The sequence below is a fragment of the Lissotriton vulgaris genome, chromosome 6 (assembly GCF_964263255.1).
Source record: "Lissotriton vulgaris chromosome 6, aLisVul1.2, whole genome shotgun sequence".
Taxonomy (NCBI): domain Eukaryota; kingdom Metazoa; phylum Chordata; class Amphibia; order Caudata; family Salamandridae; genus Lissotriton; species Lissotriton vulgaris.
In genome coordinates this window covers 1,871,785,698-1,871,929,876 of record NC_141694.1, presented here as the reverse complement: position 1 = coordinate 1,871,929,876, position 144,179 = coordinate 1,871,785,698, and the positions used below count along the sequence as shown (strand labels likewise).

Here is a 144,179-nt window from a genome sequence, read left to right as displayed (position 1 = left end):
CGAGCCATTCATATTCTGATTTGCCATCACTAGGCTGATGGGCCATCTCGGGCAGGATGGAAGGGAAGAGCGGGCACTTGCCCCTGAATTGGGATGTGCCTGTCCCCACACGAAGAGCTGCATGCCCCTTGTAGTGAGTCTGGAGCCAGGGCATAAAGGGCAGGGTGCTTGTGCCATTCAAAGGACTCTCTTTGAAGTCTTCCCCATTTCAAAGGCACAACTGGTTATAAGTGCTAGGCCCCAGATACCACCAACTCAGTACCCTACTGAACCAGAGGACACTCTGCCAAGAAGATGATATGCTGTGCTGCTGAGAGGACTGTTGCTCTGCTGAACTCTGCTGGACTCCTACTTTGCTATGCCTGCCCTTCTGCCTTCCTTGCCTGGTAGTGGAAGGACTTGACTTGTATCTCTACATCCCAGAAACAAGTGCCTCCAAGGGTTTGGAAGCTTGCCTCCTGTTATAAAGGCTCAGGGACATCAAAGACTTCATTCAATCCTGCTACAGCCTCTGGGCTCTGCCATCTGTAAATCCTGCCTAACCAAGTAGTGTCAATCAAGTCCCGGGCCCTGGGAAGTGGGTTTTCTTTGTGTCTTCCTGCAAAATTCACACATCACTGTTGTTGTGCCGTACAGGACCGACGCATCTCTCCTCAACACTAAAGTATTGTCGCTGAAGACAAGGACATTGCATCACCAGCCGTACAGCTCAGCGATGATGCATCACTTTCATCTCAAGGGGTTTGCCAATGACGCATCTCCCACTTTGAGAACTGACGCATCGCCTACAATCCTAATGATCAACGCCAACACATTGCCTCTGCCTGCTCATCGTATCTTGTTCTTGTCGTCGATACATCCTCTGAGAATGTTCTGTTTGCAGCGGGCCCTGGTTGTCTCCTGTATCTAACCTGTACTCCATTTCGGTTGGCCTGACTTTTTGGTTTTGACTCTGTCCAGCAGGAGCAGATAGCATCTGTTGGCACTCTAATTTTTTTAACACTACAAACAGTTTATTCTTTAAAAATTCACAACTCAATTCTATTTATTGGAATTTTGTTGTTTTGGTCTTTCTTTGTTCATGTAATTAAGCTCTATTTTTCTAACTTGGTGTGGATTACTTTTTTATGGTATTTTCACTGTTTTTCTGTTTTAAGTGTTGCAAAAATACCTTACACATTGCATCTAAAATTAAGCCTAACTGCTCTGGGACAAGCTACCTTAGGGTGAGCACGGGTTAATGTAGGGTTAAACTAGGGTGCGCAGAAGAAACTGTTATTTACTTCATATTCATAGATATCCTGACTGAAGTCATAAACACCCCTCCTGCCTGGTTGTCAATATTTTCACTTGCATTCTTGTACTAAATACAATAGATATTGCTATTCAAAAATAACTGAGCTATGAGGGAAACTTATAGTACAGTGAATGCCGAGAGATAGGACTTTCACTGAGAAACAGTTAGAGGTTACTTTTCATAGTGTAGCACATTTTTTCATCTAGTTGCTGCTATGTGGACTTTGTACAGTATAAGAGGAACAACTATTCACAAATGCAGTAAACTCTGACCTGTGTTGCTACTTATGGAGTTGTCACCAGATAGTGAAACACTGAGATTCCAACCTTAATCCGAACCAGCCCAAAAAGTCGATATCCTTGTCTGTATGTGACCTTTACTGGCAATGCACATTTGATTGGTCCCCCAGAAGAATTTAAATAAAGAATGGAAATGGCAGGAAATGAGGGGGCATATCATCAACAAATAGCCATATTTATCGCTATGTAGGCTTAGCGGCAATTTTTTTATCGCCGCGCATCACTGGAATTTATCACTGAGATAACGTGCTATTGGCAACGTTCTTCCCAAAAGTGATAAAATTCCAGGCTATAGCGGCAATATCCGTGAATATCACCGGGAATACAGCGATATTCACGCATTATCGCTAACAGGGTCTTAGCCATTATATCCAACTCCCATTGGATATAATGGCTAAGAACTGGTCTGAGCAGGCGTTAGTTTCTGGAGATATTTGCGCTTAGCGCAAATATTTCCAACGCTACGCCTGTGTTGGTAATAGGCGATAGCGAGGTTAGCGACTGCTTACAGATGCTAACAGGTTGGGAACGCCCACTTTGCATGTCATTAGCGATAAATATCGCTGACATGCAAAGCGGGTCCCAAACTGCTCGCTATCGCCTACCAGCAGTCGCTAACTGCTGTTAGCGACAGCTTGCTAATAGGGCGATAACCTGTTAAAAATGATCCGGCTCCTGCACACTGAAACTTGGGTAAGGGTGAGGTTAGGTGAGGGAGATACACTAACCAATACAATCCCTACATCGAGTGGTTTGAAACAAGGGTGCGTTCTGGCCCCCTTACTTATTAATTTATTTTTAGCTGACCTTTCTACTGACCTAAACTAAATCAACGCACATCCTCCAAGGTTAGCAAACAAACTGATATCTAACCTATTATACGCTGATAGGCTGCAGTTTTATAAAAACGCCGGTAATAAAGAGACACCCTTGGCTGTGAAGAGAAGCAGACGCCAGACGAGAACCCCCGCGCTCTATAAAAGCACATAACAGTAAAGACAATCCGTCCAGCAGATTATAGATAAAGATCACTTCATTATCAGACCCACAGCAGAAGAAGAAACAATTAGACGGATGTCTTTGACTCAGGAATTCGAAACAACAATGTTGCCATAAACGAGCGATTCCTCTGCAGATCAACTAAAGCATTATGAAAGGTTGACACACAGTACCTACATTAGAAAACACCCTAAATATCTCTTCTCGAAGGTAAAAATCCTGTCCAGTACGCAGATGTCTACTATCTACTGGTAAAAGATCCTTACAAGTAAAAATGAAACATTCTCATCAGGAACAATAACTATTGAAAAACACTAAAGTGAAGCATCAATAGATCCAATACCTCAATTTGATGGTAGAAGTCCTGATGAAGGCATAGTCTTTATGTCGAAACGCGTCGACAGGAAACCATCTACTCTTTTTAACTTTTTTTGTGAATACATATGTATTAATACAATGTTATTTTATCGATTCTGATCAATGTACTGATTTGTATCATTCCCCTTTTTTATCACATTAAATATGTATATTTTCTAAACTGAACTAGTTTGTTTGCTTAGTCTAGTGTGCCATTATCTTGTTTGTATGCCTGGGAGTGTTACCTCACATACATACCGAGGTACAAAAATATAATCAAGACGCACAAATATCTTGTGAGATGAAGAAAAAAAAGTAAAGCCAGGATCCCTCGGATTTGCCAAAGGCCACCCATCAATCAAACCATGTTGACGTAGTAGTTGCCGTAGTTCTTTAAATACTTTGGGCTTCCTACCTAAGTATCGACTAAACCTCCAGTCCCAAGTATTCAACTCCCCATGAATATTAAAATCACCAAGTAGAAATAATGGAGTACCCCATAGAGCCAACTCTACATTCAAAAATTCTATCACTGCAGTGTCATCGATATGAGATCCATATACTGTACATATAGTAGCAACAACATTCCCTATGACACATTCAGCAATTGCCCAACGTCCCAGACTATCCACTTTGATTTTCCCTGTTGCTACTATGGATTGTTGCCCCAATATAGACACTCCTCGATTCATAGTAGATTGTTGTGAGGCCGCCAGTACTATATAACCAAGATCGTTCAGAACTTTTCTATTTGACCATGGTATATGCGTCTCCTGGAGACATATTATATCCGGTTGAATCAGACGGATCTCACGCATCACACGTTTTCACTTGTGAATAATATTGAGGCCGCATACATTAAATGAGCACATGCGCAGATTACATCTAGCCATGGCTACTAAATAGTTTCCTTACACAATTGCACCCAAAAAGAAAAAACTGAATATTTAGACTAAACATTCTATGGCTTTGACTGAATTTTTCCCTTTTTTCTACCCAACACACCCCCTGTGTCTCCCTGAACCCACCACCTTCCCCAGCACACCCGCCACCCCACCCCCTGTGACCCTCCCCCAAAACTAAGGCAAAGGGGCCTATTGCCCCGTTGATGTGTGTGAGATCACCTCTCAAGTTTGGGCGTATCCGTTAACCTATAAGAAAAAAAGCATGAGGTGTAAACCATACAGACAAATATATATTCAAAGTTTATAACTTTTTCCTCATGCTAAAGAGTTCAAATATTCCTTCGCTGGAGCCTCAGTTGTAAAGAACCGATTCTGCCCTTTATATACAGTCTTTAATGTAAATGGTTGAAGGAGAAAAACTTGAGCGCCCTTCTTTTGAAATGGAGCAATCAGCTGGCGCAATCGCCAGCGATTTTCTACGGTGGCATGACAGTAATCAGGGAGTACAAAAAATTCGATACCCTTCCCAGAGCGCTTTTCATCCGGTCTTGCAAGATCATATACTTTTTGTCTTGCCAGAAAGTTATTTAGAGATATCAAAATTGCGCGGGGGTATTGATGACTTTGGTTACCCCGTATTGTTTGCTTGCGAAATGGAAAGCGATGTGCCCTTTGAATCTCATGAGACCACTGCCAATCTTTAACCTCCGGAAAAGCTTCTTCAAAAAGTTCGCCCACAAACTGTTGCATGTCCTGTTCCTCACGTCCTTCGGGTACACCCAAAACTCGCAAATTGTTACGGCATAACCGGTTCTCCAAATCAACCAATTTTATATTCACGTCATCTTTCTGAGCCTTTATGCCGTCGATGTCGGTTTTATTATGTGTTACATGATCTTCCAATGAAGAGATACGTCCTTCCGCTTCCACCATTCTATCCGTAAAATCATTACACGATTTCGCCAGCCGTCGCAGTGTTTTGAAGTTTTTTGCAAGCATTATGTGTTTTCAAATGTTCGGCTTTAGCCTCCAGGCATTGATCTGAGATGGCTTTCAAAATAATGTCTATTGGGGCTTGACTTGAAATCCCAGGGCTGAAGCTAATTTGTTCAGCAGAGCTTGCTTGACCTTCTTGGCGGCATTGGTCCAATATAGCCTCTTGATCTATTGTAGTCGTATCTCCATTGGATATTTCCTCACTCCAATTACTGTCCACTTGTAGATTAGCTGTAGCGATAAAAGAAGCTTCCTTGCTAATATTTTCCAAAGAGGAAGTTTCCACTTCATCCTCTAAGTCGCCCTCCAAATCAGAGCCCTCAGAGTGTTCTGAAAGTGAATAAAATTCGCTATCCTTGCTACTGATTGGATCACCTTCTGCCCCTTCAATCCTAGAGGGATCCATCTCAGCATCGGTGTCGGCATCAGCGGCAGCGTCAATAATAGGATCATGAGCCATAGTTATTTGTGATGTAGAAAAGCCAGGTGAGGCTGCTGGAGAAACTACTGGAGAGACTGCTAGCTGTTCAAGTGCTTCCACCAAGGTCTTATCTTGATCATTTTCAGCGTCTAAAACCTCCAGATCATCAATGATTTTATTTTTATTTTTATCACCCCCACCTCTGGCTGACAAGATCTTTACCACTGGGTTTTTTGTTTTAGTATTAAACATTTGCGGTATTTTCGGAGTACCTGTTTGACTAACATCAAGATCATCATTACTCCCATTTTGTTTGACTTTGCTGCAAGGGCAGCCCGTGTCCCAATCTGGCTCTCACCACTAGGTCTTGTTTTTCCACCGTGGGCTGTTTTAGGACCCATAATAGATTGAATACTAAACACTGAGCGGTGCTTGACAAAAGAGAGAGTTTCTGTCTTTCAATCTTTCAATCTCTCAATTTAAGGTTGGTAGCCAGAGTACAATGAGCAACGGTATAGCACTATTCCCAATTCCAAAAGTATCTTGCCCTTAAATAGTATCAGTAACGCCACTACCAATGTCAGTATTAGCACAGTATTAGCACAAGTTTGTTTCAGCTATTACACCAGCCCTTTTTCGTTTCAGCTCACCTTCAATTGCCGGATTTTAAACTCGCTGATGGCTGGTAGCAGATAAAGTCTCAGTATCCTCCGCTTTTTATGTGTATTTAGTTTGGTATTTGGCGTTTTCTCAATTTCGGATCTCTCTCCCTAGTTCTGGCGTTTCCAAACGCTGTTGTAGAAACCGCTCGTCTGCCCCACCTCGCTTCTCTCGGCTCACTCGTCTCGCCTCCGCCTCCTCCTCTCTGCGTCTCGACGTCTCAGCTGCGTCTCTTCCGTGGCACCTCCCAGGATCGGCAGCACTGGAGTACACTATTCACGGTCCGCGCGGCCGCGGCTTGCACGAACGCCGGCTCCTTCACAACGCCACAGCAGTCCTAAGCACAATCTCGAAGTGTCAACGGCAAAAAACCAGCAGCTGGGCTCCAATGTGGTATTTGTTCGGATCGCCCAAACACGGAGCACCTCACATGCACGCCTGTCATGTAGGCGCCGTCTTGCCTCACCCATCTGTCAAATTCCTTTGCGCGGTACAGAAAAAATTGGAGGCTTTTGTTTGACCAAACAAAAGACTATGTGAATATGGTTTTTAAAGGATACGGCTCTTGAAATAATCATTAAGGACTGGCTATTAGATAATCAAATATGTGTGATATATATTTAACTCCTTGAAAATTAATTGAAAATTCGATTGTTTTATTATATTAAACATTGACGAAGTTTTAGCTGCTTTTTTGTAAGATTTTAAGTAATCAAACAAATAAATTAAACTTGAACTTGAACTTGAATGGGCCAATAAGATTATCGCCGCTTAGCGGCGGAAAACGGCTGCTAAAGCAGCGATAATTCCCTATTGCCACCCTTAATAATATGCCCCGAGGTCACTTTCTATGCAGATGGGTGCTGGGAAATGAATTCTCTTGCCTCCTTCTTCTTTTAAATATGGTTTTGTTGGGTAACCAGTCCTATCACTTGAGGAGCGCTTTCTCTCCTTCTGTTGAGTACATTGGTATTAGTACTTCGAAGGATGCTGAGGGATGGTGGGTGATGGCTCTATTTCAACATACCCTCAAGCCTGGGCCCTCCTCCTAACCCAAACTGCAAGTCAGAAACTTGGAGATCAGTTCCTAATATAAACAGACCTTCATGTCACATAGCAGTCCTAAGATAACATTCAGACTGGCTCCCACTTTCCAGGTGCTCCACCTGATTGGGAATCTGGATTAATGCACTAACATCTAGACTGGTATCACCAGGACCCAGGTGGTCAAAATTGTTTACAGTTACAGCCTTGGGAATGTATCATGCCGGCTCTGAAAACTTTCAGTTGATTTTTTTAAGAGTTTAGGATTAAACGAAAAACATACTGCTTTATGCCCAAGGCCTACCTCCGAAATCTACCCACCCACAATACACAACATAGGAACTTACTAATGTCTCCTATCGTCCAACAATGCTTCTACACCAACGTTCTTACAAGAGACAAAGAACCTGAATTAGTGTTCTGTTGTAAAGGGGATCCTAGGATTTCTCACAAAACTCTATGAAGAGTAAAATTCACTGGCTGAATTTCTCCACAGTTCTACGGCTTCTGTAGCGTGAATGCATTTGTTGAATTCTACTTTCTATTTATTGTTTCAAACACATACTGCTGATGTTAAGTTACCACTTTGCTCTAAATAATGAACTAACACATGGAGGCGGATCCTTGGAGGTTAAGACTTTAGGTCAAGAAATGTCTGAAAACTGAGTTGTTCATGTCAATCTTTGACAAATTTCATCCAATGCTGCACCTATGTCACATATTTGTCTTCAGATAACTGTAACAGAGCTGCCAATAGCACCAACTGATCAGAATCAACACACACAGCAAACAGGAAACCTCTGTTCAAATACCTATCATGTCCTCAGAACAGCAGAGGTATCCCCTGGTTCCCAAACCACACATCTCACCCCTCTACACCACACAGAAAGCATTCAAGGGATCACTTTGCATACACAACACAACACAATATGTATATTACTACTACCTGTGCATAAAAGGACTTTTCACCATATACACCACATGCACACACCAAAGAGAACACTTTAGACAGAACTCTTAAGACACATCAATATAACTTGGATACATCACCGAGCAGGCTGACAGAGAGGTCAACAGCCATTCACACCAAGGAATGCTGAACACAAGACTTGGTGTGCTGGGAAGAAGGCCTTCTCATCTTTCTGAAGAATGTACACAAAGTTTATACATTTCACAAACCCCAAACCACAGCTCAAAGAATAAGACACACTCACCTTACTGAGAGACAAACCAGAACACAATACTCATAAGCAGCACATGGACACCTTAAAAGCAATGGGCCGTCGAATGTACTACACAGCTTTCCAATATTATAATGTGCTCTGAAATCAAATGTAGACAAAGAAATGCACAACATGAATATTTGTAACACATTTATGTACGTTTAGTGAAGATTGTAGCAGACATTTATGTTTTCAATTCTATTCAAAAGGAAACTTTACTGATGGTGATGAGCTTCTCTCAATGGCAAAAAGTGGTGAAGCTCCCTCAGCCAAATGTTACAGAGAGGAATTTGTTGAACCTTACCCAGAATGTATGGTTAGGAGACCCTGTCCATGTTATGGTAGGAGCAACATTTACCACGGAGACATAACCTATTATTGCCTTATAGCCTGCTGGCGAGGGCTATACAAGCTTTTGAAGGCCCTGAACCCGAGCTATTGACCGAAGCCACAGGTGAGGGCCTATAACGAGGGAGATGGCCTTTAGCAACAGCTATAGCCTGTGGCAGAAGGGCTAGAGGGCTATTAGAACATTTTACCCGGTAAGGTTAGAATATTTCAAATTGAAAGGTAAAAACATGAAGACAAACATTGGAATGTTGGAACCGAAGGCTTAAACCAGCCATTATAAGCCTGGAGCCAGTCCATTGTCTTCAATGAAGCTCTCAACATTGCAATATTCTAACACATAGTAAAGAGCAATGTGTGCCACAGCAGACCAATTGGATTGTTTGGTAAGAAGGGATGTTCACCATAGCCGCCCCAGCCAAATGTACAGTGTGGGGTAAAGAAGGTGAAGATGTGTCAGAGTTGGTCCAACCCACTACATGCCAAGGAGGCAAATGCAACCCAGCGCAGGGTGAGGAGGATGGTGTGTCAGAAGTGATGAAACCAAGTGCGCTGTGAGGAGGAAGATGTGTTGCTGCTTCCACAACCCTGATCACAGTAAGGAAGAAGTAGGCCACAGCTGCCAAAACTCACTGCATGGTGGGGAGAAAGATGTGTCACAGCTGCCACAACCCACTGCATGGTGAGGAAGATGTGCCATAGCTGCCAGAACTCCCTGCACAGTGGGGAAGAAGATGGGCCGCAGGAGCCACAACTCGCTGCATTGTGGGGAGAAAGATGTGTCACATCTACCACAACCCACTGCAAGAAGAAAGAAATGCCATAGCTGACACAACTCACTACAAAGTGGGGAGAAAGATGTGTCACACCTGCCACAATTTACTACAAAGTGGGGAGAAAGATGTGCCACAGCTGCCACAACTCACTACAAAGTTGGGAGAAAGATGTGTCACAGCTGCCCCAACCCACTGCATGGTGAGGAAGAAGATGTGACACAGCTGCCACAACCCACTGCAAGAAGAAAGAAACACCATAGCTGCCACAACTCACTACAAGGTGGGGAGAAAGATGTGTGACAGCTGCCACAACACACTACATGGTGAGGAAGATGTACCAAAGATGCCAGAACTCACTGCACAGTGGGGAAGAAGATGGGCCACAGCAGCCACAGCTCGCTGCATGGTGAGGAGAAAGATGTGTCACAGCTGCCGCAACCCACTGCAAGAAGAAAGAAATGCCATAGCTGCCACAACTCACTACAAAGTGGGAAGAAAGATGTGTCACAGCTGCCACAACTCACTCAAAAGTGGGGGGAAAGATGTGTCGCAGCTGCCACAACCCACTGCATTGTGAGGAAGAAGATGTGTCACAGCTGCCACAACCCACTGCAGGAAGAAAGAAATGCCATAGCTGCCACAACTCACTACAAAGTGGGGAGCAAGATGTGTCACAGCTGCCACAACCCACTGCATTGTGAGGAAGATATGCCACATCTGCCAGAACTCACTGCACAGTGGGGAAGAAGATGGGCCACAGGAGCCACAACTCGCTGCATTGTGGGGAGAACGATGTGTCACAGCTGCCACAACTCACTACAAAGTTGGGAGAAAAATGTGTCACAGCTGCCCCAACCCACTGCATGGTGAGGAAGAAGATGTGTCACAGCTGCCACAACCCACTGCAAGAGGAAAGAAACGCCATAGCTGCCACAACTCACTACAAGGTGGGGAGAAAGATGTGTCACAGCTGCCACAATGGTAGTGTATGCGGAGCCCCGCAGATACATCCCCTGGTGAGGCACACCAATATGGATCACAAAAAGTGGTTCGACTTTCGTTTTAAATCTTCGTTTATTTCATTTAGTGCATTTAAAGATGATTAAATCCGATATTCAGTAGCATATCAGAAGACAACGACTGTTGTAACACGTTAATATTTGAACATTAACCTCCAATGCATTTCGGGCTGACGTGCCCTTGGTCACGGAGAGCTGGGGAGGAAGCAGAAAGCGACAACAGTGAGGGAATGTGCAGCAATTGGACAGGTCGGGAAGTCTATCATGGTGCTATGGTGTGTGGGTTTATCAAAGCGAATTGCAAGTGCGCGAGTCTATGGTGAAGGGTGGGGCATGTGATAGGAATGTTACCGCCAGTGAAGGGATCGAATATCTAAGCCTGCTAACAGAAGTCTTACTTCAAAATTCCGCGTGGCGTCCTGAGACGTTGTCAGTTGGTCATCCGTTCGTTGTCTCAACCACGTGTGAGACAAACTGCTTAATATTTACATGGACAGTGATGACGGACTAGCGCCCGGGAAATACGGGGGCCATTTTGAAGTGGTGAAAAACTAATGGATAATGCATATAATGCAGGTGGGGGAATACATGGATAGGTAAATAAACAATGGTAAAAAGGAAACCAAAGTGAAATAGAACAAAAGAGGAAGGTGAGGCAGCTGAACAGTACTATATAAAGGGTGTTACAGGTAACAACTGAAATCTGTACGGTCATTGAGCCCGTGGGGCTTAAGGGTTTGAAGAAGGTAAATCCATTCAAGTTCTCTCTTAAGCAACAGTTTAGTATTGTCGATGCCTTCTTTCCTGGGTACAACCTCTAGGATTATAAATTTCAATTGGGCGATGGTATGGCGTGCTTCCACAAAATGTAAGGCAATGCTGGATTTTTCGGTTTTTAGTCTGATGTTAGACTTGTGTTCATTTAGACGAGTTTTGATCTTACGTTCAGTCTTTCCTACATATAGTTTGCCACATGGGCATTTGAGGGCATAAATCAAGTTGGTGGAATCGCAGGTGGCGTCAACATGAAGTTTAATTTTGTGTCCTTTCATAGGATGTTGAATTTCATTGCCCCGGATTATACTGTTGTAGTGGCCACAGTTCAAGCAGGGTTGAGTGCCACGGTGGCGTTTGGGTGACTCTGTGGGGTTGGCCAATATTTCTTTGATGTTTCGGCTCCTGGTATGAGCAAATATTGGTCGCTCATTGAAAATACCCTGAAAATCGGGTTCATTCTGCAATATTGGCCAATGCTTCCAAATGATCTTTTTATACGCTGCACTCGCAGTAGAGAATTTAGACACAAGGACCATCCGTTGCTCTGTGTTTTTGTGAGTCTTAACCAGGCAATCCTGTCTGGATATGTTGGCAACACGAGATTGTGCGTCTTGCAGAACAGTATCTGGGTACCCACGTGCCCGGAATCTATCTGACATTTCCATCATCCGTTTATGCACCATAGTCTCGTCAGATACGATGCGCTTGACGCGCAGCATTTGCGAGTACGGGAGATGTTTTTTCAGAGAGCCTTGGTGGAAACTGGCAAAGTGGAGAGCATTATTCCGGTCTGTACTCTTTCTGTGAAGATCCGTGACTATTCCATCGGCAGTGTTCTTGATGTGGACATCTAAAAAAGCGATGTCGGTTTCACTGATTTGCCATGTGAGTTTGATCCGAGGATCTTAGGTGTTAGTATCCGTCAATAGGTTGTGGAGAGATTCTTTGGTGTCTGCCCATAAGAAAAATAGGTCATCAATGTACCGTAGAAACAATTTGGTGTGTTGTAGAAAACTTGGGTTAGTGTATAGGTGTTTTGTTTCAAAATTCTCCATGTAGGTATTGGCGTAGGACGGGGCAGCGCAGTTTCCCATCGCCATTCCTGAGAGTTGCAAAAACCACTGATTATCAACTTTGAAGTAGCTGTGATATAGGGTAAATATCATTAATTCCATCAGGAACGTTTGCATGTTGGGATCAATATTGCTTTTGAGTAAAGTCTGTTCTATTGCTTCAATGCCCCCCGCATGGGGTATTGATGTATATAGCGAGCTCACATCAGCTGTGCAGAACACTAGAGGTTCGTGATTGGAAGTTTGAATACTGGATAACTTCGTGAGGAAGTCTGTGGTGTCTTTGATATGACTCAGTGATTGAGTGACTAAAGGTTGTAGGTATTTGTCCAAAAATTTACCAGTGGTTTCATGGATCGATCGTTTGGTGGACACTATCGGTCTGAATGGAGGGTCCATGAGGTTTTTATGAATTTTAGGACACATGTAGATCGTTGGACTTTTGGGATGTTCCACTAAAAGATACCTTTTTGTGCGTTCTTCTATGACTCCTGATTGGTATGCTTTGTTGACGATTTCCTTGAGTTGATTATGATACTCATTAGTGGGATTATAATCCAGTGCCATATAGGTGTGAGTGTCTTGGATATGTTCCTGAAGTTTGTTCGTGCACATTTCACTATCGAGTATAACAAGGGCCCCGCCTTTGTCAGCTTTAGTAAGTTTTATGCTCGGATTGTTGGCTAGGGACTTGAGTGTGTCCCGATCTTTGTTGGTTAAGTTGTGGGTCTTTCTAGGTGCCTTAAAGTTGATGCTTGCTGAATCTTTGCGGACCAGTGTTTCAAACAAATCGATACATTTGTGGCTGGTAGGTGCCTGATAGGTACTTGGGGGTCGTAAGCCTTTGAGTTCATCTGTTTTCCCAGTGGTTGATGGGGGTAGTACATTATCAAAAAAATGTCTTAGTCTCAGTTTGCGGGTGAATTTGAAGGTGCTAACCTCGAGCTCCAGGAGGTTTGTGGATGTCGTAGGAATAAATGACGTTCCTTTTTCTAGAAGGTTCATTTGATGATCAGAAATTTGGGTTTTGGAGATGTTGATTACGAGACTGCTTTCTTTGGTTTCAGATCTTTTTTGGCAACTGTGCTCCTCGTGGCTGGTGGACTTTTGTCTCTTTCTTTTGATCTTGCTCCGCCTGAGTCTTCTGGGGGATCTGGGCTGACCTCTAAAAAAGGAGAAGAGCTAGATGTGGTTTGTTCTTCACTAGTGCTGGCAGCACTCACGTTAGTGCTGGTACTAGCCTGTTGTCTATCTGGCAAATTTCTGGTGTTCAGGGGTCTTCTTGCTGGACGTGTGGTTGAGTCGGTGTCAGATGAGGAAGTGTCCGTTTGGGGGTTAAATGGTCGGTTTCGGCGTCTTTGGGCATAGACATCAGCCCACGAATAAACCTCATCAAGCTTGTAGTCAAGCGTATCGCGACGGAACTTCCTGACTTTGCGTTCATGTATTTCTTTCTGGTATTTGTCGAGTGTGATTTTCGTCTCATTTAGCATGGTTGTGAGTTCCTCCGGTGTTAGTAAATTCTTAATTTCATTATCGATTTCTTTCATTTCCGACTCCAGTTCCTTCAAGATGCCAGCTAGTTCTTCTACTATTAGAAGTATCAGGTCAAGGCTGATTCAAGGTTTATTCGTGGGCTGATGTCTATGCCCAAAGACGCCGAAACCGACCATTTAACCCCCAAACGGACACTTCCTCATCTGACACCGACTCAACCACACGTCCAGCAAGAAGACCCCTGAACACCAGAAATTTGCCAGATAGACAACAGGCTAGTACCAGCACTAACGTGAGTGCTGCCAGCACTAGTGAAGAACAAACCACATCTAGCTCTTCTCCTTTTTTAGAGGTCAGCCCAGATCCCCCAGAAGACTCAGGCGGAGCAAGATCAAAAGAAAGAGACAAAAGTCCACCAACCACGAGGAGCACAGTTGCCAAAAAAGATCTGAAACCAAAGAAAGCAGTCTCGTAATCAACATCTCCAAAACCCAAATTTCTGATCATCAAATGAACCTTCTAGAAAAAGGAACGTCATTTATTCCTACGACATCCACAAACCTCCTGGAGCTCGAGGTTAGCACCTTCAAATTCACCCGCAAACTGAGACTAAGACATTTTTTTGATAATGTACTACCCCCATCAACCACTGGGAAAACAGATGAACTCAAAGGCTTACGACCCCCAAGTACCTATCAGGCACCTACCAGCCACAAATGTATCGATTTGTTTGAAACACTGGTCCGCAAAGATTCAGCAAGCATCAACTTTAAGGCACCTAGAAAGACCCACAACTTAACCAACAAAGATCGGGACACACTCAAGTCCCTAGCCAACAATCCGAGCATAAAACTTACTAAAGCTGACAAAGGCGGGGCCCTTGTTATACTCAATAGTGAAATGTACACGAACAAACTTCAGGAACATATCCAAGACACTGACACCTATATGGCACTGGATTATAATCCCACTAATGAGTATCATAATCAACTCAAGGAAATCGTCAACAAAGCATACCAATCAGGAGTCATAGAAGAACGCACAAAAAGGTATCTTTTAGTGGAACATCCCAAAAGTCCAACGATCTACATGTGTCCTAAAATTCATAAAAACCTCATGGACCCTCCATTCAGACCGATAGTGTCCACCAAACGATCGATCCATGAAACCACTGGTAAATTTTTGGACAAATACCTACAACCTTTAGTCACTCAATCACTGAGTCATATCAAAGACACCACAGACTTCCTCACGAAGTTATCCAGTATTCAAACTTCCAATCACGAACCTCTAGTGTTCTGCACAGCTGATGTGAGCTCGCTATATACATCAATACCCCATGCGGGGGGCATTGAAGCAATAGAACAGACTTTACTCAAAAGCAATATTGATCCCAACATGCAAACGTTCCTGATGGAATTAATGATATTTACCCTATATCACAGCTACTTCAAAGTTGATAATCAGTGGTTTTTGCAACTCTCAGGAATGGCGATGGGAAACTGCGCTGCCCTGTCCTACGCCAATACCTACATGGAGAATTTTGAAACAAAACACCTATACACTAACCCAAGTTTTCTACAACACACCAAATTGTTTCTACGGTACATTGATGACCTATTTTTCTTATGGGCAGACACCAAAGAATCTCTCCACAACCTATTGACGGATACTAACACCAAAGATCCTCGGATCAAACTCACATGGCAAATCAGTGAAACCGACATCGCTTTTTTAGATGTCCACATCAAGAACACTGCCGATGGAATAGTCACGGATCTTCACAGAAAGAGTACAGACCGGAATAATGCTCTCCACTTTGCCAGTTTCCACCAAGGCTCTCTGAAAAAACATCTCCCGTACTCGCAAATGCTGCGCGTCAAGCGCATCGTATCTGACGAGACTATGGTGCATAAACGGATGATGGAAATGTCAGATAGATTCCGGGCACGTGGGTACCCAGATACTGTTCTGCAAGACGCACAATCTCGTGTTGCCAACATATCCAGACAGGATTGCCTGGTTAAGACTCACAAAAACACAGAGCAACGGATGGTCCTTGTGTCTAAATTCTCTACTGCGAGTGCAGCGTATAAAAAGATCATTTGGAAGCATTGGCCAATATTGCAGAATGAACCCGATTTTCAGGGTATTTTCAATGAGCGACCAATATTTGCTCATACCAGGAGCCGAAACATCAAAGAAATATTGGCCAACCCCACAGAGTCACCCAAACGCCACCGTGGCACTCAACCCTGCTTGAACTGTGGCCACTGCAACAGTATAATCAGGGGCAATGAAATTCAACATCCTATGAAAGGACACAAAATGAAACTTCATGTTGACGCCACCTGCGATTCCACCAACTTGATTTATGCCCTCAAATGCCCATGTGGCAAACTATATGTAGGAAAGACTGAACGTAAGATCAAAACTCGTCTAAATGAACACAAGTCTAACATCAGACTAAAAACCGAAAAATCCAGCATTGCCTTACATTTTGTGGAAGCACGCCATACCATCGCCCAATTGAAATTTATAATCCTAGAGGTTGTACCCAGGAAAGAAGGCATCGACAATACTAAACTGTTGCTTAAGAGAGAACTTGAATGGATTTACCTTCTTCAAACCCTTAAGCCCCACGGGCTCAATGACCGTACAGATTTCAGTTGTTACCTGTAACACCCTTTATATAGTACTGTTCAGCTGCCTCACCTTCCTCTTTTGTTCTATTTCACTTTGGTTTCCTTTTTACCATTGTTTATTTACCTATGCATGTATTCCCCCACCTGCATTATATGCATTATCCATTAGTTTTTCACCACTTCAAAATGGCCCCCGTATTTCCCGGGCGCTAGTCCGTCATCACTGTCCATGTAAATATTAAGCAGTTTGTCTCACACGTGGTTGAGACAACGAACGGATGACCGACTGACAACGTCTCAGGACGCCACGCGGAATTTTGAAGTAAGACTTCTGTTAGCAGGCTTAGATATTCGATCCCTTCACTGGCGGTAACATTCCTATCACATGCCCCACCCTTCACCATAGACTCGCGCACTTGCAATTCGCTTTAATAAACCCACACACCATAGCACCATGATAGACTTCCCGACCTGTCCAATTGCTGCACATTCCCTCACTGTTGTCCCTTTCTGCTTCCTCCCCAGCTCTCCGTGACCAAGGGCACGTCAGCCCGAAATGCATTGGAGGTTAATGTTCAAATATTAACGTGTTACAACAGTCGTTGTCTTCTGATATGCTACTGAATATCGGATTTAATCATCTTTAAATGCACTAAATGAAATAAACGAAGATTTAAAACGAAAGTCGAACCACTTTTTGTGATCCATATTGGTGTGCCTCACCAGGGGATGTATCTGCGGGGCTCCGCATACACTACCATAGTGAGATCCACAGGTGTTCAGACGGATAACACCACCCTATGAGTAGCACCCAGAACCGAGAAGCTTCTTGTTGAACCAACCCACCTCTTTGTTGTGCACCCCTCCATCTCCACTATTTGTCACAGCTGCCACAACCCACTGCATGGTGAGGAAGATGGGCCACAGCTGCCAGAACTAACTGCAGAGTGGGGAAGAAGATGGGCCACAGCTGCCACAACCCACTACACTGCGAACAGAAAGATGTGTCCCAGCTGCCAAGCCCAGTGCACGGTAAAGAGATAGGTCTAAACAGCTGTTCCAACGCAGTCTATGGTAACAGTCAGCCTAAAACCAGTCTATGGTGAGGAGGAAGATATGTGAATAGCAAACAGAATTCGGTACAACCCTGGCTCAATGAACTGAACATTGATTGGCTTTGAACCTCAACAATCTTAAAATGCCAAGTTCCTGGGATTACCTCTGGACAGCAAACTCAACCTCATGGAACACATTACCAAAAAAATAAAGATGGCCTGGCTACCAGCTCTGTCTTGTAAAGAAAGTCAAACCGTTTCTTTGAGAACGGGACTGTTCAAGTCCTCATCTTTTCACATCTGGCTGGTGGTGATGCCAATGTAAATGTAAATGTAAATGTATTGGCATTTATATAGCGCACTACTTACCCGTAGGGTCCCAAGGCGCTTCGACCGCTGCGAAACCCTTCCTGGCTTCCCTGAGAGATGGTCCCTTAATGGGTATCTCCAGGGTGAGACCAGGCATCCCCGGCGGTCTGGTGGGGCCGTTAGTGAAGATGAGGCAAGCTAATGCCCAGAGTTGCCGAGTGTGATCGCTGATCAGAGTGGGCACCGAGGCGAGAGAATTATCGAGTCCGCTGACCCTGGTCCAGAAACCTGCCGCGCCGGGAATCGAACCCTGGTCCCGGGCCGTCCTCTGCTCTCGGGTCTGCCGCCTCTAACCAGTGAGCCACACTACTTCAGACCTATAACTCCTAGATTCCGAATTAGCAGCGTTTGCAGGCAACCTATATGCCAAGCATGTTTTCTACAGGGACTGAAGTAATATGATCACATCACCCCCATCCTGAAGGAAATGTGTAAGTTTCTCTTACCGGCCCACACCAGCTTCAAAACCTGTTGCTGTATTTACGATGTCATTACCAACAGCACCCCACTTACCTTCCAGAGCAGCTCACCATCTCTGGGGTTTCTCAGCACACCCGCAGCCAGGAGTCCATCAGACTGCATACTAAGGGCCTTTTCCAGTTATGCACTGGGGGTCTGGAACCATGTATGGATAGCCCCAATGCTATTACAATTTGGGAATAATTTGAAGACTCCCCCTCATTGAAAAAACACTTTGTCACAATGCATTTACGATCCACAACCCAGCTTCCTCTCCTATTACTCATTGACGTTATGCCTGTGTTTGACCCTGTGCAGCTCTCTGCTGCCTTGTGGCTAGGCTTGAGCGATAGAACTATCACATACATCATTCAAACAGTTGCCCTAGCTGACCGTACGGAGAGAAGGATGGTGTGTCACAGCTGTCCCAAATCTATGTACGGTGAGAAAGGAGATGAATTTTAGCTGGCCCATCCCAGTGCACAGTGAGGTAGAAGATATGTCGCAGACATCTCAACCAGTTGTATGGTAAGGACGACAATGTTCCGCAGCTGCCGCAACTGAATGTGTGATAAGGAGACGTGCTATGGCCGACCAAACTACTGAATGGTGAGAAGGAAAATGAGGCACAACTGGCATAAAATATAGTGTGGTAAGGATTAAGTGCCAAAGATCACCCCTCCAAATGTACGACAGGAAGAGGTGCCTCAGTTGGTCCATCCTATTGCATGGTATGAAGTAGGATGATCTCAATATATTGGTATTGGAAAGATGTGCCTTGGCATACTGCACAGTGCTTTGGGATTGACACACTGATATTTCATCCACAGTATTATGATCCATGTCCTGTGGTACCACGATGTAGATTGTGAGTGTGGAACAGAGGAGTACAGCTGCACTTGTTTATAATCCAAACGTGTCTGAGCACAATTTGAACAGACTAAATTTAAATGGCAAAACCCAATTGTGCCAAAACTCAGCCTATTACTAATTAATACATTAAATTACAACACTAGCCCAATGCTTGCCTGTGGGATCAGTGGACTAAGGCAACAACTCTAATAATCTGGGTTTGACCTCATAACCATACGTTCGAATTCCTTTGAGTTCACTTAGCCTTTCATCCTTCTGCAGTCAGTGAAATGAATATCCTTGAGTTGGGCAATGCAAAACCTATACTATTTATATTAATGGGATTCAGCTTTATGGGATAAATATGAACTTTAGAACTATAGATGTTATGTTAAAGATCAATAGACCATATCACCAGCCAAGATTACTTTACATTTCTATCACTGTGCTGGATGCAGCATTTGAGGAAAGTGTCCCTCTCAGGCTGAATAGAAGTAGAGATTCAACACCTCCTTTGCCTCATAGGACAGTTAGTGACAGGTATGTATGCAGCTGTTTGGTCACTGGCGGATGAGGACTCCACTGTTGACTCCAACGACTCAGTAGATAGTGTATGCTTTTCTACTGTTTGGTGTACAGCTGTGCGCCTTGTATGAACGTATATTTGTATGTATGTGGCATTTTCCAAGAATGCAACAGAGCACTGAACAGGTTCAAAGGCAAGAAACCAGTCAGTGAGTGATGGGATCGCTAGTTTGGTTCAGCGAGCAAAAGTATACAGTTACTGCATTGTGATGTAGTGTTCTTGAAAGACAAAAATCTAATCTGTCCTAAATCGGAGCAGTACTTAGATGGTCCTTATCCGTCTGGGGAAGTTGCTCCAGATCTTGGATGCATATATGTCTGTTCCATTTCAAGGCTGATGGTGGTTTTGCTGTGGGTGTGTTGAGTGTAAGGTTGGTGTCCTAGGTGAATCCAAGTGACTTGCTGTTCGGTGGAAGTTGGGGTTCAAAGCAGATAAGGTTTGCATCTTTGCGCTAGATTTGTACTATTTTTAGCTTGTTAAAGTTCTGTTGCGTTTGTGTTGACCTTCAGGTGTTCTTTGCACAGGCGGGTATGCATGAGGTGCAGATAGCGTTTACGGTGTTGGATTTCTGATGCAGTAGTTATGTGTTGTCAACATATTAGTGAATCTTGGGGCTCTTGTCTATCACTGGAACTGAAAAGGAGCCTGTGTCTAGGCTACTTTGATATGTGTTTCTCTGCCCTCATGAATTCACACTGTTGCTGAACTTTCCAAGAAGACCCCCACATCATTCAGTTCCTGTGGACCAGGCGCTCCTGATGAGATGCTTCATGGTCTGATCTGAAAACTGGTCTCTTTCAACAGGTACAAGCATCACATAGATGCTGCTTTTTCCAGCTTACTTGACTGGCTCTCGCTGTTCTTCTGTATCATGAGTAGGGTAGGCAGACTGAGGTTTTGGTGCTGGTGAAACAGTGGCTTGTTCTGACTCAGTGGTTTCCCTAAAGAACAGATTCATCATCTACTGGTTCTTCACCGAATACCATCTTAGGTGAAATAACTCTAGGTAATTCAACTACTTACAGGTTGAGTAAGCTCCTGTACCCCTACAATGTGCCTCTATCTGCAGATTTATTTCCTTCATCACCACTTTAAATAATACAAATATTGTGACAATCTTTTTATGTCATGTGACACCACTGTCAGCATTTATTTTTCTCCCAAAAACCCATCTTTACATGTGAATTAAAACAGTGGTCTCAAAAGAGCCGTTTAGGAAGAAGATAGCAGTTGTGTGAGTGGGAATGTCTGCTGTGTGCTATCCATTGTCAGCAAGCCACACAAGCATGTCTGCTGGTGTTTATGGGGTGAACAAAGGGTTCCACACAGGGTCGGATTTAGGGTTCTGACCATGGGGGGCTGGCTGTGTTTATTATTATATTTTTTGTTTTATATCACGCGAACTTGACCCAAATCGGGTATCAGAGCGCTGTACATAGCACCAGTTATGTTACATGAGGACACATTTGTTTTTGTTAGGCACGGGGAGATTAAGTGATTTGCCCAGTGTCTCAGGATGTTTTTGGCATCATTACCGAGACTCGAACCCAGTTCCCCAGGTCCGAATTCAAGCGCCCTAGCCCTTAGGCCAACTAAAATAGCATATGGGTTAAAAGCATGTGCTGCAGAGATCTATTTGTCCAGAAGTTTTAAGGCAACTATAAAAATGTCAAGATAACCCCGATGGCTAATGTTCCTGCTGGGGTGAGATGGAGGTTTGTTTATTGGCAGTTTTGACTCATCATAAAGTAGCCCAGAGGGTTAACGCATCTGATGCAAAGAACATGTACCACGTCGATCACAATACTGAGGGGCTTATCTACAAGCCCATTGCACAGCTGGTATGTCACTTTTTACCTTATTAAAAGTGATGCACTGGTGGCACAAGGGGCTTGTAAATAAGGCCCTGAGTGTCAGTCAACTATGAGTAGCGCTTTAAAAAAACCAGAAATGCTGGTTAGAGAGGGGCAACCGAGAGATGAGGGGCCCTGTTGAAGGGTGGCAGTGATGGAATTCATGGAGAAGGAGGTAACGTTGGGCCAAATAAGACTTGCACCGGGCACCACCAGAGCTAAAGCTGGACTTGTTTTGCCATCTCGTGCATTGTGTTCGGGTGAGGGGACACTCACAGTGGCTGTGTCATACACAGAAGTTGAAATACTTTTGTTTATTAATGATTATAAAGACTGATGCTAAATCTACAACAATAATCAAATGCAGAGAATTACAATGGAACAACCTGACGGAACACAACCAAGAGGAACTGCCATTAGCAACACATGAAAACACATTGTAAACACATCCAGAACGCAGGTGCATCATACATGCTTATCAGTTGTAAAAATAAGTAAACTGCACTAATGTGATTTACCCTTCTTAAATGATCAATCACTATTCGAAGAGTATGAAGATTCAGTTTGTCCTTGAAGGCTCTAGAGAAACCACTTACCTGACACAGAGTCACCACCACTGGAGGTATCAGCTCTGAATCAGCCTCAGGTACCTCCACACCCTACCCTCTACTCCATCATCTCCACCTGAAGAGTGTGCTTCAATGCCTGTATTTATTAGAAGTGCTTGTGATGCTGCCATTAGCAAACCAGTCTGCTGCCTGCACCTCCACAAACCTATGAAAGCCTCAAGGGGATTATGGATGCACAGACACCCACACATCAGGGATTTGCCTGTCTCAAAGTAGATTTTGAACTGCAAACACCGAGCCTTGGGAACGCAGATAGATTGAGGCTCTCCAGGGACCCTTAGACAATGCTTACAATCCTAAATGATGCTTCTTGATGCAAAGGTAATTACATTTTTGTACCACTGCCCCTAGTTGATGCTGGACTGCCTACATTGGACACAAGTATTTATAAAGACAGTAGTTCTGGCACTGGCTGCCTGCTTTCTTGGAAATCTTGTTTTATTTTGCCATGCCGTGGTGTGTGCAAAACTTTATTGTTTGGGAATATGCCACCTGCCATCAATTTAAAATAATCATTTGCTACAGGTAAAACAGTTTTGGTCTAACAAACACTCACATTACCATAGGACTCCCTGGCACTGAAAAGTGCTACATAAAAAGTCAATCAGTCTGGTATTTGCTGCAAGCCTCTTGCCTTTGAAAAAGAAAGAATGAAAGAAAGAAACAAACAAACAAACAGAGAAGCAAAAACAGATAGTAAAAGACTGAAGGAAAAAACAAAGAAAGGAAGAAAGAAAGAAAGAACAAAAAGAGAGAAAGAGACAAGGAAAGAGAGAGTGAATGAATGAAAGAATGGGAAAGGAAATGACTGAAAAAGAGAAAGAAAGAAACAAACAAAAACATGAAAGAAAGAAAGAATTAAAGATGAACATTAAGAAGAGAAAATGGAAAGAATGAGAGAAGGAAAGAAAGAGGGAAGTAAAACAGGAAAAAAGAAAAGAAAGAAAAGAACAGAGAGGGGGAAAGAGAAAGAAAGATAGAGAAAAGGAACAAAGGAGTAAAAGAAGGCAAGAGAAAGAAAGAAAGAAGGAAGGAGAAAGAAACAAGGAAAGAGAAAGAAATAGAGAGAGGAGGAAAGACAGAAGAACACGAAAAAAAGAAAGAATGAAAGAACGAAGGAAGGACAGAAAAGATGGAAAGGACAAAAGCAGAATGAAATAGGGCAAATAAGAAAGAATATTAGAAAGGCAGAAACATAGAATGAATGAGAGAGAAAGAAGAAAAGAGAAGAAAGGCAAAAATGAAAGAAGTAAAGGGAAAGAAAGACAAATATGGAAAGAGAATGAAAGGAGGAAGGAAATAAAGAATTAAAGAAGGAAGGAACGAAAGGATGAAAGAAAGAAGGAATAAAAATATGTGTAGTTGTGCATTGAGTTTGTGCTTTTGTTTTGCTGTTCCGCGATGGGGTCACAAATCCAGAAAACATTTATGAGAAATATTGTTTTTTTTTAAATATACTTTTGAGTGTTGGGTTACAGGGTGGCTCTGAGAAGAGCCATTGTGTTCTTTATGAGTTTGTTGAAGCTACATGTAGATGCAGATTCACAGTGTCAGGTTGCTTAGAAATACACTGTTGCCTTCATCTGTTAAGTGAACGCCATAATTTCTATAGATCCCACACATGTCAAACACAGGTTATTATAGATAGAGGCCATGTTATGGTCTCTGAGGTAAGCAGAAGCAGTTTTATTAACATGTTTCATGAGGAAAAAAAGAATTATTATGAACAGCAAATAGAAAACTCTAGTCGACAACTGTTTGAGGTAGTCAAGACACTGGCAGGGAAATCGGCAGACATGAGTCCTCCCCAGTCACAGGAATTCTGTAATGAATTGGCTGGCTTTTTCTTCTGAAAAGTAAACGACATATATTCTGAGTTCTCAGTAACTAAAACTGATACAAACACAGAACCTAAACAACTAAGAAAAGCCCCCAATTGCTCATTTTCCAAATTCAGGGACGTATCGAAAGATGAGATAACAGACCTCATGAGACAGATAAAAACAGGCTCAGCCCCCCCCTGCCCTCCTAAAATTCTCACCCCAGTAATTGACTTGGTAAGCGAAGTTATCACCCAAATTTGCAATGCCATGTTCCATTCAGGGATCTTCCCTGACAAATTAAAAAACACATTACTGAAACCCCTCCTGAAAAAGATCGGTCTAGATAAAACCATTTTGAAAAATTATAGGCCAATTGCCAGCCTGCCTTTCCTGGCCAAAGTAGTGGAGAAAACGATGAATAAACAACTATCTGAATACATCGAACAAAACAGCCTTCTGGACGATTCTCAGTTTGGGTTCCGAAAACTGCATGGAACTGAGACTGCACTCATAAAGGCAGCCGATGATATTAGAACCATCAGGGACCAAGGAGGAACAGCGGTGTTGGTCTTGCTGGATCTTTCTGCGGCCTTCGACACGGTCAATCACTCCATCTTGGTTGACCGTGTCGAAGAAATGGGTATCCATTCAAGGGCCAAGGATCTACTGTCTTATTTTCTGTCTAACAGAACACAGGCAGTGACCTTGGGATCTTTTCAATCTGCTGATCTCGCCCTTCCATGTGGCGTTCCTCAAGGCTCATCCCTAAGTCCGACACTTTTTAACATCTATGTGTCGGACTTAGCCAGGGTTATTAAATACTACCGGATGAGCCTGACCTCATACGCCGATGACACCCAGTTGGTGATTGCCATTAAAAACGATGGCGATGAAGTATCCGCTCGGTTTCAGGAAGGCATGCTGGCAATCAAGGAATGGATGGCGGAGAACTGTCTACGACTTAACTCAGATAAAACTGAGGTAATGATCTTTGGAAAGTTATCTCCACAGTGGTCTACCACCTGGTGGCCGACTCCACTCGGAGCCCCTCCAGAACCTGTGCAGAAGGTTAGGAATCTAGGAATCATCTTTGATGATAAGCTCAATTTTTCCAGCCATGCCAATCAGGTAGCTTCATCAGCCTTTTATAAGCTCAGGCTCCTCAGAAAAATCCTACCTTATCTTCCAGAGAACGCAAGAAAAACAGTGGTGAGCTCCTTGGTACTTTCCTCTCTGGATTACTGCAATGGATTATTTGCAAATGCGCAGGTACGGGTGGTAGCCAAGCTGCAACTCATCCAAAATGCTGCAGCAAGGCTACTATCCGGCACTCCTAAATTTCACTCCATCAAACAGGTAATCAGGAACTACCACTGGCTAACTGTGAGAAATCGCATCAGATTTAAAACCTTGTGCCTCACCTTTAAAGCTCTTAATGGTCATGGCCCGGCGTTTCTCAAACAGAAACTTCGCTACTATTTACCTAACAGATCTTTAAGATCTGAACAGAGGCATCTACTGGCAGTGGCACGTACCAGGACGGTCACATTGGGCGATAGATGCTTCACTAACACCGCGGCCAGACTTTGGAATGCTCTTCCAAAGGAAATTTAAATCTTCACCCTCACTATTTCAGTTTAGGAAATTGCTGAAAACCTGGTTGTTTGACCAATAATAGTCCAGGGTATCACTTCCGAATGGATATAATGCTTAATCAGAGATCTTTAGCAGAGTCACAGTGCCAAGACACCCACGGGTATATGTTGCGCTTTATACATTTTTAAAATAAATAAACAAATAAATGTTTCCTGGCTTTGTCAGTTTGTGGACAGAATCAATTTGACCACTTCCATTTCTGTCTTTGGCATATATTAGAGTACACAAAGACAGTGTGAAAAAAAGTGACATCAGTTGTGCAAAGGTATCCTTCATTAGGATTTCCAGCCCTACCCTAGTCAGTGTGCCTAAGTCATTGCCACCACAGTGCATAATCATGAGGTCAGGGGGTTGGAGATTCAAAATGCCTTCATCCCAAGGCAGCAGTTGGTGGCACTTTAATCCTCTCTGCGCAAACCATTTAATATACACAATACGCAAACCCAAGTCTTTGTTATTACCTCTGTCTCTATCAAACATGTTGCCCCCAGAAATCATAGCTGTGACCCACAATCCATACTGTAAGCATTTTGAAAAAATCAGAGGAAGCTTGTAGCTGAATATGACAGTTAGTATAAAGAAAAGCTTCTAAAATGGAGGACAGAATGTGGTTTAGGAAAATATGTAATTGGTTGTTCATAAACAGAACGTATCTAAAGATCTGTGTGGTACAGCTGATGCCCCTAACTTAAAAACGATTTGGTCTATCTTACCCTTATTCTCAGAGCTAATTCATATTTCAGTCACAGAAGCACAGATCTCTTTGCTAGGCAGACCTCATGGTAGCACTTGAATGCACAGCTTTATACATGGCTGCCCTGTATAATAAGCAGAAAGTGATCCATGCAGTTTCTTCTTCAAACATTTACAGAGCATATGGTATGAAAAAAAGGTAGTCTAGTACCTATAGGATACTTTACATGTGTCATCTCTCCCCCAAATGTACTGACACACTCATTATTATTATTATTATTATTTCTTGATATGGTGCATGGCTACCCGTATGCATCCCAGCGCTCAGAGCCGCCACTACAAATGCTGAAAGAACCAAGTTTTCAGTTTGTTCCTTAATTCGAGGTGATTAGTCACTTCCCAAATTTTGGTGGGGAGCGAGTTCCATAGAGTAGATGCTTTGAACAGGCGGCCGCACATTCCTAATCTTGGGTACTTTAGCTTGGAGGTTTTTTGGAAGATCTCAATGTCAGTAGAACGATATCAGGTTTTGGGACCAGTGCCCCACAGAGATTTATGTGCTATACATAGCGATTTTAATTTTATTCATTCTGTAATGGGTAGCCAATGCAATTTCATCAGAGCTGGTTTGGCTGATACACTTCTAGGAGCATTGTGTAGGAGCCTTGCGGCACAGTTCTGAACCACCTTCAGCTTGCTGACAGTAGACTTGGGGGCCCCCGGATATAGGGAGTTACAGTAGTCTGCGTGCTGTGTCTGGGAGCAGGGGCAGTATTTTCCTAAGTTGTCTGAGAATGCTGTAGCATGAGGCAGCCACTTGTACAGACTGGTGTTCGAGATTTAGGGAAGAATCAAGGCAGATTCCCAAGCTTTTGATACTGTCTCTAGGTTTGGGAGGAGCCCCTAAGCGACTGGGCCATTGTATTTGAGGGGAGCTGTTGTATTTATCCCCTAGAATCATTAGCTCAGTTTTTTCTCCGTTCAGTTTTGAGAAGGAGCGATCCATTCAAGAAGCTACTGTATTCAGGCATGTTTCTAAATCGATTTCAGTCTTCCTAGGACGGATAAGGACAGCTCCAGCTGTGTGTCGTCAGTGTACGTCACAATCTGTACTCCATAGGGGAGGACAATGTCAGCCAAGGGTTTGAAAAAGACATTAAAAAGGTTCGGGCTTAGTGAGGAGCCCTGGGGAATCCCACAAGTAAGTGGTATTGAAGATTGAGAGCCATCAAAGACCTGGAAGGTTCTCTCCTCTAGAAAAGATCTGAACAAGGCCAGGACTTTCCCTACCACTCCTACCGCTTTCAGTCTATCCAATAACATGCTGTGATTTACAGTATCGAACGATGCACTTAGATAAAGGAGGAAAATTGCCAACGTCCCTCCCTGATCTAGCATAAGGCGTACTTCCTCCATAACCATGAACAGGGCCGTTTCCATCCCATGGTTGGGGCGAAAGCCTGTCTGGGTAAGGTGCAAGATCTTGTGGGTTTCCAGAATGTTTATCAGAATTTTATTGATGTCTTTTTCTAGAATCTTGCTATTCATGGGGACGGTAATTGCTCCAAACCTCTTGGTTAAGGTTGGGTCATTGAGCTCTCTAGAAAGATGCTGACACTGCTAAGAGTGACCTTTTATTTTGAGTTAGGTCGGGCACTGTGAGCTCAGTCTCTCTAATCAAATTGGTAGAGAAAAGTGAGGTTTAAAACATGTTACCAAGTGTATTAAACTCTATCCTAGTACATATAACTCTTGGCAAAGATACTCTGCAAGTAAGCCGTAGAAAGTGAAGTGTGTACTTGAAATTGAAAGCATATTCTGTCAAGTTTGAATGTCTGACTGCATCCATGTCTCAGGTATGTCTGTACTTCTAAGTGTAGTCTGACACATGTGGTGCAGCTTATGACCCTACGTCAGTGACAGTTACTGACAAAATCCAAAATCCAGGTAAATGTTTTGATACTGACACCCAGAAAAAAGTTCCTGCAGGGAAGTATCTTCAGCATCTTAGAATGTTAATATCAGGGCTAAAACCATCTTTCTATAGTTGGGGCCAAGCCGAATTTCTGCATGCACTGGTCTAGGAATGGCCAGGACACTGTCGAACGCCTTCTCAGCGTCTAGGGTATCATGACAGCTGCATTGCTGCTCTTGGTGGAGTGGTTTATTATGTGGCAGAGCAGCCTTGTGTTGTCGTGGGACATGCAGTTTTTAAGATAGCCTACTTGTGAGCAGTGTATGAGCTTAGGTTGGTGTACGTTGAGCCGGGCTGCTGGGACTTTGGCTATAGATTTTACAATCTACGTTTATAAGTGAGATTGGTCTGTAGTTTTTTGCCTGGTGTGGGTCCTTGCCCTCCTTTGGGATTACTATTATGTTGGCCTCCGCCATTGACGGTGTCATCCGTCCATTCTGGACGCAGTTCGTGAAGACTTCCGTCATTGTGGGCTTGAGTATGTGGAGGTACTGTTTGTAGAAGCCGGCCGTAAAACCTTATGGCCCTGGTGCCTTGTTATCTTTGAGACTAGCTGTGGCTCTCCCTATCTCGTCCTCTGTTATGTTTAGGTCAAGCATGTCCCGCTCTTTGTCTGTTAGTGTTGGTGTGGATATTCGTCCTAGGAGTTCCTTGCCTCCATCTTCTCGTAAGGATTCGTCCCTCGTATAGAGTTTTTTGTAGAAGTCTTTGAAGACCTCAAGTATCTCCTTGTTTGCAGTCTGGGATTTATTATTTCTGTCTTTGATGGCCACTATCGAGTGTTGTTTCTGTTTCCCCTTAAGGTAGGATGTCAGATTTTCCCTGCTTTGTTTGCGGTGCATAGGTTGATGGCTTTGTACTTGTTTATCCAAGTTCCCGCCCTTTCACTCAGGATTTTGTTCAGTTCATATTTCCGTTTAGTTAGGGTAGTGAGGGTGTTCCTATCTTCTAAGTTAGCTATGTGTCCTGTCTCTAGGTTTTTGATTTTCTTTTCTAGTAATGCAATCTTTTTGTTTCTTTCTTTATTCAGCCTTCCCTTGATGGCCAGTATTGTCCCTCTAATAGTGGCTTTTAAGGCGTTCCAGAGTGAGTTCCTGTCTGTCTCGGGGGTGTCATTAATTGCCAGGTAGTCTTTTATTGCTGTCTCAATCTCTGCCTTCGCTGACGTGTTGGTAAGCAGGTTATCGTCGAAGCGTCATCTACGTGTTGGCTTCTCATTGTGTTTCCCTGACAGGACTAGGCTTATGTGTGAGTGGTCTGAGATGCTCTGTGGGCCAATCTCCGTGTGGTCTATGAGGTGGGTGTGTGTGTCTGATATGAGGATGTGGTCTATTCTGCTGTAGGAGTTGTGTGGGTTTGAGTAAAAAGTGTATTCTCTGGCGTCCGGGTTTTGGAGTCGCCACGGATCTTTGAGATTAAGTTTGGAGCACAGGTTCTTCAGGATATTGCCCTTTTGTGATGTGTGGCTAGGTCTGTGCGGGTGTCTATCAATGGCTGGGTCCAGGACCTGGTTCATGTCTCCTGCAACCACTAGAAGCTCGCCTAGTGGTAGTGTGTGTAGTTGTGCTCCTACCTTGTCCCAGAAAGACCTGTCGTCAGTGTTAGGGCCGTAGATGTTGGCCACATGTATTGCTTCTTCGCCTCTCTTTAGGCTGGTCACTAGAATTCTACCCTCCGTGTCCGCCTGCATGTTCCCCAGTGTTAGCTTGGATTTCTTGCTAGTTAGTGTCACCACCCCATTCTTTTTGTTCTGTGCGGGTGATCCCTTTACCTCGCCTATCCAGCTAGCCTTGAGACGCCCTATGTCTTCAGCTTCTAGCCTGGTTTCGTGCAGTACATAAATGTCGCTTTTGAGCATCCTCAGGTATTCTAGGACTTTCCTTCTCTTCACCGGGCTATTGAGACCTTTAACGTTCAGGGATACTATCTTGATATCCGTTGCGAGGTTGGTTTGGTTGTTGTGTGTCATTTGCAGTGTAGTGCATCTGGCGATCTGTGTGGTCTCAATCGCTGTGTCTCAGTGTCCTGGCCTCCCCCATGCTCTTCGCTTACATGTGAGTGGCTGTACTTATTCCTGCGCTGACCGCTCCTAGGAAAAGGTGTGGAAGAGTGATAGATAGAGAGATAAAAGAAAAGAAATAGAGGTACCCCATGTATGTGCTCCCCTCCCCCACCTCCCTCCCCCGTGCCCCCCTCCTCTCCCGCCCCCCTCCCCCCTTACTTGCTGAGTGGGTGTGCGACGACAAAGTTTACAACGATCCCAAAGCACGAGTGGTAGTCAATGGGGGGACATCAGACCTACTCCACCTTGAGCGTGGGACCCAGCAAGGGTGTCAGCTCTCCCCAGCCCTGTTCCTTCTAGCGATAGAACCACTACTAAACATGATTAGAACCAATACAGACATAGCGGGGATACCGGTGGAGGGGGAAACCTTCAAACTAGCGGCCTATGCGGACGACGTCCTAATAATCACCAAAAACCCAGAAAAATCAATCAAGGCCCTAAAAGAAACGATAGAACAATACTCCCAGATCTCGGGATACAAATTAAACAGGGAAAAATCTGAGTGCAAACCCTTAAACGTCCACACCACTAAGACAGTACTAGGCTCATCTGGCCTGACATGGCAAAAGAAACCAATCAAATACCTGGGCCTCCTTTTTGAGAGGGACCTTAGATCCACACTAGAACAGAACAAACAAGCCATACTACGCAAAATAAAGGAAAGATTAGAGGGATGGTCTCCCAAATTCACCACGTGGTGGGGGAGAGTGGAGGCGATCAAAATGATGCTCACACCAATGGTGAACTACATGCTTAACATGCTGCCACTGATAAACACAGAAGACTTCCACAAGATATTGGATAAAATGCTTAACACCTTTCTGTGGAGAGAGAAGAAGCCTAGAATCAGCCTACAAAAACTTAGGCTGACAAAAGACCTAGGAGGCCTAAACATAACAAACTTCAAAACATTTCAAAAAGCATGCATAGCAAGACAGGGACTATATTGGCTCACACCTAAGCAAGACTATACCCCGGCCTGGCTCACACTAGAAAGAGGTCTACTGAAAGGGATGAACCCCATCACCCTGCTTACCGCCACCCGACACCCAGCAATCAAAAACAACCCCATCCTAAGAAACACCAAGACAGCACTCCTAAGTGTAGATAAGCTACTGCGGACTAGCATAAATAAAACACAGTTTGAGTCCATATGGCACAACCCCAGAATAAAATATAGGGACAAGACTTTGGACATGCACTCAGGGTACAAGCACGGCATTTCCACAGCAAGCAATCTACAAAAGCAAGGCGCAAACATAACCTTCGACACACTCAAAGAAGAACACAAACAAGCCAGCATAGAATTGTACAACTTCCTGAAGATTAAGGTAGCAATAAGGAAAGCTGACCTGAACGGATTAACACCATAAATCCTACAATACGCCACTAACCTTTACAAACTAGGGCACCAAGTAGCGCACCTCTACAAAGCCCTATGCCCCAAATCCACCAAACTCAACAACAAAGTCATGACCTTTTGGGGAACACTAGAGGGAAGGGTGCTAAGTGAGGAGGAGAAGGCTGAATTATGGAGATCCACATCAAGGAAAAAGGTTACGACAACTTTAAACCAGACCAAATTCTGGCTGATACATAAGGCATACTGGACCCCTGCCTGCCTAGCCTCCGTGGGAATCTGCGACAGTGATTCTTGCTGGAACTGCAACAAACAAAGGGGCGATCTCGCACACCTACTCATTCACTGCACGAAGGTTAGGAAATTCTGGAACATAATCGAGACACTGATAAACGACATCACAGAGGCCGCCATACAACTGGATTTTTACAGCCTAGTACTGGGGTTCACGTCTCCTTCAATCACAACCAAAGAAGACAGAGACCTCATTGACTTGCTGCTGACAGCAGCAGTCAAAACGGTTTTGAACAACTTGAAGGACACAGGGAAAGCCACGTCTAGAACATGGCTCAACTGGGTCACATTCCTGAGAGGGGCGGACACCATAACAGCGAAACACTCACCAAAGACACACAGGCAGTCAAACATGTGGGAGTCCCTAGATAACTACCTATCATCGCATAAACCCCCATAGGTAGCACAGCCAGTTACCCAAACCGACATGTGCCAACAGCATCCAGGCCACTTGATAGTGCAAACCCCAAAAGCCTGCGCCGCTCCTTCTCTCTCTCTCTTTTCTATTCACGGTCGGGGTGAGGGATCAAGAGTGACAATCGCTGCAAGACAAGGGGACAACTGGCAGTCAGACTAACGCCAATAAGACTTAAATGCTGAAACAGAAGCAGCTCCTCCCCCGCGCACCCTCCCCCCAGGCATTTCTTCTTCTCCTTCCTTCCCCCTCTTTTTTCACTTCTTCCTCCCATGTACATGTTATGCTCCATGTAAATATATCTTTTTTGCAATAAAAAATTACTGAAATAAAAAAAAAAGAATGTTAATATCAGTTGAACAAAGACAAACTAATGTGTACTGCAGGCCTGCTTTACTAACGCCAATAATTACTGCAAGGTTGATTTATTGACAACAAGATAAAAGACAGCTATAGAGAAGAATCTTCAGCATCTTTCAATGTTCTTTTATTAATTGAACAAGAACTACACAATGTGTATAGCAGACCTGGTTTACTGACACCAAATAACAGTAAAGGGAGCATGGGAATATAATTGCGCATATGACTGGTGCTCTTAAAAATCTCAAAGACAAAACTAAACATTTCAGAGAATACAGAGTAGAGGACAAATTCAGTACTTTCTTCCATGCTCCAGTCCAAATAGCTTTACAAAAGGGGGTGGTGATGAACAGAGTGTCTGAATTGAGCAGACCACTCTTACCCAGTCCAAAGATCAGGGCTTGATCCATCACCGTTATTTATCTCACTGCCCCATCCCAGCTCAGAACCTGGCTATATGCAAATCAGTCTGTCCCTGGCCCAGTGCATCATGGGAACAGGGCAGACTAAACTACCAAGCCAATTCTTTACCAGAAAGGAGACAAGCTACCGGGGACCGGTTTCTGGCATTTCAGCCTCTTCGGCCCGGCTTGCTTGAATCCTGATGGAGCAGTGAGAAAGGGACTCATGTCTGAGTATACCCTGCCACACCTATAGTGGCCAAAATCGATTTACAAAAGGGGGTGGTGATGAACAGAGTGTCTGAATTGAGCAGACCACTCTTACCCAGTCCAAAGATCAGGGCTTGATCCATCACCGTTATTTATCTCACTGCCCCATCCCAGCTCAGAACCTGGCTATATGCAAATCAGTCTGTCCCTGGCCCAGTGCATCATGGGAACAGGGCAGACTAAACTACCAAGCCAATTCTTTACCAGAAAGGAGACAAGCTACCGGGGACCGGTTTCTGGCATTTCAGCCTCTTCGGCCCGGCTTGCTTGAATCCTGATGGAGCAGTGAGAAAGGGACTCATGTCTGAGTATACCCTGCCACACCTATAGTGGCCAAAATCGATTTACAAAAGGGGGTGGTGATGAACAGAGTGTCTGAATTGAGCAGACCACTCTTACCCAGTCCAAAGATCAGGGCTTGATCCATCACCGTTATTTATCTCACGGTCCCCGGTAGCTTGTTTCCTTCCCAGTGTAAGAATTGGCTTTTGTAGTTTGGTTTGCCCTGTTCCCATCATGCACTGGGACAGGAACAGACTAATTTGCATACAGCCAGGTTCTGAAACTGGGATGGTGCAGTGAGCTAAAAAACGGTGTTGGATCTAGCCCTGATCTCTTGACTGGGTGAGAGTATTCTGTTTAATTCAGAGACTCTGTCCCTCACCACCCCTTGTTGTAAATATTTTTGTCCACCCTAAGCGTGGAAGGGTATACTCAGATGTGAGTCCCTTGCTCATTGCACCATCAGGATTCAAGCAAGCCGGGCCGAAGAGGCTGAAATGCCAGAAACCGGTCCCCGGTAGCTTGTTTCCTTCCCAGTGTAAGAATTGGCTTTTGTAGTTTGGTTTGCCCTGTTCCCATCATGCACTGGGACAGGAACAGACTAATTTGCATACAGCCAGGTTCTGAAACTGGGATGGTGCAGTGAGCTAAAAAACGGTGTTGGATCTAGCCCTGATCTCTTGACTGGGTGAGAGTATTCTGTTTAATTCAGAGACTCTGTCCCTCACCACCCCTTGTTGTAAATATTTTTGTCCACCCTAAGCGTGGAAGGGTATACTCAGATGTGAGTCCCTTGCTCATTGCACCATCAGGATTCAAGCAAGCCGGGCCGAAGAGGCTGAAATGCCAGAAACCGGTCCCCGGTAGCTTGTTTCCTTCCCAGTGTAAGAATTGGCTTTTGTAGTTTGGTTTGCCCTGTTCCCATCATGCACTGGGACAGGAACAGACTAATTTGCATACAGCCAGGTTCTGAAACTGGGATGGTGCAGTGAGCTAAAAAACGGTGTTGGATCTAGCCCTGATCTCTTGACTGGGTGAGAGTATTCTGTTTAATTCAGAGACTCTGTCCCTCACCACCCCTTGTTGTAAATATTTTTGTCCACCCTAAGCGTGGAAGGGTATACTCAGATGTGAGTCCCTTGCTCATTGCACCATCAGGATTCAAGCAAGCCGGGCCGAAGAGGCTGAAATGCCAGAAACCGGTCCCCGGTAGTTTGTTTCCTTCCCAGTGTAAGAATTGGCTTTTGTAGTTTGGTTTGCCCTGTTCCCATCATGCACTGGGACAGGAACAGACTAATTTGCATACAGCCAGGTTCTGAAACTGGGATGGTGCAGTGAGCTAAAAAACGGTGTTGGATCTAGCCCTGATCTCTTGACTGGGTGAGAGTATTCTGTTTAATTCAGAGACTCTGTCCCTCACCACCCCTTGTTGTAAATATTTTTGTCCACCCTAAGCGTGGAAGGGTATACTCAGATGTGAGTCCCTTGCTCATTGCACCATCAGGATTCAAGCAAGCCGGGCCGAAGAGGCTGAAATGCCAGAAACCGGTCCCCGGTAGCTTGTTTCCTTCCCAGTGTAAGAATTGGCTTTTGTAGTTTGGTTTGCCCTGTTCCCATCATGCACTGGGACAGGAACAGACTAATTTGCATACAGCCAGGTTCTGAAACTGGGATGGTGCAGTGAGCTAAAAAACGGTGTTGGATCTAGCCCTGATCTCTTGACTGGGTGAGAGTATTCTGTTTAATTCAGAGACTCTGTCCCTCACCACCCCTTGTTGTAAATATTTTTGTCCACCCTAAGCGTGGAAGGGTATACTCAGATGTGAGTCCCTTGCTCATTGCACCATCAGGATTCAAGCAAGCCGGGCCGAAGAGGCTGAAATGCCAGAAACCGGTCCCCGGTGGCTTGTTTCCTTCCCAGTGTAAGAATTGGCTTTTGTAGTTTGGTTTGCCCTGTTCCCATCATGCACTGGGACAGGAACAGACTAATTTGCATACAGCCAGGTTCTGAAACTGGGATGGTGCAGTGAGCTAAAAAACGGTGTTGGATCTAGCCCTGATCTCTTGACTGGGTGAGAGTATTCTGTTTAATTCAGAGACTCTGTCCCTCACCACCCCTTGTTGTAAATACTTTTGTCCACCCTAAGCGTGGAAGGGTATACTCAGATGTGAGTCCCTTGCTCATTGCACCATCAGGATTCAAGCAAGCCGGGCCGAAGAGGCTGAAATGCCAGAAACCGGTCCCCGGTAGCTTGTTTCCTTCCCAGTGTAAGAATTGGCTTTTGTAGTTTGGTTTGCCCTGTTCCCATCATGCACTGGGACAGGAACAGACTAATTTGCATACAGCCAGGTTCTGAAACTGGGATGGTGCAGTGAGCTAAAAAACGGTGTTGGATCTAGCCCTGATCTCTTGACTGGGTGAGAGTATTCTGTTTAATTCAGAGACTCTGTCCCTCACCACCCCTTGTTGTAAATATTTTTGTCCACCCTAAGCGTGGAAGGGTATACTCAGATGTGAGTCCCTTGCTCATTGCACCATCAGGATTCAAGCAAGCCGGGCCGAAGAGGCTGAAATGCCAGAAACCGGTCCCCGGTAGCTTGTTTCCTTCCCAGTGTAAGAATTGGCTTTTGTAGTTTGGTTTGCCCTGTTCCCATCATGCACTGGGACAGGAACAGACTAATTTGCATACAGCCAGGTTCTGAAACTGGGATGGTGCAGTGAGCTAAAAAACGGTGTTGGATCTAGCCCTGATCTCTTGACTGGGTGAGAGTATTCTGTTTAATTCAGAGACTCTGTCCCTCACCACCCCTTGTTGTAAATATTTTTGTCCACCCTAAGCGTGGAAGGGTATACTCAGATGTGAGTCCCTTGCTCATTGCACCATCAGGATTCAAGCAAGCCGGGCCGAAGAGGCTGAAATGCCAGAAACCGGTCCCCGGTAGCTTGTTTCCTTCCCAGTGTAAGAATTGGCTTTTGTAGTTTGGTTTGCCCTGTTCCCATCATGCACTGGGACAGGAACAGACTAATTTGCATACAGCCAGGTTCTGAAACTGGGATGGTGCAGTGAGCTAAAAAACGGTGTTGGATCTAGCCCTGATCTCTTGACTGGGTGAGAGTATTCTGTTTAATTCAGAGACTCTGTCCCTCACCACCCCTTGTTGTAAATATTTTTGTCCACCCTAAGCGTGGAAGGGTATACTCAGATGTGAGTCCCTTGCTCATTGCACCATCAGGATTCAAGCAAGCCGGGCCGAAGAGGCTGAAATGCCAGAAACCGGTCCCCGGTAGCTTGTTTCCTTGTTTCCTTCCCAGTGTAAGAATTGGCTTTTGTAGTTTGGTTTGCCCTGTTCCCATCATGCACTGGGACAGGAACAGACTAATTTGCATACAGCCAGGTTCTGAAACTGGGATGGTGCAGTGAGCTAAAAAACGGTGTTGGATCTAGCCCTGATCTCTTGACTGGGTGAGAGTATTCTGTTTAATTCAGAGACTCTGTCCCTCACCACCCCTTGTTGTAAATATTTTTGTCCACCCTAAGCGTGGAAGGGTATACTCAGATGTGAGTCCCTTGCTCATTGCACCATCAGGATTCAAGCAAGCCGGGCCGAAGAGGCTGAAATGCCAGTAACCGGTCCCCGGTAGCTTGTTTCCTTCCCAGTGTAAGAATTGGCTTTTGTAGTTTGGTTTGCCCTGTTCCCATCATGCACTGGGACAGGAACAGACTAATTTGCATACAGCCAGGTTCTGAAACTGGGATGGTGCAGTGAGCTAAAAAACGGTGTTGGATCTAGCCCTGATCTCTTGACTGGGTGAGAGTATTCTGTTTAATTCAGAGACTCTGTCCCTCACCACCCCTTGTTGTAAATATTTTTGTCCACCCTAAGCGTGGAAGGGTATACTCAGATGTGAGTCCCTTGCTCATTGCACCATCAGGATTCAAGCAAGCCGGGCCGAAGAGGCTGAAATGCCAGAAACCGGTCCCCGGTAGCTTGTTTCCTTCCCAGTGTAAGAATTGGCTTTTGTAGTTTGGTTTGCCCTGTTCCCATCATGCACTGGGACAGGAACAGACTAATTTGCATACAGCCAGGTTCTGAAACTGGGATGGTGCAGTGAGCTAAAAAACGGTGTTGGATCTAGCCCTGATCTCTTGACTGGGTGAGAGTATTCTGTTTAATTCAGAGACTCTGTCCCTCACCACCCCTTGTTGTAAATATTTTTGTCCACCCTAAGCGTGGAAGGGTATACTCAGATGTGAGTCCCTTGCTCATTGCACCATCAGGATTCAAGCAAGCCGGGCCGAAGAGGCTGAAATGCCAGAAACCGGTCCCCGGTAGCTTGTTTCCTTCCCAGTGTAAGAATTGGCTTTTGTAGTTTGGTTTGCCCTGTTCCCATCATGCACTGGGACAGGAACAGACTAATTTGCATACAGCCAGGTTCTGAAACTGGGATGGTGCAGTGAGCTAAAAAACGGTGTTGGATCTAGCCCTGATCTCTTGACTGGGTGAGAGTATTCTGTTTAATTCAGAGACTCTGTCCCTCACCACCCCTTGTTGTAAATATTTTTGTCCACCCTAAGCGGGGAAGGGTATACTCAGATGTGAGTCCCTTGCTCATTGCACCATCAGGATTCAAGCAAGCCGGGCCGAAGAGGCTGAAATGCCAGAAACCGGTCCCCGGTAGCTTGTTTCCTTCCCAGTGTAAGAATTGGCTTTTGTAGTTTGGTTTGCCCTGTTCCCATCATGCACTGGGACAGGAACAGACTAATTTGCATACAGCCAGGTTCTGAAACTGGGATGGTGCAGTGAGCTAAAAAACGGTGTTGGATCTAGCCCTGATCTCTTGACTGGGTGAGAGTATTCTGTTTAATTCAGAGACTCTGTCCCTCACCACCCCTTGTTGTAAATATTTTTGTCCACCCTAAGCGTGGAAGGGTATACTCAGATGTGAGTCCCTTGCTCATTGCACCATCAGGATTCAAGCAAGCCGGGCCGAAGAGGCTGAAATGCCAGAAACCGGTCCCCGGTAGCTTGTTTCCTTCCCAGTGTAAGAATTGGCTTTTGTAGTTTGGTTTGCCCTGTTCCCATCATGCACTGGGACAGGAACAGACTAATTTGCATACAGCCAGGTTCTGAAACTGGGATGGTGCAGTGAGCTAAAAAACGGTGTTGGATCTAGCCCTGATCTCTTGACTGGGTGAGAGTATTCTGTTTAATTCAGAGACTCTGTCCCTCACCACCCCTTGTTGTAAATATTTTTGTCCACCCTAAGCGTGGAAGGGTATACTCAGATGTGAGTCCCTTGCTCATTGCACCATCAGGATTCAAGCAAGCCGGGCCGAAGAGGCTGAAATGCCAGAAACCGGTCCCCGGTAGCTTGTTTCCTTCCCAGTGTAAGAATTGGCTTTTGTAGTTTGGTTTGCCCTGTTCCCATCATGCACTGGGACAGGAACAGACTAATTTGCATACAGCCAGGTTCTGAAACTGGGATGGTGCAGTGAGCTAAAAAACGGTGTTGGATCTAGCCCTGATCTCTTGACTGGGTGAGAGTATTCTGTTTAATTCAGAGACTCTGTCCCTCACCACCCCTTGTTGTAAATATTTTTGTCCACCCTAAGCGTGGAAGGGTATACTCAGATGTGAGTCCCTTGCTCATTGCACCATCAGGATTCAAGCAAGCCGGGCCGAAGAGGCTGAAATGCCAGAAACCGGTCCCCGGTAGCTTGTTTCCTTCCCAGTGTAAGAATTGGCTTTTGTAGTTTGGTTTGCCCTGTTCCCATCATGCACTGGGACAGGAACAGACTAATTTGCATACAGCCAGGTTCTGAAACTGGGATGGTGCAGTGAGCTAAAAAACGGTGTTGGATCTAGCCCTGATCTCTTGACTGGGTGAGAGTATTCTGTTTAATTCAGAGACTCTGTCCCTCACCACCCCTTGTTGTAAATATTCCAGTCCAAATAGCGGCATAAAACAAATCCGAAGTTCAGCTGATCTGGACATTGAAAGGCACAGCCATCTTTTCAAAGCTGCAATCGAAGAGTAATACTGCTGTGAATCCATCTGTACTTGAGATTCAGCAAATTTTTGCACCGGCGGACTTCCAAGCACAGTGAATACTTCACTACTATAACAACTTCTTCAGAATTACCCTCCCAGGCTTCCAGATTACACAGTATTAGAGGACATCACACAGTTCCACATTGAAGGTAAGATTGATTTTCATGTATGTTTGTTAACTGAACTGAATTAAAATAATTATTTCAGCGACAGCTATTAATTAAAAAGTTTTGAAACATGAGGACAATATAACTCCAAAGCCATTGCTATCAGTGTTTCAAGGGAACTTTAAGTATTATATTCAAATGATAGTATGGACTTAAAGTCAATAAAGCTGGGCATGGGGCGTCTCTCAGAAAAATGTATTTACATGATTTCTGGAGCACGACTGTTACTCTAAGAGGTGTCCTGTCTTTAATGCAGAAGAAGGGCTAACTGAGGGGGAATGAGGTTATGGACTTAGAATTTAGGAAAAGGCAGGTTTTGAGCTTCTTTCGAAATAATGGGATAGCGTCAATGTGTCTGAGATCCAGAGGAAGTTTATTCCACAGAGAGGGGCCCAGAAGAGAGAAAGATTTGCCCTTAGACTTTGACGTCTTCACCCATTGAACTTTGGCAAGACAGAGGTTGACAGAGTGCAGGTTTCGCCATCGAGTATGGAACTTAATTCTAGCTTGTAAGTGGCACAAGCCTGTCCAGTATAAGGCTTTCTGGGTGAAAAGCAAAATCTTAAAGCTGATCCTCTTCCTGATCAGGAGCCAATGAAGATCATGAAGAAGCCATGATTCTTGAGAATTACTGGGCAGACCAAAAATAGATCACACAACTGTATTATGGACCAGCTTCAGCCCATCAATCAGGTAGTCAGGTAGGCCTAAGTAGAGTCCATTCCCATAGCCAATCGGGCTGTGATTAGGTTCTGGGTCACATGATGTCTCACTATCAAAGACAGAAGAAAAAATGCAGGATTTGCAAAGCATTTAGTAGCTCACAACAATTTTCACAGATCAGAAGTAGCTCTCATTACAGAAAAGGTTGAAGAGCCTTGATCTAGGGAGGGGAGAGTTTTTCTGCCCAAGAAAAGGATTTTGTGTTTGCATTTGGAAATGCAAGATCTTCTCTTCAGGGATCATGCTCCTGCAAAGATTAACTTGGAAACTCTGGGGTACAGTTGCAGTACATACAGTTTAGCGGGCAAGGCTTCATCTACGACCGCTTCTGTGGCATTTGAACAGTCATTGGTCATCAATCATTCATTCTTTGGACAAGTTAATTCTTCTGCCACAAGGGGCAGGCTCAGTCTTCCTTGGGGGTTGGACACAAGGAATCTGTCCGAAGGGGGTACAGATGCACCTGGCCTTCCATTAGTACTCACAAAGACACCAGCAAACTAGGTTGGGGAGCTACTCTGTTTGACCTACACAGTGCAAATAGGGGTTCACAGCGACAGAGTCTCAACTTTGATGACTGTGTGACTTTAGGGTGACGGTCCCACTCACACACCAGTCTCAGAGGAATAATAGATGAAACTCAGAACTACTGCAGTGTTATTATAAAGGCAAAAGTACAGATTGGGTCAGAATTCTGTCTACCGAAAAATACAGGTAGGAGAATAGGGCCTTTGTGGGATGTGTAGTCTTGATGAAGGCTAAGTGACCCTTAGTGGCAACGGATAGCATCTGAAACATGTCGACAATTATGCAGGCAGGAGGGATGCAGGGATAGTAACTTTCCCTTTCATCACTGTCCAGTAGAGTATTTTAATCCTGCACAGGAAATCAAAGAATAAATGAAGTTGGGGATATTGGTCTACCTAGGGATGATGTTAGCAAACTCATTGATGATGCATGCTTCTATTAGTGGGTGAGGGCACTTTTAACAAATGTTACAGTTTGTTTACATTTGTTTGCATCACACATGTGAGTGTAAGATTATACAGTTAGTTGGTGGGTTCAGTAGAAGTACCTCTTACTCCTTTATTTTGTGTGTTATAGAGCTACAATTTTGAACAGGTGGTCTTTCCTGCAGAGTCGCAGATCATCAAATTGGATGGAGGTGATGGCAATCTTCAGGGTGTTGACATTTTTCCATCAGCAGCTGTCTCAGAAAAATGTGCTAATAAAGACAAACAAATTTGTAGCAGTCTCGTACATCAACCTTCAAGGAAGCACACGTTCAAAATCCTTCAATGCACTAGCACACAATTGGACTCCTAAGTGGAGATAAACCTGTTGCATCTATCAGCAGTACACATCAAGGGAACCAGCACGACAATAGACAACCTCAGCAGGAGGTTTCAAAATTTGCAGGAGTTGAAGTTATCCAGTTTGACATTTCGAGAGATATGCAGATGGTTCTGAAAACCCTTTCTGGATCTCCTTGGAACCAAGGACAATTCTCATTTTCAGAGATTCTGTTCCACGTTTCCAGAACAAGGAGCTTGGTGAGTGGGAGCATTGGTGATGAAGTGGCAGAGGTATCTCCTCCATGAATTCCATCCCTTTTCATTGATCCAGAAGATTCTCCCCATATTCCAGCAGGATGCACTTGATTGCTGTAGTCCCTTATTGGCTACAGAAGTCAGGGTTTCTGCTTATTATGTCCCCGGCGATTCTACCTCATTGGGTACTGAAGACGTCTACATCTCCTCTCAGAACTTTGACCCTGACCTTTTGGTCCAATTCACTCAGTAGTCCAGAAGGCCTTCCTCTTTCAAGTCTTTTTCAGAGCACTGGTAGTCTTTTGATACGTGGTGTTTTGCTCATGATCTTTTTGCACCTACCTGTAGTTTGCACTTTCTTCTGGATGGGCTTCACTTAAATGTCTCTCTTTCCACTCTGAAATTTCAATAGTTGGTAGACAAAGTTTATTTCCAGTAAGATTCTTTTCCTAAGTGCTGTCGCCTCAGCTAGAAGAATTGGGGAGCTGTAAGCCTAAAAATGCTGTCCTCCCTTCATTCGACTTTTGGAGGATGGGGTCCTTTGAAGACCTGACCATGCCTTTGTTCCAAAAGTTAACTCTATTTATTATAGACCCCAAGAAATAATTATTCCTTCTTTCTTTCCTTCTCCCTCCTCCCCAAAAGAACATTTATTGAATACACTTGAAATTCAAAGAGCACTTTTGATTCATGTTACCAGGTCTTAGGAGTTCAGGAAAACTGGCTCCTTGTTTGTGGCTTTTGGGCAGTCTTGAAAAGGTAAGAAAAAGACTTCTATGACTCTTACTAGATGGATAAAGTCTGAATGGATAATGGCCACCTCCTGGGAAGTGTTCCAGAGAGTACTAATCCAGGAAATCTGTAGGGGGATACTTGGTCCTCAGAGCATACATCTGTCAAGCATTATGGCCTTTATAATGTTTCAAGCTTGCCTTTGAATGTGTTCACAGATGTTTTGGACTCTGCATTATAATTGCCATGTTCTTATTTTTTTTGTTACTGGTATTTATTTATTTTTATTTATTTAAGACATTATCTATAGCGCTGGCTAGACCCGAAGGTATCGGAGCGCTTTACAGCAGGAGGAAGAGAAGCCAAATACAAGATAATAGAATAAAATAGACGTATTCATAAGTGTTCCAAAAAGTTACAATTGTGCTGAGCGTCTGAGGTGCCTCATTGAGGTAGAGAGGTCTAGGGGTCCGAGGTGCACCATTGAGGTAGAGAGGTCTAGAGGTAATCTTGGTGCAAAGGCAAAGTTTTAAGCAGAAATGTTCTTTGAGCGGCGATGAACCAAGGCGATGGGTTGGGGAAAGGGGATGAGGTAGGCAGTGGGTGCGCAATGTCAGGTGACTCCCAGGTGGAGGCATGTGAGTCACAGAATTGAGTTCGGGAAGGCACGGTTAAGGTAAAGGACTTTTAGGAGGCTTTTGAATTTTGGAAAGGAGGGGTAGTTCTGATGTCAACTGGGATGAAGTTCCAGATTTTAGGAGTGTTACCTGCAAAGGAGCGGTCTGCGTGTTTTTGTTTGCGTGTTTTCGGGGGGATGAGTAGGAGGGAGTTGGTACTCCTGAGACTTCTAGACTGGCCGGCTTTCTTAAGTTTAGAAGCTAGGTATTCCGTTTTCCTTGTGTGCAGGGCTTTGTGTGTGTGGCAGGCAGTTCTGAAGCTGGCATGCATTTCCACTGGAAACCATTGTAGATCTCTGAGAGCAGGAGATATATGGTCGAATTTTTTGACTCCCGTGACCATTCTGGCAGCTGCACTGAGGGTAGTTTTGGGTGGCGCTAGGAGGGATAGAGCTGTACCGGAGAGGACTGCGTTCCCATAGTCCAGTCTAGACAACACCAGTGATTGGGTGGCTTGTTTGAGGTCCATAGGTGAAATGTGGGGTTTGATTTTATTGAGAAGCTTCAGATTGAGGAAGGTGTTCTTAGTGGAGTTATTGATGTGGTTGGTCATGGATAGTTTGCTAGGGTGAGATTCCCATTGAGGGCACCGATTCCCTTCAGCCATTCAACGATTTGCAGGTTTTCTTCCTTGTTGGAGATGAGGAGGATCTCGGTTTTTCCCTGATTAAGTTTAAGGTGGTTAGTTGATAGCCATTCTTCTCTGAGAGTATTGTTGAGTCTTAGAATGTCATTAAAGGAGGAGGTTTCCAAGTAGATCTGGGTGTCATCTGCATATAGATAAAAAGGGATGTTGGCTTTTTTCAGAATGGTTGTGAGGGGTTCCATAGATATGTTGAAAAATTGAGGGGAGAGAACGGATCCTCGGGGGACACCTCTGTTCACAGGGAGAAGGTCATATGTAAAGGATTTGATTTTTACTCTTTGGGAGTGATTTTGAAAGAAGGAGGAGAACCATTGAAGGACCACCTCATCTGTACCTACCCGATCTTTGAGAGCCTTGATAAGAAGAATGTGATCCACAGTGTCAAAGGGTGCTGACAAGTCTAGGAGGATGAGTAGGCAGCAATGGTCTGAGTCAAGGGAGTTGAGGATGTCATCCATGATGTTGAGGATTGCAGTTTCGGTGCTACAGCCTTTTCTAATTCCTGATTTGTGATGGTCTAGCAAATTAATATTGTCAATAGGTTTGTTCAGTTGACGGAGAACGCATTTTTCAAGGATTCTGGCTAGGAAGGGGAGATTAGAGACATGTCTGAAATTATTCAGGTCGTTAGGATCTAGGCCTGGTTTCTTCAGAAGAAGTGTGACTTGGCCAACTTTGAGGCAATCTGATATGATGCCAGAGCTGTTTATGATTTCGCACCAAAGTGATGCAAGGGAGAGTTTCAGCTCTTTGGCCATTTGGGAGGGTATTGGGTCGAGTTTGTGGGATGAGGGCTTGGAGGAGGAGATTAAATTGAGGATCTCAGCTTCAGGGATGGGGTCGGAGGAAGTCCAGGTAATTGTGGGTCGTCTTCTAGAGGTAGTTTTGTTGGCTTGGGTGCAGATTTTGTCGGCAGGATAATTGTTGATGTCAAAGTGATAGTTTGATCTTGGTGATATTTTCGTTAAAGAAGTTGTCACTTAAGGCTTTAGAGGGCTGGACATGGGTTGAAGACAGCTTGGATGTTTGTTTTTTGATTATGTCAAAGAGTTTTCTTGGTCTGTTTTTAGCCTTGCCCAGGGTGGTACAGAAAATGTTAGTTATTTCATTATTGATATGTTTCTTGTACTTTCTTCTTGAGTTCTTCACAGGTGCTGGAGGAGGGATTCTATCTCCAGAGACGTTCTGTGGCTCTGAGTTGCTTCCTTTCCTCGTTGATGTCCTTTCTGAACAAGGACTTGGAGGGGAAGTTTCTGGGTTTTGTCAGTTTCATGGGAGCTAGTTGGTCTAAGATGGAGGACATGGTAGTGTTATAGTGGGATGTGAGTTCTGTAGTTGAGAGGCCGTCCAGGGAGAGGGGCAGGAGGGAGGATATTTTTTCTTCTAAGTCAGCTGTGTTGATCTGCGTTAGGTTTCTGGACCATGTAGGGGGGTCTGTGATGGAAGGTTGTGAGATGTGGAATAGGATTAGGTGGTGGTCTGACCAGTTGACGGAAGGATGTGGTCTATAGTAATTGTGTTGTGTTGGGTGATGATGGGATCCAGGATTGACCCTTTGTTATGAGTTTCTTTTGAGCAGTGCTGGATAAGGTTGTTGGAATGTAATAGCTTGTTCAGGTTTTGTACTGGAGCGCTGTTCTTATCATTCCAGTGGAGGTTGAGGTCACCTACAGTGAGATTGTTTCTATCTCAGAGAGAGCAGTGGGGAATCAGGTCTGACAGGTGTTCCGTGAACGTGACGGTGTTGCCTGGGGGATGGTATAGGAGGTGGCAGTGTAGTAGATTGTTGTTGGTGGTTTTGATGTTGGCAGTTAGGCATTCAAAAGAGTTGTAATTGAAGATATCAATTTCGGACACTGACAGGTTGTTGTTGTGAATGATTGCCAAGCCTCCGCCTTTTTGGTCTTTCCTATCTTTGTTGATGATAGAGAAGCCAGGGGGTACGAGCATATCCAAAATAGGATGAGAGGAGTCGTTGAGCCCAAGGTGGACGCCAACAACCTTAAGAACTTCTGGCCCATCTTCCTGCTCCCTTTCCTGGCGAAAGTCATGGAGAAGATCATCAACAGACATCTGACCCGCTACCTCGAAGACAACAACATCCTAGACCCATCCCATTCCGGCTTCAGCAGCAACCACAGCACCGAGACCGCCCTCATTGCCACCACTGACGACATCAGGATCCTTATGGACAAAGGAGAAACGGCCGCCCTTATCCTTCTGGACCTATCAGCAGCCTTCGACACGGTCTGCCACCGCACCCTAACAGCACACCTCCATGACGCCGGAATCCAAGAGAAGGCCCTGGCCTGGACCACATCCTTCCTCTCCGGCAGAAACCAGAGCGTCCGCCTCCCACCCTTCTGCTCCAAGACCACTGAGATCATCTGCGGCGTTCCACATGGATCATCCCTTAGCCCGACGCTGTTCAATATCTACATGGCATCACTCGCCCACGTCGCACGACAACATAGCCTCAACATCATCTCCTATGCCGAAGACACCCAGCTGATCATATCCCTCACCGAAGACCCCCACACAGCCAAAGCCAACCTCCACAGAGGAATGAAGGCCGTCGCCTAATGGATGAACAACAGCATGCTGAAGCTGAATTCAGACAAGATGGAGGTCCTCATCCTCGGCCCCACCCCCTAAGCCTGAGACGACTCCTGGTGGCCAACATCACTAGGAACAGCCCCAGAACCCACCGAACACGCACGCAACCTAGGGGTCATCCTCGACTCGGCCCTTTCCATGACCAAGCAGGTCAACACCGTCTCCGCCTCCTGCTTCAACACCCTCAGAATGCTCCGCAGGATCTTCAAATGGATCCACTCCGACACGAGAAAAACCGTCACCCAGGCCATCGTCACCAGCAGACTGGACTAATGGAACGCCCTCTACGCAGGAACAACAACCAAGCTCCTGAGACGGCTGCAACACATCCAGAACGCCTCTGCACAACCGATCCTCGAGGTCCCCCGATGCAGCCACATCACACCCCACCTGAGAGGCCTGCATTGGCTCCCCGTCAACAACAGGATTACCTTCAAACTCCTCATCCACGCACACAAAGCACTACACAACGCCAGACCAGCATACCTCAACGACAGACTCAGCATCTACACCCCCACCGCAGCCTCGGCTCTGCCAACCTCGCCCTCGCCACAGTACCACGCTTCCGGAAAACCACAGCCGGCGGCAGATCCTTCTCCTACCTCGCCGCCAACACCTGGAACACTCTCCCTACCAGTCAACGACAAACCCAGGACCTGCTGGCCTTCAGAACACTTCTCAAGACCTCGCTTTTCGATCAGTAGCAGCCTCCCTCCCCTCCCCCCCAGCGCCTTGAGACCCTCACTGGTTTGTAGTGCGCTTTACAAATGAAATGATTGATTGATTGATTGATTGAGCCAGGTCTGATGAAGGCTATATCTATGTCATGGTTAAGGATGGATTCTGCATGCTTTAAGGCTCAGTAGGGATGTAGATGAGGTAGGCTGGGGGACTGTTTTTTTTTTGAAGGAGTGTTCACTTCTGAACCTGGTGATTACCTGAATCGTGGATTGCAGGACTTGAGTGGAAGGGGTGGTGTATGAGGAGGCCAGCTCGAACACTTCCTCCGAGGACATGGCTTCCATAGTTCTATTCGGTCTCGGGCCATGGGTCGAGGAAGGCCAAGGGGACTGGCTAGGGGGCAGGGCCTTGAAGGCCCAGGGTGTGTGGGGGTGGGGTTGGCTGAGATGGGGGTGGAGTGAGTGTTTAGGGGTGATTGTGGAGTGTCGAGGGGTTGGTAAGGATATGATTCAGGCCCTGTATTATAATTAGGGCTCCCAGTTTAATGGTATTTTCACATTTCCATCTGTATTTATCCATATTTATTTTTTGGTCATTTTACCTGTATTTATCCACATTTATTTTTGACACAAGAAAAAAAAAACGTTAAAGCTAGTATTTTTCGACATTTCTTTAAGTTGACATGCACACTTGCACTAGGTTGTTATAGCTGTTTTTTTTCTAATTGGAGTCTATGCTAAGAGGACTTTACTTATTGTAAATGACAATGCCTTTTATTTATATTTTAAAAACTAAAACAAAAATAAAAGGCTTTGTTATTTGCAATGTCAATAGCTCGAACTAGCGTAAATGCAGGACCTATTGCATTGCAAATGCTTGTTTTTATTACATTGTAACTGGTGCTGATGTAAAGCATGCCAATACCTTTGGCTCGAGTTCGCGCTATATAAAATTGAAAATAAAAATGAACCACTTCTGACAGATATCATTACTGATAGAAAGGTAAGCGTGAAAACTAAAGTACCACTCACTTTAATTGAGATATGCACTCCTTTTGAGAAACACACACTATCATCATTTAAAAGAGCACTAGCCTCAATGTGCAATGATGGAACACCATGTTTTGGCACCTACTGGCATGCTATTGGACCGCCACATTTAGTATCAAATACAAAATAAGGTGCATTAATAAGAGTTTAGACCCGAGTCAAGAGGGAGAGTCCCCATTTTTTTTGTTAAAAAAGCCCTTTATTTTGGTTGTCTCCCGCCTGACATTGCCCCGATTTTAATTTTTCTAAATCCCCCACTTTCATCTTCTACCTATATTGTTGGCATGTACGCAGGAATGCTGGGCACAACTGTAACGGACACAAAACGTTCCTTGCGCACTCTGAAGTTCAGTGCACAGAAGCAGCGCTGTTCTTGCTGCTTGTGGAAAGAGTAGGAAATAGACTGTGTTGGTAATTGTTGTGTCCTGTGACTGGAAAGTGAATGCCTTAGGGAGATCAATCTGGGGCCTACACTCCGGGGCATCTAATCCTAACTAGGCCTAACACGTGGCCCTAGAATAAACTCAGACGGACACTGGGAATAAGTTTCGTTGCTCGGTCTGCGCGTCTCTCTCTCTGAACGCCTGTGTACGTGCTAGACCTCTTTTTATTATCAGGAGTCACATGACCAGCGCGCCCCACGCCCGGGGCGCCGTGGGCGGACCTCCAGGAACATAACATTCCTCCTAAAATAAGGAAAAACCAAAACCTTAACATAAACACACTTGAACATTTTTCTTTATGTCTCTGGAAACATTGAGACCGATACCTTCAGCGTCCTTTAAACGCAGCGCCACTTTACTGGCCGCTCTGCTCAAACACATGCATGCATAAATAGGAACAGTCTTACGTGAAATAGTCTCTCAACCAGCCAGAGGGGGTGGGATTGTCTCGTAGCCGACGTTGCGACCCCCTGTGAGTCAGCACTTCCGCTCCAACCTCCAACTCGCGACTTGGCGCCTCTCTGTTGGCCCCCTCCGGATCTGGGGCCTCCTCAAAGGCCTCCGCGTCACCTCCCACTTCTTCACTAGAGGCCTGAGGCTCGTTACTTTGTCTGACCTCGTGACGAGTTGTTGATTCAACAGTTGGCAAGCTGGTTGCAGTTTCGGTTTGTTCAACACCCTGCTGATGCTCTGTCTCCGGGGCTGCGGGATGATATCGTTTGAAGTGAGATACATTGCGAGTCACCCGGTCTCGTCCTCGAATGGCTGTGAGGCGTGTGCCTTTCACTCCGATGACTCGCCATGGTCTCTTCTCATAATTGAGTCTGAACTTGCCACTAGTGACACGATTTCGAATAAGCACCACATCTCCTCTTTTGAACTGCGGGGGCACGGCCCGTCGTCTCTGGCTGATTTTTTCAAACATGGAGTTTCGTTTTCTCGCTACTACTTCTTCATTTACCACTTCAGGTGACCACTGGGGATGATGAGGGATGGAGTCTGTTACCACTCTTCCTAGGAGAAGGTGCGCTGGGGCCACCCCGGTTGTGGAGTGCGGGGTCTGGCGATAGCTTCGAAGAAACGTAAAGATGGCCATTTCCACTGACTGTCCTTTGTCGTGAGCAATACGGATAACCTTGTTCAATGTCCTCATGAACCTCTCGGCTTCCCCATTAGCTTGAGGCCACCGAGGTGTTATGCGCCTGTGACGTGTCCCGAGAGATGACAGGTAGGCAGCAAAATCCTGACCCTGAAATGGCGGTCCATTGTCTGTTCTAAGCTCCTTCATGGCTCCGTGAGTGGCAACAATCTTTTCCATCTTGGGGATGACGCAGTCTGCACTGGTGCTTGTTACGATCTCCACTTCGGGATACTTTGAGTGGTCATCTATCATCACCAGCGTGTGTCTTCCATCCGGGAGACTGCCGAAGTCCATGCTAACCCGCTCCCAGGGCCCCTGTGGACGGGGCTCCACGATGATGGGGGCCTCCCGGGGGTTGTCCCCCGTGACTTGGCAGGCGGCGCACGACCTCACCACGCTCTCCACCATGTCGTCCATGAGGGGGAACCATACTTTGGTTCGCAGCCGGGCCTTTGTTTTGACCATCCCCTGGTGCCCTATGTGGGCCAGTTGGATCACTCGTCCCGTGAGAGCCGTTGGTATCACTAGGCGATGTCCTCGCAGTAGGCATCCCGCCGCATCTTAATTAAGTTCAGCCCTGACATGGTACAAACTGTCCATAATTTTCTGAGCCTCAGGAGTGAGCACCTTCCAGCCCTCCTTAGCTTTCTGCCAGTTGGCCGTTCGGAGCAGGTCCTTGGCCCGCTGTATGCAGGCGTCCTGAGCCGTGGCGCTCACGACATCCTCCAGGGATATGGGACGCGGGCATGACCTGGCCACTACCCACTGCACGTATGCTTCCGTTTCTTCTGCCTCATCCATCTCTTCAGGAGTTGCGGGCCTAGGATGTCGTGATAGGTAATCTGCCGGATTCTTCGCCCCTGGTTGGTACTCGATATTACAATTGTATTCTTGCAGTTGCAAGATCCACTTTTCTATTCTCGGTGGTGGTTTAGATGAGGTCCCTGAGAACAGAGCCAACAGCGGCTTATGGTCTGTCACCACCGTGAAGGGCTTGCCATAGACATACAGGTGGAAGTGGCGACATCCCCAGTGAATCGCGATGGCCTCTTTCTCAATCTGCGAGTATCTCTGCTCCGTGTCCGTGAGGGACCTGCTGGCGAAGGCCACGGGGGACCAGTCTATCTCGTCTCTTGCCCTCTGCCTTAGGACAGCCCCTAGCCCCGCCGGTCCGGCATCCACCGCAATGAGAGTGGAGTGTCGCGGGTCAAAGAACGCCAGCGTGGTGTTGCTGGAGAGTGAGCTCTTGATGTCCTGGAACGCCTTTTCCTGTTCGGGTCCCCAGCTCCACGGGGTAGAGTCCTTAGTGAGCTCCCGCAGGGGGAGAGTTAGGTTGGCCAGGTCCTTGATGAAACGACCACAGTAATTTACCATGCCAAGAAAACTCCTGACTTCCGTGACTGTCGTGGGCGGTGGAGCATCCTTGATGTCTTTGACCTTATCAGGATCTGGGTTGACGCCGTCAGCTGAGAAGACATACCCAAAGAACCCCAGTTTGGTCTGCAAGAATTCGCACTTGTCTCGGTGCAGGGTGAGCCCCGCACTGCGGAGTCTGCGGAAAACTTGTGCCAAACGTTGGTTGTGTTCTGGGATCGTTCTGGCGTGCACCGTGATATCATCGCTGACATTTATTACTCCGGGTATGCCAGCAATCAGTTCCTGGATGACGTTCTGGAAAACTTCAGCCGCACTGGAGATCCCAAAGCTGAGTCTGGTGTATCTGCGAAGTTCAATGTGGGTGGAGAAAGTTGTGATGTTCCGTGACTCCTTGTCTAGTACAAGTTGGTGATACCCCGCCCGGAGGTCCAGTTTGGAAAACCAGCAGGCTCCAGCCATTTCCCCAATTAAGTCATCTATCGTGGTGGTGATATGGCGCTCCCTTTTGATGGCAGCATTGGGGAGGCGCATGTCCACGCAGATCCGGACCGCTCCTGGCTGTTTCGGTTTCCTCGTGACCACGATGGGCGACACCCAGGGGGTGGGGCCTGATGCCTTCTCGATTATTCCAGCTGCTTCCAGCTTCTGCAGTTCTTCCTCCACTAGTGGCCGCAAGTGGAATGCAATGCGACGGTGTCGCAAGGCCACAGGCTGTACGGTGGGGTCCACGTGCAGATGTATTTTACGGCCCTTGAAACACCCAATTCCCTCGAATAAGTCTGGAAAATCCATGATCAACTGCTGCACCGACTCCTCATGCACACCAAATGCAAACGTGACCACCCCCAGGTCTTCTGCCGTCCGGCAGCTCAGGAGCATGCCTTGACCCTCTTCCGACACAAAGATGTTGGCTCTCGTGATCTTGTCCCCATGTCGGACTGCCGCTTTGAACTTTCCGCGGATGCGGAGCGGAACATCTTGACCGTAGGCATATACCGTGATAGGGGTGGAGCGGAGTCTTGGAGGGGTAGACATGTCACTGTAAAGGGACGCACTCATAAGGTTTATGGATGCACCGGTATCTACTGTCGTCATGATGTCCTGATCAGCCACCTGGATGGGGCACTGGGGCAGCGTCCTGGTGCGCCTGGTGGCGGTGCCGATCATGTGCACCTTGTGTACGGATCACTCCTCCTCATCGTCATCCATGTCACTGTTGCTGGGCTCTCCTTCAGCGACCTCGTGCTCAGCGACCGTGTGCACCATCTGGCGTGGCTTACGGAACCTCTTGGACCGGCATACTTTTTCAAAATGATTAATTTTGCCACATCCTGAGCATCTCTTGCCTCGTGCCGGACACTCTGGCGCCGGGTGTCTCGGGCCTCCACAGTAACCGCATGACTGTGCTGATGCACCACCCTGAGGGGTCGTCGTTCTTTTGGGCCATTTGGGCTGTGTCTGGACCTGTATCTTATTGACCGGTTCCACTTTCATGTTGGCTTGTAGTGCCGCTTCCATGTGGGCCGCCCTGGCCTTGGACAGCTCTTTTGTGCGGCCAAGGGTGAGGATGTCGGGTAGAGGCTTCCCCGATTCTTCCAGTATTCTCTCGCGCAACTTTGCAGAGGCGCATCCTTGAATTATCTGGCCCCTAATCTCCTCTGTAACATCCTGGAATCCACACGTCAGTGCTAGTTTCTTGAGTCTGGAGTGATATGCATCCAGCGATTCTTCCGGCAGCTGCCGTGCCTGTCGAAAAATGAACCGTTCGTAGTCCTGGTTCGCCATCGGCTCAAAGTGTGCATTGAGAGCATTGATCAGGGTATGATGAGTTTTGGGGGTCGCCTCCGTGAGAGTCCGAGCTATAGTAAAAGAATTACAAAAATGTAAATCGGGAGGCCCGGACGATCCCTGCCCACCTAAACTGTGGAAACTAATGTCGGAAGCAATTGCAGTTCCCCTCCTACACATATGGAACACGTCCATTGCTACGGGCACGTTTCCGGACTGTTGGAAACAGGCCACACTTCTCCCGCTGAAAAAAAAACCCCAAGGCGCACCGGATGATCTGAACAATCTCCGACCCATCTCTCTCCTTGCAGCCCCCGGCAAAATGCTTGAAAAAATAATCCAGCGGCAGCTTAACAAATTCATTGAAGACAGCGGCGCCCTACATGAAACTCAGTCGGGCTTTAGGGCCGGCTTCAGCACCGAGACGGCCCTCATTGAGGTTGCCGAGTCTATCAGGTGGTCCTTAGATTCAGGGGCATCAGCTATGCTGGTGCTCCTGGATCTATCAGCTGCTTTTGATACTGTAGATCACAGCAGATTGCTGACCCGACTTAAGGACATAGGTATTGGAGACAAAGCTCTCAACTGGCTACTCTCCTACCTCACTAATCGCTCCCAGAAAGTGGCATTGGGCCCCTTCTCTTCTGGACCAAAAAATCTCTGGTGTGGCGTCCCACAAGGGTCGGCACTCAGCCCCCTGCTGTTTAATGTATACTTGGCCCCACTCTTCACCTTGATTGCCAAATGGGGGGTCAAGGCAATATCCTACGCGGACGACACGCAATTAGTCTTCCCATACACAGACACGTCCGAGGCAGCATTTAGCAAAATCAGGGGCTGTCTGCAAGACGTGGCCAAGTGGATGAACACAAACAAACTTAAAATGAACGCGAGCAAAACGGAGGTGCTATTCTTTGGTAACCCCAAACATCCCCCTCCGGATCTGTGGTGGCCAACGGAAATGGGCCCTGCCCCATCTCCCAGCCCCCATGCAAAAAATCTAGGAGTAAAATGGGATGAGAAGTTGTCTTTCTTGCCGCATATACAACAGCTCACCACGGGCTGCCTGCATAAACTCAAAAATTTGCGGAAATTTCTGCCTTTGCTACCAGTCGAGTGCCGGAAAACGGTTGTTCACGCAACAATCACTTCTCGACTCGATTACTCTAATGGCCTCTATCTTGGTCTACCTAAATATGCGGTGCAACGCTTACAATTCGTGCAGAATGCGGCTGCGAGATTAATAAAACGGGTCCCTTTTAGGCAGCATATCTCTCTGCATCTGCACGAGCTGCACTGGCTACCAGTGGCAAGCAGAATTAAGTTCAAAGTGTTAACCCTGGCTTTCAGAGCGCTAAAAGGCACATGTCCAAATTATCTGAAACTCCGACTTCCCCGCTACCACCAAAAACGTGAGCTACGCTCAAACTCCCTACTCAAGCTAACTGTACCGCACATAAGGAAAGCGAGACTTGGAGGCAGGTCCTTCTCGGCCGGCACGGCGAAACTTTGGAATACCCTGCCTCCTGCCATCCAACCCGCCACGTCAGAGGCAAGCTTTAGGAAACTCCTAAAAACCTGGCTTTTTATGCAATAATCCTGCCCCCCTTCCTGACTACTTACTCTTGTTGTGGGACTCGCTAGCGCCGGGACACCTCCCCAGAGGTAGCTGTTCACGCTCAATAAATTTCTGTATTATTATTATTATTATTATAGAGTGGATATCCTTGCCACCAAGATGGAGGACCATGGCGCGCTTCTGCTCCTTATGGACTTTGGTGGCTTCGAAGAATATTAGGAGCCTGTCCACCCACTCCTTCCACTTCGGTGCGAGAGTGGAGGGCGCACCCTCCACCACAAACGGTTCAATGGGCGGAATGGTAGCCATCGTCCAGAACGCGCTGGATCAGGCCCGCGGCCAGCCGAGGTGATGTCCGAAGAGGCACTCCGACCAGATCGGTGACAGCAGGGGCTTCGCACAGACGCAACAGTGCCCACCGGCCGGGCGGATGAGGGTCGCTGAGATTCCCCCAGCAACCGCAGTGGAGTGCGTGCGACCAGCGCTCCGAAGTCGGTTGGCGATGTAGCGCCCTGGGATGAGTCGGCACCCCGTCCCCTCGAGCAGCTGGGCAGGACCGGACGTCGTCCGGATCGCCTCGCCAGGCGTGCCGAGGTGCGATTCACGCACGTGCCACCGAGCACGGTGCGGCACCGGGCAGGGAGGTTCAGTAGAGGAATGGCCTCGCGCAACCAATCGTGCACCGATGCGCAGCAAGGGAGTGACGGGCAGCGCCGCTCACCTGCAAGGATCCAGGGGTGGAAGTCGTCCCTGCAGGCGATCCGTGCGGGGTTGTGCGTGGCAGCAAGGCACGAGCACCACGGGCAAATGGGAGCGCCCGCAGCCGCCTCACCCAGGAATGGGCACGCACACACCCGGAGCGAGGGGTCGGCAACCACCCTCGTCGCCAATTGTTGTGTCCTGTGACTGGAAAGTGAATGCCTTAGGGAGATCAATCTGGGGCCTACACTCCGGGGCATCTAATCCTAACTAGGCCTAACACGTGGCCCTAGAATAAACTCAGACGGACACTGGGAATACGTTTCGTTGCTCGGTCTGCGCGTGTCTCTCTCTGAACGCCTGTGTACGTGCTAGACCTCTTTTTATTATCAGGAGTCACATGACCAGCGCGCCCCACCCCCGGGGCGCCGTGGGCGGACCTCCAGGAACATAACAGTAATGACTTTGCTGCCATCAGGTTTAGCTGGAGGTGTGGGGGTTTCCATTGTGGACAGGCGCTTGCATATGAAAGGAGGCAGTGCGGGCCGTGGATAGAATCTATTGCCTTTTGAAAATCTGCATTCTTTTAGAATTGATGCTTCCTGAGCGTGGAAATGAACACCCTTGAAAAAACTCCGCCGCCCAGGTAACAAGAGTATTGATAGCAGGCAAGCACACACACCTCTGGCGCAAGTCAGCTTTCTCGGTACTATGTGCATGCATGCCAAGCAGCTGCAGAGGATGGGCATCGGCTGCTTGAACTGCTCCAACAATTATCTTGTGAACTACCGCTGTGAGGGGTGCTGGAGTGTCTCTGCAGACACAGCGCTGCCAGTTCCCCTGTATCTGGAGCAGTTTCAGGGCCAGCAGTTTCCATTTCTTTTGGCCGCCCCGGTGCACCTCTGACTCGGATTTTACAGAGGAGCACAGAGGCATGAGGAGCATATGTTTTGTTAGTATTTTCCCGTTTTTATATATAAATACAGACAAAAAACAAAAGGTTTTCCTTCTGTATTCATATGTAAAAATTTGTTTAAACGGAAAACCAGGAGCCTTAATTATAATGGTAACTTGGCTTTCAATACGGGTGAGGCGGCGGTCCGTCTCTTCTTGAGGGGAGGTGGGTTGCTTCTGGGTAGGGTCTCCTCAGCGGGGAGAAGAACTGCTAGTGTTGTGTTGTCTTCTTGTGGTAGTTGAGTTATCAGTTTGGGTTATGGGATAGGGCGTAGGATGAGGGGGGTCGTCTTGTGGTAGTCATTTTTTCTTGCAGGAGGATAGAGGCCAGTGATTGGGAGACTTGGGGTGTGTATTGGGGTCACCCGGTACTGATTGGGGGGGTTCTGTACAGGGGTTGTTCTAGAGGATGGACTTATGCAGGAGGAGGTACTGTATCCTTGGTGGTAGAGGGATTGAAAAGGTTAAAGGTTGAGTGTAGGTGATTGTGGTAGCGGGAGGCGGAATAGGGTGGGTGGTCAGCTTGGGAGACTGGATACCCAGGTGGACTGGGAGCGTTGGGAGGGGGGTTGTGCATGGGTGCTGTTGGTGTGTAGAGAAGGGAAGAGGAGATCAAAAGCCTCAAGGCTGGTATTTATGGCTTGGATCAGTACTGTGCAGTTTGAGTAGATGGTCACCGACGTTATCCCGCAGTGTGGCGCGTGGTTGGGGATGTAGAATGATAGTTTGCAGCTATGGGGCATCTTGGTGGTTTTGGTGATTTGGAGTTCTGCTCTCAGGGTGGAGATGCAATAGCCAGGCCGTTCTATGTGAAAGATGAGGTCCATTTTTACTTGCCCTTTAGCGGAACAATGATATAAGTACGCAAAGAGGGATTCAGGGAATTGCCTGATCAAATTGTGTTTGAGTTTGTTTTCTTTATTTTGGCAAGAGGTTGGGGGAGGGAGATTGAAATGGAGTTTGGGCCGTGCCATTTTATGTAGGGTGAGGAGACTGGGTATGGGGAGGTTGTCATGATATAAGGCATTATAACTAAGATGTCAGTGTGGCTAGATCCTTTTGTGCTAGGATATTCCAGTAACCCAGCGGACTGGGAGGGTAGTGACTACGAACGGGACTGTTAGCGGTGTCAGATCGCTCTATATGTAATGGGTTGGAGGGTACTGAAACGCGGTCTTGATGGTCATTCTATTCTTTCTTTTCAGTTTGTCAAAGGACTATTTGGCTTTGGTATACCTCCCTCTGTAATGACTGTGATGAGGACGTTGGGGTAATGCCCCGGTGAGTTAACAGTAATCTTAATTTTCCACAGTCTATTTCGTCCTTGTCATTGTCATTACACCCCGCCCATCATCCCTCTTCCTAACTCTTTGAATAGGACTTGGATATATACAGGAGGAGCCGGAGTATTAGTCCCCTTTATGGCATCCATTTTGGGTGAATGGGGCTAGCCTTCAAGGATCTGCATGTTCTTTGTTCCTTTGGCGAGGTGATCTTACATCACTCTGTAATTACTGGGACGATAATGAGATGGACTAAGGGTAATTAAGATTAGGAGTAAGTAAGAAGGACAGTCCTGCCCAATCAATCAATCCATCAATCATCGCATTTGTAAAGCGCACTACATACCCGTGAGGGCCTCAAGGCACTAGGGGCGGGAATCTGCTACTGTTCGAAGAGCCAGGTCTTGAAGAGTCTCCTGAAGATTAGAAGGTCTTCGGTTTGTCGGAGGCGAATGGGGAGGGTGTTCAATGCCTTGGCGGCGAGGTGGGAGAATGATCTGCCGCCGGAGGTCACTTTTCGGATGCGGCGGCCGATGGCAAGGGCGTGGTCTGTGGGGCTGTAGAGGCTTAGTCGTCTGTTAAGGTATGCTGGTCTGGTGTCGTGGAGTGCTTTGTGTGCGTGGGTGAGGAGCTTGAAGGTTATCCTCTTGTTGATGGGGAGCCAGTGCAGGTGTTTCAGGTGGGGTGTGATGTGGCTGCGACGGGGGATGTCGAGGATCAGGCGTGCAGAGGCTTTCTGTATGCGTTGGAGTCGTGTCAGAAGTTTGGCTGGGGCTCCTGCTTAGAGTGTGTTGCCGTAGTCCAGTCTACTGCTGACGAGGACTTGGTTGACTGTCCTTCTAGTTTTGGTGGGGATCCACTTGAAGATCCTGCGAAGCATGCAGAGGGTGTTGAAGCAGGAGGAGGAGACGGCGTTGACCTGCTTTGTCATGGAGAGTCGAGGGTCGAGTATGACCCCTAGGTTTCGTGAGTGGTTGGTGGGTGTGGGGGGGTGCTACTAGTGCCGTTGGCCACAAGGAGTCATCCCAGGCCGAGGGGGTGGAGCCGAAGATGAGGACCTCTGTCTTGTCTGAGTTTAGCTTCAGTCGGCTGTCCTTCATCCAGTCGGCGACAGCCTTCATTCCTTCATGGAGATTGGTTTTGGTGGTGTGGGGGTCCTTGGTAAGTGAGAGGATCAGCTGGGTGTCATCAGCATAGGAGATGATATGTAGGTTGTGCTGTCGGGTAACGTGGGCAAGTGGTGCCATGTAGACGTTGAACAGCGTTGGGCTGGGAGATGAGCCTTGGGGTACCCGCAGATGATCTCGTTGATTTTGGAGCAGAAGGGGGGAGGCAGATGATCTGCGTTATCCCGGAGAGGAAGGAGGTGGTCCAGTCCAGGGGCCTTTCTTGGATTCTGGCAGTGTGTGGTGGCAGACTGTGTCGAAAGTGGCTGACAGGTCCAGGAGGATGAGGGCAGCGGTATCTCCATTGTCGAGCATGATCCTGATGTTGTCGGTGGCGGCAATGAGGTCAGTTTCGGTGCTGTGGCTGCTGCGGAACCCGGACTGGGATGGGTCCAGGATCTTGTTCTCTTCGAGGAAGCTGGTTAGTTGTTTGTTGACGACCTTTACAATGTTTATCTGGTGGTTAAAGAGCATGTGTAACTGAGTTTAAATCCCAGTTTCCCCATTTAACTATAGGCTAGATTGCACCTAACCTGTGCAAATGACTTTATTTCACTTTGAGCATCAAATCTGAGACTTCTTTGAAGAAATTCAGCTCAGTATGCTCCCTATAAACGTCACACATCATTTAGCAATGTTTATTCACATAAAATATTGGTCAAATATACCAGGAAATAAGAAGTCCAAGAAACTCTGCCGCTCCCTTGAAAAGGCCTGGAAAAAAGACCCAACCACTAGCACCAAGGACGCCTTCAAAAACGCCACCCGCACACACCACCAACTAATCCGAAAGGCCAAGAAAACGGCATTCAAGGATCGACTAGACAACAACGCCCACAACAGCAAGGAACTTTTCAACATCGTCAAGGAATTTACCAACCCCTCGGCCAACTCTAACGACATCACCCCCTCTCAAGCCCTCTGCGACTCCCTGGCTTTATTCTTCCACAACAAAATTGCAGACATCCACAACAGCTTCGACAACCAACCCGGAGACCAACCCACCCAACCATATGCTGAACATTCTCCCCCCTTGAACACCCTCAACGACTGGAACCCAATCTCCACTGAGGACACCATCCGCCTGATGAACTCCATCCACTCAGGATCCCCCACAGACCCATGTCCTCACCACATCTTCAACAAAGCAGACTCCGTCATAGCACCGCACCTCCGAGACGTCATCAACTGCTCCTTCAACTCCGCCACCTTCCCGGAAAGCTGGAAACACGCTGAACTCACCGCCCTTCTGAAAAAACCCATAGCGGACCCCACCGAACTCAAAAATTACCGCCCCATATCGCTCCTTCCTTTCCCGGCCAAAGTCATCGAGAAAGCTGTCAACAACCAACTCGCCGCTTTCCTCGAAGCCAACAAATCCCTCGACTCCTCACAATCTGGCTTCCGAGCCAAACACAGCACTGAGACCGCCCTCATCGCAGCAACAGACGACATTCGAACTCTACTGGACAATGGAGACACAGTCGTCCTCATCCTCCTCGACCTCTCTGCAGCCTTCGACACAGTCTGCCACAGCACCCTTTTACAACGCCTCAGAAACATCGGAATCCAAGGAAAAGCACTGGAATGGATCACCTCGTTCCTCACCGGAAGAACCCAGAGAGTCCGCCTTCCACCATTCAAGTCCGAGGCCACTGAAGTCATCTGTGGCGTACCACAAGGATCCTCACTCAGTCCCACCCTCTTCAACGTATACATGAGCCCCCTTGCGGCCATCGCTCGCCAACACAATCTCAACATCATCTCCTACGCGGATGACACTCAACTGATCCTCTCTCTCACCAATGACGCCAGCACCGCCAAAACCAACCTACACGAAGGAATGAAAGAAGTTGCCGAATGGATGAAACACAGCCGTCTGAAACTGAACTCAGATAAAACAGAAGTCCTCCTCTTAGGTACATCCCCCTCTGCATGGGATGACTCTTGGTGGCCGGAAGCCCTTGGAAAAGCACCCATCCCGACAGACCACGCACGGAACCTAGGCGTTATCCTGGATTCTTCACTTTCAATGAACAGACAAGTCAGCGCGGTATCCTCATCCTGCTTCAACATTCTTCGCATGCTCAAAAAAACATTTCGCTGGATCCCCACCGAAACCAGAAAAACAGTCACCCATGCTCTGGTCACGAGCCGACTGGACTACGGAAACACCCTCTACGCAGGTACTACCGCTAAAATCCAGAAGGAACTCCAACGAATCCAAAACGCCTCAGCCAGGATCATATTAGACATCCCGCGTAACGAACACATCTCTGGCCACCTGAAAGACCTCCACTGGCTGCCCGTCGATAAGAGGATCACTTTCCGACTGCTGACCCACGCACACAAATCACTCTACGACATCGGACCAGAATGCCTCAACTCACGACTGTCCTTCTACACCCCCTCCCGCCAACTACGTTCTTCCAGCCTAGCCCTCGCCACTGTACCCCGCATCAACAAGACCACCATGGGTGGAAGATCCTTCTCATACCTGGCAGCTAAAACATGGAACTCACTCCCCACTTACCTTCGCCTTACCCAGAACCACCTAGCATTCAGAAAGCAACTTAAAACGTGGATATTTGACAAGTAACCCTCCTCCCCTCCCTAAGCGCCTTGAGACCCTCTGGGTATGTAGTGCGCTATATAAATTCTTTGACTTGACTTGACTTGACTTGATTCATTGGTTCTTTAGTGGCAGGGTTGTCATTGCACTGATGTTGGAGGAAAAGTTCATGTTTGAAAACTATTACTTTTAACAGATATCTCAGTGAAGTCAAAAAGGAAGATTTTCCTGGAGTCATTCTGAAATCATTGGATGACCTTAGCTGAGCTATTCCTAAAATTATCTGGTCAGGTCATCCCAAGCCATCCTGAAGTATGTATATAGGTGAACTATTTAAGCGAGATTACTTTAATCATCACAAAAACTACTCTGTGATGGTGATCTGATGACTTCCTGGAAAAATGTGTGAATAGCTTTAACTACTACAGGATGACTCCATAACAACTTTGGGGATAACAAAAGACGACTACATGACTACTTGTGGATGACTTTGAGACGACTTGAGGATGTGTTTGTGTTACTTCATGATGCTACTTTAATGGTGATATCTTAACTACTTAAAGATGTGTTGGTATTACTTCATGAAGACTACTTCAAAGTGTGTTTGTTCATCATGACTTTGATTACTATGGTATTAAGAAAATACACAAAAGCACCCAATTTTAGTATGTCACAGATGCACCGGACTTACTATTGTTGAAATTCCACCATTCCAGTAACTATGCCACAGTAGCTAGTGTTTACGATTATGACAAAATTGGAATCAAATGGGGAATAATGAGTGGTAACTGTGATTTAACAAGTTATTCTCCATATAAACGTGCAGACTAAGTTCCAGCACTTTGATGTGATATTACCACATTTCGAAATGCAGCAATGCCACGTTTCCCTAAACAGAAGTCATCATATTAAATGTGCTGAAATTGACTTACCACATAATATTCATCATGAATATTTGCAATGCTGACTATCTGTAAATGAGGGTCAGAGAGAACATAAACCCACTTATCTCACCCATGATAACCCTTCCTTCTTCAGCTCTTACAAGCCCTAAGATGCTAATTACAATGCGGTCTGAAACGGCTGTCCAAGATGTTCTCACCACATCGTAATCAGCCAGTCGGATTACTTTCTGACTGACCCATTATGACGATCAGACAGGAATGCGACCAGTCATTCTAACTGGTTTCCAATGTGCTTGGAGAGCCCATTCGCCTGTTGGAATGCTTTCAGGAATCCCAAGGGTGTCTCTCTCCACCTTAGGGATTACGCTGTTGGGTGGATACAGCCTTTCGACACAGAAAGGCTGTTGGCACTCAACTTTGGGGGCCTCCGGTTGGCGGTCGTGCCCCCTTTTGATCCCTGCACCAGTGGAACAGGGATAAACTGCACCTCCCATTTTTACAATGGGAGCATGCATTCCGGTTGGAATGCATGCTCCCATTATAAAGTGTAGGAGTGAGACCGAAGAGTGTTCTGTCTCATCCTAATTAGTCAAGCAGTACCCCGACCGGATGTTGGTAGGTCCCTTGCACGAAACAATGTGCGGAGGAAACTCTGCCCAACATTGTAATAGGGCCCTGAGTGGTGATTGTTAAATGGTAACACTTGTGGGAGAGGAGCATTACAAGGAGAAGTGAGTGAGAGGGTGATGATAAGTATTACAAGTGAAATTCAAGAGTTCTGAATTATGTGAGTTGTTGGTGCTCTATGAAGAAGATAGTGAGTTGTGTGAGCTTTATTGTGAATGTCCTTGGGTAAGCTGGTGGTCAATTTTGAGTGTGTATGTCGTCCCTTTACCCTGCGCCATACTGGACAAACAACTCAATCTTACCTTACCGAACCGCATCTGCCAGACACCCAAGATTAAGGGAGAGTCCAAGAAGAATCCAGAGATGCAACTACCAATTTTGCAATACAGAATCATTTTTTATTTTCAAACATTACAAATGTGTGTGTTTGTTTGTTTACTTGACTCCGACAGGTATTTTAATTGTATTTGCGATCTTTCAAAGCCCGGTACAACAGATCATAATGTAACTTGGGTCTCTCTGGGGGTAGACAGACAATTTTATTTACCTGTACTAGACAAGAACTCATCATCATACATGCATTTCCTTTTCCTCCCGTAACAGGTTTATGATGGTCAGCTGCCAAGATGAATGTGTTGTCCTTGTGTAGTAGTTTTATCTTTGTCAAACATTTCCCTCAAATCCCCCTTCCCATCCATTAGATTGCCCACCCATTCATAGTATTCAATATTATTTTTTTTCCCAGAGGAACATAATTCATCATAATTGCTAGCCTCATCATCCTTCCAGCACTAAAAATTACGCTTGTCCACTTCATCGCTCCAGTTCTTATTATTTATTTTACTTTAGCATTGCTTATCATGTTTTCATGTTCTTCTTGTGTACTACTAGGCGTACTCTATTCTCCCTCCAGTGACGGTCTCATTTTTTTTTGCAAATCTTGAGTATAAAACAGCATTAACTCAGTTTTTAAAATGTCAATTTAATTAGTGTCTTGTGATGAATATTCCTCATCCTACAGTTTGAGTTCAGCAGAATCTGGTGTTTTCACTAGAATTCGACTAGTCCGCTAGCATGCTGCTATTGTCTACTACAACCACCACCATGGCACCTTGGCAAACCATCACCATGCAGGCATTGATTAGCCTAATCACAGGTAAGAAAAGAACTGTGAGGGATTTTTTCAAGATGCAATAATCTGTACACTATGGCAAACAATTCACACACCCACACCCCTCCTGATTCCATAGGGGTAAATAAAAGGCTGTCAGAAACTGACTTTGGGGGCCCCTTGCAGGCCCCACTTCATTCTGAATCCTCCGGTTTAGGGTAGAGGGGATACCCAAGGGACCCCCCCCAGTAAAACCATTCACAGTCTGACAGGCACCGTGGGGTGCCCACAACAGGGTGCAAGTTTTTCCACAGACACCCCTTTTCCCCATAGGAGACTGTGTTGTCGGTTGTAACACAGGCTCTAGAAGTCAATGGGAGTCCTTCAGAACGGTGTGGGGAATCATCATAAGTGGTCGGGCGGAACCGCTGACCGCCATTCTGTCAGAACCAAATCCGACAAGGATTTGGGCGATTTAGTTTCCGATCGACATCGAAATTAGGCCCTTAGTCTCAACAGTACGGTGTACAACCTTGCAGCAAGTGTTTAAATTGCAAGCAAGCAATATGACTTACCACCGCCCGCCACTGCTGCTGGCTCACCCCCTAAGTTATAAGACAATGGGGGTGACCCAGACACATCACTGGACCCGGGTAAAGTAAGGTACAAGAAGTGTGTGTTCTGAGTTAGAACACAATATACCATAAAAATCAACATCACCTTTAAATAAATTACTATCAATATCATATCATGTTAAACATATTTATTCATGTCAATAATGTATTTTGTATGTTAGAAAACAGCACATGTGTCTATAAAATCATGAAGAGGTGCCCCAGGAAGAAAGGGGGGAAAAAGTGAAGCAATGTGTGAAAGTGAATGTTGGTGAGAGAGGGGGGCAGTGAGCAATATGTACATCCAAATCATAAATGGCCTATCCAGCCTTATCCAAGGCTAACCTATTTACAAAACCATGATCTTTAAAAGATACACTGAATCTATCACTGTCATCAATATATGGCAAAAAAAATTAAACCGTCAACGTTATGACCCCAAGGTTGTATGCAGGAAAATCTGGTCCTTACAGTAGGGTCTTCATCAGGACTGTGGCCTCTGTGTAATTTAAAAGTGACTTTTAGTAATTCAGGTGTTTGGAACCAACAATGGGAGCAGAAGTAATGGGCATTGAAATTACCCTTAGTCCACCAGTGCATGTGGTGGAAAAGCTAACAATAATGGGCCCTCGGGCTCTGGGTCAGAGAGGGATGAACTCTTGAGAAGTGCTGAAAAGATGAATGTCAAAGTATCATAACAAGAAAGGTGTAGGGTGTGTAAAGAAAACAAATTGACATACATAACGTCTCCAGTGATAGCAAAAAAACACACTTAGACGATAGGCTAAATCACTTCTTTATTCTGTAAAATGTAGGTCAGAATTAAACAAGATGCTCCATGAAAATCTAACAGCAAAAAATAAATAAAGGTAAGTAATTAGCCTCACCACTGACTGAGGGTATTAGCCGATAGCTATCTCAGTAATTTTGTGAAAGAGGGGGGAAAGACACGTGCCTCAACAAAGGAACGGCGTGTGTTGACCGACTTGCAAATGGAGTGCTGAAAGCGTACACGTTAAATACTGACTCCGTGGTTTGAAACGTGCACACGCTATGTTAAGCAAACAGCCGCTAGATGCTGGTTTAGCTCTGAATAAGACAGAGAGTCTGTCATCTCTAGACCCAGCAGGGCCCCTCCCGCTGGGTCTAGAGAATCATCATTGATAACTTTATTTCCACCACTGCGGGCCATAAAAGTACATATTAAAACAAACATGAAAGCATAAAAATCCATTTTCAAATGGTACATAAAATTGAATAAAAATAAATTTCATATATATACACCTATTTACAACCAAGTCTATCATTGTTAAAAATAGAATTAAACCATCTGATATGTTATCAATGCGATACAGAACATTCAGTACAAACCATTAATCAATTTCAAATCATTATATGGGTTCTGCGTTTAATCCACATACAATGTAAAAAACGTGAGACAGCGAAAACAACAGGGGGATGTGTGTCGTATTTTAGGACTCTGAGCGCATGATCACACTTACGGAAACCCAAGTTCTTACAAATAGGTATTACCCAGCGACGGCGTGCCAGCCCGTATGCCGGACAGACAAAGAACACGTGGCTTTCATTTTCCAGGGAGTGTTCGCACGCCGGGAACACAGAACATTTATTGGCGTCCCAGTGGCTGGCTAGTGACCTTAGTGGTAGTGTACCCAATCTGAACTGTAAGTACAGCTTTCTTGCTTGGGGGGGATGTATCATGTCAAGGAATTTCTCTTTCTTTTATTCTGCTTTAATATCGGTGTGTACTGGTGAACTAAAAAGGCTGGTAGCTTAACATTGCATACCGATTCCCATAGACAACATGTTTCACTGCCCTACACACTTATTGGCAGATTCATCAGGGCTCACCACTTGGTCACTGGACCAGTGTTGGACAACACTGGTACACACCATAACTAATAATAAATGTGTAACTTTGGTGTGACTGTTGATTTTAATCACTTTTTTTGTGTCATATCAAGGAGTGATTCCTTGGATGGTCTTGTCTTGCACCTGTCTTCTTTGCACAATACACGTATGGTTTTGTTTTTGACTCTTTATTTCAAAGAGGAATGGCGACCGATGATGAGAAAGGGGCAAGAAACTGGTAAACATCTGCCAAGGGCCAAGAGGGTGTTCTCCCGTGAGGTGCCTTCCTCTTCACCACACATTTTCTATTTTTGTCTTGTTCTAAGTGTGGGATCATGTACTGTCTCAGTTGAGCAGTCTTAGGTGGTTGTGTCGAGTTGAAAGCAGTTTTGGAGTCTTCCCCTCCCTATTTTTATGTTAAAAACAACGATTTGTTTTGGATGGATAGGCATTTTTTTGATCAAATTTATTTTTATTGGGTTCAACTGAGCAATACATTCAATATGCAATTCAATAAGTCCACACATTATTTCCCCCTCTCGTTGCGGCTCGAATACCCCAGAGTCACGGCTCCAGGGGCGGCCATCGTGCATCCATGTAAGCGTGTGGGTGGGGAGCTTAAAGAAACATTGGAAGCAAGAACCCCATTATCCCCGTCCTACCCCTGGCCCACCCTAACCCCAACAGCCCCCCTCCGCCCTGACCCAAACCTCTCCCTCCCCCCTCCCCTAGGTGTGTTCAAATCCGCCATAGTCTGGGGGGACCTGTGCCAGGCCTATCGTTTCTCTTCGCCCTTCTTGTTGTGGAATTCGTCCGAGAGTCTGAGTACCCTAAGGTATTTAGGGCATGTAACCTCCGTGAATTCTTGGGTAAGCAGGGTAAGTAGCGGATGCCATATGTCTTTGAATGTGTCAGATGTTTGTGTGAGTGAGGCTTGAATCCTTTCCATCCCCATTATGTACCACAGGCGGTGCAGCCACCCCATGTGTGTGGGTTTTCTCGTCGTGCCCCATAGAAAGGATATGCTGTGTTGCAGCTCCCAGTGCCAGTCCTATCTGTTTTCCCCTGATGGATTTGAGTGGGAACATGAGTTTGTTGGGGAGGCCAAGGACCGTGTATGCCGGGAAGCAGGGGAGTTCTGTCTCAAAATGTGTGTCTAGGTCTGTAATCATTCCCTCCCAGTATTCCTGCACTTCCGCGCATTCCCATAGTATGTGAACCATAGTTCCCTTTTGTCCGCACCCCCTCCAACATGTCGGGTCCCGCTGTGGATTACAGTGGTGTAGGCGTTCTGGCGTTAGATGCCAGTAATATGCCACCTTAACCGCTGATTCCCTGCTGGCTGTATTTCTAGCTGTGTGGTGTGCCCGGTAGTAGATGTCCTGCCACTCTTTGCCGGACAGTGTCCGTCCTAATTCCTTCTCCCATCTCTTCTGACCCGCTGATCTTGTTGTAGGCGGGGCGGGGGCCAACAGTTTGTATAGGTCCGAGATGGCCTTTGTGTCATTGGATTTAGTGAGGAGCCATTTCTCGAACGGGGTGAGGGCGCGGCCTACCATAGGTTCTACTTCTTTATGTGTAAGCCAGTGCCTCAGCTGAAAGTACTGGAAGCGCTGTGGCTTATCAAGGCCGTACTGCTCTGTCATCGTATCTAATGTCATGAAACCCTTCAAATCAAACCAGTGTCCCGTGGAGCAGTGTTCTATTTGCCGCCACTGGGGAAAGGAGCCAGGGACCATCCCAGGGGGGAACATCGGGTATTCCAGTAGGGGAGTCATTGGGGACGGGAAGGATGTCAGGCCTTTATGGGCTGCCACTGCGTCCCATACCTGGAGAAGCGTTTTGGTGATGGGCAATTTCTTAAGATAGGCCGGCCTGTCTGACCGGGACAAGAAAGGGACCCTCCACAACGGCATACCCGCCATAGCTCTGTCTTGAAAAAGGCACAGTTTTTCTGACAGTGGCCGGGACCACTCCAGGAGATATCTCAGTTGTGCTGCCTGAAAATAACGCTTCAAGTCAGGCACCCCTAGTCCCCCTTCCTCCGTTGTTCTAGTAACCAAATTGCGCAGCAGTCTGGGGCATTTGTTTGTCCAAACGAACCGTAATATGGTGTCCTGTAATTTTTTAAGCATGCCCGGGGGGGGGGGGGGTGACTGGAATGGTCTGAAACAGATAGAGTATTTTTGGCAGTAGAGTCATCTTGACCACGGCTACTCGGCCTAGCCATGAGAGTGGTTGCTGCCTCCATCTCGAAATGTCTCCCTGTATACGTGTTACAAGTTTGGAATAATTAAGTTCAACCGTTTGGACCGTGGAGGGAGTTAGCTCAATTCCCAGGTATGGGATGGAAGTGTGCACACCCAATCCTCCTATTTGGAGCGTTCCTCTGAGAGCCTGGCGCGTGTTACTGGCCAGTGGGAGGATAGTGGATTTACCCACATTCATCTTAAAACCAGAGACCGCTCCGAACCGCTCCATCTCCGTCAGGAGCGCTGGGATAGACAACCTGGGGCTATCCACTGCTACCAAGATGTCGTCCGCATATAGACTAATGGTCTGCTCCTCTCCTCCGAACTTGACGTCTAGGATATGTCTGTTATTCCGAACATGCTGGGCGAACGACTCGATGTAGAGGGCGAACAGAAGAGGGGAGAGCTGGCAGCCCTGCCGCGTGCCTCGTTGAATGTCGAACGATCCGGAGCTAGTCCCGTTGACTTTGATCGTTGCTCTGGGGGACTCATAACAGCTTGCTACTCAGGTTCGGAACCTACCCCCAAGGCCGAATCTCGCCATGGTGTTATTCATGTATTGCCAATCCACCCTGTCGAACGCTTTTTCCACGTCCACGGACAGTAAGGCTGCTTCGGAAGCGTTAAAGTGTGTTTTATCTATGATGTGCATTAGGCGCTTAGTATTGTCCGCTCCCTGCCTGGTGGGCACAAAGCCTGCCTGGTCCGGTTCTATGATTCCCGGTAAGCAGGGGCCAAGTCGTGTCGCCAAGATCCCCGTGAACAACTTCAAGTCCACGTTGAGGAGTGATATTGGCCTGTACGCCGCACACTTAGTAGGGTCTTTACCCAGTTTCGGTAAAACAATTATGTCGGCTTCCAGCATTTCTCTCGGAATTGAACCTGGGCCCTGAAAGGAGTTGAAAAGTTTTGTCAACACTGGTGCCAGAAGAGGGCAGGAAGTTTGTAGAGGCCTGCTGAGAAGCCATCCGGCCCTGGCGCTTTTAGCGGTTTAAGCCGTGCTATCGCTGATATTACCTCGTTTAGGCGTATCGGAGCATCTAGTGCTTGGGCACTAACCTTGTTTATGGCCGTGACGTCTGCGGCCTCCAGGTACTCTATTCTGCGACTGTGATCCACATCCGGGTCTGCCGCATAAAGCTTGGCATAGAAGGCCCTAAAGGCCTCTGCGATGTGATCGTCTTCTGTAACCTCTTCCTCACCCTCCTCGTGAATGAGGGGGATCCTTGAGCGGACCGTTTTAGCTTTCAGTTTGCTGGCCAACAGGCAGCCGGTTTTGTCCCCCCCCCACGTAATATGTGTGGCGGAGGCGGAGCGCCGCATATTCCTTGCAAGCTGTTACCTGGCCACTTTCAGTTTCCGCCATATTCTCGGGGCCCCCGTCCGGCAGTGAACCCTTTCAAGTTCCAGCACTTGCTCCGCCAGTTCCCTGCGTCGTTCTTTGCGTTCTTTGTTATCTGCAGCCGTAATCGCCATTATCTCCCCCCTCAGCACCGCCTTTAGCGCTCCCCAGACTGTCGCCTGGGTCACCTCCCCTGTATCGTTCCTACTCAGGTACTCGGTGATACAGCGGGACAGTTGCGTCTTGACCTCTGTGCGGGTGAGTATGTTTTCCCTGAGGCGCCATCTGCCCCTGCGGGGATGTGTGCGTGGGACCTTCAGTCGAAGAACTACTGCGTCATGGTCTGACAGTGCTGCTGGGGTGACTTCCACCTCCTCTACCATGGGGTTCAGGTCGGTGTATCCGATGAAGTGGTCTAATCTGGCATAGGCGCGGTGCACGTGTGAGTAGAAAGTGTACCCAGAAGCTGTGTGATGTTTCGCGTGCCATATATCGACCCACCCTCTGTCCACGAGCCATTGTGCCCCGGCTGTAGAGAGGGCCCCTGAGTCCCCAAATCGTCGCCCCGATCTATCCACCTCGCTGTTCATGACCAGGTTCAGGTCTCCCCCTAGTACTATGTGTCTAGTGACCCCCATCAGCGCCTCAGAGAGCGCCCCCTTAAGGAAGGCCTCTTGCTTGGAGTTAGGAGCATAAAGTGACCCCACTGTGAACGACATATCGCCTATCTGCGCTGTGTGGATTAGTAGCCTGCCCTTGATTTCCGTCACTTTGTCCCCCAACCACCCCTTAAAATGCTTCGCCACTAGGATGGCTACCCCTGCCTTCTTCTCATTGGTGGAGGAATAATATTGATGCGGGAAGGCCCTAGACTTCATACAATGCCAATCTTTGGCCAGCAAATGAGTCTCTTGGAGAAGGCATATGTCTGCCCCTGAATTTTCAAAGTAAGAGATGAGTGCCCTCCTTTTAACTGGGTCATTGAGCCCTTTCACGTTAAGGGTGAGAATGTGGATGTGCCCCTCAGCCATTGGGTAATGGGTGCGGTACCTGCTCATGTCCTGGCCCAGCGCTGCCCCAAGTTCTCCAGTGCCCCGCATGGTCAAATCGAACACACCGAGACCCTTGTCTCCCCTCCACCCACCCCACCCACCCTGCCCCAAACCCTACTGTGAAACCCCAACTGGGGAACATTGTCCCAGGCCTTTCCGACAGCAGTCCAGGCCTGTGGTTCATTGTCTGGTAGTGGGAAGCGTGTCCTTGGCGAGCCTGAGGCCCCCCGTCCCGCCCCCCTGGGCAGTGCCAATGAGATGGTGCCATGTTCTTCCTCCCCACATTGCTCAAAGTCCGGCGTTGGTATCCTTCGAAACCACCAATATGGCCGCTTCTTGTTCGTGCGCCGCGGTCTCGGGGTCCGGGCCGAGCCCCTTCTTGGGTGAGCGCCTGCGTCTCACCTGTTGCCATTCATCGCTCATCCGTTGTGAGGAGCTGGGTTGGGAGGACCGTCGGTTTGAATCTTCCTCCGGAGCATCTTCCTCATATGGGATGCCTAAAACTTTGCACGTGTCTTTAAGCGACCTGAGCTGGTGGAGGGACCCCTTCCATTTGAAGATCAGTCTAAAGGGGTGGCCCCAGGAATATGGGACTCTGTTGTCTCTTAGGAAGGTAGTCGCCTTCTTGAATGCCCGCCTTTTTTGCAGGGTTATCGCCGACAGGTCTTGAAAGAGCTCCAGTATGTGATCCCTGAAGGTGATAGGCTTCTGTTGGCGGGCCGCCTTTAAGATACGTTCCTTGAGGGGATAGTCCGGCAGGAAGGCCAGAATGTCTGGTGGGGGGGCAGGCGATCGGCGTGCTAGGCCCACCCTATGGGCTCTGTCTATGCGAATGTCAAAATCCTCCCCTTCTCCCAATATTTCGCGGAACAGGTCTTGCAGATATGCCGTAATATCCCCCCCTTCCGCTTTAGGTGGCACGTTGCGGACTCGTATGTTGTTGCGTCTGGAGCGGTTCTCCAGATCCTCTGTATGTGTCTGAAGGTCCAGTTGCTGTTCGTGGAGCCTGATGATTTCTTGTTGTAGGAGTTCGACCACCCCGCTCCTGGTTTGCTCCAAGTTTTCTACCGCCGCCACCCTCTCCCCTATGTCGTCAATGTCTCGTCGTAGTTCTGAATAGCCTCCCGCCATATCTTGCCTCAGGGTTTGAATGTCCTCCCTCAGAGATGCGAACAGGCTCTCCATGAACGATTTCGTAGCTGAGGCCTCCCCGTCGTCCCCGTTCTTGTCCTGTGGATGAGCCTGTGGCTGGATAGGCATTGTTGAAGACAAACGCCTAACTCAATGTTGAGTAGGCTAGTGACTAGGGATCTAATTTAATATTTTCCAGCACAGAGATATGCCTTATTAGATGAATACTAATCCGCGTCCAGGGTACTGGGATCTTTTTGGATTGACCTAGTCTTAGTGGGACCAGGGGGGTGCTGACTGGCAGGGCAAACAGGTTTCTCATAAAAGTATGTTCTACCCTTGCCAGGCTTTTGGGCCGATGGTGTCCCCATAATTCCGCCCTATATATAGTGGCTGTTCTGGCTTGGACCTTATATATCTCTACAACAGGAGCAACCGGCTTCCAGGCTAGTGTTCTATGCATTTTAGAAATCCCACCCGCGGTCTGGGTCAGTTTCAGGGTCGACTTAGCTATCTGTACATTCCACCCCATATGTTCCTCGAGAGTAATGCCAAGATATTCAAAGGTTTTTACTCTCTCGAGGGGTGTACCCTTCAGAGCCGGATTTGGCCGCGTCTGCCTCAGGGGATTGAAAATCATAAACTTGGTTTTAGCCAAGTTAATCTCTAGCCCGCCTAGTTCACAGAAATCCATGAAACCATCAAGGATATGTTGTATACCGGTAGCTGTTCGAGACAACAATAGAGTGTCGTACACAAACATTAATGCGGGCACTCTTCCAGTAGCCAACCTCGGGGCATCCATATCCTTTATGTTTAGGAGATATTTAATAAGCCCGTTGATATAAAGGCAGAAGAGAGTGGGAGCTATCACACATCATTGGCGCACCCCCCTCTGCACCCTAAATCTCGCGGACAAGTCACATACTTATGGGTTAATGTCCATGGCGCAGGTTATAATATGGGAGATGTCCCAAAGCCGGGGTGTTACTTCATGGCCAGTATCGCTGCCCCTGCTTAAGGCCCCAATATCGTACTTCTCCTCCCACCAGACTAGAGCCTCCAGCTTACTTTCTCCTGGTAGCTCTGTCAGTCCGCTTACAGCTTGTGTCCGATCCGTTGACCGGGGACCGGAGAAGTCTCCGCTATCAGCTGAATCTGCACGCCTTACTGACCGGAGTTGAACCTTCCCGCTTTCGCTTTGCCGGTCTTCAGGGCGTCAGTCAGCTATTCCGGAGGTCTCTCCTCAGCGTCTCCACACGCACGAAGGACTCCACCCACAGCCGGCCTCCTTTAGCATCTCCCCGCCTCTTCCTTCATCATAGCGATCTTGCCAGCTAAGTTCCCGCAGCTGAAGGAGCTGGTGTCAGGGACTCTCCCGCGAAGAAAAAGGTCACGGTTAGCGACAGTGGGTGCCTCTCTCATGGCACTCCAGAGCCCCTGCGGTGAGTTCTGCTTCCCACGGCAGGGTTCTCTCAGGGATCTGGGCTCCGAGTAGGTGTCTTAGGGGCTTGCCACACTGCTGGATAGTACGCTACAAGCGGAGTTTGGGTATTGACAAATAACACCACTATTCTTGGTGTCTTCAAAGGATCAGTTGCTCCCGCTTCCGTGTTCCCCAGTCCAGCTACCTATAACTTCTCTAGAAGTGGCTCAGGGACGATTTATCAGGGAGACTAGTGAAGTTTAGGGAGCTAGTGGTAATCCAGCGATGGCAGCGTTAGGTCAAAAGGTAGGGTTCACGTCATTAAAGAGGGGCAGCCGGCCCAAGGGATGCCTACCCTTACTCAGTGCGCCTTACTCCCCACAATATCGCCTCACTCCTCACCAAGTTCACCTCAAGCTCCCTGGTCATTCTAAAATGGCCGCCCTGGTTCTGACCTTTTATAGACTGGGCTCTGGCTGCTAGAACTAACTGGAATGTTCTAGAGCTTTCCCATTGTAGTCCTATGGCTCAGGACCCTGAGGTAAAAATTTGGCAGTTACAAGCCTCCATTTTGTGTCTCTTTACTCTTCCATTATAAAGGAGCACCTGTGCCTGAGGTTGTTGTAGGGATAAGGAGGCACCCAAAACCCTAAAGACAACATCAAAAACTTTAGTGGACACAAAAATAAAAGAAGGTTAGGAGGCAAAAAGGGGACAAAATAAATAAATAAATAAGAGGGACCACCCAAAGGGCTGACAGGTCTAGCAGCCCAGGTCATGGAGGACTCTCCACAATTTGTCCCTAGGGACCAGATCGAACGCGGCCCGCAGGTCCACAAAAATGAGGTAGAGGCTGCTACCCTCTACACTCACTATTTTCCAGTATAGGACCTGGAGTCGGAAGATCTGGTCAATTGTGGATGTGCCGGTTCTAAAACCAGCTTGGAGCGGACTAAAGATGCTATTGTCCTCCCATATCTGGATTCTTTCCAGAAGTACCCGCCCAAATACTTTCTGTGGGATGTCTATCAAGCTAATTGGCCTGTAGTTTGAGGGTTGCAGAGGGCAGCCTTTTTTGAAAATTGGGACAATCTCCGCCCCCCGCCACGTCTCTGGCGGGTCTGCCCCCATTAAGATTGAATTATAGAGGACCTAGAGATATGGAGCCCATTTTTCGGTTCCGACCGAAACAAATCCCCAGGGATTTTATCAAGCCCTGAGGCTTTGTTGGGCAGCAGCTTCATGATGGCAGATTCTACTTTGAGTATTGATATCTCCTGGGCCCCCCCAGTCCATACTCATGGGGGGGACTCAGGGAAACCAACTCGGAATCACCAATAAGCGGTCGAGTGTAGAGGCTACCAAAATGTTCCTCCCAAACAGCTGGGGCTATGTTGGGGCTTACTGCGTTCTTCCCACCCCCACCATCATTAGTAACAATTACCCAGAATGTTTTGAGATCTCTACACTGTAATTCCATCTTTAGCTCATCCCACTTTTCTTATTCCCAGAACTTTCTTTCGCTCTCTATAGCGCGCTTGTACTGTACCCTTAATAACCTAATTGGGGTCTATTGTTGGCCTTGATTGCTTTAATCAATCCCCCTTTCAGTTTACGGCAATCAGCAGTGTACCATGGGTGGGTTTTCGCCTGTGTTTCCCTATGCATCTGGAGTGGAAAGGAGACCATTTTTTGAGCTAGCTGGTTATGTATTGCGACTGGCCTATTATTCCTCCTCTCTACAAGGCCTAGTTGTTCAACCTCTGCCATGTCTATGAGATGAGGGAGAACCTGGAGATATATTTGCGAATGTTTATTTGGGCAGCTCCTTATATGAGGCCATTTTATTCTCCGCCTATTATTATTATTATGGAGGAGAGGCTGTTGAACACAGTTCTGCTCAATTAGGGGGCTGGTCAATCCCCAACTCCCTGGCTTTAAGGACAAAACCAGGGCATTGTGGTCACTGTCTGCCCGTTCATAGATCTTAAAATCCTCGATCTTATACCATGACTTTAATTCAATCAAGATGTAATCGATGATTGATGATTGACCTACTCTATTAAAAGTCGCGTTTCCCAGACTGTCCGACTTTAACCGACCATTACATGGCCTTACAGACAAAGACAAAGTGAGGGAAGTTATTTGCAGAACCAATAGGGTCCACGCTTTCACTGGAGGGAGAGTTGATTCGAGAATATTCCAATGCAGATTCTCCTCATCAGTATCCTCCGAACCTGGTTTCATAAGGGGGTCAAAGTGACAATTAAAATCCCCCCGATGATTAAACCAGTCCCAGGGTCAAGAGTGCAAATTCCATCAGTTGTTTAAAGACTACTGACTCTTGTCCACTCTTGGTAGGTCTAGAGTATATGTTTATAATAGCTAGAGACTTATTTCCTGGGAGGGATAGCATCACACATAGGATATTTGGGGAATCAACTGTTACCTCCTTGGCTGTGACGCCCAAGTGGGTGGCTACCCAGGTGCTTAGCCCTCCTGATGGTCTTCCTCTATCACCTTTCACAGCGGGATATTAAAAGTTGCAAAGCCACTTCACTGGAACTTGTCCACGGCCCACGTCTCTTGCAAAAGGCAGATGTCATGTTTATCCATGCACAAACCCCAATCCTCCGATGTTGATTTATTTTTCAGACCCACCACATTCCAGGAAAGTATATTAATATTCCTGTTATCTACGCTATGTGTTGGGCTAGCATTTTGGTCAAGGTTTTTTAATGTGGACTCACAGTCGGCCACCTGAGTAGTACCCTCAATAACACTACGCTCCCCTCCACCTCCAGACACTCCTACCCTGGCACCTCCATTAAACAAACTACCTCCTATCCCAGCCCTCAGTTCCTTCTTCTTTTGGTCTATTTTAACCCTGTGAATACCTGCATCTGGCATAGTTCCAGCTAAAATGATAAGGCGCTTCAGCTCCCTAAAGTTAACTTTTGCTTCCAGCAAGTCCTTACTTTCTGTTCGAACAGGTAGGTGATTCCTTGCTTCTGACAGTCAATTGACCAATTCCAGGTTGCCATACCTGTTGGGATGGTGGAACATGTCGAACGACATGGGACTATTCAAAGACCCAAACCAGGCGACATTCCCATTTGTGTGGCAACTTTCCTGGGTTTCCTCTCCCGCCCAGTTTGTCCCCTCCCATTTTTGTGCAAAACAGACTTTACTCTGAGTTCCTGGATAAAAATATGTTAGCGGCAGGGGTTTTATTAATGTGTCTGTGCTGCCTAACTCATAGTTACAAATGTGCTTGACTGTTCACCTATTCCGAAAATTAATCACAATACAGTCCCCTTCTATGCTTTTCCCTCTGGGCCCCACCCAATCGACTCGTCTAACAAATACAATTTCACTGGTTCCCCCATTTGGAAGGGGTCTATTACGTTTCAACCAGTGAATGCACTTATTTTTGAGATCTCAACCTTACCTGGACTTAGAGTAGGGACACCCGCAAGAATGACTACAAAGGGAACTGATTCCGGGGGAAGAGCTAAGCAAGGAAGCACAGGCCTGTTAGGGGCCACTAGTCTCGGCCTTTGTTCCTTGTTTATTGCCTGAGTCGGGCCTTTGTTGAAAGAGGCTACCCCCCTGCTCCCCCTTCTCCCCCTATTCCCTGTGTTGGCCGAACCACTAGGTGCGGCCAACCCTGGCTGCATGATTGGATGGGAACTTGGGTAAAGTACTGTCGTGCCAATTTGAACTGGTGAAGCCCCTTCTGTATTTGTGATCACTGGGATTACACTTTGTGTACCTGGCTGACTAGGGTCAATTGGACTTATCTGATTACTGATAGATTCCACACCCCTAACGCCCTTTTCTCCCAATTTAGGTAAACACAGTGATTCCAGATGGGACAATCTTTTTTCAATAGAGTCTAGTCATTTGTGGATCGGGAGGCAGGACTCTATGAATACCTGTTCCGTTTTGGCCCAAAAGTCCCCTTCCTTTCCTGGCGGTGATAGTGACAAGTCTTCACTGGCCATTATAGGTGGTGATTATGCACTTCAGACTGTGACTCTTCAAGTCCCACTATGGGAATATCATTCTCCGTGTTAGTCCGTTTCAGTTTTTTCGATTTTGTATTTACTAGTGCAGTTCCCCACGCTTTCTTTTTACTGCTTGGTCGGGCACTTTGCTCCTAACCCCTATATTGGAGTCCAAGACCAGCCGGATTGGTTGCCCTGATCTGGTAATTCCCGGGCTTTGAAGTGGCGTTACGGATTCAGAGATGATTATTCTTCCGTCTACTGGCGGGCTATGCACAATAGCTACCACTTTTGAAACGTTATTACTTGCTCCCGCCAGGCTGGTTGGCAAGGTGTCATCTGCTGTTTGCATGGGAGCCAAAGGTATCGTGGGGAGGGGTCCTGGAATTGGTGATGGGGCCTTGGCAAATTGCCCCAATTAAGAGCGTTTGTCAAAAGTTGGATCCAAAGACAATCTTCTTTCTGTTAAGTCAATTTCCCGCTGTAACATTGAAGTGGCCCTAGTTAAAAACTGATCAATAGTCCCTACAACACTCCCTGCGACTAGTTTCCTCCCCTTCATAGCCATAACCGTAATAAATGAACAAGGGATACCTTAGCAGTCGGTTGATCAATAGCGAATCAGATGTTAACACTATGCTATAATGCAGTGCTAAGAAGTGCCAAGTAGCACACTGACCTTGTTCATTGGGTCCAAGGCGAGGATCAAGGGGAAGGGTCCCGTCCCGTCCACGTTCGTCCTCAGACGGGCTCAGGCTCGTCCCGCGACGCAGGTCATAGCGCTGGTTAAATGCGCCTCCTGGCGCTGATGGGACGTCTGTGGAGCGCGCCGCCGCTGAGCCTGCCGGGAATTGTAGTCCCGGGGTAGCGGCGTGAGTCGTGACGTCCGGTGACTCCTGGCGGAGGTGGCAAAGTGCTGTGGGCTCTCGCTGCTGCTACTGGTATGCAGGTATGTCTAGAGAATCAATTATAGCTGGTCAGGGGTTGAAGTCAATGCGGTGTTGCCGTGATGAATCTTGCGAGGCTCATTGAGGGTTTAAAATTGGCAGAAAAAAGGTTTTTGTATCATAATGGGTTACATTACAGAACTATCCCGGTCATTGTAAAACACTCCAAAAACTCTGTGGCATTACACAGGAATGTTTTGCAGGTACACTTATATGTATGTATGTATGTATGTATGTGTGTTCTTATATAGCGCTCAAATTACCCTTATAACTAGGAAGTTCACGAAACCCAGTAAAAGGTAACACTACTCATGCCCACCGGGTGGCATTATACTGGTATTTGCTGCATCAAAACCCGTCAGGGGTTAACCACACAGCGGAGGTGTTGAAGTGATCAAAAGGTTAAGTGAGGATTTTACTGGCAGGAAGACTAAGCATACTACATTGTACAACTCACATCAATAATTGTTATACAGTCAAATAATGTGGTACAACACGGATATAGCAATTTTAACATAAACCTAATTGCAATATGTTGCTAAGGGTACAGAGTATGAATATACCACACTTGCCTTATGACTTTAGGGACTGATTATCATATATTGTGACAAACAAATATCCAATAAGCCTATTTTGGATTTATTGGAATTAATATAGGGTGTGCTGTACCAGCTTCTTCGTTAATGTTTATGTGCATGTTACTTGTAACCTGCTGATAGCACTATTTGGTAGTAGGTGCCTTAGCTACTCGAGCACCCTCATACTTTTGCATTCGATAACTTTTCACGCTTGTACTTGATATTTATTACACTGTTTCCTTTGATGTGTGATTTTAAACAATTGTTTATGAAATTAGAGAGATTACGAAAATAAGAGCTTTCAAGATGGTGGGATCTTACTACTCTTTAAAAGTATATTGAAATCAGACAAGTGCCAAGAGGTTTGAGACTTATTACTTTTCCCACTTTTGAAGATCTTGATCGTGATCTTCTCTAGGAGTGGGAAAATCTGATATCATCCTCATCATTTGACATGATGGATCTACTTATTCGTCATGCAGAGAGAAAGAGATCTAAACTGCGTAGCGAGATTGAACAGATAGAGGAGGATATTAAACCCATGAACCTCCCTTAAGTTGCAGAAAAAAACTACACAATATTGAAAGAAGTGTTAAGTTCTCATCAGTCATACATTAGAGACAAAAAAATTGCAAGTTAAAAAGAGATGAGAATGATTATAAGAACGGCAAATTTTTACATTCCGGAGCGGGAATTAAAGATTTAAATGACAAGAGACCAGAAACTCATGTATCAGCGAGTGAGTTCGATCTCTCAAGCATTGCTAGCAAGATTAGTGAGGCTAGAAGTGAATCAGCATCAACTTCAGCACTAATAGCAAATAGTGCAACAGGATCATCCTCTTTATCGGAATGGGAAAGATACAGAAAAGGGACCAGATTGGGTTTCAATTCCAAAAAGAATACAGGAAGAAAAGAACCAGGCAGGGGGTGGGGAGAAAAAACAGAATTGGAAGAGTGACAAGATCAGTGTCACGTATACAAAGGAAATAGGAGCGAGAGAAAGTCAAGTACCCAATGATTTGCAATGTTTAGAGAATACTATGGCTACTGATGTACGAGCGGATGTGTCTATTGTTAACTTGTCTTAACAAGTGTTAACAGATTCAGTGATAAAAGTGCTTAAGAAGGGACTTAATTTTTGTCCGGTTTCAAGACCGAATTTCAAGTAAATTCATATAGATCTTTTTACATTTGTGTGGAGGCTCAAATTAAAAAAAAATCTTTAACACTCAAAACAAATTGTGTCCAGTACCCATTTATACACTTGACAAAAGTGGTCAGACCATTCAAGATATTCAGAACATACAAATGTTGCTGTCCCTTGATTACAGTGTGAATGTGGTAACTAGTGTGGAGGAAATCTTACAAGATCTTGATATAGCTACAGATGTAAATACAGACAGTGGGTTAAAAAATAAATCTACATTGACACCCACATTATCATCTGATATTATGATTGACTGTTTTTATAAAGCAGTAACCACTGATCTGTATAAACTGGATGACAAATTACAACATGTCCCGGGTATGATACATGACAACTTAAATAAGGAAGAAAGGATCGCTCTCACTCAGTTGGGCAAGTACTCCTATGTGACTATTAAAGAAGCTGATAAAGGGGGTATTATTGTCCTGATGGACAATGAGTACTATATTGATGAAATTGAGAGCCAACTCTCTGACAGGGCTTCTTACAGTAAGATTAGCTATAATCCTACTCAAGAAGTAAAAAAATTGATTGAAAGAACATTGTGATACTGGTGCAATTTGGGTTTCCTATCAGACATTGAAGTTAAATACATGTTCAATCCCACACCTAGAGCTGCGTATATATATATATATATATATATATATATATATATATATATATATATACGCTACCTAAGATCCATAAAAATCTAACATCTCCGCCAGGTAGACCTATAATTTCATGGATAGGGTGACCCACAGAATGCAGCTCAGAATATGTCGACATTTTTTTTAAAACCCATGGTAAGTAACTTACCAGCGTTCATAGAGGACACTAAAGATCTACTCAATAAACTGGAACACTTTGTATGGATGGAGGAGTTAATCTTTGTCACATTAGATGTCAGTGCATTATAAACCAGTATTCCGTTAGACAAAGGTAGGGGAGCACTAACCTATTTTCTTTCCAAACATGATGCCACATTATATGATCATACAAAAATGATATTGGAGCTCACCAGATTGTGCTTGGAGAATATTTCTTTCAAACATAATGAAACCTGGTGCAGACAACACTCAGATGTAGCTATGGGGGCTAAGTTCTCTCCTTCATTTGCCAACATCTATATGGGCTTTTATGAGGAACAAAACATTTGAAGATCTTGCCCATCCTTGTTGACTAATCATATAGTCTTTTGGGGTTGTTTCATGAACAACTTCCTAATGATTTTGGGTGGGGATAACAAGAACTTGGAAGACTTTATCATGTATTTGAAAAACAATTAATACAATTTGAGTTTCACCCACAATATCAGTAAGGAACATATTGACTTCCTTGATGTCACACTCTTTGTAGACAAAGGGATACTGCAATCCAAGCTGTTTCGTAAAGAAACTGCCTGCAAATCCATATTACATGCGAGTAGTGCACACCCCATATCTCAAATAACAGCAATTCCCCTTGGGGAAATGACTCACCTTCGCAGGAATTGCAGTAATGATCACATTTTCCAAAAAGATGTAGTAAATTTGGAGAAACGTTTTCTGATCAGAGGGTATGATCATAAGACTTTGGACCATGCAAATACCAGAATTAACAGAACCGAACGTACAGGACGTCTGAAATCTAAAATCCAGTAAGAAGAAAATATTGGAGAAGAAACAAATTGCGTTTATTGCGCAATTCTATTCACAGGGTAATGAAATCTTCAAGACATTACACAGACATTGGCATTTGTTGAAACTTGATCATGATCTAGTCCCCTATGTAAGGAAGAAACCGCAGATCACATATGTGAGAGGCAGAACGTTGAAGAACATACTGATTCCCTCCGGTATGGTTTCTAAGAGACAGGAAGACAGAAATACTTGGTTACCTGTCATACCTGAAGGTTTTTATAAATGTACTATGTGCAGTGTGTGTCAATCTGCAGAAAATCAGATTACCAAATATTGTTACAACACTGGACAGACACATAATATAATGCACTTCATCAACTGTAATACCAAGTACGTTGTATATTGTATAGCATGTCAATGTAAATTGATCTATGTGGGAAGTACGATCAGACCACTGAAAGAACGAATCCAGAAACACATTAAAGCTATTCGCAACGAACGAATCCAGAAACACATTAAAGCTATTCGTAATACCAATGCTAACTATCCAGTGGCAGTACATTACAATACGGTACACGAAACATCTGAAATCCTACCTCTCAAATTTTATGGCCTCTCCATAGTAGAAGATGATACCCGCGGATGTGATGAAATTGCTATGCTCAGGAAACATTGAAGCAAAATGGTTCATTAAACAGATCTGTTGACCAGGGGTTCAACATTGACAGAGAGCTGCATGTGTTCTTACAGGACTTATTATTTTCTGGGTAGGCACATTTCTGTTATGTGTTGTATGGAATAATATGTTCTACATATCAGGCTACAACACTAATGAGGTTGTGTTTGGTGTATTTAGGCCAGTGTCATTTGTTGTCTTGACCTCGTATTACTGACTTCTCATATGATGTATATTCAATTCTATTTTATTCTATATGCAGATATATATACAACAACAATGGATGGTTCCGCTTTTTAACTATACACTGCAGGTTGATACTTGGACACATTTCTGATGTAATTAATGATGATCACAATGTATGTCTGTCTTTGGAATAAGTTGAGTATATTGGTATTGTCTATGTAGAGGTCCATCGAATTATAATGGATCTGCTAGGTTCTGATAGAACTTGTGATAACCTACATACAGCTATTCCTTTATCATTGGGCTATATATTTAGGGGAATTACGTTTTTAGCATTTACTTTCAACAAGGGTTGCATCTAATATCTCTTGGTGACTTCTATAATTTCCTATGTTGCACGGTGTTCTTTTCTCTTTTTTTCACGGATTATCTGACTCGACTCTCTCCCATTATGGAGGTTCTCACTGAGGTTTGTTCAGTTGTTAGTCTATTCACCTATACTTGTTATGATTATGGGACTTATTTTGATCCTTTAGGTTACTCTTAGCCGTTGCTGCTGTGCACACTATTGGGCTTTTATCAATCCCCTTGCAGTGAAAACCCTTGTGACAGTATACTTTTTAATGTGTGTTATTACATATTCTGCTTTGAGTAATCCTTGGTATTAATTTTATCTGAAACACAGTGTGAGATGCTTGTTTGTGATTACATTAGAACACACATCTGTCTAAACAAGAACAATGACTCGTTTAATCTGGGCGTGGCTTCCGACTTTCGTATACTTGAAGACAGTCACATTGCCCGTAATATTGGCAACCATGCTATTCCCATGATGAGGAGTTTTTCATGCGTGGGTAAATAATACCTCACATTTTTACTCCATTAAGTATTTACTGACCTTTGTGTTAACAGGCACGGTTATCTATTTTTTCTTATGGACATTAAGCCAATTTGCTTGTAATTTTCGAGAAGTTTTCCATTTCTATGATGGCGATTTCCCTCATTCTATTCAGTTCAGAATGCATGTTATATAACAGGTTACACATCACGTGTCCCCTGGGTCATATGACTATTGTGTGTATAATTTATGTCCAGTATGGCGACATGATTTTGCTACTGGACATTCTATGGACAGCTACACAAACAACTGGTGTTTTGTCTACTTCAGGGCTCTGCAAGGTGAGTTCCAGTTTGCTCATGGGGGGATTTGCTACCTGGTATTCTGTGGGCACCAGCAACTTTGTTAATCTGTCTTTAAGATAGGTGACCGACTTATCAAGGTCTGCCCTTTGATGTTCCAGTACGACTTCAGGAGCCGGTGCTTTAGAATTGATCCTATGTGTACTTGAGCAAGGACGCCGCTGAGGTTCACTTACATTAGACTCTTAACTCATTAGCGGCCAAATATTGGGTGAGTTATTTGCTTACGTGCTGTGTATTTTAACACAAGGTTTCTACTAATCTTGGAGGGGCCATTATTGTGCTCACTTTTTTGTTGTAGGACTATGCTGGAATTTGCTTAAGACCAATGGGGTATGGGTTGGATATAGATATTTGGAGAAGTTTTTAGCTTATACTCGCCGTTGCTTCATGTGGTGAGTAGTGATACATGTTGGAGTCTTTAACGTAGTTATATTTAGCCTTGTGTAACATCGATACACAGTAAAGCTCTTGCACTATGATCAGTTTTGGCTAACAACAGATGGGCCTCAGGGTGTCTTTCTTTTAGATGGAGTATGATCTATGATCTATAATATCAGGTTATTATTGACAGTCTGTCCTTATTGTTGTACTTAAGACAGGTAGTGCTTGCATTATTCTGAAGTGAGAATGTCTATTAAACCACTGTTCTAGTGACATGTGATGTTGGCCAGTCTTTTAGTATGGTATGTTGTGTATATTCTTGATATTAACATTCTCACATTATCCTCATGTAAGTGTTTTCTATGCGACAGCATTGCGGTCCGAACTCTTAGATTAGGCCATCTCCCGTACTGACTATCCATTGTGCCGCAGATCGTTGACCTACAATATTGCCTTTGCGGTGGGTGTTGATTGGCCTCTTATTTTGTGAACTCAGGGATTTTTGGATCACTCGAGGTTACACACATTTTTTGGATTACTATATTGATTTGCTTATCTAGTCTTCTAGATATTTTATATACTCAACAATCTTTCACACATCGTGCTTTACATTGTTGGGTGTGTTTTTTTATCTATGGTAATTTTTTTATTTATAATTCAGAACTTTTAATCACAAGCTTTGGCTGTTTCATTCTCTGATTTTCACTGGGTGTTGTACTTTTAATCCTGGACAATATTCATGGTACTTGTTAATAATGCACTAGTCCTTATATCACAAGGTCTCTTCTATCTTTTTTCCCCAGTAAAAAACCAATTGGAATTTCATCTGAGAGATGTTTTGTTCTCACTGATAGCAGTAGTGTTTATATCATGATGTTAGATATAGTTATTTATTTATTCATGAATGTTTATTTTTCCAGCCTTGAGAAAGTCTGAATACAGATATGTACAGACGAAACACGTGTTGGCTTCAGAAATTGCTGGGAATCTCTTTTACATCAATAAAAAGAACTATTCAATGGAAGATTTTGTAGATTACTTCTGAAAACCCTACAAGACTGGAATATACCACACTTGCCTTATGACTGATTATCATATATTGTGATAAACAAATTTCCAATACCCTTATTTTGGATGTATTGGAATTAATGTAGGGTGTGCTGTACCAGATTCTTTGTTATTGATCCTTGATTTTGTTGGTGCAGCCTGCATGACCCATCTTTGGCAGCCATATGCTCTCGCCCTCAGTACGACCATTTTGAATTTTTCAGTTTGTGAATCTGGTTGCATTTGAGAAACAGATGAGGTCCTCCCTGCATCTCTAGGAATGTCAAGTGAAGTCAAGTCAATTAATTTATATAGCGCACTACATACCCAGAGGGTCTCAAGGCGCTTAAAGAGGGGTGGGGAATTACATGTCGAATATCCAGGTTTTAAGTTGCTTTCTGAATGCTAGGTGGTTCTGAGTGAGGCGAAGGTGAATGGGGAGTGAGTTCCAGGTTTTAGCCGCCAGGTAGGAGAAGGATCTTCCTCCCATGGTGGTTTTGTTGATGCGAGGTACAGCAGCAAGGGCTTGGTTGGAAGAGCGGAGCTGGCGGGATGGGGTGTAGAAGGAAAGTCGTGTGTTGAGGCATTCGGGTCCAAGTTCGTAAAGTGCTTTGTGTGCGTGGGTTAGGAGGCGGAATGTTATCCTCTTGTTGATGGGGAGCCAGTGGAGGTTTTTCAGGTGACCGGAAATGTGGTCTTTACGCGGGATGTCTAGTATGAGTCTGGCTGATGCGTTCTGGATGCGTTGGAGTTTTTTCTGAAGTTTTGCGGTGGTACCAGCGTATAGGGTGTTTCCGTAGTCCAGGCGGCTTGTAACCAGTGTGTGGGTGACCATTTTTCTGGTTTCGGTGGGTATCCAGCAAAATGTTTTTTTTGAGCATGCGAAGAATGTTGAAGCAAGATGATGAAACGGCGTTGACTTGTCTGGTCATTGAGAGTGAGGATTCCAGGATGACGCCCTGGTTCCGTGCGTGGTCCGTCGGGATGGGTGCTTTTCCAAGGGCCTTTGGCCACCAGGAGTCGTCCCAGGCGGAAGGGGAGGTGCCCAAGATAAGGACTTCTGTTTTGTCTGAATTCAGTTTCAGACGGCTGTGCTTCATCCACTCGGCTACTTCTTTCATTCCTTCATGCAAGTTAGTTTTGGCGGTGTTTGGGTCTTTGGTGAGTGGGAGGATCAGTTTAGTGTCCTCAGCGTAGGAGATGATGTTGAGGTTGTGTTGGCGTGCGATTGCCGCGAGGGGGCTCATGTATACGTTGAAGAGGGTGGGGCTGAGTGAAGATCCTTGTGGTACGCCGCAAATGACTTCAGTGGCCTCTGACTTGAAAGGTGGGAGGCGGACTCTCTGAGTTCTTCCGGCAAGGAACGAGGTGATCCATTCCAGTGCTTTTCCTTGGATTCCAATGATTCTGAGGCGTTGTAACAGGGTGCTATGACAGACTGTGTCGAAGGCTGCAGAGAGGTCGAGGAGGATGAGGGCGACTGTGTCCCCATTGTCCAGTAGAGTTCGAATGTCGTCTGTTGCTGCGATGAGTGCGGTCTCAGTGCTGTGTTTGGCTCGGAAGCCGGACTGTGAGGAGTCGAGGGATTTGTTGGTTTCGAGGAAGGCGGCGAGCTGGTTGTTGACAGCTTTCGCGATGACTTTGGCCGGGAATGGAAGGAGCGAGATCGGGCGGTAGTTTTTGAGTTCGGTGGGGTCAGCTGTGGGTTTTTTCAGAAGGGCGCTGAGTTTGGTGTGTTTCCAGCTTTCCGGGAAGGTGGCGGAGTTGAGTGAGCAGTTGATGATCTCTCGGAGGTGTGGTGCTATGATGGAGTCTGCTTTGTTGAAGATGTGGTGAAGGCACGGGTCTGTTGGTGATCCTGAGTGGATTGAGTTCATCAGGCGGATGGTGTCCTCAGTGGAGATTGCGTTCCAGTCATTAAGGATGTTCGAGGGGGGTGAAGGTATGGCAGAAGGTTTGGTGGATTGGTCTTCGGGTTGGTCGTCGAAGCTGTTGTGGATGTCTGCAATTTTGTTGTGGAAGAACGAAGCTAGGGAGTCGCAAAGGGTTTGAGAGGGAGTGATGTCGTTGGAGATGGCAGTGGGGTTGGTAAACTCTTTGACGATGTTGAATAGTTCCTTGCTGTTGTGGGCGTTGTTGTCTATTCGGTCTTTGAATGCAGCTTTCTTGGCAGTCCGGATCAGTTGGTGGTGTATGCGGGTGGCGTTTTTGAAGGCGTCCCTGGTGCTGGAATTTGGGTCTTTTTTCCAGGCCTTCTCAAGGGAGCGACAGAGTTTCTTGGATTTCTTAAGATCATCGTTGAACCAGGGGGCGTTTTTGCTGCCTAGTTTGATTTGACGTTTTTTTCAGAGGTGCTAGGTTGTCGGCCCTGTTGGTTAGCCATTGAGTGAGGTTAATGGCTGCTTGGTTGGGGTTCGAAGAGTGGGCAGGGGGGTTTTGGAGAAGCGATGAGGAGATCTGGTCGATGGTGATTTTGTTCCAGTTTCTTCGCAGAGTGGGTTGAGGATGGTTGTGGGTTCTGGTCTTTTTGTAGACAAAGTGAACGCAGCTGTGGTCTGTCCAATGGAGAGCTGTGGTGTGACTGAAGGAGATATGTTTGCTGGAGGTGAAGATAGGGTCGAGAGTGTGACCTGCGTAGTGAGTGGGGGTATTAACAAGTTGTTTGAGTCCGAGGTTGGCGAGATTGTCCAGAAGGGTGGTGGCGTTGCTGTCATTGCTTTTTTCAAGGTGAAAATTGATGTCTCCCACTAGAATGTAGTCCTCGGAGGGGAGGGCGTGTGGGGTGATAAAGTCAGTGATGTCTTCGTTGAATTGTGCACGGGGTCCTGGTGGCCTGTAGAGGAGGGTGCCTCTGAGTGTGGTCTTGGGGTCGGTGTGGATCTGGAAGTGAAGGTGTTCGGCGCTAGTGAGGTTGACGTCTGAGCTGGTTGAGATGCGGATGGAATTCTTATGGACGATAGCGATGCCTCCTCCTGTTTGGATGGTGCGGTCCTTACGGATGATCTTGTAGCCTTCCGGGATGGCAATGGTGATGTCGGGCATGTTTCTGTTAGGAAGGCAACGTCCGGAGAGATGGTGTCTAGTAGATTCCAAAGGTCGATGGCGTGTCTGTGGACCAAACGGGAGTTGAGCAGAATGCATTTTAGGTGGTTGGTGTCAGATCTCTGTTTGGTGTTAGTGGGTGAGGAGTTGGTCTTGGTGCTGTCATACTTGCAGGAGAGGCATGTTATGTCCGGGAGCGGCTTGGGCGCAGTTGGGGTGTCGACCGGGGTTTAGGGCTAAGAGGGTGGAGGTGTCGTATGTAATGCGGGTGGGGTGGGTGGGTCTGGCGCTGGGCGCGGGCTTGGCGCGGACGGGCGCAGACGGGCTTATCTTTGGCGCACCTTCGGCGCAGGTTGGGTGCGATCGCTGCACGTGAACGCTGCGCGCAAGTGCATCTGTCATATGTGGATAGAGGAAGGGGAGGGGCGAGGGAGGGTCAGCAGGGAGGCGGGGTGGAGATCGGGGGAAGGAGGCACAAACAACAAACAAAATGGCAGCAAGCAGTCGAACTGCAGACAACACTGGGGCACAGAGTAGGCGATCGTGATGACAAAGGCGGTCAGGCAGGTACACAATGCAATGACGGGCGCAGGTCAAACACAGGCAGAGATGTGCAAAACAACAGTCCAACTAGCGCACTGAACTCGTCAATCGTTATGGGTCAGATGGCCTCGCCAAATGTAAACAGAGCTGCTCGGCGGGCGGGGCACTGTAGCGCTACGCTCTGGCTGCAAATAAGTTGAAATGTGCAGGATCTTAAATAAGGTAGATCTTATCTTAGTAACGATACCGCTTTTGAGAGGCTTCTGGGAGGCTGGGAGCTGCGTGAGGAGCGGCCGCTTCTGCTGAAAGCAGGACGATCACAGCGCAAGCAAGGAGGGGCTGCGAGGTCAGTATCAATGGGAGGGAGGGTCAGCAGGGAGGCGGGGTGGAGATCGGGGGAAGGAGGCACAAACAAAAAACAAAAGGGCAGCAAGCAGTCGAACTGCAGACAACACTGGGGCACAGAGTAGGCGATCGTGATGACAAAGGCGGTCAGGCAGGTACACAATGCAATGACGGGCGCAGGTCAAACACAGGCAGAGATGTGCAAAACAACAGTCCAACTAGCGCACTGAACTCGTCAATCGTTATGGGTCAGATGGCCTCGCCAAATGTAAACAGAGCTGCTCGGCGGGCGGGGCACTGTAGCGCTACGCTCTGGCTGCAAAGAAGTTGAAATGTGCAGGATCTTAAATAAGGTAGATCTTATCTTAGTAACGATACCGCTTTTGAGAGGCTTCTGGGAGGCTGGGAGCTGCGTAAGGAGCGGCCGCTTCTGCTGAAAGCTGGACGGTCACAGCGCAAGTAAGGAGGGGCTGTGAGGTCAGTATCAGTGGGAGGGAGGGTTAGCAGGGAGGCGGGGTGGAGATCGGGGGAAGGAGGCACAAACAACAAACAAAATGGCAGCAAGCAGTCGAACTGCAGACAACACTGGGGCACAGAGTAGGCGATCGTGATGACAAAGGCGGTCAGGCAGGTACACAATGCAATGACGGGCGCAGGTCGAACACATGCAGAGATGTGCAAAACAACAGTCCAACTAGCGCACTGAACTCGTCAATCGTTATGGGTCAGATGGCCTCGCCAAATGTAAACAGAGCTGCTCGGCGGGCGGGGCACTGTAGCGCTACGCTCTGGCTGCAAAGAAGTTGAAATGTGCAGGATCTTAAATAAGGTAGATCTTATCTTAGTAACGATACCGCTTTGAGAGGCTTCTGGGAGGCTGGGAGCTGCGTGAGGAGCGCCCGCTGCTGCTGAAAGCAGGACGGTCACAGCGCAAGCAAGGAGGGGCTGCGAGGTCAGTATCAGTGGGAGAGAGGGTCAGCAGGGAGGCGGGGTGGAGATCGGGGGAAGGAGTCACAAACAACAAACAAAATGGCAGCAAGCAGTCGAACTGCAGACAACACTGGGGCACAGAGTAGGCGATCGTGATGACAAAGGCGGTCAGGCAGGTACACAATGCAATGACGGGCGCAAGTCAAACACAGGCAGAGATGTGCACAACAACAGTCCAACTAGCGCACTGAACTCGTCAATCGTTATGGGTCAGATGGCCTCGCCAAATGTAAACAGAGCTGCTCGGCGGGCGGGGCACTGTAGCGCTACGCTCTGGCTGCAAAGAAGTTGAAATGTGCAGGATCTTAAATAAGGTAGATCTTATCTTAGTAACGAATGTGGCGCATAGGCTGGCTAGACACCTTGTATCAATGGTTAACTCTGCCTGGAGGGCATGGGAAGTGAAAGAGGACTTCTATTTGCTGCGCGAGTCTCACTGTATCAGAAGAGGCTCAGTTGGCTTGGTGCAGGTGGAAATTGAAAGAGTTTTTTTTCATTATCTGTGAGTGTTTCATAGTGGGCCATAGCCTGCACCATCCTACCCATGCATAAGCACCCCACTCTGCAATACTTTCTAGCGTGCTTCAGCTGACCATATGAAACACATTGAGCTTTTTTTAATCTTCATCTGCGATCATATCTAACTTGACTCCTGCTCTCTCATCTAATAGCTATCAGAAACCTGGTCACTGCCTCTAACTCCTTAAGATCCATCTCTATGAGTTTGGAGCCTGCAGGCCAGAATGCTTATACAATAATTTACCTGCTGAGCCTATCAAAAAAACACATCTACAAACTTTAAACACAGACTCCGTATATCACACTCTGAAACATCTCAGAAGAAACTGTGTGACAATAACTGATCTGATTTTCTTTACGAAAAGACATGCTAAATGGAGGATGGCATTTTACTCACTGATACAAATCACCACATCCAAGAAAACCCCTCATGGAATTAGACTTGTTGTGACCCCTCACATTTTTTCAAAGTGAAAATAACCAACTCGTTGTTTAAAAATGGGACCATCGTTATTGAAGCATCCACCCACAGCCTGGATATCTTTGACTCCATCTTTCCTATTATCAAGAGCTCGTTACCTAGCAATGTAACCTAACCCCTAGATGATCCTGCTACTTCCTCTAGCAACACATGAAACCCAATATTCGTGGCCTCTCATGACCTGAGCATATCAGAGGATCCTTCCCCTTCCCTTTCTTGATCCACTAGTAGAACCTATATAGCAATAGCAATACAGTGATGATGTCAGTTGGACCAGTTCCCATCTCCACTCACTCCCCAGCAAGTCAGCAGGCTCACCACTCCCTTAGAGTAACTACAGCAGTTGTACCAGAATCCTCTACTCTGATTCTGCAGCGAGTCAAAATGCTCACCACTCTCTCATAGCAACTAGGTCTGTGGCACACAAACCTTTATGACATACCATCTCGCCTTCTAATTTCCCAGCCGCCACGCTCTTTCTGGTGGACTAGCTTACTATGTCCGGGTCTCTCCCCATAGCCACTCAAGTCTCATGCCCTTACCCTGTTCCCCCTAACCAGAACAACAAAGCAAATCACAGGACCTGTCCTCCTCTGCTTAACTAAAGCAACACCAAAAGGGATGATGGAGGGAGTGTTGAACATTGCAAGCACTCACCCCCAGTCAACTGATCTGGGTTTAATCCATCATCCTTCTTTAGCTCACTCCGCCACCCCAGTTCAGACATGGCCATATGCAAATCAGTCTGACCCTGTGCCTCATGAGAACTGTCCAGCCAGAATTGCCAAGCCATGTCTTCCCTGGACCAGAAACAAGCATCCTGGGACCGGTTTCTGGCTAATTAGCCATCATCAGCCAGGCTAGCTTGAATCCAGTGGCAAAGTGAGCAAGGGACTCACGTCTGGGCATAACCACTTCAACTTCTTTTCAAGTGCTTCCACATCCACACAACAACTCAAAATATCACCACATCACACCAGGTAATATCAGCAAAACACTGCAAGCTGGATATAAGCGATTGCAACGTATGACGCTATAAATACTCACTCCTCCGCTGTTACATTTTAAATTTACGGAATACTGACACTCTTCCGAATTAGGACATAGTCTTTGGGATCAAGACTGGGCTTGGAAAATCTGGGGCTCTCACATGGACCCAGTATCTCCCTCTGTCTCAGTAACTAAACCATCCAACATATTACCAACTAAGAGCATGCAGGTGCGTGATTTACAATCTCTACTTCAATTTAATTTGACTGAGACACAAATGGAGTTTGCAATAATAAAACAATTCAATCTTCGCGAAGCCCATTTGGCTAGGAATCAGTGAATTAAGTTAAGGGTTTTTATTTACAATAAATAGTCAGTCCAATATATATGCATGTCCGGAGAATATTAGATAACACAAGATTACAGCTGGCAAGCTGAAATATCGCAATTGGTTCATTCTCAAGAGACTATGGTACAAGTAATTACAGCGACAGAAATACAAAAGCTAAGAACTAGATATAGGTATTCCTTAAAGACACTCCAATTCTCTCTTCTAAACATTGAATACGTTCTGAAATCATCTAATCAAGGTTCTAAGTCAGAATAAGAATAATTTATAGAGTGGGGTCTCAAGGAAATTCAGAAATGAGAGAAGAAGTCAGCATAGTGGAAACTCCGGAAAAAGTCTTCCAGAATTGGAATAAGTGTTTCGCAAAAAGCGCCACACTTGCAAGAATAAAAGGAGCAGAGAGGTCTGTAACCCTCAAAGTCTAAGCAAACCTGATCTAACCTCTAACAGTTTGAACATTGATTAAAACAACAGAGACTTCAGCAACAATCGTATTTCTTTCCACTCCACCAGGCACCCATTGTTTCAATCCTGGTTTTGTACATTTGCAGCATACCAGACTTTCCCATCCCACAGAACTTGGACATGTACTACAGAATGTCTGACAAAATATCGAAATCAAAAATATCGAAATACAAAAATATCGGAACAAAAATATCGAAGTCAAAAATATAGGAATCCTATCCCTAACAAGGTAAGTACAAAAATATCGAACAATTAATATTGTAGTACAAAAATATCGAAATGAAAAATATCGTTTTTTTAAAATGTATTAATAATAATGTAAAAATAATTATAAAATACATATAATGTTACAAATATTAAATACAAATATTAAAACATAATTAAAAAATTAAAACTAATACATATACATTTAAAATAAATTAAAAACGTAATGATTTAATATAATTTTATATTTTTTAATTTCATTTAATTGATTTAATTTAAACTTATTTTATTTTTACCCTGTACGACTGTACCCCAAAAACCCAAAACTGACCCTGAACCCTAAAAATACCCCTTTACCCAAAAACCCAAAACTGACCCTGAACCCTAAAAATACCCCTTTACCCAAAAACTGAAAACTAACCATGAACCCTAAAAATACCCCTTTACCCAAAAACTGAAAACTGACCCTGAACCCTAAAAATACCCCTTTACCCAAAAACTGAAAACTGACCCTGAACCCAAAAAATACCCCTTTACCCAAAAACTGAAAACTGACCCTGAACCCTAAAAATACCCCTTTACCCAAAAACTGAAAACTAACCATGAACCCTAAAAATACCCCTTTACCCAAAAACCCCAAACTGACCCTGAACCCTAAAAATACCCCTTTACCCAAAAACCCAAAACTGACCCTGAACCCTAAAAATACCCCTTTACCCAAAATTAATTAATATTATTTAATTACCAATTAATTATTAATTAACAATAACAATAAAGTAAATATATTAGCACATTAGCTGTAATTAATTAAATGTAATAATTAATATTAATTTTTCCCAATTAATTAATTAACAATAACAAAAAATTATATATATAAAAAAATTACTTTAATTAATGTAATTAACTAATTAATATTAATTAATCACCAATTAATTATTAATTAAAAATATGTTCAAAATAATATTAATGAATTAACTAATTAATATTAATTAATTACCAATTAATTATTAATTAAAAATATTTACAAACATATATTAGTTAATTGATTATTATTAAATTACTTTCCACCCTATTCCCCTATAAACCCACAACCCGCTACAGTACTAAAAGACAATATTTAATTAAATTACATTAAAAATTACGTAATAAAACATAATAAATACATTATAATATACACAAAATGTATTTAAAAATCGATATTAGTAACATCGAAATTATTGATTTCGATATTATTGACATCGATATTTCAAACTTCGAAATTACTGATATCATACTAATTTCGATATTAAGACTGTCGATATTACTTACCTTCTATATTATGTCCCATCGTTATTTAAACTTCGATATAATTGTATTTCGAAATTTAAATCTCAATATTTTGTCTGTGTACTGTACTACAACCTTGAACATCCCTCCGTTCCTGATACTCAATGAATAGGAGGCTTCATCTGCTAATTAGGTATTCATGTTTCTTACCAGGATTTCTCTTCTCAGCCCAGACTATCAAGAAACTAATACAGAAAACACTACTTCTTTCTCTAGCTAATGAAACCTTGAGAACGCACCTGCAAAAGAAAGAACAAGCTGACCAAGCAAAGCACATTTCAAAATCAAGGCCATTAGTCAGGCTAATTTTAACTAAACATTCAAACATGCACTTCGAATACATAGTTATACAAATATACCTTTCAGAATAAATGCAAATGTGAAATAAAAAATGCAATTTTAGTTATGCAAATCTAATTGAAATAGTTACTTGAATAATGAATACATGTAAGCATTTTAAATGAACATTAGTGCATACGTTCCAAAAGCTTCTTTTTCTTTATAGTTACATTTCACTAATGCATTTAAATTTTCAATCATGTATTAATTATTAAGGTACACAGTAAATATAATGTCAGGTGCACATATATAATTGCACTTCTCTGACTTGAAAGGTTGGAGCCTAAACTCTGCTGCTCCTATCCCTCCTTTAATGCGATGTTAGTCATCACAATAACACACATGTGACCCATTATTGGGTGAGATCAAGTCAAGTCCTTGGAGATTCCAAAAACTTTTGACTAGTTTTGTCTAGATGTTTGATTTGATTATAAAATCTACACTGACTCTCCTTCAAGTCTGCATCCTTCTCTTTCTCACTATTCCCCACCTCTCCTGTATTTTTTTTTTCATGTACTTGTATCGCTTGAAGATTACAACCAGAGAAATTGCACAAAGGGCAATTATCACAGGGGGTCTCACAATGGAACTAAGAATTTAACTTCCAAGGTTTCAAAACCATTTGCCTACTGCAGCAAATCCATTGCCAGTTGCATATCAAGCACCTGTACCTTTCAATTCCTCTACTCTCCTTTCAGATCAGTAATGTTCTTAATGTACTTATTTAAGTCCTCACTCGTGTCTGGAATATAGGTACAACATTTTTGGGCCTTTAACATCCTGTAGAGTCCGCTCTCCTTTGCAAGAAGGATGTCTAACGCAAGACAATTCTGCAAAACTATGGATCTCATAACTACCACTTCAATATCTAAGCCAACAGGGAACTTTGTTTCATTTTTCAATTTCAACAAAGGTACAATCTCATATATTTTAAAGGCAGAAGTAAAATCAGCGATATGACAGTTAAGCTTCAGAGACAGCAAATGTCAACTTTCAGCAGTACATCTCACATTTCATTACATTACATCACTTAGCGAGTCCAAAGTACAGTGTTCATATTCCAGTGTGCAATCCTAATTGTATCACCTTGCAGTAGTATCAATACATCAGTAATTAATCGTTAGTGGAATGTACATGCATATAGGTACATTAGTCCTTAATTAGTAGCTATATGGCACATTATCAGCTCCAATGTTGTCATGCCTCATTTGTGAAGTGGAAACATATTTTTTGTGGGGTATTTCTAGAGCGCAACGTTCGCTCCAGAGGGAGCATCTTGGCGCTGAAGATCCTGTAAAAACCAGTCCAAGAGGATTAGATGGCTGCTTTGGAGTAATCAGGATTAGATGGCTGCTTTGGAGTAATCATTACAATTACAATATTACATTCAAATCTATAACGCTATAGCATCATCACCGCCATCAATCTCATCAATGTCTTGCTGTTCCGAGTTGGCTTACAGGTACACTTGCAATGAGCCCCATATATCTCGAGGCCTACTCTTTATGGGTTGTGTTTCAGCATACACAGTGTTCTGTTCTTGGCAATAAATAATATCATTTAACCAATCCTTAAATTTCGGAGCTCTCCCTCTGCCCCAGCGACATGCAACCCTGTGTTTTGCAAGCAATAGAGCAATATCAAGAAATTTCCTAGCGGGCTTGGGTGTCTGCATCGTGTATCCTAGGAGCATAATGAGTGGATTTCTATCGAGCGTACCCTCCAACATGATCTGTAAGGCTGCATGCACCTGGGTCCAGTATTCATATACCCCTGGGCATTACCACGCCAAGTTCATAAATCCCGCTCCTTCTGCATTACACCTTTCACATCCATCATTGTCTGTCAATTTAAATCTCAGTTTTTTAACTGGTGTGTAATAGAGCCTCTGCAGGGATTTAAAATGAATAATCTTGAGTCTGCAGCTAGACGAAATGTTGGCGGTGATACCGCAACAGTAGCTCCATTGTGCTTCAGAAATTTAATTGCCTATATCTGCACTCCAGTGTATGCAAGCCTTACTATCGATGTCTTTGCGTTGCATCCTTATATTGCTGTATATTCTGGAGACTATCTGTCGCCCATCTGATGAGGTTAGCATGGTATGTAGCGGCATCACTGTCTCCGGTTCTTCCGGAAATTGTGGTAGTACTTCTTTCAGTCCCTGTCTTAATCTAACATAGTAGAAAATTTCTAACAGTGTGGGTTGCACTTCCTGGAACATCTGTTCCCGAGTTAGAAATTGCCCGTCCAGAAACAGATCTCCCCATTTGGTGATCTTAAGGTGCCTACACATTATGTGAAAACCCGTTTCTTGCAGCAGCTCCATTTGGGGATGATATGCAAGTGGCATGCATGGCGAATATAGTAGCTTAAGGTTCAGTATTTTTGCTATCCTTCTCCAGGCGTCTATTGTGCATGACACCGTGTAAACGGTGTCTCCAGGGCCTCTACAGGGCCATGGATAAGGACATTTAGAGAAAGGGGTCGTGCAACCCAGTCTTCAACAGCCAATTGCGCATACATGGTGTTGGCGCAGTCCAGTGATAGGCGTAGTGCGCCTGCGCACTCATATAATATATTTCAAAATCAGGTACATCAAAGCCCCCTTTATCATATGGCTGAGTGATGACGGACCATTTCAGACGCAGTTGTTTGCTTCCCCAGAACAGTCTAAGGAGTGCCGATCGCAACGTTTAATAAAAATAAGCACCCTGATAATAAGGGACATTTTGGAAGAGGTACAAAAACGAGGCAGTATCACCATTTTAATAAGCGATGCTCTGCCCGCCATGGACAGTGGCAATGATATCCAGCTTGTTACATTATCAACCAGTTTGGTAATTGCTGTACCATAATTCAATCTGATCGTCTCTGCCCTCTACGTAGATACCTGGATTCCCAGATAGCGGAGGTCTGAGCTGCACCATTCCAGCGGGTAATCTAACTGGAACCGTGACACTGCAGGGGTTAGTGGAAAAAACTGTGATTTGTTCCAATTTATTTGTATGCCCGATAGGGGCCCGAACACCAGAAATTCCCGCAACAGTGGATTAAGATTTGACTGAGGGTCTGTGACATATAATGTTAAATCATCCGCATATAATGACACCCCAATTTGTCATTGGAAACACTTGAACGCGCTTGCCCTATGTAGTTGTTGTATTCGTCATGCTAATGGCTCGATCGCAATGGCGAAGAGCAGTGGGGAAAGAGGGCACCCCTGTCTGGTGCCCCTGGTGATGAATAGCTGGGTAGACATTCCACCATTGATAAGCACTCTGGCAGTGGGTCTGGTATAAAACAACTCGATCCATGCTATAAATAGTTTGGGGAACCCCATTCTGTGTAGGATGGTAAAGAGGTAATTCCATTCAACTGAATCAAATGCTTTCGTTGCATCCAGGAATATGGCGGCTACTGGAAACTCCGGGGCTATAGTTTTGATTAGGGAAAAAAGGGTGCGTAGGTTATGATTGGTGGACCTGCCAGGGACAAACCCAGCCTGATCTGGGAGCACTATCTTTGTCATTAGGAGAGAAAGCCGGGTCGCCAGCACCTTAGCTAAAATTGTTGCATCACAATTAATAAGCGACAGTGAATGGTAGGAATCACACTCTGTGGGATCCTTTCCAGGTTTTAAAAGGGAGGTGATCACTACCTCGCACATCGAGCAAGGCAATACCCCTATCTCCAACGATTCGTCAATCACTTCTTTCAACCCAGGGGCCATAATGTCTATGTAACATTTGTAAAACTCGGCAGGCAGCCCGTCAAGCCCAGTTGCTTTTCCATTTTTTAGTGACATGATTGCTTCCCTTATCTCATCCAACTCCAATGGAGCACTAAGAAATGTTCTATGCACGTCACTTAACCAATACAGTGCAACATCATCTAGGAAATCTCAGAATCTTACCTCCCCTGCTTTTTGCGTAGTGTACAGTATCCCATAATGCGCCATTAACAGTTCTAGAATCCCCTCAGTGTCTTGACATAGCCCGCTATCTGATTTATTAACCTCTAATATGTGTTTACCAAATTGTGGATTCCTTGTGATTTCTGCTAATGCTCGGCCCGGTCTCTCCCCCTCACAATATCTTCGTGCAATCCAGTGCTTTCCCCTGAATTTTGCCTCCCTAGCGACCTCTTCTTCATATTCCGACAACTTGTCCCTAAAGTCTTTATGTATCCTCCCACCAGCTCCTCGTGTCATCTGTGCCTCTAACCCTCTCAATTCCTGCTCTAACTTCTGTATAGTACCTTGAATGTCCCTCAGAACCCGAAGCTTTTAGATATGCAGTATCCCCTGACCGTATCTTTAAACGCTTCCCAGACCGTTTCTACACTGTCTACTGATCCTTTGTTCCTAGGAAAGAATGCTGCAATCTCCTCGCCTAATTCTGTTTTAAAGACTTTGTCTAACAGTGCTGTGGGCTGAAGACGCCATGTGGGTCGTGGTCTACCATAGCCAGGCATACGTAGTTGTACCAACACTGGACAGTGATCTGAATATGTTCTGGCAAATGTACAACTTTCCCCAGATCTGCACTCAGACCCCGAGATAATAGGCAGTAATCGAGGCGAGCCCATGTGTTAGAATATGTCGTGAAATGCGTCCCTTCTCTGTGCACAGGGTGAACAAACCGCCAGCTGTCAATCAGTCCACCCTCATCCATAATTCCTTGCAACACATCTCTGGCTCGTCTGTTGATTTGTATACATCCATCAGATCTATCTATCCCTGGTACCATCGCTACATTGAAATCCCCTCCCCATATAATGTGCATTGACCCTATGTTTACCACCTTTCCCCATAGTGCTGTAAAGAATTCTGGCGTGTCTACTTTTGGAGCATAGCAATTTACATTCGTAACCGTGTCAGCGCCGAGTCTGCCCCATATTACAACAAATGGTCCCTTCGAGTCTAGCATATCTCCAAGTGCCTTGAAGTGCACTGATTTTTTTAATCAGCACAGCTGTACCTCTAGCATATGAAGAGTAAGAAGAGAACTTCCTAATTGATGCCCACCTGCTCGCGAATGTGTGACTGGAGCGTGGATGTAGATGCGTTTCTTGCAGTAACACTATTTGCACTTGGTGCCGATCTAGATACGCTAATATGTTCCTGCCTTTCCTAGCATCATTCAGACCTCTTATATTCCAAGACAATACGGATATCTTCGATGCCTCATCATCATTTTGCATTGTTGTCTGACATGTTATAACATAGCAGTAACAAAAGGCCAAACATTGCCTCGCCTCCCACATCTTGTACCTGTCTAGTGAAATGTACCTGTAACGGAACTCGTACAATTCTTTAACAAGACCCCCCTTCCTCCCACTGACATATCCCAATCATGTCAGACTGTCCCCTCCCAACCCCTCCCCCTCCCCGAACAGTCCCAAGTCATGAAACAATTGGGGTATTCCCATCTGGGCAATCTCCCCAGGTGTCACACCTTACACCCTGCTGTGACGCTGGGGACCACTTGTACTTCGCAGTACCCCAGATCCAGCGCGGGAGTCCAACTGTCAACTCAGTAATGAAACAAGTAACTTAGAGAATTATTTCACATGCTACATCCATCTCTCCCCCGCAGAAATACTCCTTTTCTTAATAACATATATCCACTCGCCCTGCATATCATTTGTCATTATACTTTACTATAGGCCGCAGTATATGCCCCTCCATTCTTTTCTCATAGTGTTTATCCAGCATTCTCTGTGCAGTACATTGTGTTCTGGTTTGATTCATATTCATTCAACGTCTGACATCAATGTTTCTTCCAGCTCCTCCTGTGCCGAAGATTCCGTCTTTCTGCACTTCAGCGTTTTAAGCAATTTCTCCACCGACTGTGGCGATGTCTGTATGTATGACTTGTTGGCCCTGATATGTGATTCGTAGTCGTGCTGGGTACAGTACAGCAAAGTCCACCTGCTCCTGTCTCAGTTTCTGCTTTACACCATTAAACTTTTTCCTTTCCTCTTGTACCCGCACCTTAAAATCAGGGAAGATGGTGAAGGCCACTCCCTCATAGTTTAGTTGTTTCTTTTCTCTGGCAATCCTTAACACCACATCCCTGTCACAGTAGTTTAACAGGCGTGCAATTATGGGACGCGGAGTTGCTCCTGGTCGCGGTCTTGGCCCAAGCAATCTATGTGCCCTTTCCACTATGAATTGTGCGGAAAGGGTTCCTTCTCCAGCAATCACCATCAGTATTTTTTCAGCATAGAGTTCCAAGCGCCCAGTATTAGTGCTTTCTGGCACGCCTAGGATGCACAAATTGTTGCGGCGGCTGCGAGCTTCAATGTTCTCGTTCTTCGCATCTATGATGCGCATAAGTTTATCCATTTATACCATTGCTGTTTTTAATTGTTCTGAGACATCTTCCGAATCCGATATGCGCTGTTCAGCTTCCTTCAGCCTCGTATCATGATGGTCCAATTTGCGTGCTATATTATCCATGCGTGTTGTTAGTGTGTCGACTTTGCCAGCGATCGTTGCAAACCTTTGCTCATTTCAGTTAATATGGTGTGGAGGTCATTGGCTGTGCCCGGGTCACCTTCTCCCATCGCCTCAGGTTCTCCACCCTCTTCCTCTGCTTTTTTGGAGTTGGTCTTTTTTGCCTCAAAGTTAAGGCGAGGTTGCCTTGCGTCTGGTCGCCCCATGCCTCCACCCTTCTCGTATGGCTTCTCTGCGCACAGCCATCTCACAGTGCGTTTATTTTTTTCCCCTCTACCGCCTGTATTAATCGTTGCACCTCACACTGCATTTTAGGAGGCACTTACAGCGCACTAGACTTCTCTTCCGGCACCACAAATATTTGGAAATGTAGCTGCCCATCATGTGCGGGTCGATTTTTAGGCGTTCGGTAGTGTTTGTGCATCTACCACCAGGTATCGTATCCCGTGTTCAATCACTGTGCAGATCGCCCAATTTCTCTGTATGTGTGCCGCAGTTATCAGAGGCTTGTTTGCTTCCACGCACAGCAATGTTCAGAGGGGGGACCTTAACAAGTTAGGCCCAAATCACCATTCCGCACTATCACCACGCGCGCCGGGCCTCAGACCTCTTCCCATGTACAATATTTCCTGCCAGTCTGTTGTTTACAGCCCACAACTCAAAAGATGTATACCGCAATTCATGCAGTGTTAGGGCGTCACACCTCAGATGGTCACCCACGTTCTAGATGCACTTTGCCTATATCCGCCTAGGGCCAGCCTGATTTGCAGTGTCGTGCTTCTTATCAGTCCTTTTAGGACACCAATCCCATGTTACTGTAGCTGACAATTACACATTGCACACAGGCAGAGCGGATGTGCGCAGCTGTTCTCCGCAATCAATTAATGTTCAATGCAGTCACGGCCTACAAGGTACCTGCAAGCACCGGTTGTTGCGTAGCCCACACCTGCCACCACTGATATATCCACCCTTTGAGGCTCGCAATTTATTACCCGGTAACCCTTGCAATGTTGCAGTGGGTGCCGTGGTTGTCCACCGTTTCCCCCTTCTAATGCGTCCCTGGAATCTTCAGCAGCCACCACTATTTTCCCGATTTCAGGGCTTACTTCCAGCGCTCGCAAAAAATGGCCGCCTCCCGGGATCGCGCTTTCCGAGTGGGGCACACAGTCCCTCAGTCAGTCTTGGCCTCGGGGTGTATATCCAACCTCTCAGAAGGGGTAACGTTATTTGTAACGACTCACCGCTGTTGTCTTCACGCCGCAAAAACTGTCCGGTTTGTGAGGCGCTTCTTCCGTTACTGTGCGGGCAACTGCCCACGTGGAATACACGGCACTCGCGTAACTGCTGTGCCCGTTCCCGTGCGGCTCAAGCGTCCTCTCGCAGTCAGGTTCCAACCGCTCCCGGCTCCACAATGACTGCAGCAATGCCAATTCTTTTTCGCCAGGCCGGGCCTCAGACCTCTTCCCATGTACAATATTTCCTGCCAGTCTGTTGTTTACAGCCCACAACTCAAAAGATGTATACCGCAATTCATGCACTGTTAGGGCGTCACACCTCAGATGGTCACCCATGCTCTAGATGCACTTTGCCTATATCTGCCTAGGGCCAGCCTGATTTGCAGTGTCGTGCTTCTTATCGGTCCTTTTAGGACACCAATCCCATGTTACTGTAGCTGACAAATTACACATTGCACACAGGCAGAGCGGATGTGCGCAGCTGTTCTCCGCAATCAATTAATGTTCAATGCAGTCACGGCCTACAAGGTACCTGCAAGCACCGGTTGTTGCGTAGCCCACACCTGCCGCCACTGATATATCCACCCTTTGAGGCTTGCAATTCATTAGCCAGTAACCCTTGCAATGTTGCAGTGGGTGCCGTGGTTGTCCACCGTTTCCCCCTTCTAATGCGTCCCTGGAATCTTCAGCAGCCACCACTATTTTCCCGATTTCAGGGCTTACTTCCAGCGCTCGCAAAAAATGGCCGCCTCCCGGGATCGCGCTTCCCGAGTGGGGCACACAGTCCCTCAGTCAGTCTTGGCCTCGGGGTTTGTATCCAACCTCTCAGAAGGGGTAACGTTATTTGTAACGACTCACCGCTGTTGTCTTCACGCCGCAAAAACTGTCCGGTTTGTGAGGCGCTTCTTCCGTTACTGTGCGGGCAACTGCCCACGTGGAATACACGGCACTCGCGTAACTGCTGTGCCTGTTCCCGTGCAGCTCCAAGCGTCCTCTCGCAGTCAGGTTCCAACCGCTCCCGGCTCCACAATGACTGCAGCAATGCCAATTCTTTTTCACCAGCAGATCTCCCTTACAATAGACACGCAGGGGAGATGAGGAACAGCACAGCAGAGGATAGTTTAACCAGGATAAATAAAGTTTATTCTGTCGGACTGGGGGAGCCTCACAGAGGTGCGTCCATTCCGCTTGTGCGCCACCTAGCGCCCCCAGCTAACAGGGAACTTGCCTTACTTTTTGACAATGTATCCACCATAGTGGACACATTTCTAATCTTGAGATCATTCAAGATTACACTTACAGATGGATTCACTGCACCAAAAATGTCTCCATGAAGTTCGGCACCCACACTATTTATTTATTTTGTGATTTATAGAGCGCCTGGTGACCCGAAGGCATCCCCGCGCTGTAAGGTTGTGAAATCCAGGGAGGGGAGACCAGGAACTATTTGGGGAAGTTCTAGGTTTTGTTTCCCACTCAGGATTATTCAAATGTACTACATGCTACATGTTTGGGAAAACTACACCTAAATATCAGGTACCATACCATCTTTTTGGCAATTTCACATATGCATGCTCCCCACAAACAAAATAAACTCCAGGAATAACATGATCCTGTCCTCCCAAGAACAGAAGTCAAAGTCATACGTATTATAACATATGGTCACAATCACTTTTACCCATGAACCTAATGTTAAGGTACAACGTATCTCTAATCACGCATAATTTCCCTTTGTATTGACAATCTAGAAGTAGTGAGGGCATAACTCACGAGCCTTGATGTTTTGCATCTTCTGTATCCCACTGTCCTTCCTAGGTCTCATCTGACCCCTAATGCAGCATCGGCCTAGGTAATCTTCGTAATTCTTTTTAAGAAGTCTTTTTATTGGCTCTATTCAAAAACTTATCTCAAAGTTCAGTCTAGAAATTGAGCTAAGGATAATTTGTGTCAATCTTATCCATGGCAAAGTAAAGTCACATTTCTGCCTCAAGTATAAATTTGCAGAGGCTCAACTGGAGTTGAAATGTTATTCTCCAAGTCCCAGAGCTCTCCCTCTCTCTCTCTCTCTCTCTCTCTTTTTCTCTCTTTCATTTGCGGCAACATATGTCCATTCAGGGGACGAGTACCTCCAACATGACAATCTTGCTCTTATTGATATCCTGAGTACAGGTCAGTCACTGTCACTCAGGCCTGAATCCTCAGTATCCTCTGGGACAGCACTCAGTCCATGTTCCATTGGCAATCTTAACACCTTCCATGCTCATGACTAGCTCAGCTAGTCATGAGCCACGGTGGTCGTGTGCTCATGACGAGCTGAGCTCGTCATGACCGTTGGAATGCTTGCACGCTGGGCAAATTCCCCTGCTGTGCAAGCGTTCTAAAGAAATGGGTGTGGTCATGATGAGCTCAGCTCGTCATAAGCACACGACCACCGTGGCTCACGACAAGCTGAGCTCGTCATGAGAACCGGGGCACTGCGCGCGCCTTCCTCCCCCCAGCACAGCAGGAGAATATGCCCCGCAGGGAACGGGTTAATCTCTTTCTTTCTTGCCATCTCGGCCAACAGACCTCAGTTTCTACTCAGCATGACACAACACTAGCCTCATGTAGCGGTTCAGGCCAAGAATCTTCAAATGTCAGTACCCTCAGTCAGAGGATGTGCTGTCAGAGGCTCTTGTTGAGTCTCAGTACTCTGTGCACGCTCTTCTTGCTTCCTCTCAGTTGTGGGTTGCTCTTCAGAGAGAGGTGTTGTCACATTATTAAGAGGACACTCCACTTTTCTTATAAGAGCAGTATAGATCTAATTGGGAAGATCTCCACAATTCACAGAAGTATTCATCCCTAGTATAACATGGTACGGTCCACGCCACCTGGGATCCAGACACGTCTTCTGGACATGGTTCTTTACCAGGACCCAGTCGCACTGATGTCATGGCACCGCTCCAGACATGTGGAGGCTGCAACAGCTTCAGAAAGGACACAGAATGGACCATGTCAGCTTTCCCTTGCAATAATCAAGGACTGTGTCATCTGTAATGTTCACAAGCACATTTGCTGGCACTGCAGGCAGACCCATTACTCTCCCCATGATTACTTTGTGTGGGGACAATCCTGTTTTTTGATTAGGGACATTGCCAAGACTCATCAGCACGAGAGGCAAAGCTTTTAGCCATGTCAGAGGTATTGATGCACACATTTTGCAATCTGGCTTTCAAGGCACCATTGACCTGCTCCATAATGCCAGAAGCCTCTGGCTGATAAATGCAATGCAGTCTCTGCTCCACTTGCACTGCTGCATTCAACATCTTCAGGGTCTCATTATTGAAATGAGTCCCTTGGTCTGACCCCGCGAAGTCTGGATACCGAACCTTGGTATAAGCTCCCTCAACAACAGTTTTGCTACTGTCATTTCTTCTGGTCAGGTAGGCTTCAACCCAGGACGAGAAGATGCACATAATCACCAGGACATATCTCAGCCAATTGCACACTGGCATCTTGATAAAGTCCATTTGCAATCTGTTCAATGGCCCTACTGATCTTCTTGTATGACTCAATGTCTTGGCAGTTCTTTTCCCTACATTCATCTGTGGCACAATTCTTCAGTCACCAATATAAAGTGTGGATCAAAACAATGCAGTCTAAACAATGTGACCATGGTATCCCTCCCAATAAATATATGTCTATGGAAGTGTCTTGCCATTGGGGACAACATGCTGTCTGGCATCACAGGTTTGCCATCCCCAGAAACCCAGATCTGCTGTTGTGCCTCTGACACTTCCTCCTGCAATCTCTTCACTTCTTTCCAGGTATCTGTTGCTGTAAACAAAACCAGAATGAACCATCTGGCTCTCTTTAAACTTGGCTGTCTCACTTTCCAGGCCCGAGCCGGCTCTGCTCCTGCTTTCATTAACACAGTTATCACCATCTACATTCCTGCCAGAGACCTGCGCTCCTCTTCTAAATCCCTTTTAGTCATTCCTCAGTTTAAAAAGAAGCGCTCCGGTGGCCAGAAATTCTCGGTGCTCGCCCCTACCTTTTGGAACTCCCTTCCACTCTCCCTCAGATCCTTGTCTTCCTACACAGAATTTCGTAGTAACCTCAAGACTTTTTTGTTTCAGCAAGCATTTAGTTCATAACCTCTTTCCCTCCCTCAATTGAAATCCTATAGTGCCAAGAAACTGCCCAGTGAACGTGCGCTTTACAAACAGCTCAAAAATTCAAAATTCAAATTGTCATATTCACCATTGAATGATCGTGATCCATGAGAACAGTATTCTGCAAACTTATCAGCATGCCCACGTCACATAATCATCATGACTACGAGGAGTCGGACACTTCACCACTGCAGTTTTTGCAGGTAGCTCTAGTGCTACAACCAACCTCATGACATGGTCTCCATAGCAGATCAGGGATCCAGATGATGTCATAAATCCTGTTTGTGACCATAATTGCCCAAAGTCATGGACAACACTAAAGCCATATTGTATCAGTAAATATAGTCATATTCATCAAGCTCCGGTAAGCGCTATCAGTTCAGCTACTTGTGCAGAGTGCACCCCTAAAGCCAGGAGGCTTCGACTGCCCCTGAAACCATGCAGACAGCTCTCAGGTTTCCTTCATTGTCTCCTAAACATGACCCATCCACAAAAAGTATGTAATCAGACTCTACCAGTGGCTTATCTAGTATATCTGGTCTTGGCTTGGTGCATTTTTAAGCTAATCATGCTCAACGGCCTACTCAAGTGAGGTGGTGTGGGCTTGTAATCACCATTCACTGGCACGCAGTAATAACACTCAATAAATGATTGTCCAGTCAGCACATTTTCTTTAGAAAAAGGAGAAGTGTCTTTATTGCAAACACGCTACTAAATACTATGCAATAATTAACAAATAAGTACATTGAAAGCTGTAAAATGCCATATACAAACATATCAAGAAAGTCTATTGCTTTTATCAAGGTTTAAGAGTAGCAAACCACATGTTAAATTCTTGATTTTTGGGCACATGCATGAAGCAATTTTGCGATCGCAAACAGTGCGATTTGCAAAAATCGCCCATTTGTGATCGCAAAATGGCCTTTTGCAATGCATGAAACTTTTTTGGATTTGCAATTTAGGTAATCGCAATTTCTCGTGTTTACCTAAATTGTAAATGCATACAGAGAATCATAATTTGTGATTCCTTAATGCATATGAAAGAAGCCTTTCCTAACTGGGAACTGTGCATTTAGGAAACACTAATTAGCATCAACTGCAAGTTGACGCTAATATGTGCATACTTTGAAAAATGCACAAATCTGCATTTTCAAAGTGCTATGTGCCGCACACATGCCCCTAGGGCATGTCTGTGCCTTACATTTGCACCTTTTTTTTATAGGGGTTCCTCAGGGGGGCCTTAGGCCCCTGGTCACCCATGCCTTTGCATTACCTAATTTGCAATTCCCAATTAGGTAATCGCAATTTAGTCAATGCAAGACCGTTCCCACCTATGGGCCTTGAGGGCCATAGGAAAGAATGGAGTCGCAAATGCAAATAGTGATTCCCTAATTGCTTTGTGATTCTTAAGAAATCACAATTAGGGAATCTCTATTTGCAGCCTGTTTTGATGCATTGCATTTTTGCGTTTACCAAATAGCCATTTCTTAAAAATCGCTAGTTGGTAATCGCAAAATGCAACTTTGATGCATGTGCTCTTTCTACATGCAATTACCAAGAATAGTAATAGTGTGTAAATTGCACTTAATTATTACAATCAAATATATATGCTGTGAGCAGTAATCCTTGTCAGTATTATGGGAACCAACAAAGCATCTATAATGAGTGAAACCTGTGTTTGTGTATTTTTTATAAATGTTTAACATTCCGACTGCAATTATAAAAAACATCCCCTAGAGGGCATCACATTCTAATGACATTGCCCCTATACACTTGTGGCCAGATGTACGACCAAGGAATTTGCGATTCGCAAATAGAGTTGCAAATTGGTATGTACAACAGTGTCTGCGACACAGATTGCGATTCCCAACCGGGTCGCAAATTGAATGCCTCATGCATATTCATGCATGTGACCCTATTGGGAATGGCTGGCCTTCCCAGGTATGGTGGCCTGCTGGGCTCAGCAGACCTCCATGTCTGCGACTGCTTTTCAATAAAGCATTTTTTTTAACGCAGCCCATTTTCCTCAAAGGAAAACGGGATGCATTTAAAAAAAGAATAATGAAACGTTTTCGTTTCATTTTTTAGGAGCAGGTAGCGTCCTTGAGACGCTACCTGCCCCTAAGAAAGGTGGTAAACTGCGACTGTTTTGCGACCGCAATTAAAGTCGTAAAACAGTCACACATGCCATTTGAGGTTGCTATTAGGAAGGGAACGCCCCTTCCTTATAGCGAATCGTGAAACCCTATTTTGCGAGTTGCGAATTTTTGTGAGTCGCAAAATAGAGTTTGTACATGGCCAAAATAATCTTTGCATGCCCAAACAGGTCTAAGACCTGTTTGCACATGCAAATATCCGTTGTACATCTGGCCCTTGGCCCCTAGATATTTATTTCCTTTAACCACCTTCAGGACTTTCAGGTCACAATGAATGTAGCCATACATATAACCATAAAGAGCCCAGCACTCCCCGCTGTAGAGCAGAAGCTCCAGCCTTCGGGAGTGCTTGAGAATATGAGGAACATCCTGCGGTGGTGAATGGTTTTGAGACCCACCCAACTTAAGTTTGGTCTGGTAAGTTTGATCTTCATCCTTCAATACTTGACCCACTATCGAGAGTATTTGATCCCATAACTTTCCTTCAATGTATGTATGTAAACTATTGTGATCATCTGTTTGAAGATTGTTTGCAGTTTATCATATGCTTCTCCCTTTCTGCTGTATTTTTTGTTTGCTTTTATTTGCTTATTTGTTTTTCTGTCCATACTATACTCACAGATGTCTTATGGGATCAAGATTTGTATTAAACATTTATAATTTAATGGCTTAGGACCTGATCACATGCACACATCCACCTAAAAACGTCTTGACGCAGCGATGAGTCACTTTTCATAAATGAGGGCCCTGTGTTTTTTTGCCGCGCCAGGTCACTGTGGCAGGAGCCGCCATGTAAGAAGCACTCCTGGTTGTATATATGGAGTCTGAACACAATGAGAGTTTTTAACGGCTGTTAATTACACAAATGCGTGTGAAAACGCACCGCATGGGCTCAACATTCTGGGCCAATCATTGAATGTCCTTGTGAGCTCATATAAGCGCAGGAATACCTTCGGTCGAGGTCAGACTGTACGATATGGGTTTGCGTCGCGGCATCGGCTCAAAGTCCTGGGTACATCTAAATCTAAATCCATTATTTTTAAAAAGCCCGAAATGGAACTGCTCACTCCTAAGGGTCTCAATTTGCCCCATGGGTAAATCAGTTCATCTTCCTGCGTGCTCATGTCAGGGGCGGCTCTAGGCTCATGGCGGCCCTGGGCAGGGAGCGTAGGTAGGGGGCCCAGGAAGAGGGGGTCCGGGCGGAGTCCAGTGAAGGGGGGGGGTGGTCAGGGTGTTTGGAAGTGGAACAGAGCTAGAGGCCGCCAAATCCCTGCCAGGGGCCGCCATGCAAATATGTATCCATCCTCAGAGGATTAATATATTAAGGTTATATATTGCCGTGGTGGCCCCTGGGGTTTGGTGGCCCTGGGCAGGTGCACAGCTTGCACATGCCTAAGGCCGCCACTGCTCATGTAAAGCGCTTGAATATCTTTCGGTCAAGTTGGAGCTGTATAATGATGTGGCCTTGATGGTGACAGAGCGCGCGGCGACGCAAATATTGAAACAAAAGAAAGACACGACTACCAATTTCATCACGTGGTAGGCATTCTGTAACAGACAAAGGACAATTTATTTCAATTTTTCCTTTGGTATATCTTCTTTTTCCCTGATCTATATATGTTACCTTCTTATATGTGTTTTTATATCTGAACTTTGTTTTCTGCATCTTAGAATGTTATTTCTTCACTTACAATCTTTTCTCTTTTTGTGTATTCCCCCTCATGTTCACCGGGGTGCTCTTGGGTTCGGTGGCTGGAGGAAAACTCCCCGCAGTGATCATTTTTTTTTACACAACGCTGCGGCTTTGTCCAGTGACTTTGGTCCAGCCCCGCCCTGATCTGTTCAATCCTTTTGGTCAAGGTTTCACTTTACAGCCACAGGCCTCACACTAGCTGATGGCACGAGCTACCATTTCATCTCAGCTGTCCACGTGCCTTCTGTTACTCGATGTGACGCAGAGCAGAGCCTGAAGGGCAGATGTTGTGAGGAAAAGGTGTCATGAGCCCTTGTGTTGAATTGTGGGAGACACTGCCCTCTCGTGGGTCTACTTTAGTTTGCACTCTTCGCTGCAGGAGCATTGACTGCATTCAGAAAGACTGGCCATCGATTACGGGGGGCGTGGCTTGAGCGCCGGCCAAGATGGCGGCGTGACTGCGGAGCTCCGCATCAAGCCTCACTGCTTCGCTATTCTTCGCAGCACTGAAGGGGCTGTTTTCATGCTGTGAGGCGGTTATGCGGACCGGAACGTGAGGTGCGTTGCTCGCCCTCTTTGTTTCCCGGTTCCGCATTGTTTTCAGCCGAATTCCACGGAGGTGCCAATGCCGATAATTGCAGCCGCCATTTTGTGCGCCGGCCGCGTTTCCACACGGCGGCCAGCGGAGAAGTTCCTGTGAGGCTCCTGATATGCCGCATTGTTAACCAAACATCCTGAGTACGGCCTACATCAGAGGTGAGCCCTCATTTACAGCCTGCTGTGGCTCCTGAACACTTTCTTTCATTTGTGTTTGGTGTGACCTGACATTTCTGGATACGCCTGCCATTTTGTGGATGTCCTCACCTCTCCACAAGGTCTCTTTGACTATCGCAGCTTGCTTTTTCTGCGCTTTTCGAAACCCCTCATCATTATCTACTGCTTGCATGGCGCTCCTTCCATATCACGCAAAGGCACTCGCGTGAACTTTTCGTTTTTGCTATGACTCATTCAGCTTTGTCCTCCCGGATGTGAGGATGTCCTTTTATGATTACCACATGACGTTGCGGACCTTGCTTTTCTCTCAGAAATTCATGGCATTTTGTTAAACCTTATCTTTTTGTGCTACTACAGTGCCTGCATTTTGCTCTTTTTCCGCTGTGCCTGGACACCTGCTTATTTTCATTTGACTCATTGCTTCCTCTCAATTGCTTCTCCGAGCTTTCATGGGGAAACTTCGCAATTTGAAGCTCAACTCCACATCTAAAGTTCCGGTCGGTTCAGACTCTGACTCACCTATTCATGACATGGAGGAGGGTCGGTCATCAAAATCTGACTCAGCACATGGAGCCATTCCAAAGGCTTCCAACGTGGGTAAAGCGTCATCCTCTTTAGTTTCTTCTAAACGCCTCAAAAAAGATCCACCTTCTCCTGGGAGTTATTCTTCCCCTTCCTCTATGGATCTCATATTAGAGGTGCTTTCAAACCTTTTATGGAAGCCACCACCAAAAATATGCAGGCAATGCAGGAGAAGTGGTCATCTCTGGATACGCGTGTTCTCACCTTGTAACAATCCACAGATTCCTTGCAGTCCTCTTGTTTCCGTATTCCATCCATGGAGGCGGAAATCCTACAACTTAAACGACAGACAGAAGACTTGGAAAACAGGAATCGCAGGAACAACCTACGCTTATACAGCCTTCCGGAACTTTCAGAAGGGTCTAACCCTACCATCTTCTTCCAGTCCTTTCTTGCCAAGATATTAGACGCACCAGCCCTATCGTCCATCAACATTCAACAAGCTCACCGTCTTGGTCCTAAGGTCGCTACTAAGCCTAGAGGTGTTATCATGCTTTTCCTCCAATATACTGACCTTCTTCAGGTCCTTTCAGCAGCCAAACTCAAGAAACAAATCACTTGGGAAGGTCATTGTCTCTAAATATCGCAGGATGTTTCCAAGGCCACCGCGGAATGCAGGACGAAGTTCTTGGACATGAGGCCACAACTCAGAGCCCTTAATGCTAGATATGGTCTCTTGCATCCGTGTCTCTTTAATGTTACTTATAAAGACAAAACAACCACCTACGAGGATCCTGCGGCCCTACAAGCTTTTCTTTGTCGGCATGGTCCTGATGTCATGGATATGTCCAACCCCGGTTGACTGGTCTTGTTAACCTTCTTTTTGATCTCCTTATAATATGGTTTGGGATGTTTGTCGTCGTCGTCTCCTGCCACCACCATCCCCTATTTCTGTTTGGTTTTCTCATTTTCGTAAGTATGTCTTTCAGTCGTTCGTTTTGGACATGTACTGTCTCTTTGTTCGCTATTGTTGCTATCCTCTTTCCTACTTCTCTTATCAGGGACTCTTCTCAACTTTTCTTTTCTTCGTCTTCTCTTTTTCTTTATTTTCTTCTTCTCCGCTCTTCTTTCTTCTTTTCTGGAATTGAAATTGTTCTCATCCTTGACTCCTCTATCTTTTCACTGCTCTCTTCTATTTTTCTCATTTTCTCTCCATTGTATTTCTTATGCATTACTGAGCATGTTGCTCTTAGCTGTTTTTCTAAATTGCTTTGTTCCTTGTAACGACAACATGGAACGTTAAGGGATTAAATAATCCCATTAAAAGACAGAGGGTTCTCCCACATTTAGCAAGACTTAAAACTGAAGTTGCCCTCCTTCAGGAGACTCATCTTGCTGAACCGGAGACTTTGAAACTAAAATGATGTTGCGTGGGTCATGTTCTTTGTTTTCCTACGACGTCTAGGAAGAATGGTGTTGTACTTTTGTTACATAAAAAGTTAAATGTTTTCTCGATTACTCATGAATGTGATGTTGATGGCCGTTGGCTCATTGTTAATTTAGTCAACAAACAGATCATCCCTTGGAGAAACCTATCAATGTCCTAGGATGTGTACAATTACATCACTACAGCCCAAGTATAAGAAGTAAGTATTATCACATCACACATTTTTCTTTCGATTGTCTTTTTGTAAAAAAAAATATTTTTTAGAAAGGTTCTTATACAGTCTGTATACAAAATTAAAAACAAAGCATCATCCAATACATCAACAAACAATTACAATATCATTACTTTGTGTTAAAAACAGTCCTTTTGTGACGAAGGATCTCATAAAAAAGAAACTATTAAAAAAGGGAAAATTGAATCAAGAGAGAGTGTATAGGAGAGAGCAAAACAGACAGTATTTTTTGTCTTTTAAATACACATCAGGGGGCCTGATTTGTAGACCACTCCAGGACATAAACTTGTATTGTTATCTATGGAGTAAGCTCAATCCCTTGATTGTGTTTACATTCGGCGTCGACGCGTTTCGATGGTATTGTTTTTAATTGACCATCTTTTTCAAGACCAAATTTGATAGGCCTCTCCTGTAATCAGGCACTGGATGGTTGCCGTTTTCAAGAAACCTGTGAATAGATATACTTCAATGAGTATTCTTTTAGTGATAAATCAAGCCTATCTATTACAGTGATCACACTAACATTTTCAACCATGATACCTTACATTGTATCCACTATATTAATGGTTTCATCTGTCTCTGTTTGTAAATTCATAGCAGTGCATTTTCTCAACATTTTGGTACATAATAGTATAGCCATTATGATCGTTCATTATAGTCCATTATTATTTTTTAACATTCTCATACAAACCAAGCCTCAAATTATGATATTTCTCATTTCTTATATGTGGGCTCTTCATATTTTGCAATATTGGCCCTTGGGTATCCTTCCCCGTATTTTTGTATTACGGTGACCCACTACATTAGAGCCTACTATTTAGGCTCATCTGGGTGTATTATTGTTAGATTCACCCTCCCATACCTTCATACATTCATTGTTAATTTACTCATTGATAACATCCCACTCACCCTCTTTAATGCGTATGCTCCAACTGGAATCAATAGATCCTTTTGGCCTGCTATCTCTTCCAAGTTGTCTTCCCTTTCTGGAGATTAATTGAAATAAAATTTATAACGCCCAACTAAGCCCGTAGGCATCAAGGCGCCTAACAAAGAAAATCAAAAAAAGGCAAAACCAGAGATAAGGATAGGCTTTGGTAAATAGCCATGTCTTAAGGGCCTTTCTAAAGGCTTGCTTTGAGGGAAGGGTTTTAATCTCAGACGGCAGAGAGTTCCACAACCTTGGAGCCAAAGTTGAAAAGGCTCTGCCACCCCACCTAGCTCTACGGACCCGGGGGATTGATAGCAAGAATTTGTTAGCAAAGCGCAAGGATCTGGAAGGGGTATATGGAATTAACAGATCCCTCAGGCCTCCAGATTTGTTAGTGGCCAGGGCCCCATAGATCAAACAAAGGGACTTAAAAGAAATCCTGGCCTCAATTGGAAGCCAATGCAATGCTTTCCTGGCAGCCGTAGCAGAGGCCCGCCTAGGAAGATCTAGCACAAACTTTGCGGCGGCATTCTGCACCATTTGAAGTCGCATTATCAGACTCTTGTTAATGCCAAGGTATAAGGCATTACAATAATCTAGTCTTGAGCCTATTAATGCTATTACAATTTGCTTTCTGGCTTGAGGGGACAGGTAATGTTTTATCTTCCTCAGGATGTTTATTATGCCCCAGCAGGTGGAAATAGTCCTACTTACTTGCTGACCCAACCCCAAAAAAGGGTCAATCATGACTCCTAGGTTCCTGGCCAGGGCAGTGGGTGTAGGGCACACGCCCAAAGATGAAGGCCACCATTCCGCCGACCAAATGTCCTCCTTACCTCCAAACACCAGAATTTCTGTCTTCTCGCCGTTGAGCTTCAATGAATTGCAAATCATCCATTGAGTCACTGCCTCCATGCAGTGTCTAAAATTGGAGGCAGCCGAGATGGTTGGGCGAAGACATCAATATCTGCGTGTCGTCGGCGTAGGAGACTACCTCCATCCCGTAAGATCTAATGAGCCTGGCTAGTGGGGGTCACATAGATGTTAAAAAGGGTCGGACTTAATGCCGACCCCTGAGGGATCCCACACTGAACAGGAAGGGATGGAGATAAGAACTCCCCCAGCTTAACTCTCTGTTCCCTCTGGCCGTGGAAGGAGGACAGCAAACTAAGTGCAGGCCTCTCAACCCCTATCTCCCTCAGACGAGATGTTAACACTGAGGGAGACGGGTATCAAACGCAGCCGTAAGATCTAGCAGGATAAGGAGAGTAGTCTGGCCCTTATCCACTCTAGTGCGGATGTTATCAAGCACAGTGGTAAGGGCCGACTCCGTACTATGCTCTCTCCGGAATCCATGCTGCGAGCGATCTAAAAGGCCAGAGGTTTCCAGGAAGGCAGCAAGATGCTGGTTGAGATGTGCTTCCAACATCTTTGCTGGGGCTGGGAGCAGCGAAATGGGGCAGAAGTTTTTGAGAACACCCGGGTCCAATGTAGGCTTTTTTAACAGTGGTTTTACCACCGCTCTTTTCCATTGTAGCGGGAAGGTCCCATCTCTCATTGCCCTGTTCATGATCTCTAATAGTAGAGGCAGGAGAGGCTCCTTGCATTGTTTAAGAAGTTTCAGGGGGCAAGGGTCTAAGGGAGACCCTGACCTGGTCTTGAGTAGGAGAACTTCAAGTTCCTGTAGGGAGAGGGGTGGAAAGCTGGAAAAACACCCTGACGGTACCTCCTCGGAAGATGTTAATGGGGGGACAGGAAAGCAAGGAGAGGAAGATAGTGCCGACCTCTGAGATTCTAAAGCCGAATAAATGTCCACAATTTTAGATTGAAAGAATTGTGCAACCTCATTACAGAGCTGCTGTGAGCTAACAACAGGGTCCGGCACCTTCAATGATGTGAGCGTGTCTACGATCTTAAACAGCTCTTTCGGCGAGGAGAGTGAGGAAGTCAGAGAGGTGAAATACTCTTGTTTAGTCCTTATCACCTCCATTTTGTACTTCTTTAGGAGGGTTTTGTGACTATCCCTCTCTCGCAGATCCCAGCTAGTCCTCCAAAGGCGTTCCTGTCTTCGAACTCCCTGCCTAAGGAGTCTTAATGATTCCGAGAACCACGGTGCCGATGGGCTTTTCCTCGCGGAGTAACGGAGTGAGGCAGGGGCCAGGTCATCAACAGCTGTTTTGATAGCAGTATCCAACCTCTCTACTGCATTACCTACGTCCTCCTCTGAGGTGATCATCCGACTGGGCAATCTAGGGGCGAGCAAGTCATTGGTAATGCTTTTGAGGTTACGCCTCAATTCCATTTTACTTGGCTCATTCGCCTTGCTCTTGACAGTCGGGATCGTTAATTCTAAAGGGATCGCAAAATGGTCCGACCAAGAGAGAGGGATGGGAGTCCCGATGGTCAGCCGGGTGTCGTTGGAAAAGACCCCATCCAGCATATGACTTGCTTGATGGGTGGGATCATTGACTAGCTGTTTCATCCCACATCCGGAGAAAATATCCAATAGGGATAGAGTTTCCTTTGACTCCAGATTTTCCAAATGGAAATTCATGTCCTCCAGAACAGTAAGATGCTCACAGCCAAAGTGTGGCTCTAAAATAGTGAGCATGTGATGACCAAAATCTGTTCTGGTCCCTGGTGGTCTATAAATGAGGAAGCCCGTAAACGGAACTGCATATGATCCGTTGATAGAAAACTGAAGGGCCTGAAAGGAATTTTGCGGTGTAGAGAGTGGGATAGTATGGCAGGAAAAGCAGTCTCTGTAAAGGATGGCCTGCCCCCCCCAATACGTCCCACTCTATCCTCCCTCACCAACGAATAACCATCCGGTACTGCCTCAACCAAATCAGGTCCCGAGGAGTCCTTGGCCCACGTTTCTGTGATGAAGACCCAGGTGGGTTTTCTGGACAAGACAAAATCCTTAAATGCGAGGTTATTCTTAATCAAAGACCTCGCGTTTATGAGAAACCCCTTATCGCTCCTCATCGTGATTCCCGATTTCGCACTTGAACCTACCGGTGTGACGACCGCAATGGGAGCCGGCACCGTAAGAGTAGGCCGAAAACAGTGACAGCCTGGGGAGGTCAAAAGCGACTCTGGGGCATACCTATGATGGCAAGGCAGTGTGGGAGGCTTGAGAGTCAGCAGGTCCTGCCAGGAATAGCTGATCTCAGTGAACTCACCGTCAGCATGTCCAGTCTCCCAGCCATCCAGCCCGTCCTTAGCGCGGACGGGCGCAGACGGGCTGGACTCTGGCTACATACTTACATACTTCTCGCTGGAGACTGTAATCAGATTGTTGATCCCTTCCTTGACCAACACTCAAAAGTCACTTTTGTTCCCTCTAGAATGCACACGCAGTTTGTGAACTCCTTTCAAAATAATGCCTTAGTAGATATTTGGAGTCTGTGCAATCCTAATGTTAGAGAATATAGTTTTTTCTCCCCTCCTCATCAATCCCAATCCCGTATTGACCATATCTTTCTCAGTAAATCCTTATCCCAACACGCTATTCGTTCTGAAATTGGCTCCATCTTACTCTCTGACCATGCCCCAGTCTTTGTAGATCTTGACCTACTCCCATTCTCTTCCCACTCTGGCAGATGGCGATTTAATAATGCTTTCCTTCTGGAACCCACCTTTTGTACTGAATTCACTGCCTTTACCAAGGAATTTTTTCTTTTAAATCAAACCCCTGACTCCCCTTTTGTTATGGTTTGGGATACATTCAAAGCAGCCTCTAGGGGTTTTATTATTAACTTTGTGTCTCGGCGATAGAAACTCCGAGAGGCCAAGTCGGAGAAAATTTTGGCTGACATTAAAGCTCTAGGACTTGCTTATTACGTTTCTAAATCTTATTCCTCCCTTAAGGCTCTTCTTGAAGCAAAAATCTCTTTTAACAAATTCACAACAGATGCTGCTTCTAATATTCTGCTAAAATGTAATTCTAGATACTATGGGGGTAAGAATAAAATGGGGAAGCTTCTGGCCAATTACTTAAAGATTCGTAAGGAACGCACAAAAATTCAATCTATCAAAACTTCTTCCGGTGAATCCACATTTGAAGATAAAGATATCCTCACTGAATTTGCCAAATTTTACGATACTCTTTATACCCCAGAACAGGTTCCATCGCCTGATGATCTCCTCTCTTACTTTCAATCTCTTCCACCTCCCTCGGTTTCACATGTTGACTTCTACACTTTGGAACAGGACATTTCGCTTTCTGAAATCTACCATGCTGTATCCAAACTTCGTCATGGTAAATCTCCAGGCCCTGATGGATTTACTATTGAATTTTACAGCCACTTTGCCTCTCTCCTTCTTCCTAAACTCTTACTCTTATTTCAATCTTTCTCTGATGCAGGTTCCTCTAGCGGTTCTTTTCAACAAGCCTTAATTTGCTTAATTCCAAAGGAGGATAAGGACCACTCCTTGTGCAAAAATTATAGACCAATATCTTTGGTTAACACTGATTACAAAATTCTAGCGAAGATATTAGCACTACGCATGGACCCCCTTTTACCGGATATAATCGGCCCAGAACAATCTGGTTTTGTCAAGGGGCGTCTCTCCTCTGATAACTCCCGGGTTTTTCTTAACATTCTTAGCAAATCTTCTTCCTTGACTCTTCCTTTTGCAGCTATCTCTCTAGATGCGGAAAAGGCTTGTGATAGGATTGGGTGGGACTTCATGTTTCTGGCCTTACGTTGGATTGGTATTCCTCCTAAATTCATTTCTATTGTTTCTTTACTCTACTCTGATCCTCAAGCTTCTATTTTTGTTAATGGAATGTCCTCGGATTATTTCTCTTTACACAGAGGGGTTCAACAAGGTTGCCCCCTATCTCCCTTACTTTTTGTTTTAGCCTTAGAACCCTTCCTTACTAAAATTCGCTTAGATGACACTATCTCTGATTTTCATTTTGGTTCCCAACAAGTCAAGCTCTCGGTTTATGCTGATGATATTCTTTTTTATTGTTCCGACCCCGCCACCTCTATTCCCTCTTTTCTTCAGCAGGTCTCTTCCTTCTCGGCAGTTTCCGGATATCGCTTGAATGCCGACAAGTGTGAAATTTTACCTTTGAATCCTCTTTGTCAGAAACATCTCTTTTCTTATACAGGTTCCTCATGGCAACCTTCGAAAATCAAATATCTAGGGGTTCGGTTTACTCCTCTATTATCTGATACTCTCAAACTAAACTTTGATTATATTTACAAGAAAATGGACACGGCTATCACTCATTGGCATCCGCTTTTTTTTTTCCTGGTGGGGTCGACTCAACTCTATAAAGATGATGCTATCCCCCTTACTTCTTTATACTATTTCCATGCTTCCTTTACATATTCCTCTTTCTTTTTTTATGAAGATTGACTCTTTATTACTGAAATTCTTCTGGAACGGTAAACGTCCTCGAATAGCTCTTGCCTCTTTGTGTAAAGACAAAGCTCAATCTGGAGTACATTTTCCTGATTTCAAACAGTACCACCGTCCTATTTCCCTGAAGCAATCGACTTGCTGGTTTTCATAAAATCTACCTTATTATCCTCCTGTCTGGCTAATAATGGAATCCTCTTTCATTTCTCCTTTTACTTTTCGTGAATTCTTGTCCTTTACGTCTTCTTTAACTCGTCTTCGCTCGCCTATTCTCTCACATTCTCGTAATCTTCTCTCTCCCTACTTAACTTCTTCCTATCCATCCCTCTTATCCATTCACGAACAACCGATTTGGAATAACTCTCTTCTCAATATCCGTAATCGTACCATTTATTGGAAAACTTGGCACTCTTGAGGAATATGTTGGATTTCTCAATTACTTTCTCAAGATACGCCTCTCTCCTTCCAGTATCTTCAATCTCTTTTCTCTTTGCCTGCTTCTGCCCGACCGCAATACAATTCCCTTTATCCAGTCTTGCTCTCCTATCTTCAATCTCTTTCAACCTCCAACGATGTTCCTTTAGATCGCAGATCCACTTCTCTTTTACTGGAGACTTCTCCTTCTGCATCAGCTCTATATAATTCTTTCCGTTATACTACTGATAGATTGAAATCCCGCATTTAACTTGCATGGGAGTTGGATTTTTCTCAGAATTGGCCTGTACTTTTTTGGGATAAAATTTGAACTAAACTTCATAAGACCTCTAGAGCTGCTAACACTACCCAAGCTTTATTTTTTATTTATCCTAGAACTTTATTTACTCCACTTGCTTTATCCCGTTTCTCTCCAGATACTCCCTCTACCTGTTGGTCTTGTCCCTGCCCTTCTGCTGATCTCAAACATATGTTGTTTGAATGTCCTCCTACTTCCCAGTTCTGGCACTTGGTTTGGCAGCAAATACAAAAGATTTTCCAGTTTCAGGTTCCCTTTTCACCCCCACTAGTTTTTCTTGGCTCCCTCTCATCGGACCTTCCTCATTCTCCCAATCACTACCCTTTACTTGACCTTTTTATTGCCGTAGCCTTTCATATTGTCACTTCTAATTGGAAACAGGCTGCAAATATTTCATATCAGTCTTGGTGGAATGTAGTCTGTTTTAACCATCGTTGAGACACCAATTATGTGTCTCCCATCTCCCTAGCTATCAAACGTGACTTGATTTGGCTTCCTTTGGTAACATACATCTCTTCCTCTGCCCCTGTTCATCCCTCTCCTAATCCTGAAACAGTTGAAGTTCACGAACCCCGTGATTTTCGTATTGCCTTTTTTTTTGTTTTAGTTGATTTCTATACATATTAAGTCGCAATATACTGTGTTTTAATTATTGTACTTGTACTCTTATGATGTGCTCATAATTCTACATGCTTGTAATGCTTACTTTTTATGAAATTATTATTATATTGTTTATTTCTTCCATCCGCTTATTGTAACTCTTCTCCTTCACCCCCTCCCTCATTCCCCCCCCTTTTTCTATTCCTCAATAAATCAAACTTAAAAAAAGAAAGACTGGCCATGCTACAGCTATTTAACTCTTCTGATTTAGGACCTCTGGAGGCACTTGAGAAGTCAGCGTTTTCAACATTTTTCTACTATTCAAAGCTTGCATCGTCATCATTTACACATAATGCATTTTTGAAAATGTTTTCTGAAAGTTCACTTGTGTTTATGCAAGGTGTGTAACTTGTTTCTACATTCTAATAAATGTCTCAGCGGGGGAACTGGTGTCCAGGTTCACACAATGCAAGCTTAATTCCACAGTCAACAAACAAACAGTAGTACATGTTTCTTGCTGTCTTTGCACACATTTTTTTCTTTTTTCTTTTTTCTTTTTACAAGCAGGTGTGCCATGTTTACAGCACAGTATTTTCTTTTTTTCTTTTCATTCTTTTCATTTACCTTTCATATGCTTGCCAAAAAGGTAGTGAAAAGACTGAATTATAAATGATATAACCTGACAAGACCAGACCTTTTTGCTTTGCAAATGCTTGTTAAACTTCTCACCCTGACGTCCCCAGCAGATCCCACTCCTCTTTGCCACTCCATCCTTGTCACATCAGCACTGTTATTAGGCCCATAGAGGGCATCAGCTTGGCATTGTTTTGGTTACATCACAAAAGATTGTCTTTTTTTTACCTTTCCTTCCACCCAGCGCTCTTAGTTGGTTAAATGTCTCCACGTTTCCAGATGCACACGTGCTGCCATTGGACCACATATGGACGACTTGGAGATTTAAGAAAATACACTGTTGTGCTTGCAGAACCTTAAAGTAACTAGGCTCCATTGAGATTGTACATTTTCAGGCTTAACAGAGAATAAAGCATACATGCAAAGGACACAGCATTGGCATGTCACCTGCTGACAGACAGACAGAGAGCTATGATGGGATATGTTTTATGAGAAGTGTATAGCAGTGCTGACTTGAGATCATTTGTGTGTGTTTTGCTTTCTCGCCCTAAGTGCGCTGGGTATGCCCAGATATGGGCCCAGGGCTCCCTGTGCCACAGGATTCAAGCTAGTCTGGCTGATGAGGGGTGACACCCCGAAACTGGTTCTAAGATGCTTATTTATGGTCTAGAGAAGACCTGGCTTGGCAGTTCGGGCGGGAATGTTCCCATAAGGCCGAGGGTCAGGACTGATTTGCATATGGCTGGGTCTAAACTGAAGAGGCATGGTGAGCAAAAGAAGGATAGATTTAACCCAATTCTGTTGGCTGGTGGTGAATGTTTTGTTTGGCTCTGCATTCTGTCCATCATATGCGTGTTCTAAAATGCTCATTTCCGGTCTAGGGAGGACCTGGGTTGGCAGTGTTGGCTGGGCTGTTCTGATGAAGCACAGGGTCGAGACTTATTTGCATATGGCTGGGTCTAAACTGGGGTGGTATGGTGAGCAAAAGAATTATGGATTTAACCCAGATCTCTTGACTGGGAGTGAATATTTCAATTTGTTCTGTATTTCATCCACCATTTGTGTGTCTTTTGCTTTCTCACCCTAAGTGCACCGGGTATGCCCAGACGTGGGTCCCAGGCTCACTGTGTCACTGGATTCAAGCTAGCCTGACTGATGAAGGGTGAAACCCCGAAACCGGTCCCAGGATGCTTGTTTCCGGTCCAGGGAGGACCTGGTTTGGCAGTTCGGGTTGAACTATTCCCATGAGGCACAGGGTCAAGACTGATTTCCGTATGGCTGGGTCTAAACTGTGGTGGCAGAGTGAGCAGAAGAACAATGGATTTAACCCAGATCTATTGATTGGGGGTGAATGTTTTGATTTGTTCTGCATTCCGTCCATCATTTGTGTGGCTTTTGCTATCTCACCCTTGGTGCGCCGGGTATGCCCAGAAGTGGGTCCTGGGTTAACTGTGCACCTGGATTCAAGCTAGCCTGGCTGATGAGGGATGAAACCCCAAAACCAGTCCTATGGTGCTTGTTTCTGGTCCAGGGAGGACCTGGCTTGGCAGTTTTAGCTAGATTGATTTAATGTATTTATTTACTTGTTTGTTAATTCATTTCATGAGTTTTATATAGCGCAGGCTAGACCCAAAGGTATCAGACGCTTTACATGAGGTTCCACAAAGTTACAAAAATTACATCAGGAAACAGGATATATCAGATGACTAGGAAAAGATTTAAAGAGTATAGAAAATGAGATAAATGGAGCCAGGGCCGGACTGGGAACCGAAAGCAGCCCTGGCAAATTTTGCCAGACCAGCCCCCATCCGGCGCGTAGCGAGCGAGCGCTGCAAGCGAGCCGGACTGCTATTAGGGGGTTTTTTCAAAACGACAGACCAAAATGGTGAATTTTACAGCACATTTTTCATTACATATTCAAATTGTAGCAACTTTCAAAGCACAGTAAATAGTAGATTATGACCTTAAAGAACATCAGGTTACCCACCCAGTCATATGTACCCAAAGATATTCATTCAGAGAGCATCAAAAATAGACACAAGTAGTGAATCAGAGAGAATAAAGTAAAAGTGAGACCAGCCCCTATACTCTCCAAATCATGTACTGCCAAACAAATGTATAGAAAATTCTCCTAGAATCCAAATCTATCTCCAATCTGGCATCAAATAAGTATGGTGAAATAGTTGATGCAGACTGATTCGGAGCAGCCCCCAATTTTGCATTGAAATGGGCAGCCAAAATCATATTGAATGGCAAACCCAAACATGAACTTGAACTCCTATTTGTCAATATTTCCACAAAATACAACAGCTGGGAAAGATATCTAATGAAAAATTGTTATTATAAAAATGTACTAGAACCCATGCTTAATTTGAGACAGGGCTTTCTGGTGGTATGACAAGGGCGATGGGTGGTGCAAACTTCAGTGGCTTCCTGGTCAGAGCCCTGGAACTTAAATTAATATTTTACAAATTAAGCACTGACGAGAACCAGACCTAGGTTGAGGCCCCACTTCGAATCAAAGGCCTGCATTTTCCCAGCCTCCCCCGGATATAACTGCACAATATTACAACCAATGTTGAACTTAAGCCATGTAGCCAAACCCACCTTGGCTCAGCCAGAAGGCATTGGACCCTTGGGTTGGTTAGATGACTTATCTCTGTGTTCTGATTATATACCACTGCAGCGGGGTATTTCAGCCCACCGGGCAGGGCCTGCCCTCCTACCAGGCTCAGGGAAAATAAGTTAGCCGTTTAGTACAACAGTGCCCACATGGCAAGCCCACATTTCTGGAATGATTCAAAAGGCACAAATTACAAGTCTCTGGGAAGTGTAGGCGGCCAGGAACTGAACTACCATTCTGCCCCGCAGAACTGCATCAATCATTATCCTCAAAGCCAGATGGAACCATAAATGTATTCTTGGACGTGAATGGATTCGCATGATACAGAAGCTGGAAAGACGTGTTCCTATTATCATGAGCAGAGTTAACTGGATTGAAATATTTGTAGACAAATCTCAGGCCTAATTTTCACAAATTGATGCAAAATCGATCCTTCCAAACGCATTCGTGAGTATGTAATCATATACATGGATTAGAGGAAAGCTAGGAGGTGTTATTAGCTGAGGGCAGAGCAGAGAGTAAGAAAATATTGGCAAATTTAACATATGGGTTAAATTACCTTTACATGTCCCCAGGCCCACCAAGTGTTTAACTACTTTGTGATATTGTTTGCTCTCAATTCTTACACACTTTTACCTATGGGGCAGTGGCATTCTGGGAAAATTGTGCAGATTGTCAAACAGAGCCCAGTGTAGACGTTTTAGGGTACTCTTTGCGAGGCCTAATTCTGTCAACTGAGCTCACATTACACTGAAGTTCAATCTTCAGAGATCTTTCCTTGGAAGCTCAGTCTTCCAAGCCTGTAACAGGAGGAAGTCTGCAGACCCAAACTCCACTATGGATGGTTTGGGTGCAATATAAAAATCACGGTGTGATCATCTGCAGACAGTACTAACTGATCTATAGGATAGGCATATGTGATTTTTAAAACTCTGATCAAAAATAATATTTCTCTGAAGTTAGCTCTAATAAGAACTTTGAGGTCTATTCTAAACTAAATAATGTTATAGATCATAAAATCACACGTCCCCCCAGCATTATTTGAGATAAGCCCTACCTTCAAGATTTAGGCAAAAGTTCATTCGCTGGCATTTTATATCCCTCCCATTAAGAGAGTTATACATCTTATACCTCCCATGGGTTTATAGAGTAAACATTGATACATATGTTATGCTTTGCCAGCTTCTTTAAATAGACTTGAAACCTTAAGGGTACATTTTCTGGTTAGAAAGGGGAATGAGAAACTGTAAATAAGTGATTAAACTATTCCTGAAAATTGATTACCTTAGCGTGATGGAACAATGTAAAAAACAAGTTGATGCAGATGAAACATGCTTGCAAAAAGTTGCCCAGTCGAGCCCTCTTTGTAGTATCTTATTTGGCAAATAATTTAATTTGGGTAGTTATTTATTTAGTTATTTATTTATTTATTTATTACGAAATGTTACTTTGGTCACTTTCTTTTAGAATAGCCTGTGAATCACTCCTAACTCAGTGGCTAAGGTCCTGATTTCAATGTTTGCGGATGGAGTAATTTCCGTTGGTCTGATTTAGGACTTTAAGCCTGCCAGGCCGAGACTACTCTGCCCGCCAAACTTATAAATGACTACCAAGCAAAGGTAATGTAAAAAGCATTGGTGAGAACCGCCATTATAGCAGTTCCTGTCAATGCATTTTCCTGTTTGGAGCAGGGTTCTGTCAGCAAGACACAGCTCTGTACCAAACAATGTTCTTTTTTGATTTTCAAAATGAAAATCCCCAAACTGAAAAATACAATTTAGTTTCTCTGCCCCTTAAAGCCAGGGTTTACTGCAGGTTGCGGGCAGTGAAAACTGACCTGTAATTCAGCTCATCTAAATTAGGTGGGTGAAATGACAGCTCAGTCTCCGACGGCCCTTACTCCACAAGGCCAATGGAGGGGATTCATCATGTTGGAGACAGAGTAGTCTCTGTCTTTTTTAGTCATAAAGGTCCATCCGCATATACATTTGCCCAGCAAACCGCATTCTTGGTGGTAAGGATACTCTGTTGCTATTGCAAGGGAATATCCTTACAACCAAGAATTAAATTTAGTCCTAAGTTATTTCGAAATTCTGTTTGACTACGACCTGGGTATGTCTATCATTTTATTGTACGTTTGTAATTGTTTTAGATAATATAAAGTCCTAAATTATACTATACAGGTCCCCCGCCTAATAGATAGGACCAGAAGTACATTAAGACCAATCTAGACCATTGCCTGGAGTGCCACCTGTGGGAGAGTGGCCTGTTCCCTCCTACCGGGGTCCTGTCGTGCTCCGCCTCCGGACCCAAAACTCCACCTCAGGGCCGGAATTTCCGGCCCGAGTGCGGACGCAAAGTTAGTAGTCTTAAATCTATTCTGTGAATACCGAAAGTACTAAGTTCATTCTGTGAATCCCGAAAGTAGTAAGTTCAATCTGTGAATCCCGAAAGTTGTAAGTGCATTCTGTGAATACCAAATAGTAGTAAGTTTAGGATTTAGTCTTAAATTCATTCTGTGAACCGGGCCCTTCGTCTTTAGTAATGCAGAGACAACCTGCAATGTAAATGCAGGCACCACCACCACACATAAATCAATCAGATCTGGCCAGCGCACCGATGCAAAGCACTCACCTGCGGGCGGCAGTCCAGACAGGGGAAATTAAATTGCGGGATGTGCCACTCTCTTTCCAGGCTGTCCTCCTCTCTGGCGTTGCTCTGAATGCTGCTTACATCGCCTCAGTCACGCGCACTTTCCCAATGCGCATGAGTATTAGCAGCAGGCCCCACCCCCACCCACACTAAAGAAATAGTGGCACGCAGACACGGAGGCGGTAACATATGCGCACTGCGTGCCGCATCTTCTACACAACAAGCAACATCATCATCATGGTGGTCAGGTGACACGGCATCATAGGTCAGGTGGTGACGTGACGTAGGTGTGTAAGTGTAATACCCATGATTTAATGCACTCCTCTGAAGGGAGCAGTGTGACAGGAGACATACATTTTGTTGCTTCTACATGAAACCATCTCGGTATCACACCCATTCAGTTCTCCCTTCATTTCTTCAACAGTGCTGAGATCACAACCTGTGGTTCAGCAGCACCGATCCCATCAGACCCAGGGGGATACTGCGGCCCATCAAAAGTAACACCACAATCATGTCCATGGCAGCTCTGAAGGATAGAGACGAGAGTGCAAGGCCATAAGAGGTAAACAAGTAATAGTTTCAAGCACTTCATTAAACTCCTCAGCAATGGTTGTCAGCCTGGCAAAAAGCCCTTCACAGTCCAGGCAGCCCAAACAACCTATCCAAAGGTACAAGACTCGCAATTCTGTTGAACATTCCTCCTGGCAGCAAGGAATGAGGACTAGGGGAGGGAAACCCCATACTGCAAAGTACCCTAGGTCATGCTCCTAGGTAGAGGAGAAGCAAGGAAGGCTACAGCAAGGTCCAAAAAATAAAACATACAAAGGTGGGAGCGCAAGACAACGCTTTAGGAGAGGCAGCCAGTAGAGGGCAGATAACTGGAAAAAGACACCGGAAAGTAGAGAATTTCCATCCGCCTGCTAAATTTTTTCTTGCATTTCTAAGTTGCTCCGTAAGCTTTCACATTTGTAATTTGTTTCCGGTCTTCCCATTTGCTCCAAACCTCACTGCCTTCTTCATTCACAATAGGACAAATAAGGAATTAGCATCTTTTACAGAGTAGCACGGAGCAGCTCATGGGACAGGCCACCCACACAGTCCAGCAAAAGAATTTTAACAAAAAGAACTATATTTACAGAAACCGGGGGCCCACAGATTGAGTGGGCTAAAAGAGAATCTAAAACACACAAAAACTAACTTCTGACCGGACTGCCACTCACTCAAACATACTGTACCCTAACCCCACAGCCCCACCCAATGCATACTCATTTCCCTACTGCACATACCCCTGGCTCTGGGAGAAAAAACATTTACAATGTAGACCCAGTCCTATTTCAGGTGGAGAAATGAACCGTTCAATAAGGAGGACACGGAACAGGAGAATGCCGCGTCACTCAGAAGGGGGCGTAAACAGAGTGCTCAAAGACATTTGTAAAGACTCATGAGGGAAACCATGTGCTCCTTGCTATGTGAATGTTAGTTTTGTAGGGATGGGGCAGAGGCCGGACAGACATCCGTTCAAGCCAACAGGTGAAGAAACAGAACATAAACAGACCAAAACAAGTTATCTATCCCACCACCAGGCAGTGCAATAATCAGCAGACCACCTCGCCTCACCCACCAGGGAGGGAGGGAGGGAGGGAAGACCCACCATGATACCGAAAGAGGTGATGAGCTATGGAGAGGAAGGGGATGGTCCCGTTGGAAGCATCACTTGTCTTTCTTGCTTTCATCGGAGGGGTTCTCGCCAGGTTGGGATTCAAGCTCCTCCTCTTCCATAATCTCCCGTTGCTTGGGCAGTTTCTTGTATTTCTGGTACAACTCGTTCAGGTTGAACTCCCGGATCACGTTCTCCTCAGAGAAGCTCCAAGATACAGCCCTTCCCTTCTTGTCGACTTGTGGCCTCCGCAGCACTTCCTTCCCACCCTGGAATTAAATCAGCTAGGGAAGCTGCTTTGTGAGAGGAGATGTGCTGACATTATACCTGGTGCTGACATCCAAGTAGCGTCCAATGTCCACTTTTCCGAATTTCAGGCCAGCACAGTAGTACTTTGGGGAGAGGTCCCCATACACAGGCACGAAGGACTGACATTCTGAGGACCAGTTGGCAAAGAACTCCACGAGCCAGGTCACCCGTCGATCTTTATCAGTCTCCTCATCGAGGGTCTTGTCATTGAAATATTTGATATATTCTGGTCCCATGTAGAGATGGGGTGTACAGGTCATCAAGAACACTAGGCACAGGGTGAAATAGAGCAGTCCCATCAGGATGTCCAGACGGAAGAAAAGAATTGCATTGGCCACTTTACTGAACAGGAAGATGTTCCCCATGTGTTGCTCAATGATGATGGAGCGCCGGTTCTTCATCATGACGATGGCGCTGAGGAACATCAGAATCTCGACCTCCCTCCAGTCAAAGTCGTAGGAGTTGCCGTCCTGGTGCTGGGTGGTCAGTCCCAGGCACAGCGGCGGCACCTTCCGCACCAGCCGGAAGGAGAGCGAGAGCAGAGCCGAGAAGAGGTGGTAGGGCCGGGCCAGCCATCATTCCGCATCACTGTATCTGCTGAAGCATGGCGCCTTTTCTTGTGTTTGCGTTGAAACGTCGGCTGTTTCTGCTTACTCAGAAGTCACAATTTTGTTTTTTGTCGAGTCACGGTATGGGTTTTATATTTTATGGTGTCGTATTTTGACGATGGCTGGGTTAGCGCTTAGCTTTGCTACACGTTTCTCGCTTAAATTGGCTATACATAGAAAGCCATTTTATATGTAGCGGCGGCCATTTTAGATCATGAGCGGCCTCGTGGCCAGCGTGCCCTTTAGTCCTTTGTCCGTTCCACTGACCACTCGAGTCTGCCCAGCAACAGGCTATTTTTAGTATTGGCCAAGCTCACACATGCGCAGTTCACACTGACCAGTCACTCCTTAGGAATGTGCCGCAAACTGACCAGTGGGTTTGAAACCCTCCAATGAGCTGGCAGTGTTCCAAAACATGCCCTTATATGTACATAATGTTCTGTAACTTTGTGCCGCTTGTTCGTTTTATTACCTGTAGAATTGTATAAAAAGAGGGGGTCACACCGATGTTCGGTGTGATACCTCTTGCATTACCGAAGGGTGCTGTATGAGTGTACCACCACCCCATGGGGTCTTAATAAACTTGTTCTTTGACTTTTACAGTTTCCATGCCAACAGTTCTTCCAATGTATGTGGGTTATCTTCGGAACATGTAGGCCTTGGGAACCCGATACAACAAATTGGCGACCACGAAGGGACTCATCGGCGACTCGGATGCCCAAAGGAGAGGTCGTGACGAAGGTTTGGACACTCGCCATGGACGCGCGCTGCCACTAAGTGACCCGAGTCTTGGCACCCACGGTGTTTTTTCCTTTCCTTCCGATCTGACCTTCCAGGTGGCGCCGGTCTCCGACTGAGTTTCAATCGTCTGTGTTGCTGGATAAAGTGCCGTTTGGCTGATTTGATTAAAAGACCTTGGCAGTTGGAATCTGGACCTTTGAGACTTTGGGTAAGATTTGTGATCGGTAAGGTAGTCTGCGGACGCTTACTGGAGTTCTATGATTTGTGATCGGTAAGGTAGTCCTCGGACGCTTGCCGAAATTCTGTGACCTATGACTTTGATTTGAGTTAGCTAACATTTGTGAACTTGTGAATTTGTGAATTTGTGAACTTTGAATCTATATGTGTAGTGCACTTCACATAGGCAGGCATGTAGAGATGTTTCTCTAACTTTGTTTTTTCCTCTGAGCGGCACATTTGTGTGAAGTACTGTAAGTGCCATTTTATACGGTGTCACGCTTTCGTGATACTCTTTGAACATGCCTGTTTTTAGCACGCTCTGAGGGATGTGCTGTCTTGGAAATGGTACCACAATTAGGTTAGCGGAATCACAGCCGGCTCCCCCAGAGGGAACACCAAATCGCGAAATGTACATTAAACATGGCCTTCCCCCTATAATGTACAGTAAACTCTGGCATAAGTATACCAAGTCGGATCCTGAATTGCAATGGCCACTACATGGGTCGTTCGATTTGCAAAAAGTGCAGTTTGTGGAGCAATGTCTGTTTCAACGCAGGTCTAGACAAAACATGTTTGATTGTGTGCGAATGTGGGAGAAAGCGGTGCGTGAGCGAATGAAACGTGAAGTTGCCTTGGCGGACAAAGAGCAGCGCAAGGCTGCTCTGGATAAGGCTTTACAGCTTGAGGAAAAAGAGGCTCAGGAGAAAAGAGAGAGGGAGGAACGGGAACGTAAATTGCAAACGACGGGTCAATTCCCTATTCGTCGACCGCTTTATCCTGTCCTTAATAATGAAATTGATGATTTTTCATTGCTAGATCGGTCACCGCCTCCGTATGTTTCGCCGACGGCTCCAGCTGAAGATTCGGGTGATGATGGGCAGGATAAGTCGGAAAAGAAGGGTATAACTGCTCTCAGGTTTACCACAGAGAGGTCCGCGCATTTACGTAGTTGGGCTCGTAAAGTGAATAAGAATTGTGTTTCACAGGCTGAGGTGGTGGCGGAGAGGAGTAGGTGGACGGATCATGAATTACTGTATTTTCTGTCTAATTTGGCGGATGAAGTTGTTGCCGCGTATCGTCAACTTTCAGATACGTTTGAACCTAAAGCTGTGTCAGTATGTCGTGAGAATTTGGATAAAGGTGTATTTGATCTTGCAGATGTTGATGACCTTTTCAAGCAACTGATCCAGCTGCGAGATGAAACAACCAGATTGCGGGAGGAGCGGAAAAGGAAGCAAAAGGAGTCCGAGTCGGAGAATAGCGAGCAGATTAAGGAGTGTTCTCTCCGGGGTTCAGATAAGAATTCTGCAATGCATGTTATGCCTATGCGTGAAGCTGCACCTTTGTATGTTCCACCGAAAGGGGAAGGTACAGATGATGATAGAAGGTCAAAAGATGCGAAGGGGTATTTTGTATATAATTGGGTGTATACGCCTTGGAATAGAGCGGATGTTATGGCATTGAAAAATTCTTTACCTGATCTTCGTAAGAATCCGGCAGCATTCTATGAGGGGGTGGAAGGGGCTATTTCATCTTGTGTGATGACTCTGGTTGATATAGATTTGTTCTTTGGGTTGATACTTCCGCCTGATATGTGGAGACAAATTCGTAAGAATAATGATGAAACAGTGCTAGGGGGTACATGGAAAGAGATTAATGAAGCTGATTTAGAAAGGAAACCAGCATGCAAACCTTGTCAGTTGATTTTAGACCTTCCAGCGGCTATTTTGACTAAATTAAAAACGCTCGTTCCTTCTAAAAAGATCGATTGGACTATGGAGGCATTCCATGATTACAGTGGTCAATCTTTAACAGACGATACAGGTCGGCATTTGTTTGTAGATAAGTATGTGACTAATCTCCTACCGGAGATTGCAAAACGATTGAAAACGAGTGAAAGTTCCTGGGCGACCCCTGCGTCTTTGTTACCGATGGCTCAGTATTATGAGCGGCAGGAGATAGAGGCTAAAGAAAGTGTTGATAAGAAAGCGAAAGAATTGAAGACGAAGGTGATGTTGGCACAGGTCCGTGGGACTCAGTATAGAGGGAGTGATAGAGGAAGACGAGGTGGAGGTACTACGTCGTATGGTCGTACGGATATAGCGGAGGATCAGTGTGCCTACTGTAAGGAGTTTGGGCATTGGGCTGATGATTGTCCGGTACTTCGTGAGCAGCGTAGTCAGCGTGGTCGAGGAGGTGGTAGGTCGAGAGGAGGTTATACGGGAGCAAGAGGTGGCGGAAGTGATCGTGGAAGGGTTGAGGGCAGGGGCCGTGGCCAGGATGAACGGAACACGTTTGATAGACGGAATCAATATCAGATATCGGAAGGCGGGAATGTGGAACACCAGGATTATGTACATGCATAGGACTGCGTAGGATGGGGTGCGGAACCAATTGAAGTGCCTGTAGATCAGGAGGGTCCATATGTAACAGCGGGTATTTTGGGTTCTACTGATCAATTCCTAGTTGACACCGGAGCTACCCGTAGCGCTTTGTCTAAAAGGTTGGTTCCAAGGGCTCCCCTGTCTGGCGAAATGATTACATGTGTAGGGTTTGATGGTACACCCTCCCCTAGCCCATTGTCGAAACCCCTAGCGCTTTGTCTCGACAAATTTTTTAGTTTTGGCCAATTTTTGTTATCGCCCTATACACCAGATAATTTCCTGGGCATTGATTTGCTTAAATATTTTCGAGCAACGATACGGTGCGCTCCGGAGGGAGTGCGTGTCATTCTCAATGACAATTATCCTGACCCAAATAGGTTTTATACTATACAAGACGTTTCAGCTTTGGCCTCTCTCCCGCACACGTTATGGGCGACCTCAGACACGGATGTGGGGGAGATGCGTATTCCACCTATTCACATTACTGTTAAGGAAGGGGCTTCTCTGCCACGTGTGCCACAGTATAAGATTTCGAAGGAAGGAGAAATTGCCCTGACACATATTGTCCAAGATCTGATTGCGGCTGGGGTGGTAGAAGAGGTTTCTTACAATGTTTGTAATAGTCCTATTCTGCCGATTCTGAAGAGAGATACTGACGACAAAATTTATCGGTTTATTATTGACTTGAGAGAGATCAACAAAATTGTCGTTCCCCAATACCCGGTGGTGTCCGATATTACGACCTTGCTTACGATGGTACCACCAACGGCTATGACTTTTAGTGTAATTGATTTGAAGAATGCTTTCTTTTCTATTCCTGTCCATCCCGATAGCAGATACCTGTTTGGCTTTACGTTAAATAATAAATCGTATAGATTTTGTCGTGTTCCTCAAGGGTACACTGAGAGCCCGAGTATTTACAGTCAGGCTTTGAAAAGACAGCTTGACTCTTTTGAGTTGCAGTCGGGGGTTGTCCTTATCCAATATGTGGATGACCTCCTGCTTGCCGCTGATTCTTATGCACAATGTGAAGAAAGTACGATTGCGCTGCTTTCTTTTCTGGCACAGAATAATCATAAAGTTTCCAAGAAAAAGCTTCAATACTGTAGACCCAAGGTGACCTACCTCGGTCATCTTTTGTCTAAGGAGGGGCGTGCATTGACATCAGATCGAATTCAGGCAATTTTAGACACACCAGTCCCCCGCACGCAGAGAGATGTACGTGCCTTCATAGGGTTGACGTCCTTTTGTAGACAATGGATCATGGGTTTTTCACACATTATAAAGCCCTTGCGAGCGTTATTGTCCAAAGCCACACCAATGCCCCTTGAATGGACAGATGAATGTCAGAATGCTTTTGAACAGTTGAGACAGGCCCTTTGTTCTGCACCCGTGTTAGGCACACCAGACTATACAAAACTTTTTACATTGTACGTGCACGAGAATAATGGGTGCGCGTTGTCAGTGTTAGTGCAAGTACACGGGACAAGCAGAGACCATGTGCGTATTTCTCTGCCATTCTTGATCCTGTAGCACGAGGATTGCCTGGGTGTTTCCGAGCGGTAGCAGCAACAGCAGTAGCCATACGGCAGAGTGAGGGAATAGTGTTATCACATAAACTGCTGGTGTTAGTTCCTCACGCAGTAGATGCCCTGCTAAGCCAAACAAAAACCCAATATCTCACGAGTGCACGTTTAACAGGATATGAGCTTACACTGTTGGCGCCACATATTACACTGAAAAGATGTGCTACTCTGAACCCTGCCACTTTATTGCCCTATCCGGTCGAGGAGGGTCAGGAAGAAAAACATCACAACTGTGTTTTCCTGACCGAGGAACAGACAAAGGGTCGTATCGACTTACAGGATATGCCACTTCCAGATGTGGATGGGGAACTGTGGGTCGATGGATCGTGTTTAAGGCTGCCAGATGGCATGACTTCCGCAGCTTATGCGATCACGACACTTAAGACAGTGGTGGAAACAGCTAGAATACCACAGAAATCGGCTCAGGCAGCAGAGCTGATAGCCTTAACAAGAGCCTGCCAATTGAGCGCTGGTTTATGTGTGAACATATACACAGACAGCCGGTATGCCTTCGGAGTAGCGCATGACTTTGGGCTACTCTAGAGAGAACGTGGGTTTCTGACTTCTCATGGAGAACACATTATGCACGGAGAACTGGTGCGTGATCTCCTAAATGCGTTGCTTTGTCCAAAGAAGGTAGCGATCATAAAATGTAGCGCCCACAAGAAGATCACTGATAAAGTGGGTCAGGGAAATGCCTTTGCGGATAGCATAGCAAGACAAACGGCTATGTTTCGAACTGACTCCCCCATGTACGTGACAAAGTCTCAAGCTGAACGATGGAATGATGCTAGAGCTGAGATATTAGATATTCAGAAATCAGCTACTGAAGCTGAACTTGCGGCATGGGCAGCAGATGGGGTGCTAGACGATGAAGGGTGTTGGAGAAGCAAGGATATGGAGAAATGGAAGTTGCCTGCAGCTTACTTGCATGTAATGGTCCAAATGGCACATGGGTTGGCACACGTGGGGGCTCTCGCAATTACTCGACGAGTTTGGGAGCATCCCGAGATTGCTAATACTGCTAAGAGAGTAGTGCAGACCTGTTTGATATGCTTGCAGCACAACCCTGGAAAGGGGACCCATACTCCGAAAGGAGGGTTCGTTCCACCTTCTGCACCATTCGAGGTACTCCAAATGGATTATATCCAGCTTGAGCGCTGCAATAACCTGAAGTATGTCTTAGTGGTGGTATGTGCTTTTAGCAAATGGGTTGAGGCTTTCCCCACGAAAGACAATACTGCCTTGACAACAGCTAAGGTTTTGCTCAAAGAGTACTTCCCTCGATTTGGAATTTGCAAATATCTGTGGAGCGACAATGGGCCTCATTTTGTCGGGAAAATTGTGGAATATGTGTTGAAGGGGTTAGGGATTCAGCAGAAGTTTCATGCTGTGTTCCACCCTCAATCTGCAGGTCTTGTTGAGCGGTACAATGCCACGTTGAAATTAAAACTGGCCAAGATCGTGGCGTCCACGTCATTAAAATGGCCGGATGCCTTACCGCTAGCATTGCTCTCCCTCAGATTGATACCCCATTCTCGAACGGGCCTCACACCATATGAAGTGGTGTTCGGAAGGCCGATGAATATCTGGGGGGTGCCTAAGCCGCGATTGATACATGATGTGCCTTGTGTAATGATGAATGACTATTTGGCACGATTAACAAATGATTTGCTTTCTATTCATCAACAGGTTCGAGAAGCGCTCCCTGACAACTCTACTGGAGAGGGCCATGATCTTCGTCCTGGGGATTTTGTGGTGATTCGGTCGTTTGAGAGGACGAATAGCTTGGAACCGAGGTGGCGTGGCCCCGAGCAAGTCCTCCTCGCTACTCGGACAGCTGTACGAGTGACCAACAGGAAGCGGTGGATACACTCAACCCACTGCCGTCGTGTCTCTCCTGATCTGGCAAATCCTGTTGTGTTGACCGATTATAAAGAGATTTTGGAAAAGGAAAAGAGCCCAGCTGTGACGTCGGCCGAAGTTGAGGGAGCCTTCCCGGACCACACTGCTTCTGGACGAGAGCGCTACAACCTACGGCCACGATAAAGAAGAGTTTCTTTTTGTGTTTTTATGACTGGTTGGTTACCGCTCCAGGTTCGTGAAACGTAAACCGGATATTCCAAGGGGGGGGGGGATCAGTTCTGCCAGTGTAGCGACACCCGTCTTGGCCCGGAGAAGAAAACAACGGCTACCTCGGAGTTCAGCACCATATTTTTCTTTTTTTTTAGGTATACACGCATGTGTATTTGAGACTTTGTGACCAATTTGAACTATTTGAGACTCTGCAAGAACTTTTCTGAACTATGGCATCATCAGCATCATGAGATAAGCGACTCTTGGGTGCCATTCTCTTTGTTTTGACTATTGTGGTGATCGCTGTAATAGCCTGGGTAGTTGAACTTGTGGTACCTGCACGTGAACATTTGCTGCCGACTACCCCGGCTCCATCTGAACATTTTCACTTCACCTTGCCCTATCACGAAGAACGGCACCGACAGACTTATCTGAACAATAGTTTTATTCAGATCCTACATCATACGCACAATATGACAAATACCTCAAATTGCTGGGTGTGTGGGATGTTGCCCGGGCACCAGAAGAAAGGGGGTACTCCACTCATTCCTCTCCCGTTTTCGCATAATGGATCTTGCAATGCCTTGTACACTCTCCTCTTTACTCTGAGATGGCCAACCAAAGGGGGAGTGCTTTTTCGTTTGAATAAACTGTGTCACCATGACCGGGATGGGTATCCACAAGCTGAGGGTACTCGATTCGAATGGGAGGAATACCGCCCTGATAATGTGTCTGCTTCACGAATTTACAGCAATCAGCGAAATATCAATGTATCGAATGCACATGTCATTAATGTTATTGCTACTAAAGCGGATCTATGTATATGCAATAAAGGTGTAATTTCTGTAGGGAGAAGTGAATGCAACACCACACTCACATTTGACAGTCCAAATGGTATATCGTTTGTAACATCCCGCAATACTTACTTCATCTGTGGAACGAAGGGTTATCATCAGCTTCCATTGGGATGGTCAGGCACTTGCTACGTGTCTTTTGTATTACCTCCTGTATTCATTGCCCCACCAATGTATCACAATGACTACATTTTATATCATGACTTTGTTTTAAACCGTGCCAAACGCTCTGTTGTTTTGGATGATATAGATCAAACGGACACTACTTTGCAGCAGTATGTGGACTTTAATTTGGGCCTGTTTTCCTTCGTTGGGGCAGCTTTGAACAGTCGAAAGATCCGACGACTGACCCGTGTTGTTGAGGCTGTGGCTAATGATACTGCAATAGCACTTGGAAATATCACTGAAGAAGTACAGATTTCTAGAATTGTTGCGCTCCAGAACCGGATGGTTCTAGATGTAGTGTTAGCTGACCGTGGGGGGGCATGTAGAATTATCGGAAGTAGTTGCTGTGTCTATATACCTGACAATTCACCATCTGTATATGATGCTATCACAAAGCTACATAAGATAGCCGCTGAAATACATCCGGATAATGGTACTTGGACTCTGTCAGGATGGTTCTGGTCAGTACTCACCACCTGGGGATGGAAACTGTTAACGATTCTATGCATCATTGTGGGGATTCTGTTCTTTGTATGCCTATGTATCCAATGTGGCCCAGCTTTATGTTCTATGTGCTTATCAATCTGTGTACCATCGAGACGAGTTCTTGCTCATGACAAAATGATGCTTCATAAAGAAGTAACGCAAATAATGTTAATTGATATAGAAGATGAACACCCTGACTATGTCCACTATGAGGTAGCTTCAGCTAAACGCTAAAAGGGTCGTCTGTCGTATTTTGACGATGGCTGGGTTAGCGCTTAGCTTTGCTACACGTTTCTCGCTTAAATTGGCTATACATAGAAAGCCATTTTATATGTAGCGGCGGCCATTTTAGATCATGAGCGGCCTCGTGGCCAGCGTGCCCTTTAGTCCTTTGTCCGTTCCACTGACCACTCGAGTCTGCCCAGCAACAGGCTATTTTTAGTATTGGTCAAGCTCACACATGCGCAGTTCACACTGACCAGTCACTCCTTAGGAATGTGCCGCAAACTGACCAGTGGGTTTGAAACCCTCCAATGAGCTGGCAGTGTTCCAAAACATGCCCTTATATGTACATAATGTTCTGTAACTTTGTGCCGCTTGTTCGTTTTATTACCTGTAGAATTGTATAAAAAGAGGGGGTCACACCGATGTTCGGTGTGATACCTCTTGCATTACCGAAGGGTGCTGTATGAGTGTACCACCACCCCATGGGGTCTTAATAAACTTGTTCTTTGACTTTTACAGTTTCCGTGCCAACAGTTCTTCCAATGTATGTGGGTTATCTTCGGAACATGTAGGCCTTGGGAACCCGATACAACAATGGCTAGGCACAAACATTGGCTAATGTTAAACAGTCACAAGTCGGATTTTGTTTTTTGCCGAGTCACGCTACAGCGCGAGTCTGCACAAACAAACATTGGTCAGTTTAGCTCTGATTTTCCAGTGAGTCATGCTTCCCGCAACTGGCCACCACCCCACCCGGATTCTTGCTGAGTCATGGTGGGCTAAAGGGAGGTGAATTTACATGCAATATCCATACCAACCTTTTAGAAGAGGAAAGTGGAAGGTCCTCCATGAGCTTCTATAGGAGCAGATGCGATTCTAAGCGGGATACTGACAAAATATAGCAAGTTTGGGTTTAAATAATCCTGAGTCTCCCGTCTGAATCGGGTTCAGTGGCAGGTATGCAATGTACCACAATGTACTGGCCCCCTAAAAAAGGTGTCCTATTCAGGTAATACATTTAATAATACACTAGCTTGTCTGAAGCTCAAGCATGTTGTACATACGATATGTTAATTACCTGAAATATGCAGTTTTTGCATCAACAGTCTCTGGTTATTGTATTCTCTCTCAGGTCTGTCTCATTCTCTCGCTACGAGGTCTATCTTATTAGCTCCCTTTCTTGTCTATCTTGTTCTCTCTCGGGCATGTCTTGTCCCCTCTATAACGTCGGTCACCTTCCCTAGAAGTTCTGGCTCAGCCTTCGAGGCGTGAGCCATCGCGTGAGCCGCAGGGCCGACTCGAATACAGCAGGGTGAGCAGGTGAGCCAGGACCGCCATGGTTCAGGGTTACTGGACTGGAACAGGGGGTGACGTCATCACGCAGGAAGCGTGTAATACTTTATAGGGCTGGGTGGCGCTGCGGCGGCCGCCTAATCAAAATGAAATAATTTATTTGAAATCAGGGCAGCACTGCCAGCATGAGTTCTCATGCTGGCAGTGCCACGCCGATTTCAAATAAATTATTTATTTGTGATCAGGAATCGTGCTCCCGTTCAGACAGGCCAGCGGCCTGATTGTGCTTATTGTCTGTGTACTGTTGTTGGGGACTGCCCGGTGCCCGGCATGACCAGTCCGGCCCTGCTCTTGGATATTATCCTTGAATAAAACGCAACAATTTCTACTTAGCGTGTATGACATCCAGATACTTTATTTTACTCTCAATCACAATTTGTGAACGCTTTGGACAGAAATGCCAAATTGATATTAGGAATTCCCTAGTAAGGATTCACAATTTGGAGCTGCTAAATTAGCGAATCGTTCACTTCGCAAAATAAAAAAAAATGAGCGACAAAATTGACTTTTGTACAAAGGAAATCCCTATGTTATTCATACTGTTTGCTAGCTGTGCTAAATTCAAAAGCAGACAAGGATTTATGGGATTTATTAAACCTCAAAGACCTAAATTCAGGAGATGGTCAACATTTTTGTGTGGTATTGCCCATCAGGGTCGTTGGCATTCGTCCGCACCAGTCAGAGTAAGCCCTAATCTAAATGTAGCCCACTGGGGGATATAGATATTATAAACAGTAGGGAAGATACGGACACACATATTCATAATAAGTGCAAATCTTAAACAAGTGTTGTTATAATAAAACTGTCAGAAACAGTTGAGTGAAATCCTTCCACAGCCTTCATACTATTATCGCAAATACACACATTAAATAATATACGTAAAACACCATAAGGGAACACAACACACTGGGTGAAGTTTAAAAAGGTCAACCACACAAATACATTAAGTGAATTTGTAAATTGCCGAAAAAGAAAAGTGAAAAATCGTGCAGATAAGCATGGAAGCCAGGAAGACCCTATAGGAAGCAAGGCCCTGGTGTCGATAGTCACACTCTGCAGTACAAAAGCACTCCTCATGCAATGTGCTTATAACAGGACACAAGCAAACATTTGTATGCAACTTACTTCATGAAGGGAGTGCGCAGGCTAGTGATTTATGGCTTTTAGGCTCCTATCTCCGGGTAATACCAGGTTGATAAACACGCTTTTCTTTTACAGAGCAGGAGGTGTTATGTGGCTGAAAGGACCGATCACTAGTGCTTGCAATGTATGCTGGCATCGGAATTTCACTGCATCTGCACTGTTAGCTGGGGGCCGACTCGAGTACAGCAGGGCGAGCAGGGGCGCCAGGACCGCCATGGTTCAGGGTTACTGGACTTGAGCAGGGGGTGACGTCATCACACAGGGAGCGTGTATTTGTAGGACCGGGCAGCACCGCTGCGGCCGCCTAATCAAAATGAAATAATGTATTTTAAATCGGCGCGGTGGCAGTGCCGCGCCGATTTGAAATAAATTATTTCCTTTTGATCAGGAATCGTGCTCCCGTTAAAACAGGCCAGCAGCCTGATTGTGCTTAATGTCTGTGTTCTGTGGTTATGACCGATTTGGCCCGACCGCCCAAATCGGCCCCAACAACAGAACCGGCCTCCGGTCACAAAACCGGCCCCCACCCCTGCCAGCCTACCGGGGGATCGCCCGGTGCCCGGCATGACCAGTCCGGCCCTGAATGGAGCTTAGTAGGTTAAGTGGGTAGAGTTAAGGGGTAAGGCGGCGATACGACGGCGAGACAACAGAAAGTCTGCCCCAAGTCTGGCTGGGTAAGTGATGGCCTAGGGGAAAGTCCAAAGCCCCTCTTCTCTTTAGCTATCAGGTAGCTCCACCGGGCATCGGCCAAATAGCAAGGTCTTGGCTAAAAAACATATTAAGAGCATAGGAGGGCGATATAAATGAAGTGTAGAAGGGTAGGGGGAAAGTTAAAGGGGTAGGGGGAGATACGACGTAGAGACGAATGAAAGGCTCCCCAAAGTCCGGCTGGGTAGGTGACAGCCGAGGGTGAAGTACACAACCCATCTGCTCTTTAGCTAACAGGTAGCTCCACCGGGCATCGGTCAGCAGCTATGTCTCAACGGTCGGAGGAAGATCACATAGTTTATGTCATTATGGGAGAGCCGGTCGGGGGAGGATGGTGGGGGAGCACCCCTTGCCTTGCTGGTGTAAACTTGATTAGCTAGTCCATGGAGTCCGGTGTGGTTGGAGGGGCTTCTCTATTAGGCGCAGACCAGTGGAGCTAGAAGGGGTGAGTGGTGTAGGGGCTTCAAAAGTGAGGGATAGAAGGTAGGAGCCTAGTTGTTTAGTCAGTTTGTGTGGAGGCCATGACAAGCTAAGACACCTGGGTATTCTCAGATCCCTCATCCGCTGCCTCCTGAGGATTGGGGCTCGCTTGGCCGCAATGTTAGGGTGAGGCATCCTCCTCCATGAGTATATTCTCGCCTGACCCCCTTCACCCCCACACTGTTTCTGCTAGGGGTCCAGGATCAGGGGCGGGAGGTCCAGGTGTAGACAGCCGCCCTCAGTTGCCCCTTGTTGCCATCCTGAAAGCACCGCACAACTAAGACGAGGCAGGGGGGAATGAGACCGCTCACCTCTGCTTTCCGTTACAAGTGTTTCTGGGCTCAAGAGAACATGTCTGGTATCCCGTTGCAGCCGCAGCTTTTTTTACACACAGCGGCCAGGCCTCACAAGCGGCTGGAGGTTCCCGTCTACCTGGAAAGCGCCTGGATGAATCCTTGACAATGCTCAGGGCTGAGCCATCATAGAATCAGGCTACATTAACCTCAAAATTCGCCCTGGAGCTGTAACTTGGACACATCTGGTCAGATTTGGTTTATTACACATGTGACTCAAGCACTGTCACAGTACAAGTGCACCCTCATCAGAACTGCAGCACTTGGGATCATCAGGGGCAGGAATACTGTCTCGTCTTCACGAGTCTGCCATTTTAGGGTCTGGCACCATATACAAAAGGATTCATCAGGCAGTCGGAGTCGGATCCCCCAAGAGGCACCCCTCCTGAGCAAGTCGCTCTACATCCACAACAGATGCACAAAAGCACCGTCACTTCTGCACTCGGGAACGCCGGTCCTTGCGTTGCATTCAAGCCGCCATCTTAAAGCCAGACTTCATTACAACAAAGGCACCGCAGGGTATTAAGATGTGGCAGTACCGCTATAAATGCCTAACTGGAAGGTGTATCATTGTGAAATAAGTGATTGAAAGGGTTCTCAAAGACCCAGTTGCCTCCAAATGAGTCAGTGGGGCCATTGCTCTCAATTCGCCATTTTGTGTCGCCGCCAATCCACACTTGGCCAAAATACTGATGACAAATACCCTCAAGGCAGCACTCCATATTCAACAGTGATGGTACTATCCGAAGGAGTGCACCATCGCAGATCGAATTCTGGCACACTGGTATGCCCCTGATTTCGATATCTCCGGAATCATCGCATACAGTCTCCGCCTGAGACAGAGAGAAGCGATCCGGTGGCCATCAGCTGGGTGGGAGGCGGGGACTATTGTTCCCATGAGGCATAGGGTCAAGACTGATTTGCATATGGCTGGGTCTAAACTGGGGTGGCATGGTGAGCAAAATAGTAATGGATGTAACTGAGATTTGTAGACTGGGGTGAATGTTTTGATTTCTTCTGCATTCCGTCCATTTTGTGTCTTTTGACTTGAGACTTCTAACATTTCCGGAATCAGAGGCTGTATGAGAGCTTCTGGGCAAAATGTCTGTTATTGCAATTTTGTTTTATTCAGTAGAAAGGTAGCTGACAATGTCCACAGCCAGCTTCACCTGTTTTGAAGATTTTTTCTAGGTTTATATGTGTTCACCGGG

General features: G+C 45.5%; 1 pseudogene; it reads right to left on the bottom strand.

Moving 5' to 3' along the window:
* Positions 1–129,106: 129,106 nt before the first annotated feature.
* LOC147709712 (thioredoxin-related transmembrane protein 2 pseudogene) lies at positions 129,107–130,049 on the bottom strand (annotated as a pseudogene).
* Positions 130,050–144,179: the final 14,130 nt, after the last annotated feature.